This window comes from Coregonus clupeaformis, unplaced genomic scaffold (assembly GCF_020615455.1).
Source record: "Coregonus clupeaformis isolate EN_2021a unplaced genomic scaffold, ASM2061545v1 scaf0584, whole genome shotgun sequence".
NCBI classification, from domain to species: domain Eukaryota; kingdom Metazoa; phylum Chordata; class Actinopteri; order Salmoniformes; family Salmonidae; genus Coregonus; species Coregonus clupeaformis.
Window position 1 is genome coordinate 35,830 of NW_025534039.1, and position 144,179 is coordinate 180,008.

Sequence of the window (144,179 nt, forward strand, 5' to 3'; positions counted from 1 at the left end):
ACACACTGGCTTTACTCAAGGCCAGTGGCATGTCATTTGTAAAGATTGAAAAAAGTAAGCGGCCTAGACAGCTGCCCTGGGGAATTCCTGATTCTACCTGGATTTTGTTGGAGAGGCTTCCATTAAAGAACACCCTCTGTGTTCTGTTAGACAGGTAACTCTTTATCCACAATATAGCAGGGGGTGTAAAGCCATAACACATAGGTTTTTCCATCAGCAGACTATGATCGATAATGTCAAAAGCCCCACTGAAGTCTAACAAAACAGCTCCCACAATCTTTTGATCATCAATTTCTCTCAGCCAATCATCAGTCATTTGTGTAAGTGCTGTGCTTGTTAAATGTATTTCCCTACAAGCGTGCTGAAAGTCTGTTGTCAATTTGTTTACAGTAAAATAGCATTGTATCTGGTCAAACATTTTTTTCCAAAAGTTTACTGAGGGTTGGTAACAGGCTGATTGGTCAGCTATTTGAGCCAGTAAAGGGGGCTTTACTATTCTTGGGTAGCGGAATGACTTTTGCTTCCCTCCAGGCCTGAGGGCACATACTTTCTAGTAGGCTTAGATTGAAGATATGGCAAATAAGAGTGGCAATATTGTCCGCTAATATCCTCAGTAATTATCCATCCAAGTTGTCAGACCCCAGTGGCTTGTCATTGTTGATAGACAACAATAATTATTTCACTTCTTCCACACTCACTTTACAGAATTCAAAATTACAATGCTTGTCTTTCATAATTTGATCAGTTATACTTGGATGTGTAGTGTCAGCGTTTGTTGCTGGCATGTCATGCCTAAGTTTGCTAATCTTGCCAATTAAAAAATAATTAAAGTAGTTGGCAATATCAGTGGGTTTTGTGATGAATGAGCCATCTGATTCAATGAATGATGGAGCTGAGTTTGCCTTTTTGCCCCCAATTTAATTTAAGCTGCTCCAAAGCTTTTTACTATCATTCTTTGTCATTTATCTTTGTTTCATAGTGTAGTTTCTACTTCTTTTTATTCAGTTTATTCACATGATTTCTCAATTTGCAGTATGTTTGCCAATTGGTTGTGCAGCCAGACTTACTTGCCATTCCTTTTGCCTTATCCCTCTCAACCATACCATTTTTCAATTCCTCATCAATCCACTGGGATGTAAGTTTTTACAGTCATTATCTTAATAGGTGCATGCTTATTAGTAACTGGGATAAGCAATTTCATAAATGTGTCAAGTGCAGCATCTGGTTGCTCCTCATTACACACCACAGACCAACAAAAAAAACATAGGAATCACTACAAAACGTTTTCTATGACCTCGTATACATTATATTAGGCCCAGCCTTTGGAACTTTGATTTTCCTAGATACGGCTACTATATTGTGATCACTACTGCGGGTGGATTTGGATACTGCTTTAAAGCAAATTTCTGCAGCATTAGTAAAGATGTGATCCATACATGTTGATGATTTTAGTATGAAAAAATGTATGCACTCACTAACTGTAAGTCGCTCTGGATAAGAGCGTCTGCTAAATGACTCAAATGTAAAATGTAATTTCATTCCTGTGCTGTTTGTAACTACCCTGGTAGGTTGACTGATAACCTGAACCAGGTTGCGGGCACTATTTACAGTTAGAAGCTTTTTTCTTGAGTGGGCAGCTTGATGAAAGCCAGTCAATATTTAAATCACCCAGAAAATATACCTCTCTGTTGATATCACATACATTATCATGCATTTCACACGTTATCTAGATACTGACTGTTAGCACTTTGTGGTCTATAGCAGCTTCCCACCAGAATGGGCTTTAGGTGAGGCAGATGAACCTGTAGCCATATTACTGTCTTTTCTGTCATGTTATAACCATGTATTGCTACCACTGTATCATCAAAGGTTTTATCTAAGTGAGTTTCAGAGATTGTCAGAATATGAATGTCATCTGTTACTAGCAAATTATTGATTTCATGAACCTTGTTTCTTAAGCTACATATGTTAACTCTGGTTCATAGGCTCATGATTACTGCATACAAAAGCTGTGCGATCAGCAGAGGCATTCAGGGCAGTAAGAGGGACATAAATTAGGTTACTTACATTGTATCTTCCAACGCCCTTGGATAATGTGCATTTGCTGAAGCATTATGACAACTCAGCGACACAATGGTAGGGATTAACTGAGCTGGGCTTGGGTCATTGATAAGTCATTGTCTCAGTGCAGCCTTATAATGCTGTGAAAGGATCCAGGAACCCAAATTATTAGGGTGGATCCCATCCTCCTTATAAAACAAGTTTTCTTTCCAGAAGGTATAAAATTGTCAATAAATGTTAAACCCACAGAGCTGCAATAGTCTCGTTGCCAGTTATGGAGGGCTAAAAGTATGCTGAAATGATTTAGGGAGGGCAGAGGGCCAGATATTATGGGGTGTTTGATTGGGTCACTGCTTGACACCAACAGTTGTTTACAATCCATCTTCAGCTGTTCTGAGCTGCCATTCAATCCCACATGAACTATGATAGACTCAATTTCCTGATGCTGGTTTAAAATGTTTGGGAGCAGCTTTTTGATGTCCTGGACTCTTGCTCCTGGATAGCACAACGTTTTTGCTCCAGGGACTGAGACATTTCTCACCATTGAACTGCCCAATTCAACGGCCGGAGAAGGGAATGTAGAAATCCGCCCATTCCTACCCCTCACACAATTCGTAGGCATCGATAAAGGCAGCCCCCCGCACCTCTCTGATTCAGAGTGGTTGGGTTAAATGCAAAAAACACATTTCAGTTGAACGCATTCAGTTGTGCAACTGACTAGGTTTCGCCCTTCCCTATGACTGCATTAAGTGTTTCAGATCTCTGCGTAAAAGCTAACTTTTTGGAGTGACAGTTGCATGGATCCTGGTTACAGTTTGAGCTATTGTGTTCTCCTATTACATAAGTATTTGGAAACTAGAAGTGCTCCTGAGTAGAATGGACCCTCCCCCCTCCCCCCTCTTTTACTGTGACACAATGTACAGGAAGTTGTGTATGGTGCAATGTGTATGTATGTCCAATATGAAAAACGTACTGAACAAACAAATGGGATAAATAACAATGGGATTTAAATGTTTTCTAAAGTTGATTATTATAATTACAATAATAATTGTATTATTAATATTGTTATTACTAAATTATTAAAAGTAGCATTATGAATAATGTTTTGTTATTTGTATTACTGTTGTTACCATAATAACTATCTAGTAATCATTACTTAAAATGTTATACTTCACATGCTTCGTAAACAACCGGTGTAGACTAACAGTGAAATGCTTACTAATGGGCCCTTCCTAACAATGCAGAGAGAAAGAAAATAGAGAAATAATAGAAAAGTAATAATAAACGTAACAATAAATACACAATGAGTAACGATAGCTTGGCTATATACACAGGGTACCAGTACCGACCAGTACCGAGTGCAGGGGTACGAGGTAATTGAGGTAGATACAGTGCATTTGGAAAGTATTCAGACCCCATCACTTTTTCCACATTGTTATTTTACAGCCTTATTCTAAAATTGATTAAATAAAAAAGAATCCTCATCAATCTACACACAATACCCCATAATGACAAAGCGAAAACAGGTTATAATTTTTTGCACATTTATAAAAAAATAAAAACAGAAATACCTTATGTACATAAGTATTCAGACCCTTTGCTATGAGACTCGAAATTGAGCTCAGGTGCATCCTGTTTCCATTGATCATCCTTGAGATGTTTCTACAACTTCATTGGAGTCCACCTGTGGTAAATTCAATTGACTGGAGATGATTTTGAAAAGGCACACACCTGTCTAAATAAGGTCCCACAGTTGACAGTGCATGTCAGAGCAAAAACCAATCCATGAGGTCGAAGGGATTGTCCGTAGAGCTCCGATACAGGATTGTGTCAAGGCACAGATCTGGGGAAGGGTACCAAAAATGTCTGCAGCATTGAAGGGTCCCAAGAACACAGTGGCTTCCATCATTCTTAAATGGAAGAAGTTTGGAACCACCAAGACCCTTCCTAGAGCTGGCCGCCTGGCTAAACTGAGGAATCGGGGGAGAAGGGCCTTGGTCAGGGAGGTGACCAAGAACCTGATGGTCACTCTGACAGAGCTCCAGAGTTCCTCTGTGGAGATGGGAGAACCTTCCAGAAGGACAACCATTTCTGCAGCACTCCACCAATCAGGCCTTTATGGTAGAGTGGCCAGACAGAAGCCACTCATCAGTAAAAGGCACATGACAGCCCACTTGGAGTTTGCCAAAAGGCACATAAAGGACTCTCAGACCATGATAAACAAGATTCTCTGGTCTGATGAAACCAAGACTGAACTCTTAGGCCTGAATGCCAAGCGTCACATCTGGAAGAAACCTGGCACCATCCCCACGGTATATAGGTCCTAGATGGCAGGGAGCTCGGTCCCAGTGATGTACTGGGCCGTACTCACTACCCTCTGTAGTGCCTTGCGGTCGGATGCGAAGCAGTTGCCATACCAAGCGGTGATGCAACCAGTCGAGATGCTCTCAATGGTGCAGCTGTAGAACCTTTTGAGGATCTGAGGGCGAATGCCAAATCTTTTCAGCCTCCTGAGGGGGAAGACACGTTGTCATGCCCTCTTCATGACTGTGTTGATGTGTGTGGACCATGACAGATCCTAGGTGATGTGGACACCGAGGAACTTGAAGCTCTTGACCCGCTCCAATACAGCCCTGTCGATGTGAATGATGGCGTGCTCGGCGCTCCATTTCCTGTAGTGCACGATCAGCTCTGTTGTCTTGCTGACGTTGAGGGAGAGGTTGTTCTCCTGCCAACACACTGCCAGGTCTCTGACCTCCTCCCTATAGGCTGTCTCATCGTTGTCGGTGATCAGGCCTACCACTGTTGTGTCGTCAGCAAACTTAATGATGGTGTTGGAGTCGTGTGCGGCCACGGAGTCGTGGGTGAACAGGGAGTACTGGAGGGGACTAAGCACGCACCCCTGAAGGGCCCCTGTGTTGAGGGTCAGCGTGGCAGATGTGTTGTTGCCTACCCTCACCACCTGGGGGCGGCCCATCAGGACGTCCAGGATCCAGTTGCAGAGGGAGGTGTTCAGTTCCAGGGTCCTTAGCTTAGTGATGAGCTTGGAGGGCACTATGGTGTTTAAAGCTGAGCTGTAGTCAATGAACAGCATTCTCACATAGGTGTTCCTCTTGTCCAGGTGGGAGAGGGCAGTGTAGAAAGCAATAGAGATTGCTTAATCTGTGGATCTGTTGGGGCAGTATGCGATTGGAGTGGGTCCAAGGTGTCTGGGATGATGGTGTTGATGTGAGCCATGACCAGCCTTTCAAAACATTTCATGGCTACAGATGTGAGTGCTACTGGGCGATAGTCATTTAGACAGGTTACCTTGGCGTTCTTGGGCACATGGACTATGGTGGTCTGCTTGAAACATGTAGGTATTACAGACTGGGTCAGGAAGAGGTTGAAAATGCCAGTGAAGACACTTTTCAGCTGGTCAGCGCATACTCCCTTTGTAATCCGTGATAGTTTGCAAGCCCTGCCACATCCAACAAGCGTCAGAGCCGGCGTAGTAGGATTCGATCTTAGTCTTGTATTGACGCTTTGCCTGTTTAAACTCCTCTATGCCATTTACTCGCCAAAGTAGTTTCGTCAGGGTGCCCGCATGTAGGCCTCTCTTGCGCAGTCTCTTTCTCTTCCGAGTCTCTGGGATTAGGGTTTGGTCCAGGGTGAGCAGAATGTCCTGCGTCACCGTCTTGTTGAAGTAGAATTCTTCATCCAAATCGAGGTTAGTGATTTTTTCGGTCATAGGAAACGATTAGGTACACAAAAAGTTAATATCAGCAAATAAAAAAAACATAAACCATTTGTATTATTTTGTACCATCTTCATTGCGGAACTTTTATTTTGAAAGGAAATCGCAGAGGTCACAGCCTTATTCTTGGTATTATGCTGGTCCACAAACATTCGATAGAGGTGCATGCCGCCACCTAATGTGTGGGCTGTGTCCGCCTACTGTTCTGGAGTGTGAATTTAAGACACTTTGTTACACAAAAAGGGAAGAAAAATTGCCCTACCAACTAACCCTACAACCATTCAACTTCACCACTATTCAATTACTTTTCCCTATCTGATCCTACACCAGGCCAGCAGCCTGGGAGGACGGGACACTATCGTTCAACTCACCTTGTAAATCTTCTGCAGTAAAATCACGTAATACACCCAATTTCTTCTCTGCAGCTACCACAACATATATTTTCTGTGATTTAGGTTCCATTTCTGCGGTACAGTTGATAACCATGACAATGAGCGCTAAGAAGCCAACCTTTCTGAAGCACACGTTATTCCTATCACTCTCTATTGGCCTGGGCCTACTCACAGGGATCCTCTTAGGATCCCTTGCCCTGGATCTTCCTCTACTACTCTCTTCACTGCCTCAGCATACGACACCTTCTGTACAACCTCAACCTACCATTCTCTCACTGGACACTTCTGATCTCCAGCAACAAGGCTACCCCTACAGTTAATACACACAGCGATTCCGTTAACACTGAAGAAGAGGGTCTTTTTGGTTGGCGCCATAGCTCAAAGGGTGTGGTTAAACGAAAAAGGAATGCGCACTGTTCTTTGAAAAAATTGTACTGCTTATTACATTACACATCAAATCTATGATCAGTATCTTTCAAGCTCAGAGCAGACTTGTTTAGAAAGAACAGTGTGTTAGCAAGAATAGAGTAGAAAATAATGACTTTATTCCATCCTCAGTAAGGTAAATATTCAACTGTCCTTGTTCTAGCCTAGATTTACTGTCTCTCTAAAAACAGGTATTTACACAGTTAAAGGGTTAAGGAGGGGTATGTGTTTAATTAACCTCTTTCCCCAATACACTTCACATGATAATTATATTATGTCAGCTAAAGAATGGTTCTCAGATATCCCCTTTTGTACATCTCAAGCCACAATGCTACGATTTCTTCCCATTGTGGACACTCTTATGCCTGATAAGGTTACTCAGGAAGGCGAAGCTCTTGTAACATAGTTTGCACTTGAAGGGCCTCTCCTTGGTGTGAACGGTCTGGTGCCTCTTCACATAGTTTGCCTCAGTGAAACGCTTCCCACACGTGGGGCAGGCATATGGCTTGTCAGCGTCCAACCTAACACTCGGCCTCCCACGTTGTGATCCAATGACACCAGAGGAGGTAGAAGCAGGAGCCACCACCCTCAGGTGGTTAGTCTTTGAGCTCTCTCCTTGACCTCTAGCCATTGTTTGGGTGTTGTTGAGATTGTGTGCTGTGTTATAGGCTAGGTACCTCTTGTGGTGAACGCCCATCCTGACCCTGTCTGTATTGGTTGGGTAACCATGAGGTAACTGAGGAAGGCTAGACCCAGGTCCAGGCCTTCTATGAACCCAGTCACCAGGCATTAGATGAGACCCTGAAGGAAAAGACAGACTTGCTGATAGACTCCCACCAGGGGGCTCTCCCACCACTCTCTCTGAAGGCTGAAGCCCAGGATGACCTGCTCTGTTCAGCATAGATACTGTGGTGTTTGTATCATAGGAACAGGAGGGTATATCTCTATCAGCCCCAGGCCCTGCTTCATCCCTGCACTGAGACTGTGAAGAGAAGGGTCTGTGCTGCAGACTGGAGCCTCTGTCTCTCTGATGACCACCAGGACTGAGGTGGTTCATTCCACCTGTCCACTGGTTGTGTTCTGTGTAGTGGTTGTGGTGGAGTCTCTGTCCCTCGTGGTTCGGCCCTGGTTCTGACTCGGGAAGGAAGAGGGACGGCTTCTGATCCAGGGTCCTGATCCGGGGCCAGGGATTGTGACCAGCCGCTTCAGAGGTCCAGTCTCTCCGCCAGTAACACTGGAGATCAGCAGGTCTTCATGGACTGCAGACTGTAAACACAAATTGTACAGAAGAGCATATAAAGGTTTATATAAGAAACTCTTTGCTGTACAAACAGAAACATGACATTATATTATAAAATGTTAACCACAGTCAAGCCCATCTCTAACACTGTGATTCAAGTACCTAACAATATGGAGCCATTGGAGTTTATTATAAAAGAAATGTCCATGTGTTGATTCAAGAATGAAGTGTAATGTTTTGGTTCGACTGATAAGGGAAACGCAGACCCTGCAATGATACAAAAATAACCAAGTCAGTCAGCACAGAGTTGATTTTGTATTTAATTGCAACAAAATGGTCATACCCTCACATAACATGAAGTACAGTACTTTTATTGCACAAAACAATACATTTGACAAGTAGAATAACTTTTCTCACTATGGTAACACTTTACCTTTTCTGTAAATCTGGTACCCTCACTTTGATAAAATTAATTTTAGAATACTTTGGAAAAGGTTCAACATTACATTACACACATCTTCACTACTTTATGTCAAGTAAACATGAATTGAGGTACTATCCTTACCTCACTATAAAAGCTAAAGGGACATAGTTATCACTTTTCATCAGTGAAGCATTTTTACAGACACCATCACACCAACCATCACCATATCATCAACTCTGCCTCATCATACTCATTCTTTCCTCAGTTCACCTCATCCAGTTCCCTACTACATCCAAAACCGACAGAATTAACTACAAACGAACAAACTAGTACTACATTACATGTCACTACTCATGGGCCGTGTGCATTTTTTGCTGGTGTATCCTCAGGTAGCTCCTCTCTGAGAACCTCTTCCCGCAGTGCGTACAGGAAAACGGCCTCTCTTCTGTGTGCATCTTCAGGCGCATCTTCAGCTGGTGCTTGTGGGAGAACCTCTTCTCACACTGGGGGCAGCTGGAGGGTTTCTCCCCGGTGTGGATCCTCTGGTGCCTCTTCAATCTTGGACGAGTGGGAGAAACTTGCCTGGCACAGGTGGCAACCAAACAGATTCTCCCCCATGTGCATCCTCTGGTGGATCTCCACCTGTTTGGGGAAACTGAAGGCTTTCCCACAGAATGAACACTAGAAGTGCTTCTCTTTGCCACCGGATCTACTGATAGCATTACTACTACTGTCATTTGTCAATGGGTTTGTGCAGCCATTTATTGTTGAGGCACTGGCATTGTCTGAGTTCTGGTTTTACATTAGGAGAGTGTGAGGAGGATGAAGGCCAGGGAGTGTCTGTGTTGTCACAGGGTCCATGTTCCAGTTGATAGATCCTATAGAAGTCAGGCTGAAGGCAGCACCTGTTAGGGGGGTTAACCTGAGGCGCCATCAGTCTCTCTGAATCACAACTATAGGAGCAGGACGGAGCATCGCTAGCCGAGTCTGTGTCTGTTCTCTCCCGCCGCATACAAACACCTCCCCGTCCCCGCAGACCAAATCTGCGCCGCCCTGGTCTCAGCGAGTCTGTTGTCATAGAGACTAAATTCACCTGTTAGGGCAGTGGTCACCAACCGGTCGATCTCCAATGCATTCCTAGTCGATGGCCGAACAGTTCTGTAAAAAACCCAATGATAAAGCCTTGCGTTCCTATTTATTATTATTTGTCTGGCGCTGTTGGCTGTAGGTGCACCCGATTCAGCGGTGTTCCCATTTTGAACCATTGCATGTGTTTGAAGGTACAACCTCTGCCTTGCCGGCAGGCCCGGAGAGCAAATCAAGTGCACTATAGGCCTACCTCCGGCCAATCGGATGGCTCAGATTACCGTGTCTGCAGTAACGTAGCAGGCTTAAAAGAAAGCTACAGCGAAGTTGATACTGTGAGATGTAAAAACTTTTAAAATCATGACTAGAGAGAGACTGTCAACGAATACAGCAAAGAGGTGCTGTTTTTATGAGTGAGTTCATGTTTAAGTTCTTACTCAGCACTGTCAACACTTTGTATTCAACACTTTTATAAGCAATAAAATGTGCATTCTTCCTTCTTCCCCTCGCACTACAACCAGCACTGCAGTTGTAATGAATGAGTAGGAAAGTGTATCGATAGGCTTGCGTTGTTTTTTTTATATTGAAGAATATTTCACTTTCTCTGTTCATCGGAGCAAGTCAAGTAAAGCCAATATGTGGTGTTAATGTATTGGGCCTAAAGCCTACTGCACAAACCTCATTCATACAGTACTGTTTTTAATAGGTTCATGTTGCATAGGCTTACATTTTTTAAGGCTTGCATTTTGACTCAGAAAGTGACCACTGTGTTAGGGGGTTAACCTGAGGCGCCATCAGTCTCTCTGAATCACAACTATAGGAGCAGGACGGAGCATCGCTAGCAGCGTCTGTTCTCTCCCGCCGCATACGGTCACCTCCCTGTCCCGGATCAAATCTACGCCTTGCCCTAGTCTCAGCCAGTCTGTTGTCATGGAGACTAAGTTTGGATGTTGTTTTGTGATCAACTGTCTGTTTCTGGTTGTGGTTAACAGTGTTGTTCCCCAGCCCAGAGTTGAGGACGCTGTCCCATCCACTGACCTCCACTGTGTCGCCTCTGGTCCTGGCCTGCTCAGTTATGTTATTCCCTGGGCCCTTGGCTGCTCCCGTCTGGGTCTGGGAATCCAAGACGGCTGCCCAATCTCTGTTAGCCTCCAGCCAACCACCTACAAGAAGAGGTTAGAAAATAGACTAAAAATATGGCAGAGAAAACTCTACATCTGGAGTTTTTTTTGGTCAATTACCTGGTCAAGTTCATACATTATAATGTGTGTTTTTATATGTAAATATATGTTGTATTGATTTCACTTAATGAATGAATAAAGAGAATTCAGACAAAGAAAGTCAGGCGCATCACTATTCCCATTGAAGATCTATTACTGTATGTAGGCTATATGTATTTCTCCTTACCTTGCTCCCCCATCTTTACTCCACTCAGCAGTTCAATGCTCTCTGATCCATCTTCTATTGTCTCCTCTTTGACTAGCAGCAGATCAGACTTCCCATCCTCCATGTCTACTGACTGTAAGAGATACAAAGTGAGAGGATGTTGGATCAAGAAATCTGATATGAGCACCCTGCTATGGAGCATCTTCTGATTGAGCAATTAGGGATGGCTATGAGTACTATGCAAACATGTACGTTCATTTGCTACTGGTTAGATGTTGTTAATGGTTTGATAACTCAAAGACATAGTCCCACACTTAAGACAAAATCTATCAAGACCTGGGCCCGTATCCACAAAGTCTCAAATTGAGGATCAGGTCCCCATCTGGCTACATATTCTTATTAATTATGATCTAAAAGGCAAAACTGATCCTAGATTGCACTACTACTCTGAGACACTGTGGATACGAGCCCTGACCTAATACTATGCAGACAGTAGTTTACAGTGGGCTCACCTCAGTGAGACTGTGTGTGGTCCTGTGCTGTTCAGCTGGTTCCTCTGTGGGTTCAGGAGGAGGTGTAGTCTGGTTGTCCTCCATGACCATGGTCCCCTCAGGGTTCCCCAGACCCTCCTCACACCCCTCCTCCTCCTCCTGGAAGAGACAGGTGATACAGATTACAGACATTCCTTCCCTCAGGTACGTACACACGCACACACAGATAATAAACACACTTTCAACATGGAGTGTTTACCCATCCCCACTATGTTTGAGTCCTTTACTGTAGTTACAGAATTACTTCATTGTTGTTAAACCCATCATGGTGGACATAAATAATATGTTGTGGGTAAAAATAAGTCAGCTATGATAAATCATCAGACAAACCTGATTAAACTATTTTGACGTGTACAGTCGTGGTCAAATGTTTTGAGAATGACACAAATACTAATTTTCACAAAGTCTGCTGCCTCAGTTTTGATGATGGCAATTTGCATATACTCCAGAATGTCATGAAGAGTGATCAGATTAATTGCAATTAATTGCAAAGTCCCTCTTTGCCATGAAAATGAACTTAATCCCCCAAAAACATTTCCACTGCATTTCAGCCCTGCCACAAAAGGACCAGCTGCCATCATATCAGTGATTCTCTAGTTAACACAGGTGAGAGTGTTGACGAGGACAAGGCTGGAGATCACTCTGTCATGCTGATTGAGTTAGAATAACAGACTGGAAGCTCTAAAAGAAGGGTGGTGCTTTAAATCATTGTTCTTCCTCTGTTAACCATGGTTACCTGCAAGGAAACACGTGCCGTCATCATTGCTTTGCACAAAAAGGGCTTCACAGGCAAGGATATTGCTGCTAGTAAGATTGCACCTAAATCAACCATTTCAAGGAGAGAGGTTCAATTGTTGTGAAGAAGGGCGTCAGGGCGCTCAAGAAAGTCCAGCAAGCACCAGGACCGTCTCCTAAAGTTGATTCAGCTGCAGGATCGGGGCACCACCAGTGCAGAGCTTGCTCAGGAATGGCAGCAGGCAGGTGTGAGTGCATTTGCACGCACAGTGAGGTGAAGACTTTTGGAGGATGGCCTGGTGTCAAGAAGGGCAGCAAAGAAGCCACCTCTCTCCAGGAAAAACATCAGGGACAGACTGATATTCTGCAAAAGGTACATGGATTGGACTGCTGAGGACTGGGGTAAAGTCATTTTCTCTGATGAATCCCCATTCCGATTGTTTGGGGCATCTGGAAAACACCTTGTCCGGAGAAGACAAGGTGAGTGCTACCATCAGTCCTGTGTCATGCCAACAGTAAAGCATGATGAGACCATTCATGTGTGGGGTTGCTTCTCAGCCAAGGGGAGTGGGCTCACTCACAATTTTGCCTAAGAACACAGCCATGAATAAAGAATGGTACCAACACATCCTCCGAGAGCAACTTCTCTCAACCATCCAAGAACAGTTTGGTGACGACCAATGCCTTTTCCAGCATGATGGAGCACCTTGCCATAAGGCAAAAGTGATAACTAAGTGGCTCAGGGAACAAAACATCGAAATGTTGGGTCCATGGCCAGGAAACTCCCCAGACCTTAATCCCATTGAGAACTTGTGGTCGATCCTCAAAAGGCGGGTGGGCAAACAAAAACCCACAAATTCTGACAAACTCCAAGCATTGATTATGCAAGAATGGGCTGCCATCAGTCAGGATGTGGCCCAGAAGTTAATTGACAGCATGCCAGGGCGGATTGCAGAGGTCTTGAAAAAGAAGGGTCAACACTGCAAATATTGACTCTTTGCATTAACTTAATGTAATTGTCAATAAAAGCCTTTGACACTTATGGAATGCTTGTAATTATACTTCAGTATACCATAGTAACATCTGACAAAAATATCTCATAACACTGAAGCAGCAAACTTTGTGAAGACCAATACCTGTGTCATTCTCAAAACTTTTGACCACGACTGTACAGTAGGTGTTTGTTAGTGTGTGGGTCTGTGTAGGTATATTTAGTAAGTCTATATTGGTTATAAAGTGCTGTTGGGTGTATGCAGAATAGGGTGAGATCAGATGTGATGTACAGTGAGGGAAAAAGTATTTGATCCCCTGCTGATTTTGTACATTTGCCCACTGACAAAGAAATGATCAGTCTATAATTTTAATGGTAGGTTTATTTGAACAGTGAGAGACAGAATAACAACAAAAAATCCAGAGAAACGCATGTCAAAAATTTTATAAATTGATTTGCATTTCAATGAGGGAAATAACTATTTGACCCCTCTGCAAAACATGACTTAGCCACCAGGTTTTCACACATCTCAAGAGGGATTTTGTCCCACTCCTCTTTGCAGATCTTCTCCAAGTCATTAAGGTTTCGAGCCTGACGTTTGGCAACTCGAACCTTCAGCTCCCCTCCACAGATTTTCTATGGGATTAAGGTCTGGAGACTGGCTAGGCCACTCCAGGACCTTAATGTGCTCCTTCTTGAGCCACTCCTTTGTTGCCTTGGCCGTGTGTTTTGGGTCAATGTCATGCTGGAATACCCATCCACAACCCATTTTCAATGCCCTGGCTGAGGGGAAGGAGGTTCTCACCCAAGATTTGACGGTACATGGCCCCATCCATCATCCCTTTGATGCGGTGAAGTTGTTCTGTCCCCTTAGCAGAAAAACACCCCCAAAGCATAATGTTTCAATCTCCGTGTTTGACGGTGGGGATGGTGTTCTTGGGGTCATAGGCAGCATTCCTCCTCCTCCAAACACGGCGAGTTGAGTTGATGCCAAAGAGCTCCATTTTGGTCTCATCTGACCACAACACTTCCACCCAGTTCTCCTCTGAATCATTCAGATGTTCATTGGCAAACTTCAGACGGGCATGTACAGTGGAGAGAACAAGTATTTGATACACTGCCGATTTTGCAGGTTTTCCTACTTACATAGCATGTAGAGGTCTGTAATTTTTATCATAGGTACACTTAAACTGTGAGAGACGGAATCTAAAACAAAAATCCAGAAAATCACATTGTATGATTTTTAAGTAATTAATTTGCATTTATTGCACGACATAAGTATTTGATACATCAGAAAAGCAGAACTTAATATTTGGTACAGAAACATTTGTTTGCAATTACAGAGATCATACGTTTCCTGTAGGTCTTGACCAGGTTTGCACACACTGCAGCAGGGATTTTGGCCCACTCCTCCATACAGACCTTCTCCAGATCCTTCAGGTTTCAGGGCTGTCGCTGGGCAATACGGACTTTCAGCTCCCTCCAAAGATTTTCTATTGGGTTCAGGTCTGGAGACTGGCTAGGCCACTCCAGGACCGTGAGATGCTTCTTACGGAGCCACTCCTTAGTTGCCCTGGCTGTGTGTTTCGGGTCGTTGTCATGCTGGAAGACCCAGCCACGACCCATCTTCAATGCTCTTACTGAGGGAAGGAGGTTGTTGGCCAAGATCTCGCGATACATGGCCCCATACATCCTCCCCTCAATACGGTGCAGTCGTCCTGTCCCCTTTGCAGAAAAGCATCCCCAAAGAATGATGTTTCCACCTCCATGCTTCATGGTTGGGATGGTGTTCTTGGGGTTGTACTCATCCTTCTTCTTCCTCCAAACACGGCGAGTGGAGTTTAGACCAAAAAGCTCTATTTTTGTCTCATCAGACCACATGACCTTCTCCCATTCCTCCTCTGGATCATCCAGATGGTCATTGGCAAACTTCAGACGGGCCTGGACATGCGCTGGCTTGAGCAGGGGGGACCTTGCGTGCGCTGCAGGATTTTAATCCATGATGGCGTAGTGTGTTACTAATGGTTTTCTTTGAGACTGTGGTCCCAGTTCTCTTCAGGTCATTGACCAGGTCCTGCCGTGTAGTTCTGGGCTGATCCCTCACCTTCCTCATGATCATTGATGCCCCACGAGGTGAGATCTTGCATGGAGCCCCAGACCGAGGGTGATTGAACGTCATCTTGAACTTCTTCCATTTTCTAATAATTGCGCCAACAGTTGTTGCCTTCTCACCAAGCTGCTTGCCTATTGTCCTGTAGCCCATCCCAGCCTTGTGCAGGTCTACAATGTTATCCCTGATGTCCGTACACAGCTCTCTGGTCTTGGCCATTGTGGCGAGGTTGGAGTCTGTTTGATTGAGTGTGTGGACAGGTGTCTTTTATACAGGTAACGAGTTCAAACAGGTGCAGTTAATACAGGTAATGAGTGGAGAACAGGAGGGCTTCTTAAAGAAAAACGAACAGGTCTGTGATAGCCAGAATTCTTACTGGTTGGTAGGTGATCAAATACTTATGTGATGCAATAAAATGCAAATTAATTACTTAAAAATCATACAATGTGATTTTGTGGATTTTTGTTTTAGATTCCATCTCTCACAGTTGAAGTGTACCTATGATAAAATTACAGACCTCTACATGCTTTGTAAGTAGGAAAACCTGCAAAATCGGCAGTGTATCAAATACTTGTTCTCCCCATTGTATATGTGCTTTCTTGAGCAGGGGGGACCTTGCGGGCGCTGCAGGATTTCAGTCCTTCACGGCGTAGTGTGTTACCAATTGTTTTCTTGGTGACTATGGTCCCAGCTGCCTTAAGATCATTGACAAGATCCTCCCATGTAGTTCTGGGCTGATTCCTCACCGTTCTCATGATCATTGCAACTCCACGAGGTGAGATCTTGCATGGAGCCCCAGGCCGAGAGAGATTGACAGTTATTTTGTCTTTCTTCCATTTGCGAATAATCGCACCAACTGTTGTCACCTTCTCACCAAACTGCTTGGCGATGGTCTTGTAGCCCATTCCAGCCTTGTGTAGGTCTACAATCTTGTCCCTGACATCCTTGGAGAGCTCTTTGGTCTTGGCCATGGTGGAGAGTTTGGAATCTGATTGATTGATTGCTTCTGTGGACGTGTCTTTTATACAGGTAACAAGCTGAGATTAGGAGCACTCCCTTTAAGAGTGTGCTCCTAATCTCAGCTCGTTACCTGTATAAAAGACACCTGGGAGCCAGAAATCTTTCTGATTGAGAGGGGGTCAAATACTTATTTCCCTCATTAAAATGCAAATCAATTTATAACATTTTTTACATGCGTTTTTCTGGATTTTTTTGTTGTTATTCTGTCTCTCACTGTTTAAATAAACCTACCATTAAAATTATAGACTGATAATTTCTTTGTCAGTGGGCAAACGTACAAAATCAGCAGGGGATCAAATACTTTTTTCCCTCACTGTATAGTAAAGAGAGTCAAAAGTCAGAATTAAAAGTCCCATGTTGTGTTTATTAAACATAAACAAGTGTTAATTACACCATATGAAAACCACACCTAAAAATCTGCATGAACTTCAATTTCTCATAAAAAGTGTCTTGGGAAAGTAGTGAATGGAAGTAATGAAACATGCAATTGGGAACATCATATAGCCTACACAGTATAAACACAATATGTAACAGACTTTTTAGGCTTGTAAACCTTATATATCACACAATGTCTGGATGCAATCTTCTATTCAGGAATATTCAACACTGAAATCGGTTACTCTCGTTATTCCAAATGCATCTGGATCTTTTCTGTTGACAACAATGAAAATGAATCTTTGTCTTTAATGCAGGGTTTGATCTAAACTTCAGGCAAATTGGCCTTTCTCACGTGTGGACCTTCAGGTGCCTTTTCAGGTCACCAGCCTGGGCGAAGCGCATGTGACACTGGGTACAGCTGTAGGGTTTCTCCCCTGTGTGGACCCTCTGGTGCCTCTTCAGGTCACCAGCCTGGGCGAAGCACATGTGACACTGGGTACAGCTAAAGGGTTTCACCCCTGTGTGGACCCTCTGGTGCCTCTTCAGGTTGCCCGCATGGGCGAAGCGCATGTGACACTGGGTACAGGTGAAGGGTTTCACCCCTGTGTGGACCCTCTGATGGATCTCCACCTTCTGGGGGCAGCTGAAGCCTTTGTTACAGAACATGCAGAGGAACCGCTTCTCTTTACCGCCCGTTGTTGCTCCCCCTTCCCGCGGCTTGGCCTTTTGGTTGTTTGAGTTCGATACCTGATCAAAAAGGACGCTGCCTTGTGAATCGGAAGGTGCCATAGACATGGCCACTGGGTGTAAAGGGGAGTGGGTTGAGACATTTAGATTAGTCTCTAAGCTTTCCCTGTAGTCTAAGAAGTCACTGGTGTTGCCTTGTGAGTGTCCTTCTCCTAAGTGAGTCTCGTCTGCATTCCATGTCAGAGGAGCATCGCCCTCCACTTTCACAGTCACCTCATCTACGACCAGACCCTCCCCTTTCTTATCTAGGAACCCTTCAGAGTATACACTACTGCTGTACTGGTTCCAGTCCCCTCTCATTGGATTAGTCTGTGTATCTAAGCCCACAGGCATGTTACCAGGTATCATCTGTGTCTCTGTAGCGTATGAACAGGACGGATCACTGTGAGTCTGTAACGCGTCACCTGAGTCCTGATGGGACATTACCGTCCTTGGGTTACCGTAAAGTAAATACTCTGTGCAGGGAGCAGGAGGACAGCCGAGTCGCCCCAGCCCCATTAAAGTCTTTGTGTCTGACTTGAGGACGGCGTTCGGCATTCCACTGACCTCGGTGATGCTTCTTCGGGTCCTGGGCTGCACTGGGGCGGTGGTGGGGTCCTCCATGGCTACAGGGGGCGCTCCAGCTGCTCCAGTCTGGATGTCTCTGCTTTGCCGTGGGTCCTCCTCTCCTTCAGACCTCTCCTGCTTGACCCCAGGACCTGCAGCCTCTGCATCTGCAGACTGACACAAAAAGAGATGAGGTTATTACCGGTACATGAGCTGAATTGGATATCAATCTTGTAGGGAAGTCTCACAAGCTCACCTATGTAAGATGAATTATGATGTACATGTAAGCAAGTGAATAGCTGAGGGGAGCCTTTCTGAAATAAACAGGCCTCATTTGATTTTATGCAACATTATTACACTAACCTCTATCACAATAATGTGCTGGGTTGACGTTCTACTCCCCTCATCAACCGTGATTGGTTGGTCATCTCTCCATGTATTGTGTCCCGCTGGCTTCACAAAGCTCCTGTGGCCTCCAGTGAGATGTCCTTCACCTGAGAGCGATTGGGGGAAAAGAGGTGGTTAGGTTAGCTACTGTGAATGTTCAATGGTATCTTGTACATTATTGACACTGTCTAGAAATGACATGGATGTAAGGTAATTCATCTCATAAGTTCTTGATATAGATGGCCGTAGGTAGCCTAGTGGTTAGAGCGTTGGGCCAGTAACCAGATGGTTGCTGGTTGGAATACCTGAGCCAACAGGGTAAAAAAAAAAAACTGTTGATGTGCCCTTGAGCAAGGCACTTAACCCTAATTTGCTCAAGGGGAGGCGTACTACTATGGCTGACCCTGTAAAACAACACATTTCACTGCACCTATCTGGGGTATGTGACAATAAAACATCAGCTTTTTTACTATGTATTATGTTCCATGCATTACATTGTCTTCATTGAGTAAATCATACGAAATGCTATAAATCAATAATCTGGTTAGAATATATTGTTTCTTTGCTAAATAATCAAGGGAATTATTGCATTCTATCCAAAAACGGACCAAGACCCAATTCTGGGTAACACCTGTGAACACATGTGCAGATGGGAACGGGGCGACAACCCCTGCCTTCTGCAAAATGTACCTCTTGCCATTCCTCTGTATTTGTCGAGGATCTTGATACTACTGGGACGACTGGCGAGGACGCGTTCCCGTGCCACCTTCAGTTCAAGTAGCTGCAGTTTCCTCCGCAATGCCCTGTTTTCTTTCTGGCTTTGAGTTATTTCCAAACGAAACACTGCATAGTCGTCGTCTACGAGTTTACAGATCTCTGCCACGGCTGCATTCGCTAGAACCTCCATGATGGAGGCTATTTGAGTGTGAAAAACCATACAGTTAGCCATTGTTAGCTACCGCTAGCAGCTAGCTAGTGTTACCTAGATAACACCTATCAACCAAGTCCTCTCCAACGGGAATTAAAGACTACATGTCGTAAGTATGTGATGCTGTGCAGTTAAATTAGTCATATTTTGAATTCCAGGGTGTTAATAAACGTCTAAATAACAATATAAACGCTAACGTGGAAATTGTTCTTGCTGTTCACTTCCGTTTACCCTCTTTCTTCTTCTTTGTGTAGTTTTCCGGCAGACTAGACGCTTGGTTGCGTGTTGCTGCCTTTCACAGGTCGGAGTGTTCACGAAAAGGAGATTGGGGGGGAATTTAATTGCACCACTATCTTACCCTACAAATACACCACTATCCCCAACAAACCCACCACCCCTTCCCACTACTTTGGTCCTAATAGGTCGTCGGCCTGGGAGGATGGAACCTCTTCTCTCAAAACCCACTGTAGTTCTTCTGCACTAAAACCTTGGACACGCAAAAACTTCTCTGCTACTACTACCAAATCAATCTTCTGGAATTTCCGTTCCATCTGTATGGTGCAATTAATGACCATAGCATTAAACGCCAAGAAGCCAACCTTACTAAAGCACAAACTGTTTCGGTCACTCTGTACTGGCCTACTCTCAAATAAAATTGTATTGGTCACATACACATATTTAGCAGATGTTATTGCGGGTGTAGCGAAATGCTTGTGTTCCTAGCTCCAACAGTGCAATACTATCTAACAATTCACAACAATACACACAAATCTAAAGGAAAATAATGGAATTAAGAAATATATAAATATTTGGACGACAAATGTCGGAGTGGCATTGACTAAAATACAGTAGCATAGAATACAGTATATACATATGAAATGAGTAAAGCAGTATGTAAACATTATTCAAGTGACCAGTGATTCCATGTAGGGCAGCAGCCTCTAAGGTGTAGGGTTGAGTAACCGGGTGGTAGCCGGCTAGTGATGGCTATTTAACAGTGATGACCTTGAGATAGAAGCTGTTTTTCAGTCTCTTGGTCCCAGCTTTGATGCACCTGTACTGACCTCGCCTTCTGGATGGTAGCGGGGTGAACAGGCCGTGGCTCGGGTGGTTGATGTCCTTGATGATCTTTTTGGCCTTCCTGTGACATCGGGTGCTGTAGGTGTCCTGGAGGGCCGGCAGTGTGCCCCCGGTGATGCGTTGGGCAGACAACACCACCCTCTGGATAGCCCTGCAGTTGCGGGCGGTGCAGTTGCCATACCAGGCGGTGATACAGCCCGACAGGATGCTCTCAATTGTTCATCTGTAAAAGTTTGTGAGTGTCTTAGGGGCCAAGCCAAATTTCTTCCGCCTCCTGAGGTTGAAGAGGCGCTGTTGCGCCTTCTTCACCACACTGTCTGTGTGGGTGGACCATTTCAGATTGTCAGTTATATGTACGCAGAGGAACTTGAAGCTTTTCACCTTCTCCACTGCGGTCCCGTCGATGTGGATAGGGGCGTGCTCCCTCTGCTGTTTCCTGAAGCCCACGATCAGCTCCTTCGTTTTATTGACGTTGAGGGAGAGGTTATTTTCCTGGCACCACTCCGCCAGGGCCCTCACCTACTCCATGTAGGCTGTCTCGTCATTGTTGGTAATCAGGCCTAATTTCCTACCTTCACCACCTGGGGGCGGCCCGTCAGGAAGTCCAGGACCCAGTTGCACAGGGCGGGGTTCAGACCCAGGGCCCCAAGCTTAATGACGAGCTTGGCGGATACTATGGTGTTGAAGGCTGAGCTATAGTCAATGAACAGCATTCTTACATAGGTATTCCTCTTGTCCAGATGGGATAGGGCAGTGTGCAGTGCGATGGCATCGTCTGTGGATCTATTGGGACGGTATGCAAATTGAAGTGGGTCTAGGGTGTCAGGTAAGGTAGAGATGATATGATCTTTAACTAGCCTCTAAAAGCACTTCATGATGACAGAAGTGAGTGCTACGGGGTGATAGTCATTGAGTTCAGTTACCTTTGCTTTCTTGGGTACAGGAACAATGGTGGACATCTTGAAGCAAGTGGGGACAGCAGACTGGGATATGGAGAGATTGAATATGTCCGTAAACACTCTAGCCAGCTGGTCTGCGCATGCTCTGAGGACGCGGCTAGGGATGCCGTCTGGGCCGGCAGCCTTGCGAGGATTAACGCGCTTAAATGTTTTACTCACGTCGGCCACGGAGAACGAGAGCCCACAGTCCTTGGGAGCGGGCCGCGGCCGTGGCACTGTGTTATCCTCAAAACGGGCGAAGAAGGTGTTTAGCTTGTCCGGGACTGTGGTTTGTACCTATTTATTTGGTTTGCCATTCTATAATTTTTCATGGAATTGTAGTGGTTATTAAATATAATTTATTTAGAATTTATCAGAATACATTTTCCAGAAATAGTTTTACCAGCTATCTTTATTCTCAAATTGAAAAAACTGAGGGAGTGCCACTCCTCCACACTCTGGCGGCACTACATCCCTGACCGCTAGCTGAGGCTGTTATCTCCAGCCACATATGGACACCTCCGACTGGCTGTTGAAAGGAAAGTAGTGGGCGTGTGGAAAGAAGTGGGTGTGTCGAAAGGAAAGTAGTGGGCGTGTGGAAAGAAGTAGGTGTGTCGAAAGTGCTCTGCTATACAGTGGGGGAAAAAAGTATTTAGTCAGCCACCAATTGTGCAAGTTCTCCCACTTAAAAAGATGAGAGAGGCCTGTAATTTTCATCATAGGTACACGTCAACTATGACAGACAAAATGAGAGAAAAAAATTCCAGAAAATCACATTGTAGGATTTTTAATGAATTTATTTGCAAATTATGGTGGAAAATAAGTATTTGGTCAATAACAAAAGTTTCTCAATACTTTGTTATATACCCTTTGTTGGCAATGACACAGGTCAAACGTTTTCTGTAAGTCTTCACAAGGTTTTCATACACTGTTGCTGTTATTTTGGCCCATTCCTCCATGCAGATCTCCTCTAGAGCAGTGATGTTTTGGGGCTGTCGCTGGGCAACACGGACTTTCAACTCCCTCCAAAGATTTTCTATGGGGTTGAGATCTGGAGACTGGCTAGGCCACTCCAGGACCTTGAAATGCTTCTTACGAAGCCACTCCTTCGTTGCCCGGGTGGTGTGTTTGGGATCATTGTCATGCTGAAAGACCCAGCCACGTTTCATCTTCAATGCCCTTGCTGATGGAAGGAGGTTTTCACTCAAAATCTCACGATACATGGCCCCATTCATTCTTTCCTTTACACGGATCAGTCGTCCTGGTCCCTTTGCAGAAAAACAGCCCCAAAGCATGATGTTTCCACCCCCATGCTTCACAGTAGGTATGGTGTTCTTTGGATGCAACTCAGCATTCTTTGTCCTCCAAACACGACGAGGTGAGTTTTTACCAAAAAGTTATATTTTGGTTTCATCTGACCATATGACATTCTCCCAATCCTCTTCTGGATCATCCAAATGCACTCTAGCAAACTTCAGACGGGCCTGGACATGTACTGGCTTAAGCAGGGGGACACGCCTGGCACTGCAGGATTTGAGTCCCTGGCGGCGTAGTGTGTTACTGATGGTAGGCTTTGTTACTTTGGTCCCAGCTCTCTACAGGTCATTCACTAGGTCCCCCCGTGTGGTTCTGGGATTTTTGCTCACCGTTCTTGTGATCATTTTGACCCCACGGGGTGAGATCTTGCGTGGAGCCCCAGATCGAGGGAGATTATCAGTGGTCTTGTATGTCTTCCATTTCCTAATAATTGCTCCCACAGTTGATTTCTTCAAACCAAGCTGCTTACCTATTGCAGATTCAGTCTTCCCAGCCTAATGCAGGTCTACAATTTTGTTTCTGGTGTCCTTTGACAGCTCTTTAGTCTTGGCCATAGTGGAGTTTGGAGTGTGACTGTTTGAGGTTGTGGACAGGTGTCTTTTATACTGATAACAAGTTCAAACAGGTGCCATTAATACAGGTAACGAGTGGAGGACAGAGGAGCCTCTTAAAGAAGAAGTTACTGGTCTGTGAGAGCCAGAAATCTTGCTTGTTTGTAGGTGACCAAATACTTATTTTCCACCATAATTTGCAAATAAATTCATAAAAAATCCTACAATGTGATTTTCTGGATTTCTTTTCTCAATTTGTCTGTCATAGTTGACGTGTACCTATGATGAAAATTACAGGCCTCTCTCATCTTTTTAAGTGGGAGAACTTGCACAATTGGTGGCTGACTAAATACTTTTTTTCCCCCACTGTAGGTTAGACGGTTTTGATTGGCCTGTTTTTTTCCTTCCGTTTCCTACCACGCAACTACCGTACATTGAGCTACAGTATGTTAGCACATGTTGTATACAAAAATAAAGTTAAACATCACACACAATGTATAAACAAACCTATTACAATTGGAGCAGGCCAACCCTGCTGGAGGTCTGCTAGGTGTGCATGGTTCTGTTTCAGCTCAACAATAACAAACCTGATTCAATTTATCAAACCTACTGAGTTGATAATCAAGTGGGCTATTGCTGGAGTGGAACATGTAGTCTGCTCACCCAGTAGATCAGGGATCAGTGGAGCAAGGTTGGCCACCGCTGGTATGAAGTTTTTTTTGTTCACCTGAAATTATACGTTAGTAATAATAACTTACTTGTTACTACTCAATCATCTAGGGCGGCAGGTAGCCTAGCGATTAGGAGCTGGTTATAAAAAGGTCACTGGTTCGAATCCCCAAGCCGACTAGGTGAAAAATCTGTCGGTGTCCTTGAGCAAGGCACTTAACACTAATTGCTCTGGATAAGAGTGTCTGCTAAATTACTAAAATTTAAAAAGGTAAATCTATTGTTGTTTAGACTATACTGTCTAATCTTTACATATGAGTTAGCTTATTTGTGCATTTTGTAGTGATGAAGTGTTGATTCTTTGAAGTGAAGTGTTTAAACTTGTTTTAATTCTTAAACTATTATTCAAAATGAACTAGTGTCAATGTTGATTAATCCCATATCACAATCCTGCAATAAAGAAGGGAAGGGGTTCTGTCTCTAATGTGTCTGGTGTATTTTCAAATGAACATTTCCTTTTTGTCTAGTTGTAAGATCTCCAATCTGTTTTATTTGATTGTCACTCTCTCGCAGTATATCAGCTATCTGAATCCATTTAGCAGCTTATCATACGGCATGCATCGCCAGTGCAGCCATAGGCCTTCAGTATGATGGCATTACTGGCCTTATGGGCATCTGTCATCTGAAGCAGAGAATAGCTAAACTCACACATTGTTTACATGTTGAGCTATATGTTCTCAACTTAAAATGATACCAGTCGACAATGAGGCAAACCATATACCAGATTTTGTCAATGCCATTTAAGTGCTAAGATATAAAATTGTTTAGATACAGAATAAAAATAAGGAGATGACAATTAGGCTACAGGTATCATATGAGGTTCATTTTATTTTATTCATTTTAGCAATGTTGCTTGCAGTTGTTCCCATAGTAGATAGTTCAGGGGTATTCAACTCTTACCCTATGAGGTCCGGAGCATGCTGGTTTTCTGTTCTACCTGATAATTAATTGCATCCACCTGGTGTCCCAGGTCTAAATCAGTCCCTGATTAAAGGGGAACAATTTTAAAAAGCAGTGGAACTGGCTTCGAGGTCCTGAGTTGAGTTTGAGGGAGATAGACAGTACATGGTTGCTCTATTTAGGTCTAAAACTGACCCTGGATAAGCTAAATGCTGGGCTCACAGCTAACCTTTAAGTCAATAATATGCTGTTTTAATTACAATTTTGTTGGCTTTATAATCGTGAGAGAATTATACTTTGAAATGCGGAGTAAAGCACCAGTTAAAGGAGTCATAGCCGGGGTGTCGATGGAGGTAGATACTGAATACTTCAAGAGAATCCAAGATGTGGTTGGTGCCCGTCCCCTGAACCACATGGGGAAAAGGAAGAAACTCTGTCGGTTCTTTTGTTTTTTGATAAAGAGCACATTCCTATGCATGTAAAGTTAGGTTACGTAAAGTATGCAGTAAGAGCATTTGTCCATACGCCACTACAATGCAATAACTGTAAAGGATTTGGCCATGTCGAAAATGTTTGCAGACGGAAGGAGTATATTGAAGATCGGAGTGAAGAAGGTCAGTGTTGCAACGGTGGTGGGGATCATGATCGAGAGTTCTTGGAGTGCCCTGTAAGGGTGAAGGAGGTCAAGGTGGCAAAAGTAAGGGTGGCTCTCCTACGCGAAGGCAAGGAAAATAATTGAGACAGCAAGTGATGCTAGTGTTGATGATATGGTAGTGAATGTTTGTCAACCAAGAGAACCGGACACGCTTTGTGTGAATAAGGTGGACTTTGTGGCGTTTATTCAGTGTATTGCAACAGTTATTAATTTGACTGTTAAAAAATGGGACATCATTGTGGCTGCAGCAGAAACGTTTTTGGGCCTGAAATAATTCACAGCGGATGACCTTCAAGGGGTACTGGCGGCGGAAAAGGTACCGTCCTCCCAGGCTCCTGAGCCTGTGTAGGGATCAGATTGTCCTTTGTGAAGATGTAGCTTGAAAGTGGGTGAAAGTGTTGCGGTCAGATGAGACCAAAATCGAGCTCTTTGGCATCAACTCAACTCGCCGTGTTTGGAGGGGGAGGAATGCTGCCTATGACCCCAAGAACACCATCCCCACCGTCAAACATGGAGGTGGAAACATTATGCTTTGGGGGTGTTTTTCTGCTAAGGGGACAGGACAACTTCACCGCATCAAAGGGACGATGGACGGCGCCATATACCGTCAAATCTTGGGTGAGAACCTCCTTCCCTCAGCCAGGGCATTGAAAATGGGTTGTGGATGGGTATTCCAGCATGACAATGACCCAAAACACATGGCCAAGGCAACAAAGGAGTGGCTCAAGAAGAAGCACATTAAGGTCCTGGAGTGGCCTAGCCAGTCTCCAGACCTTAATCCCATAGAAAATCTGTGGAGGGAGCTGAAGGTTCGAGTTGCCAAACGTCAGGCTCGAAACCTTAATGACTTGGAGAAGATCTGCAAAGAGGAGTGGGACAAAATCCCTCCTGAGATGTGTGCAAACCTGGTGGCCAACTACAAGAAACATCTGTCCTCTGTGATTGCCAACAAGGGTTTTGCCACCAAGTACTAAGTCATGTTTTGCAGAGGGGTCAAATACTTATTTCCCTCATTAAAATGCAAATCAATTGATAACATTTTTGACATGCGTTTTCTGGATTTTGTTGTTGTTATTCTGTCTCTCACTGTTCAAATAAACCTACCATTAAAATTATAGACTGATCATGTCTTTGTCAGTGGGCAAACGTACAAAATCAGCAGGGGATCAAATACTTTTTCGCCTCACTGTATATATTTTATAATAAGATCATCTTTAAGAACTAACAATCACCTAAATAAAAGCTAGACAGTCAGGGAGAATCTAAAATTCCCAAAAACTATGCATTCAGGAGTATTTTTGTCATCGCATTGATTTTTGTATAATGTTTGAGACACTCAGATAGCATAAGTCCCTCAAACTCAACGCTGGACCTCGAAGCCAGTTACACTGCATTTTTTCTATTGTTCCCCTCTTATCAGGGACTGATGTAGATGTGGGAAACCAGTAGGGTGCAATTAATTATCATGTCGAACAGAAAACCAGCAGGCTCCGGACCTCGTAGCATAAGAGTTGAATACTCCTTGAATAAATGTGTCATTGCGGCCAACAGGAGGGCCTCTAACATTTTTGGTTAATTGGCCACACCCATGGCCATGCCCCCCAGTCACACCCACCACCAAAGCCCCATTTTGATCCAGAAAAAACCCTGACATGGAGTGTTTACCCATCCCCACTACGTTTGAGTCCTATACTGTAGTTACAGAATGACTTCATTGTTGTTAAACCCATCATGGTGGACATAAATATGATGTGCGTATAAAACAAGTCAGCTATGATAGGACTTCAGACAAACCTAACCAAACTATTTTGACATGTACAGTAGGTGTTTGTTAGTGTGTGGGTATGTGTAGGTATATTTAGTAAGTGTATATTGGTCATAAAGCGCTGTCGGGAGTATGCAGAATAGAGTGAGATCAGATGTGATGTATACAAAAGAGAGTCAATAAAAGTCTTAGAATGAATAGTCAAATGTTTTGTTTATTTGTGGTCCTCTGTAGCTCAGCTGGTAGAGCACGGCGCTTGTAACGCCAAGGTAGTGGGTTCGATCCCCGGGACCACCCATACACAAAAAATAAATAATGTATGCACGCATGACTGTAAGTCGCTTTGGATAAAAGCGTCTGCTAAATGGCTTATTATTATTATTATTATTAAACAAGCAAGTTTTAAATTCACCAGATGAAAACACCACACACGTCTCAATAAAGTATCTGCATGAACTTGATCAACTGCATTCATTTTCTCATTAAGTGTCTTGGGGAAAAATGTAAGTATTTGAATGAAAGTAATGAAATAGTTATTTGTGAACATCATATAATCTACACAGTACAAACACAATATGTAACATACTTTTTAGGCTATATACAGGGCCTTCAGAAAGTATTCATACCCCTTGACTTATTCCACATTTTGATGTGTTACAGTCCAAATTCAAAATTGATTAAATATTTATTTTTTCTCACCCATCTAAATACTATGTAAGTAAGCATTTCACTGTAATGTCTACACCTGTTGTATTCGGCACATGTGGCAAATCAAATTTGATTTGATTTGACTATAACCAAGAATGACAAAGTGAAAACATGTTTTTAGAAATGTTTGCAAATGTATTGAAAATGAAATACAGAAATATCAAATTTACATAAGTATTCACACCCCAGAGTCAATACTTTGTAGCACCTTTGGCAGCGATTACAGCTGAGAGTCTTTCTGAGTAAGTCTCTAAGAGCTTTCCACACCTGGATTGTGCAACATTTGCCCATTATTCTTTCAAAAAATTATTCAAGCTCTGTCAAATTGGTTGTTGATCATTGCTCGACAACCATTTGCAGGTCTTGCCTCAGATTTTCAAGTAGATTTAAGTCAAAACTGTAACTCGGCCACTCAGGAACATTCACTGTCTTCTTGGTAAGCAACTCCAGTGTAGATTTGGCTTTGTGATTTAGGTTATTGTCCTGCTGAAAGGTGAATTAAACTCCCAGTGTCTGGTGGAAAGCAGACTGAACCAGGTTTTCTAGGATTTAGCCTGTGCTTAGCTCCATTCAGGTTATTTTTTATCCTGAAAAACTCCCCAGTCCTTAACAATTAATAGCATACCCATAACATGATGCAGCCACCACTATGCTTGAAAATATGGAGTGGTACTCAGTAATGTGTTGTATTGGATTTGCCCCAAACGTAACACTTTGTATTCAGGACATAAAGTTAATTGCTTTGCCACATTTTTTGCAGTATTACTTTAGTGCCTTGTTGCAAACAGGATGGATGTTTTGGAATATTTGTATTCTGTACAGGCTTCCTTCTTTTCACTCTGTCAATTAGGTTAGTATTGTGGAGTAACTACAATGTTGTTGATCCATCCTCAGTTTTCTCCTATCACAGCCATTAAACTAACTGTTTACATGTCACCATTGGCCTCATGGTGAAATCCCTGAGTGGTTTTCTTCCTCTCCAGCAACTGAGATAGGAAGGTCGCCTGTATCTTTGTAGGGACTGGGTGTATTGATACACCATCGAAAGTGTAATTAAAAGGGATATTCAATGTCTACCAATAGGTGCCCTTCTTTGCAAGGCATTGAAAAACCTCCCTGGTCTTTGTGGTTTAATCTGTGCTTGACTGAGGGACCTTACATATAATTGTATGTGTGGGGTACAGAAATGAAAGTAGTCATTCAAAAATCATGTTAAACACTATTATTGCAATTAGAGTCCATTCAACTTATGTGACTTATTAAGCACGTGTACTCCTGAACTTATTTAGGCTTGCCATAACAAAGGGGTTGAATACTTACTGACTCAAGACATTTCAGCTTTTCATTTTTAAATAATTTGTACAATTTTAGAAAAACATAGTTCCACTTTGACATTATGGGGTATTCTGTGTAGGCCAGTAACAAAACATATACATTTAATACATTTTAAATTCAGGCTGTAACACAATATTGTATTATTTGCCTTATATATCACACAATGTCTGGGCCTTGCACTTCAACGCTCTTAGTTGTTGTGGAAATTGACCCACTACTGCTGTTTACTTTATGCATCTATGTCATCTCGCTGAGTCTACCTTTAATGCAGGGTTTGATCTTAACTTCAAAAGCTATCGAGTGGAATGGTTACTTTCTATGTTATAGAGTGGAATGGTTTTTCTGCTGGTGCATCTTGAGGTATCTCCCCTCTGAGAACCTCTTCCCACAGTGCTTACAGTCGAATGGCCTTTCTCCCGTGTGGACCTTCAGGTGCATCTTCAGCTGGTGCTGGCGGGAGAACCTCTTCTCACACTGGGGGCAACTGTAGGGTTTCTCCCCTGTGTGGACTCTCTGGTGCCTCTTCAGGCTGGATGATTGGGAGAAAGTGGCCCGGCACAGGTGGCAGCCGAATGGTTTCTCACCCGTGTGCATCCTCTGGTGGATCTCCACCTGTTTGTAGAAACTGAAGGCTTTCCCACAGAACGAACACGGGAAGCGCTTCTCTTTGCCACCGGATCTACTGATAGCGTTACTACTACTGTCATTTGTCAATCGGCTTGTGTAGCCATTTACTGGTGAAGCACTGGCATTGTCTGAGGTCTGGTTTAACATAAGGAGAGTGTGAGGAGGATGAAGGCCAGGGAGTGTCTGTGTTGTCGCAGGGTCCATGTTCCAGTTGATAGATCCTATAGAAGGCAGGCTGAGGGCAGCACCTGTTAGGGGGTTAACCTGAGGCACCATCAGTGTCTCTGAATCACAACTATAGGAGCAGGACGGAGCATCACTAGCAGAGTCCGTTTCTGTTCTCTCCCGCCGCATACAGACACGTCCCCGTCCCCGCGGACCAAATCTGCGCCTCGCACTGGTCTCAGCCAGTCTGTTGTCATGGAGACTAAGATCGGTTGTTGTTTTGTGTTCGAATGTCTGTTTCTGGTTGTGGTTAACAGTGTTGTTACCCAGCCCAGAGTTGAGGATGCTGTCCCATCCACTGACCTCCACTATGTGGCCTCTGGTCCTGCCCTGCTCAGTGATGTTGTCCCCTGGGCTCTTGGCTGCACCGGTCTGGGTCTGGGAATCCAAAATGGTCGCCCAGTCTCCTCTGTTAGCCTCCAGCCAACCACCTGCGTGAAGAGGTTAGAAAACAGACTTTAAAAACATGGCAGAGAAAACTCTACATATGGAGTTTTTTTGTTGTTGTCAATTACCGGGTCAAGTTCATAGATTATAATGTGTGTTTTTATATGTAAACATAAATTCTATTGATTAAAGTTTATGGATGAAGAAAATATAGAAAAAAAAACAATAGCCAGGCGCATCATTATTCCCATTGAAGATCTATTACTATATGTAGGCAGGTAGCCTAGCGGTTAAAAGCATTGGGCCAGTAACCGAAATGTTGCTGGTTCGAATCCCTGAGCTGACTAGTTGAAAATCTGTCGATGTGCCCTTGAGCAAGGTACTTAACCCTAATTGCTCCTGTAAGTTGCTCTGGATAAGAGCGTCTGCTAAATGACCAAAATGTAAATATGTACATTACCAGTCAAACGTTCGGACACACCTACTCATTCAAGGGATTTTCTTTATTTTTACTGCTTTTGACTGGTACTGTATGTCTCCCTTACCTTGCTCCCCCATCTTTATTCCACTCAGCAGATCAATGCTCTCTGGTCCATCCTCTATCGTCTCCACTTTGACTAGCAGCAGATCAGGCTTCCCATCCTCCATGTCTACTGACTGTAAGAGATACAGAGTGAGAGGATGTTGGATCAAGAAATCTGATATGAACACCCTGCTGTGGAGCATCCTCTGATTGGGCAATGAGGGATTGCTATGAGTACTATGCAAACATGTTAGTTGATTTGATACTATGCAAACATATTGGTTGATTTGATTACTTTAATGGTTTGATCATTCAAAGGCATGGTCTCACACTTAAAGGGCAACTCCACCACTTTTCAACCTCACTTTCATTATCTCCAGCACAATACCAGTGTCAACATACATTTACTGTATGTGGACACCTGCTCGTCGAACATCTCTTTCCTAAAACATGGGCATTAATATGGAGTTGGTCCCCCCTTTGCTGATATAACAGCCTCCACTCTTCTGGGAAGGCTTTCCACTAGATGTTAGAACATTGCTGTGGGGACTTGCTTCCATTCAGCCACAAGAGCATTAGTGAGGTCGGGCACTGATGTTGGGCGATTAGACCTGGCTCGCGGTCGGCGTTCCAATTCATCCCATAGGTGTTCGATGGGGTTGAGGTCAGGGCTCTGTGCAGTCCAGTCAAGGTCTTCCACACCGATCTCGACAAACCATTTCTGTATGGACCTCGCTTTGTCATGCTGAAACAGGAAAGGGCCTTCCCCAAACTATTGCCACAAGGGTGGAAGCACAGAATCGTCTAGAATGTCATTGTATGCTGTAGCGTTAAGATTACCCTTCATTGGAACTAAGGGGCCTAGCCCCTATGCATTGGGACAGGTAGCGTTCTCCTGGCATCCGCCAAACCTAGATTTGTCCATTGGACTGCCAGATGGTGAAGCTTGATTCATCACTCCAGAGAACACGTTTCCACTGCTCCAGAGTCTAATGGCGGCAGGCTTTACACCTATCCAGCTGACGCTTGGCATTGCGCATGGTGATCTTAGGCTTGCTTGCAGCTGCTCGACCTGGAAATCCATTAGGTATGTGAAAACGGCACATTTCGAAGTTTTGTTGAAAAAAATATAAAGTAAAAAAATTATACCCGATGACATTAAAAAAACAGTGATTTTCAAACACTGAGATTCGCAGTGACGTGGGGAGCAAGACAATACCCTCCCTTGGGCTAGAAACTCGTTGCAGGTTTTGAAAATTAATGTTTTTTACTTTTAATCCTACCCAGAGATGTCACAGAGAAGCATTTTTTTAGGACCTTATCTTTTTAACCACATATCATAGAAACTGGCTGTTTTCACATTTGTAGACACTGGTTTGGTGCTGGAGATGATGAACATGAGATTGAAAAGTGGCAGAACTGCCCTTTAAGATGAAATGAATCAAGACCGGGGCCGTATCCACAAAGAGTCTCAGAGTAGGAGTACTGATCTAGGAGGATCTTTCCATTTACAGTGCATTTGTAAAGTATTCAGACCCCTTGACTTTTTCCACATTTTGTTACATTACAGCCTTATTCTAAAATGGATTCAAATGTTTTTTTCCCTCATCAATCTACACACAAGAAGGACAACCATCTCTGCAGCACTCCACCAATCAGGCCTTTATGGTAGAGTGGCCAGATGGAAGCCACTCCTCAGTAAAATGGCACATGACAGCCCGCTTGGAGTTTGCCAAAAGAGAGATCATTGATGAAAACCTGCTCCAGAGCACTCAGGATCTCAGACTAGGGCGAAGGTTCACCTTCCAACAGGACAACGACCCTAAGGACACAGCCAAGATAACGCACAAGTGGCTTCGGGACAAGTCTCTGAATGTCCTTGAGTGGCCCAGCTAGAGCCTGGACTTGAACCCAATCGAACGTCTATGGAGAGACCTGAAAACAGCTGTGCTGCGAAGCTCCCCATCCAACCTGACAGAGCTTGAGGATCTGCAGAGAAGAATGGGAGAAACTCCCCAAATACAGGTGTGCCAAGCTTGTAGCGTCATACCCAAGAAGACTTGAGGCTGTAATCGCTTCCAAAGGTGCTTCAACAAAGTACTGAGTAAAGGCTCTGAATACTTATATAAATGTGATATTTCAGCTCTCAATTTTTAATACATTAGCAAAAATGTCTAAAAGCCTGTTTTTGCTTTGTCATTATGGGGTATTGTGTGTAGATTGATGAGGATATATATATTTTTAATCCATTTTAGAATAAGGCTGTAATGTAACAAAATGTGAACAAAGTAAAGGGGTGATAGATTAATTTGTATTTTAAGAATAATGACTAAAGGATTTCACCCCAAATACAGTATAAATGTGTGAGGTGTTAGAGTTATAATGTAGTGTGAACCCACTAACAGAGGGGGGGAGTTAGAAACTGTTGAAAGCATTCCAGGGTGAAGGGGACTAAGAAACAGTTTATAGGTGGGCGGAGCAAAGTGCCTTTGTGTGTCAAGGGATATAAAAGCTGTATGTATGTTTTTTGGCGCCAGAGCTCACCATGAATAAAAATACAGATCATTCTTGCTGGTTACGGACCTTTGTTTAATTCATGATTAAACCAGAGAATTTACACCCTCTGGGAATTATTCAGAGCATTAAGTTTGATTAATTAGAGATAGAAATTCTCGTGACAAATGGTCCTTCGAGCCGGATCTCAAAATACGTCTATCGTTCTGAGGACACCGAAAACCGTGCACGGGCGGATGATAGCATCCGTATAGAATAGACCTGGCCTTCGACGTTAAGGTTATAAACAGGCTGGTGATGAATCTTATGAACGATAAAGACGTTAACGAGATTGAAAAAGCATTTAAATCCGAACTGCAAGGAGAAGGTCAGTAATTTTTATTCATGAGTTTTGGTGTAATTATTTGAACTTGTTTGAGAATAGTAATTCTTGTGGAGGGCAGAGAATAGTTACCAAAATCTCATAAGAGAATTAAAAGGAATGGCCATCACCAAAATAAACTAGTTAATATTGAGATTGTACGGGGTACAGTGTTTACAATATAAACAGGAAGGGAGATAATTATCATCGTGTAATTGTTTCAAGGAAGGGACTAAAATAGGTAGCGTGAGAAAAAAATGGTTGTCCCATCCCTTTCACGAAACTGGGGTTTTAAAAAACTCTGGGTTACGGGTTGGATCATTTAAATGGTTAATTACAAAACAGATCATAAACATTGGCTCAAGAGTCGCACCAGATAATATGTCCCAGGAAAATAATTCTGGATTGAATTATTACTAAACGGGGGGGATTTCTTATTTTTCCACCATGGGAAATAAATATTCTAAAGAGGTCCGAGAATTAACGGGGGATAAAAGATATAGCATTATGTTAAGGGGATCGAAGAAATATGTTTTATGGATCAATTTGGGAGAAGAGGTATGGATTTATTGGGCATCTCGATGTGGAGAAATTAGAGGCTAAACTGTGGAACGGATTTGAAGAAACAGCGAGGGGAGGGGCTAGACACAGCGAGAGTATGGCTTTTGGAGAGTCAGGAAAGACTAGAGAATTTTGCTAGAGAGTGTAAGGCCCCGTGTAAATACTGTAACAAAACAGGTCATAACCATCGCGACTGCAGAGCTAAGGGAAAGGGCAATGTCCGGGAAATGACAGTCTATTTTTTGGTTCCACGGGTAAAATGTTTGAAGAAGTGATTTGTGTCGATTAAGAATTGGCTAAAAACACCACGAAGCGATTATTTGAGAGGTACTTATACATTTCTAACAATATACGTATGAACTTTCTCACCCAAACGTAGACGTACGTCATGGGTGAGAAAGTAGAGAATATTTACATTTGCATTTTTGGTCATTTAGCAGACGCTCTTGTCCAGAGCGACTTGCAGGAGCAATTGGGGTTGGGTGCCTTGCTCGGGGGCACATCGGCAGATTTTTCGCCTGGTCGGCTCGGGGATTGGAACCGGCGACCTCTCGGTTGCTGACACGGTACTCTTGGTTACTGGGCTACCTGCCGCCCCATATGAGTTTAAGGTTGTGCCGTTGTTTGATTATGTGATAAGGTTATGTGATAAGGTTTAATGGGTAATCGGACCATAACTAATGTGGTTATAGAAGTAATGTATAAATAGTAGAGAGCCAATAGAGGGTTCCATTGAACTATTATGTTTTGTTGGGCATTTCAATGGCATAAGGTGAAATCTGTGTGTATGAGTGAATTCAACGGATACTACTGAGTATTTGGTTTGTTGATGTTGAATGGAAGATTTGAAGTGTGGTTGGGGTTAAATAGAAAGACTGACTTATTCAATAGGGAATGGGTGTAGGGAGAGAGAGTTTTTACGTGTATTAAAAGTTGAATTAATCAATCAATCAATCAATCAATTTTATTTTATATAGCCCTTCGTACATCAGCTAATATCTCGAAGTGCTGTACAGAAACCCAGCCTAAAACCCCAAACAGCTAGTAATGCAGGTGTAGAAGCACGGTGGCTAGGAAAAACTCCCTAGAAAGGCCAAAACCTAGGAAGAAACCTAGAGAGGAACCAGGCTATGAGGGGTGGCCAGTCCTCTTCTGGCTGTGCCGGGTGGAGATTATAACAGAACCATGCCAAGATGTTCAAAAATGTTCATAAGTGACAAGCATGGTCAAATAATAATCAGGAATAAATCTCAGTTGGCTTTTTCATAGCCGATCATTAAGAGTTGAAAACAGCAGGTCTGGGACAGGTAGGGGTTCCATAACCGCAGGCAGAACAGTTGAAACTGGAATAGCAGCAAGGCCAGGCGGACTGGGGACAGCAAGGAGTCACCACGGCCGGTAGTCCCGACGTATGGTCCTAGGGCTCAGGTCTCTCAGTTGGCTTTTCATAGCCGATCATTAAGAGTTGAAAACAGCAGGTCTGGGACAGGTAGGGGTTTCGTAACCGCAGGCAGAACAGTTGAAACTGGAATAGCAGCAAGGCCAGGCGGACTGGGGACAGCAAGGTGTCAGCATGCCCGGTAGTCCTGACGTATGGTCCTAGGGCTCAGGTTCTCGGAGAGAAAGAGAGAACGAGAGAATTAGAGAGAGCATACTTAAATTCACACAGGACACTGGATAAGACAGGAGAAGTACTCCAGGTATAACCAACTAACCCCCAGCCCCCCGACACATAAACTACTGCAGCATAAATACTGGAGGCTGAGACAGGAGCGGTCCGGAGACACTGTGGCCCCATCCGAAGAAACCCCGGACAGGGCCAAACAGGAAGGATATAACCCCACCCACTCTGCCAAAGCACAGCCCCCGCACCACTAGAGGGATATCCTCAACCACCAACTTACAATCCTGAGACAAGGCCGAGTATAGCCCACAGAGGTCTCCACCACAGCACAAACCAAGGGGGCGCCAACCCAGACAGGAAGATCACGTCAGTAACTCAACCCACTCAAGTGACGCACCCCCTCCTAGGGACGGCATGAAAGAGCACCAGCAAGCCAGTGACTCAGCCCCTGTAACAGGGTTAGAGGCAGAGAACCCCCAGTGGAGAGAGGGGAACCGGCCTGGCAGAGACAGCAAGGGCTGTTCGTTGCTCCAGAGCCTTTCCGTTCACCTTCACACTCCTGGGCCAGACTACACTCAATCATATGACCTACTGAAGAGATAAGTCTTCAGTAAAGACTTAAAGGTTGAGACCGAGTCTGCGTCTCTCACATGGGTAGGGCAGACTGTTCCATAAAAATGGAGATCTATAGGAGAAAGCCCTGCCTCCCGCTGTTTGCTTAGAAATTCTAGGGACAATTAGGAGGCCTGCGTCTTGTGACCGTAGCGTACGTATTGGTATGTACGGCAGGACCAACTCGGAAAGATAGGTAGGAGCAAGCCCATGTAACGCTTTATAGGTTAACAGTAAAACCTTGAAATCAGCCCTTGCCTTAACAGGAAGCCAGTGTAGGGAAGCTAGCACTGGAGTAATATGATCAAATTTCTTGGTTCTAGTCAGGATTCTAGCAGCCGTATTTAGCACTAACTGAAGTTTATTTAGTGCTTTATCCGGGTAGCCGGAAAGTAGAGCATTGCAGTAGTCTAACCTAGAAGTAACAAATGCATGGATTAATTTTTCTGCATCATTTTTGGACAGAAAATTTCTGATTTTTGCAATGTTACGTAGATGGAAAAAAGCTGTCCTTGAAACAGTCTTGATATGTTCGTCAAAAGAGAGATCAGGGTCAAGAGTAACGCCGAGGTCCTTCACAGTTTTATTTGAGACGACTTTACAACCATCAAGATGAATTGTCAGATTTAACAGAAGATCTCTTTGTTTCTTGGGACCTAGAACAAGCATCTCTGTTTTGTCCGAGTTTAAAAGTAGAAAGTTTTCAGCCATCCACTTCCTTATGTCTGAAACACAGGCTTCTAGCGAGGGCAATTTTGGGGCTTCACCATGTTTCATTGAAATGTACAGCTGTGTGTCATCCGCATAGCAGTGAAAGTTAACATTATGTTTTCGAATAACATCCCCAAGAGGTAAAATATATAGTGAAAACAATAGTGGTCCTAAAACGGAACCTTGAGGAACACCCGAAATGTACAGTTGATTTGTCGGAGGACAGACCATTCACAGAGACAAACTGATATCTTTCCGACAGGTAAGATCTAAACCAGGCCAGAACTTGTCCGTGTAGACCAATTTGGGTTTCCAGTCTCTCCAAAAGAATGTGGTGATCGATGGTGTCAAAGGCAGCACTAAGGTCTAGTAGCACGAGGACAGATGCAGAGCCTCGGTCTGACGCCATTAAAGGTCATTTTACCACCTTCACAAGTGCAGTCTCAGTGCTATGATGGGGTCTAAAACCAGACTGAAGCATTTCGTATACATTGGTTGTCTTCAGAAAGGCAGTGAGTTGCTGCGCAACAGCTTTTTCTAAAGTTTTTGAGAGGAATGGAAGATTCGATATAGGCCGATAGTTTTTTATATTTTCCGGGTCAAGGTTTGGCTTTTTCAAGAGAGGCTTTATCACTGCCACTTTTAGTGAGTTTGGTACACATCCGGTGGATAGAGAGCTGTTTATTATGTTCAACATAGGAGGGCCAAGCACAGGAAGCAGCTCCTTCAGCAGTTTAGTAGGAATAGGATCCAGTATGCAGCTTGAAGGTTTTGAGGCCAATGATTATTTTCATCATTGTGTCAAGAGATATAGTACTAAAACACTTAAGTGTCTCTCCCGATCCCAGGCCCCTCGCAGAGTCTGTGCAGATCCAGGACAGCTAAGCCCTGGAGGAATACGCAGATTCAAAGAGGAGTCCGTAATTTGCTTTCTAATGGTCATGATCTTTTCTCAAAGAAGTTCATGAATTTATTACTGCTGAAGTGAAAGCCATCCTCTCTTGGGGAATGCTGCTTTTTAGTTAGCTTTGCAACAGTATCAAAAAGAAATTTTGGATTGTTCTTATTTTCCTCGATTAAGTTGGAAAAGTAGGATGATCGAGCAGCAGTGAGGGCTCTTCGGTACTGCACGGTACTGTCTTTCCAAGCTAGTCGGAAGACTTCCAGTTTGGTGTGGCGCCATTTCCGTTCCAATTTCCTGGAAGCTTGCTTCAAAGCTCGGGTATTTTCTGTATACCAGGGAGCTAGTTTCTTATGACAAATGTTTTTCGTTTTTAGGGGTGCAACTGCATCTAGGGTATTGCGCAAGGTTAAATTGAGTTCCTCAGTTAAGTGGTTAACTGATTTTTGTCCTCTGACGTCCTTGGGTAGGCAGAAGGAGTCTGGAAGGGCATCAAGGAATTTTTGTGTTGTCTGAGAATTTATAGCCACGACTTTTGATGCTCCTTGGTTGGGGTCTGAGCAGATTATTTGTTGCGATTGCAAAACGTAATAAAATGGTGGTCCGATAGTCCAGGATTTTGTGGAAAAACATTAAGATCTACAACATTTATTCCATGGGACAAAACTAGGTCCAGAGTATGACTGTGGCAGTGAGTAGGTCCAGAGACATGTTGGACAAAACCCACTGAGTCGATGATGGCTCCGAAAGACTTTTGGAGTGGGTCTGTGGACTTCTCCATGTGAATATTAAAATCACCAAAAATTAGAATATGATCTGCTATGACTACAAGGTCTGATAGGAATTCAGGAAACTCAGAGAGGAACGCTGTATATGGCCCAGGAGGCCTGTAAACAGTAGCTATAAAAAGTGATTGAGTAGGCTGCATAGATTTCATGACTAGAAGCTCAAAAGACGAAAAGCCATTTTTTTTTTTGTAAATTGAAATTTGCTATCGTAAATGTTAGCAACACCTCCGCCTTTCGGGATGCACGGGAATATGGTCACTAGTGTAACCAGGAGGTGAGGCCTCATTTAACACAGTAAATTCATCAGGCTTAAGCCATGTTTCAGTCAGGCCAATCACATCAAGATTATGATCAGTGATTAGTTCATTGACTATGACTGCCTTTGAAGTGAGGGATCTAACATTAAGTAACCCTATTTTGAGATGTGAGGTATCACGATCTCTTTCAATAATGGCAGGAATGGAGGAGGTCTTTATCCTAATAAGATTGCTAAGGCGAACACCGCCATGTTTAGTTTTGCCCAACCTAGGTCGAGGCACAGACACAGTCTCAATGGGTATGGCTGAGCTGACTACACTGACTGTGCTATTGGCAGACTCCACTAAGCTGGCAGGTTGGCTAACAGCCTGCTGCCTGGCCTGCACCCTATTTCACTGTGGGGCTAGAGGAGTTAGAGCCCTATCTATGTTGGTAGATAAGATGAGAGCACCCCTCCAGCTAGGATGGAGTCCGTCACTCCTCAGCAGGTCAGGCTTGGTCCTGTTTGTGGGTGAGTCCCAGAAAGAGGGCCAATTATCTACAAATTCTATCTTTTGGGAGGGGCAGAAAACAGTTTAGAATAGCTTTAGAAGTATTCTAGATAGGTCTATGAAAATATGTTACAAGTACGAATGACATTATTTCCTAAGAAGGAAGATGATTAGGGCAGGTCCCCGCGCCTCCCTCGTTGTGTAGGAAGGAGCGGGGGGGAGGGGTGAGAGACAGTACATAGTTCAGATGATAGGAATATCATTAAATGTATGCTTATCAACGATATCAAGTATTTGTTTTACACTGTAAGTGATCTTATCTATGGGAAGGCAATGGCAGCCCATGGTAAAATAATTTGGAACTCTGAGGAGGAAGAACAATTTATGAATAGGAAAAAGTTGCTCACTTCCCAAACAGTCTTAGCTTTTCCTACATATAACAGGGATTTTACCCAAATGGTAGAGAGTAAAGAGGGATATGACATTGGTCGTGATTTAAAGATGGTGATGAGGGAGTTTTTTTGGTGGGCTATTAGATATAACTGGGTCAATCACGAACATAGTTTTTTTATTCTTTGTTGCTAGGCAGAAGACTTGGGTGACCTAGGGTCGAAGTGCTTGCTCTTACTTCAATTCATGGCTGTCTTTTGTCTCTCTTCAAACATTGTGAAGGGAGCAGCACCAGGGTTGAGCAGAGTTCAGGCTAAAACCTGTCTCTCCTTTGCTATCTTCTTGATTGATTACAGCATGAAGGGGGGTTTGTGTTAGGTTTGAAAGATTTAAGTATGGACCTGTCATGTCCAACCATCAGTCTTCAGGTCAAGCCCGGGAGAGCCGGGGTAGAACAGAGTTTGAACTAAACATGAGTGTTTTTACAAGATAAGAGATTGATTGATTGGATTACTATTGATTCTGAACTGAATGAAAGTCGAATTTAGCCGCCATAAAAGACAAAGGAAGTGGGAGGAGCAATAAAGAAGCAAGGGACAGTCTCAAAAATAAACAAGGGATGGCAATTGGATGATAAATTACCAATATTACCTAAGTGATTGTTTAGGTAGGTGGTAATATTGACACATGAGCAGAACCATGTGTCAAGAGGAGGGAAGAGGCTAGTGGTAGGATTCAATAATATACGGAGAGGACAAAATACTTTTTAAAAAAACAATTTTTTAGATACAGTCTAGAAAGAGAATACTGATGTGAGCGGTATGGCAGAGGTTTTGTGCCCCACAGGTGAACTAAAGGAGAAGGTGACCCACTCTATCTAACCAGGTGACTGGTGAGCATCCAGTCCCTAAAGAAGAAAGACTGGAAGCAGGCCTGTTGGGAAGGGCCCTATCAGGTGATATTGGTCACTGCCTTTGCCATTAGAATACAGAAAGCGCAACCTGGGTCCACGTTACCCACTGCAAAAGGTAAGAACACATACAAGCACCACTGAACACACGCAGAGTTAGAGAGAAGAACTAGACCAATAGGGTCTGGGGATCACCTCTGTTAACGAAGATCTCCTACCCCGACCTATCATCACTGTAGTGTGTTCTCAGGGTGTGAGTATGGGGTGATACCAAGCAGAAAGACTGAGGACAGGAGAGGGTTGGCGGTTTTTTGGGAATAGGGGTAACTTGAGCTGCATCATAGTCTCGGCAATGGTCTTGATATGTCAAGATCCACCACCAATTACGCTATGCCCTTACCATTGTTAGAAGTAAAAGAGAAGAGAAGCGACCTGACATACTGACCGTCAAGGGACGAGGTGGCCTACAAAATGGGAGTCAGAGAAGGGCAGATTGTCAGATTCAGAATAAGGGTTAGGGACGTAGCCAATGGGTGGGGTACATGTCAATAAGCAACTTGGGGATTATAAAATCCCATTATATTTGTGTTCGGCCCCCACGGCGGATTGTTCCCTAGACTCAAGTGTTTAAACACACTTGGGGACGGGAATATGAGACCGGCGGGACTGAACATCCAGATGGGGGTAAAGAGAAACAAAGACATCACCAATTATCAATTGGAGATAGTAGTAATGTGATTGACTTGAGTTCAGAAGCACAGGAGAGAATTCTGAACCTTACAGCCCCTGTAACCGATGTGTGGTGGGCGTGTGCCAGTAAAGGCAGTATAAGGCAGAGAATACCAAAAGGGTGGCTGGATACGTGCACCCTGGTTCTACTGATTCAGCTAGTTAGAACTAGTCACCAGGAACCAAGGAAAGGGTTAAACAGACGTAGGAGGAGTGTTTTAACAAGAAGGAGAATAGCCCTATTTAGATGGATGCGATTGGGATACCAAGGGGTATCGGATGGATAACAAGCTATGAAAGAATTAGGGGAAGGGTTTACTACCACGTTCTTTTGGTGGGTGACAATAAACAAAATTGTGAAGTGGATTAATTATATCTATTACGACCAACAACGATTTATTGGCGGGACTAGGGATGCAGTAAAAGGGATTTCTGAAATTATCCGCCATCCCACTCATGACTTAGTAAAAGAGGTTGGCTCTAGATCAGGCAGAAAGGGCCAATGTCTATAGAATGATAAGCCATTGTTGCACATTTATCCCTAACAACACCACACTGGATGGGACAGTCACCAGAGCTCTTGCAGAATTAACTGCACTAAGTGAAGAATGAACTGAGAACTCAGAAGTTAGTACATCGTGGATAGGGTGGTTTGATGAAATGTTTGGTAAATGGAAAACCATAGCAACCACCATCTTAGGGGCGGTCAGTGTTTGTATGGGTATTCTTGTATTATGTGGTTGTTGTCTTGTTCCCTGTGTCCGAGGATTGGTGAGTAAGGCGTTGGTGAAATGCAGTATCTCAACAATGATGAGAGATGGACCGACTCCGGACTCTGACCAGGGGAATGTGAAAAACGATCCTCCAGGCTTGGTGGATGACGAGGATTTTGACCCTGAAAGACCGCCATTGGATGAAATGTTTATTAGTTCTGACGTAATCTCTGAGATTAATCATGCTTGTAAATACATTTATCCTGAATGTGAAAACATTTAGTCAAAGGGGTGGATTGATAGATTAATTTGTATTTTAAGAATAATGACTAAAGGATTTCACCCCAAATACAGTATAAATGTGTGTGAGGTGTTAGAGTTATAATGTAGTGTGAACCCACTAACAGAGGGGGGAGTTAGAAACTGTTGAAAGCATTCTAGGGTGAAGGGGACTAAGAAACGGTTTATAGGTGGGCGGAGCAAAGTGCCTTTGTGTGTCAAGGGATATAAAAGCTGTATGTATGTTTTTTGGCGCCAGAGCTCTCCATGAATAAAAATACAGATCATTCTTGCTGGTTACGGACCTTTGTTTAATTCATGATTAAACCAGAGAATTTACACCCTCTGGGAATTATTCAGAGCATTAAGTTTGATTAATTAGAAATAGAAATTCTCGTGACAAGGGGTCTGAATACTTTCCGAATGCACTGTAGACAGGTGTGTGCCTTTCCAAATCATGTCCAATCAATTGAATTTACCACAGGTGGACTCCAATCAAGTTGTAGAAACATCTCAAGGATGAATAGCACTGAGACCGCACTCGTGAAGGTAGTAAATTACCTTTTAATGGCGTCAGACCAGGGCTCTGCATCTGTCATTGTGCTAGACCTTAGTGCTGCTTTTGACACCATCGATCACCACATTATTTTGGAGAGATTGGAAACCTTAATTGGTCTACACGGAAAAGTTCTTCCCTGGTTTAGATCTTATCTGTCGGAAAGATATCAGTTCGTCTCTGTGGATGGTTTGTCCTCTGACAAATCAGTTGTAAGTTTCGGTGTTCCTCAAGGTTCCGTTTTAGGACCACTATTATTTTCATTCATTCATTTATTTTACCTCTTGGTGATGTCATTCTGAAACACAATGTTAACTTTCATTGCTATGCAGACGACACACAGCTCTACATTTCGATGAAACATGGTGAAGCCTCAAAATTGCCTACCCTAGAAGCATGTGTTTCAGACATAAGGAAGTGGATGGCGGCAAATGTTTTACTTTTAAACTCGGACAAAACAGAGATGCTAGTTCTAGGTCCCAAGAAACAAAGAGATCTTCTGTTGGATCTGACTATTAATCCTGATGGTTGTACAGTCGTCAAAAATTAAAACTGAAGGACCTCGGCCTTACTCTGGACCCCTGATCTCTCTTTTGACGAACATATCAATAATATTTCAAGGACAGCTTTTTTCCATCTTCGTAAACATTGCAAAAATCAGAAACTTTTTGTCCAAAAATGATGCAGAAAATCCAGTCCATGCTTTTGTCACTTCTAGATTAGACTACTGCAATGCTCTACTCTCCGGCTACCCGGATAAAGCACTAAATAAACTTCAGTTAGTTCTAAACACGGCTGCTAGAATCTTGACTAGAACCAAAAAATGTGATCATATCACTCCAGTGCTAGCCTCTCTACACTGGCTTCCTGTTAAGGCTAGGGCTGATTTCAAGGTTTTACTGCTAACCTACAAAGCATTACATGGGCTTGCTCCTACCTATCTCTCCGATTTGGTCCTGCCGTACATACAGTGGCTTGCGTAAGTATTCACCCCCCATTTTTCCTATTTTGTTGCCTTACAACCTGGAATTAAAATTGATTTTTTGGGTGGTTTGTATCATTTGATTTACACAACATGCCTACCACTTTGAATATGCAAAATATGTTTTATTGTGAAACAAACAAGAAATAAGACAAAAAAAAGAAAGAAAACTTGAGCGTGCATAACTATTCACCCCCCACAAAGTCAATACTTTGTAGAGCCACCTTTTGCAGCAATTACAGCTGCAAGTCTCTTGGGGTATGTCTCTATAAACTTGGCACATCTAGCCACTGGGATTTTTGCCCATTCTTCAAGGCAAAACTGCTCCAGCTCCTTCAAGTTGGATGGGTTCCGCTGGTGTACAGCAATCTTTAAGTCATATCACAGATTCTCAATTGGATTGAGGTCTGGGCTTTGACTAGGCCATTCCAAGACATTTAAATGTTTCCCCTTAAACCACTTGAGTGTTGCTTTAGCAGTATGCTTAGGGTCATTGTCCTGCTGTAAGGTGAACCTCCGTCCCAGTCTCAAATCTCTGGAAGATTGAATCTGGCCTTAATGGCCATGTACTGTTATAATCTCCACCCGGCACAGCCAGAAGGGGGACTGGCCACCCTCCAAGCCTGGTTCCTCTCTAGGTTTCTTCCTAGGTTTCTGCCTTTCTAGGGAGTTTTCCTAGCCTTTGTGACATCTGCTGATGCAAAAAGGGCTTTATAAATAAAATGTGATTGATTGATTGATGAATAGCAAAGGGTCTGAAAACTTATGTAAATAAGGTATCTGTTTTTTATTTGTAATAAATTTGCAAACATTTCTAAAAACGTGTTTTCGCTTTGTCATTATGGGGTATTATGTGCAGGTTGATGAGGAAAATCATTATTTTATCCCTTTTAGCAGTGGTGTAAAGTACTTAACTAAAAATACTTGTAAGTACTACTTAAGTCGTTTTTTGGGGTATCTGTACTTTACTATTTATATTTTTGACAACTTTTACTCCACTACATTCCTAAAGAAAATGATGTACTTTTTACTCCATACATTTTCCCTGACACCTTAAAGTACTCATTACATTTAGAATGCTCAAGCAGGACAGAATTATGGCACCTATCAATATAACGCTTTGTCATCCCTACTGCTTCTGATCTGGCGGACTCACGAAACACAAATACTGTGTTTGTAAATGATGTGTTGGAGTGTGCCCCTGTCTGTCCATAATTAAAAATAATACTAAAATTGTGTGTCTGGTTTGCTTAATATAAGGAATTTGTTTCTGTTAAGGTATCTTTACTTTTACTCAAGCATGACAATTGAGTACTTTTTCCACCACTGCATTTTAGCTACATAGGCAGCAGAGTGGGCAGCAGCTACGTTAAAAAACAATCCAGCACAAAGTCGGGTTCCAGAAAATCCAGAACAGTTTTGTTTGTTTGTAATTTTTGCCCCTTTTTCTCCCCAATTTCGTGATATCCAATTGGTAGTTACGATCTTGTCTCATCGCTGCAACTCCCAAACGGGATTGGGAGAGGCGAAGGTCGAGTCATGCTTCCTCCGAAACATGACCCGCCAAGCCGCACTGCTTCTTAACACCTGCTCGCTTAACCCGGAAGCCAGCGCACCAATGTGTCGGAGGAAACACCATTCAACTGACGACTGAAGTCAGCTTGCAGGCGCCCGGCCCGCCACAAGGAGTCGCTAGAGCGGGATGAGCCAAGGAAAGCCCCCCGGCCAAACCCTCCCCTAACCCGGACGACGCTAGGCCAATTGTGCGCCGCCCTATGGGACTCCCGGTCACGGCCGGCTGTGAAGCAGACTGGGATCGAACCCCAGGCTGTAGTGACGCCTCAACACTGCAATGCAGTGCCTTAGACCGATGTGTCACTCGGGAGGCCCCATAACAGGCTTTTAAAATGTAATATTGGTGCACAATTTCTACTTAAAGTATAAAAAAAAAGGCACTCATTTTGTGGAACGACCCAGTTCACAGTTGGCTCACCTCAGTGAGACTGTGTGTGGTCCTGTGCTGCTCAGCTGGTTCCTTTGTGGGTTCAGGAGGTGGTGTAGTCTGGTTGTCCTCCATGAACATGGTCCCCTCAGGGTTCCCCAGACCCTCCTCACACCCCTCCTCCTTCACCAGCAGCACCTCTGGACCCTCCTGCTCCTGGAAAGAGAGAGGTGATACAGATTACACAGACATACACTCCCTCATGTACGTACACACACACAATAAACACACTTTCAACATGGAGTATTTACCCATCCCCACTACTGTTAAGATAATTTATTAACTAACTATTTCAGTGTCTCTGTGTGTTTCCCAAAGTTTGTAAGACTTTGGTTCAAGAAACGGACAGAGCCGTCTTTATTCAGAGAATTCTGCCCAGAGAATTCTGTTACCACAATTTCAGAGTCCATCTTTTATACACACGTCATACAAAATCCCACCCCGCTTTAGGCGGGCTGTATTTTTCCACTGTACACATCTTGTAAATAGTAACACAATGTAATCTCAACTTGCCCTACGCTCACACATTACTAGGTAAGTAGTCTTATGATTCTAACACATTTCACAAAGTGGAGTGTAATAATTAGTCATTACCAAATTCTTCTATCAACTACGTTTGAGTCCTATACTGTAGTTGCAGAATAACTTCATTGTTGTTAAACCCATCATGGTGGACATAAATATGATGTTGTTGTTAAATATACAGTTGAAGTCGGAAGTTTATATACACTTAGGTTGGAGTCATTAAAACTCGTTTTTCAACCACTCCACACATTTCTTGTTAAACTATAGTTTTGGCAAGTCGGTTAGGACATCTACTTTGTGCATGACACAAGTAATTTTTCCAACAATTGTTTACAGACAGATTATTTCACTCATAATTCACTGTATCACAATTCCAGTGGGTCAGAAGTTTACATACACTAAGTTGACTGTGCCTTTAAACAGCTTGGAATATTCCAGAAAATGATGTCATGGCTTTAGAAGCTTCTGATAGGCTAATTGACATCATTTTAGTCAGTTGGAGGTGTACCTGTGGATGTATTTCAAGGCCTACCTTCAAACTCAGTTCCTCTTTGCTTGACATCATGGAAAAATCAAAGGAAATCAGCCAAGACCTCAGGGAAAAAAATGGTAGACCTCCACAAGTCTGGTTCATCCTTGGGGAGCAATTTCCAAACACCTGAAGGGACCACGTTCATCTGTACAAACAATAGTACGCAAGTATAAACACCATGGGACCACGCAGCGGTCATACAGCTCAGGAAGGAGACGCGTTCTGTCTCCTAGAGATGAACGTACTTTGGTGCGAAAAGTGCAAATTAATCAGAGAACAACAGCAAAGGACCTTGTGAAGATGCTGGAGGAAACGGGTACAAAAGTATCTATATCCACAGTAAAACGAGTCCTATATCGACATAACCTGAAAGGCCGCTCAGCAAGGAAGAAGCCACTGCTCCAAAACCGCCATAAAAAAAGCCAGACTACGGTTTGCAACTGCACATGGGGACAAAGATTGTACTTTTTTGGAGAAATGTCCTCTGGTCTGATGAAACAAAAATTGAACTGTTTGGCCATAATGACCATCATCATGTTTGGAGGAAAAAAGGGGGGTTCCTTGCAAGCCGAAGAACACCATCCCAACCGTGAAGCACGGGGGTGGCAGCATCATGCTGTGGGGGTGCTTTGCTGCAGGAGGGACTGGTGCACTTCACAAAATAGATGGCATCATGAGGAAGGAAATGTATGTGGATATATTGAAGCAACATCTCAAGACATCAGTCAGGAAGTTAAAGCTAGATGGCCCCAAGCATGCTTCCAAAGTTGTGGCAAAATGGCTTAAGGACAACAAAGTCAAGGTATTGGAGTGGCCATCACAAAGCCCTGACATCAATCCTATTGAAAATGTGTGGGCAGAACTGAAAAAGCGTGTGCGAGCAAGGAGGCCTACAAACCTGACTCCAGTTACACCACGCTGTCAGGAGGAATGGGCCAAAATTCACCCAACGTATTGTGGGAAGCTTGTGGAAGGCATCCCAAACGTTTGAACCAAGTTAAACAATTTAAAGGCAATGCTACCAAATACTAATTGAGTGCATGTAAACTTCTGACCTACTGGGAATGTGATGAAAAAAATAAAAGCTGAAATAAATCATTCTCTCTACTATTATTCTGACATTTCACATTCTTAAAATAAAGTAGTGATCCTAACTGACCTAAGACAGGGAATTTTTACTAGGATTAAATGTCAGGAATTGTGAAATACAGAGTTTAAATGTATTTGGCTAAGGTGTATGTAAACTTCCGACTTCAAATGTAAGTCAGCTATGATAAATCATCATCAGACAAACCTGACTAAACGATTGACTATATGACTTGTACAGTAGGTGTTTGTTAGTGTGTGGGTATGTGTAGGTATTAGGGCTGTCAAACAATGAAATGAATCAAGTTAATGGCATTAGTTAATTGCGATTAATCAACATTTTAGTATTTGCTCAAATTTGGCCCCAAATATAGATTTTTCCATTTAAAAAGCAGTGCATTGAGGTACAGGCATACTTTGATTGTGACGGAAACAAAATTATCTACATCAGAATCTTTTAATAGCATTCTCACCATAAACAACACTAAAGTCACTAACATAGCTACAGCTATTAATGCTCCCAATGTTTAAGTAGGCCTACTCCTATTGCCAATGTTCTTTTAGTTTAACACTTGCACACAGTACAGACACTCTTTCTCTTACACACACACACAGCTTTAAGTACTGTTAAAGCTTCAGGCAGGAAAAAATGAACTGTCTCTATGGTTACAAAGAACAAAGAGCTTTTAAATGTATGAAAACATTGTAACCATCTGTACTGTTCAGATAACTTTACACACATAGGCCTACACACTCTCCCAAGAAATGCATTTCACTGTACTAGTGAACATGACAATAAAAACTTGAAACACACATCCTCTCTCACACACACACACACAATCATACACACCCCACTCTTGCATATGCAGCCTACCTTTGAAGCATCTCTTTGAGGAGCGAATTCCTTTTCAGTTCTTCCTGTGCCATCCAAATGTGTGCATTGCCTAGTCAGTGGTCAAGTTATCAGGTTGCTAGGTAACATGAGTAGCTAGCGAAATAATGTTGTTTGTTATCAAACCAAAAAACAGTAGCTTGCAAGTAGTTTAAAAACGTCCCGCGACATGCGCACCTATCCGAGGCAGAAAGAAAAAACATAGCTCCAGTAATATTGGGTATAACTTTCGCATGATTTGGCTAGAAGTACACAGTCCAGGTATGTAAAGGTGCAAACATTGCCTGTAGCTGTGTTCCGTGTTGTGTTCTGCACTTAAAAGCGCCGGTGCGGAAACACGTGCACATAAAAGGTTCCATGCGGTGAAGACATGGAAACGCAATTAACGGCGTCCAAAAAATTTATGGCGATAAACATGTCACGCGTTAACTGATGGCCCTAGTAGGTATATTTAGTAAGTGTAAATTGGTGATAAAGCTCTGTTGTGTGTATGCAGAATGGGGTGAGATCAGATGTGATGTATATTAAAGAGAATCTCAATTAAAGTCTTAGAATGAAAAGTCCCATTTTGTGTTTATTAAACATAAACAAGTTTTAAATACACCATATGAAAACCACACATACACGTCTCAACTAAAAATCTGCATGAACTTGTTGAACTGCATTTATTTTCCAATTAAAAGTGTCTTGGGAAAAAAAATTCAGTTGGTGAATGGAAGTAATCCAGGCATTTGTAAACATATACCCTACACAGTACAAACACAATATGTAACAGACTTTAGGTTTATATCCCACAATGTCTGGATGCAATATTCTACCCAGGAATATTCAACACTGAAATCTGTTACCATCGTTATTCCAAATGAATCTGTGGATATTTTTTGCTGATGAAAATTTATAGATTTGTCTTTAATGCAGGGTTTGATCTAAACGTCAGAAGCTATCGCGTGAAATGTTTACTTTCGATGTTATAGACTGGAATGATTTTTCTGCTGGTGTATTCTGAGGTAGCTCCTCTCTGAGAACCTCTTTCCGCAGTGCGTACAGGCAAACAGCGTTTCTCCCGTGTGGACCTTCAGGTGTATCTTCAGCTGGTGCTGGCGGGAGAACCTCTTCTCACACTGGGGGCAGCTGTAGGGTTTCTCCCCTGTGTGGACCCTCTGGTGCCTCTTCAGGTCACCAGCCTCAGCGAAGCGCATGTGACACTGTGTACAGCTAAAGGGTTTCACCCCGGTGTGGACCCTCTGGTGCCTCTTCAGGTTGCCAGCCTGAGCGAAGCGCATGTGACACTGTGTACAGCTGAAGGGTTTCACCCCTGTGTGGACCCTCTGGTGGATCTCCAAATTATGGGGGCAGCTGAAGCCTTTGTTACAGAACATGCAGAGGAACCGTTTCTCTTTACTATTGCCTGATGTTGCTCCCCCTCCCTGAGCCTGGGCTCTAGCCCTGTCATTTGAGTTCAATACCTGATCAAAAAGGACGCGGCCGTGTGAATCAGAAGGCCCCACCGACGTGGACACTGGGTCGCGATCTCTGAATGCATGTAAAGGGGAGTGGGTCGCAACATTTAGATTTGTCTCCAAGCTTTCCCTGTAATCTAAGAAGTCACTGGTGTTGACCTGTGAGTGTCCTTCTCTTAAGTGAGTCTCGTCTGCATTCCATGTCTGCGGAGAGTCGCGCTCAACTTTCACAGTCACCTCATCTACGACCAGACCCTCCCCTTTCTTATCTAGGCACCCTTCAGAGTATACACTACTACTGTACTGGTTCCAGTCCCCTCTCATTGGATTAGTCTGTGTATCTAAGCCCACAGGCATGTTACCAGGTATCATCTCTGTCTCTGTAGCGTATGAACAGGACGGATCATTGCCAGTCTGTAACGCGTCACCTGAGTCCTGATGGGACAGAACCGTCCTCGGGCTACCGTAAAGTAAATACTCTGAGCGGGGAGCAGGTGGATAGCCCAGTCGCCCCAGCCCCGTTAAAGTCTCAGTCTCTGTCTCTGACTTGAGGACGGCGTTCTGCGTTCCACTGACCTCCGTGATGCTGCGTCGGGTCCTGGGCTGCACTGGGGCGGCAGTAGGATCCTCCGTTGCTACAGGGGGCGCTCCAGCCGCTCCAGTCTGGATGTCTGTGCTGTGTTGTGGGTCCTCCTCTCCTTCAGACCTGTCCAGCTTGACCCCAGGACCTGCAGCATCTGCATCTGCAGACTGACACAAGAAGAGAGGTTGTTATTGGATAACAATGTAATAGGGAATTCTCACAAGCTCCCCTATGGCAGATAAATGAGGATGTACATGTAAGCAAATGAATAGCTGAGGGGAGCCTTTCTGAAATAAACTGGCAACATTTTATGTACTGTAATTTTGATGTAATACTATTACACTAACCTCTATCACGATAAGGTGCTGGGTTGAGGTTCCACTCCCCTCATCAACAGTGATTGGTTGGTCATCTCTCCATGTATTGTATCCCGCTGGCTTCACAAAGCTCCTGTGGCCTCCAGTGCGATGTCCTTCACCTGAGAGAGTGATTGGGCGAAAAGAGGTGGTTAGCCCCACAGTTGCCACAGCTAGTTCTGTTTGTTTGTCTGTGTGCCTGCTGCACGGGCATGTCGGTGTCTGTGTCCATGCAGCTATCGACGCGGGAGGGCGTGCGCAGCGCGTGATCGTTGTAGTGCGCCTGCTCGGGCTGAAGCTGCTGTGTGAGAATGGCTGGGGGCCGAGTGTATGCTGCAGAGCTGTCTGTTAGCATAGAAGAGCATTCCAACGCCGCTTCAACCTGGAGTGCTATTTTAATAGCTCCATCTAGTTGTAAATTATCCGATTCCAAAAGCAGTTTCTCCCTTGTCTTTTCACATAACGTCCTCTATCAACTGATCCCTGATGATCTCGTCCTGAAGTGTCCCGTAGTTACAAGAGCTAGCCAAATCCCTCAGATTAGCCACGTAGCTTTGAATGGACTCACCCGGCCGTTGGTGTCTCTTCCGTAGCCGGTAGCGTCGGAGGAGCACTCGCTCTTTCCCGCGAAGTGGTTCCGTAAGAGGCTGACTGCAGCAGTGAATGTAGGAGCCGATCCAAGCGCTCTGAAAATCCTCTGTCCCTCTGTACCAAGGCAGTGACGGAGAAGTGCTGTCCTCCGCTTGTCGGAGATTGTAGAAAAGTCCATAGCTTCTAAATAAGTGTTAAAACTATCAAGCCAGTTATTCCACGGGACTCGGAGGTTCGCCAGGCACGGCGAGGAATGGTGCTGGCGGTGGTAAACTGAATTCAGCCATCTTCGCCGCCAATGTTATATCTAGCCTAGTTGTAAAAGAACGGACATCTGCACAGTTTCACATTGAACATCACTCTGTCGTTTAATGACATGTGCCACGCATTCTGACAACCCATTCATCCGTAACGCAGCACACTGTCGTAAACCATAACAACGTACAGTACGACGTACAGCACGTCGTACCATACATAACATTTCCCCCCTTTCCAAAACCAGGGACTGGTACCATATATAAAATGTCCATAGGGCAAGAACCTAGAGTGATACCTGTAAGAAATAAACATTAACCCTTAAACGGATGGACTCTCCAAACTAGCCAGTTCAGTCCATTAACCTGAGGTTGACTAAGACACCTAACGGAGCCTAATAATGAAAAGAGGTTAAGTAGTCCCCCAGATAAGCAGGGGCGAGTTCGTGCCCGCATAGGCCTTTCTTCCACCGTCACCGCTTGTGGCTCTGGCCCTTGGGGAACCCACAGAGGCTGGGGCTCAGGTGGTAGTGGTGGAGGAGGTCCATCCGGGTGGCGTCTCTGGCCTGCATGTCTGTTTTGTGTGCCTTCGTGTTCCTTGAGGGGCAGGGACTTTTCTGAGGCGGCTGGCGTGCCAGCGTGATCCATTGCTCATCAGTGAATGTGGCGGGCCCCAGTTGTCGACTGACCTGCAAGGGGTCCGACCAGAATGAGGCCATTTTGTTGCACCGCTGAGGCCGTCGGGCTCGGACCCAGTCTGACACTTGAATGATCGACTTCTTCACCCTGTGTGCCTTGTCAAAACGCTGTTTCATTGCTCTTTGGTGCCTGGTCACTGCCTGCTGTTCTTGGAGTGCGCCTTAGTCGCCGGTTCTGCTACTCTCTGTGTTCTGAGTCTGTCCAGTGGCAGTTCCATCTCACGACCTAGCATGAGGGATGCCGGGGAGACCTGTGTTGTTGTGTGTTTGCTTGCTCTGTAGTGCATTAGCGTTTGATTCAAAGCAGTTTGGAACGTGCACCCCTGGACCAGGTGCGCTCTGATGCCGTTCTTCAGCGTTTGGTTGAAGCGTTCCCACCCCTCCGTTAGCTTGTGGGTTGTAGTAGGCCGTGCGGATGTGTTTGATTCCCTTGTTGCTGAGATATGAGGAGAACTCGGCAGAGGTTAGCTGGGGCCCATTGTCCGTGGTAAGGGTGAGGGGGTAGGCCCCACCTTGTGAACAGGCTGTCTAGGATGTCCACGATGGCCTGTGCTGTGACAGTTCCGACAGGAACCACTTCTGGCCACTTAGAGTGGAGGTCATACACCACCACCAGGAAGCGCTGATGGTGAGGGACTGCGTGTCCATGGATCTCGCCACAGATGTCCAGTTGGATGTGCTCCCAGGGGTGGGACGGCGCCATGCGAGAGGCTGCAGGGGGGTGGGGCGGACTGTCCTGTTTTCCCACTGAGGAGGCATGCAGCACAATCCCTGACCAGGGCTTCAATGTCGTGGTCGATGCCTGGCCACCACACAAGGTCTCGACATCGCTGTTTGACCTTGACTATGCCCAAGTGACCCTCGTGCGCCATGGATAGAACACGCGCACGCAGGCCACTCGGGACCACAGTGCAAAACCCTCGAGAGACACAGACTTCTTCCCAGCAAGAAAGTTCGTGCTTCACTCTGGCGAAAGTCGCCAGCTCTTCCGGCACATGTGCTGGCCATCCAGTGCGTATGTAGGTGCGCAGGGTAGACAGTGTGGGATCCTGTTCCGATGCTTGCTTCAGCTCCTCCAGTGAGACGACTGACTGAAGAGGAGCGTAGAGCATTTGTACAAGCTCTGTTTCGTTGTCGTCTGGCAAGACGGTTGGAGTAGGAGCGTCAAAGGAGCGTGAGAGGAGGTCTGCCACCACGTTATCCCTCCCCGGAGTGAACTTCAGCTGATAGTCATACTGTCTGAGGCGGTCGGCCCATCTGTGCAGCCGAAGTGGCTTGTGGCCAGTTCCTGATGCTGACAGTAGCGTTGTGAGGGACTGGTGGTCGGTTCGGAGTGTGAACAGACGGCCATATAGGTAGAGGTGCCACCTTTCGCACGCCCAGACACAGGCCAGTGCTTCTCGTTCGCCCACAGAGTACCGTTGTTCTGTGGGGCTCAGGGCCCTTGAGGCGAAGGCGACGGGCCTCTCAATGCCATTCTGCAGCTGTAGAGAGGACAGCTCCTAGTGCTCCAGCTGAGGCGTCACATGTGACAATGGTGTGGCAGACGGGGTCAAAGTGAGCCAAGACTGGGGCTGTGGTGAGCTGGCTCTTCAGTGAGCGGACCGCGTCTGAGCAGGCTGCCGTCCAGGCCCATGGCTCATCCTTCTTGAGGAGCTGGCGAAGGGGCGCTGTGGTCTGAGAGTAGTGGGGCAGAAACCGGAGGTAGTAAGCTGTCATGCCCAAGAATGAGGCCACCTGAGAGGCTGAGGTCGGTTCCGGGATCCGGTGGACGGCTTCAATGTTCGACATGAGTGGGGCAATGCCTTTGGCCGACAGGCGGAAGCCCACAAACTCGACGGCTGGAGCTGCAAAGGTGCACTTTCCACCGTTCAGGGTCAGGTTGTTCCGCAGTAGAGCACTGAATACTCTGTGGAGTCGATAATCATGGATGTGGAGGTCAGGGCCGTGGACCACGATGTCATCCAGATAGACCGCCACCCCAGGTATTCCAGCGAGGATGGTGCTCATCACCTTCTGGAAGCAGCTGGGGGCGGAGCTAAGTCCAAAAGGCATGCGTGTATATCTGAACACGCCAGCGTGTGTGACAAAGGCCGTGAGGTCTCTGCTAGCTGCATGGAGGGGTACCTGAAGATAACCCTGACGAAGGTCAAGCTTCGTGAAGATCGTGGAGCCATGGAATTGTGCGGTCAGCTCCTCAGCTGTAGGCAAGGGGTACTTATCCGGGGACAACGGCCTTGTTCACAGCACGGAGATCCACACAGGTCCGGGATTCCACCGGACTTTTTGGTTGCAATGACCAAGTTTGAAATCCAGGGGGCAGCGTTGACTGGCTCAATGATGCCTGCATCCAACTGTGACTGGAGATCTTTTTGTGACATCATCACGCAGTGCAAAGGGAATGCGCCGCAGGGGCTGCATGACTGGGGTCACTTCCGGATTCACTAGGGGCCTGTGAGTAAAGGCTGTGAGGCAGCCCAGTCCATCAAACAGAGTCGGCCAGTTCTGTTGCCATGTGCAGGTAACCTGGTAGATAGCTGACCCACTGTCATCTCTCAGTGTGAATCCCAAGCCTGTGAAGAGGTCGAGGCCCAGGAGGTTGGCACCCCGCTTTGCAACATGAAATGTGAATGATGGCAGATGTTTGGTGCCGTAGTGTACTGGGACCTGGAGGGTGCCTACAATGTCTATCTTAGATCTACCGTACCCACACAGGGCAGTGGAGGGCTGTTGGAGTGGTAGGTGACTGAAAAACTTGTAGTAAGTGGCAAGGTTGAGCAAACGACACCGCAGCGCCAGTATCCAGCAGCAAAGGCAAACCCACCTCACCCAGCTGCACAGTGCATGTCCTGAATGACACATGGTTGGTGGAGACGGTTCGGATTTCCGTGTGTTCATGTTGAGAGTGAGATGAAACGAAGGGCCTGTTCTGGGTGGAGCTAGTAGCAGGGCAGAACGACACACTTTCGCAAAGTGATTGTATTTTGAACAGTTCTTGCATATTTTCCCACGGGCTGGGCAGTTTGAAGCCCTTGAATTGTGAGAGCTAGCCCCACAGTTGCCACAGCTAGTTCTGTTTGTTTGTCTGTGTGCCTGCTGCACGGGCATGTCGGTGTCTGTGTCCATGCAGCTATCGACCGCGGAGGGCGTGCGCAGCGCGTGATCGTTGTAGTGCGCCTGCTCGGGCTGAAGCTGCTGTGTGAGAATGGCTGGGGGCCGAGTGTATGCTGCAGAGCTGTCTGTTAGCATAGAAGAGCATTCCAACGCCGCTTCAACCTGGAGTGCTATTTTAATAGCTCCATCTAGTTGTAAATTATCCGATTCCAAAAGCAGTTTCTCCCTTGTCTTTTTCACATAACGCCCCTCTATCAACTGATCCCTGATGATCTCGTCCTGAAGTGTCCCGTAGTTACAAGAGCTAGCCAAATCCCTCAGATTAGCCACGTAGCTTTGAATGGACTCACCCGGGCCGTTGGTGTCTCTTCCGTAGCGGTAGCGTCGGAGGAGCACTCGCTCTTTCCCGGCGAAGTGGTTCCGTAAGAGGCTGACTGCAGCAGTGAATGTAGGAGCCGATCCAAGCGCTCTGAAAATCCTCTGTCCCTCTGTACCAAGGCAGTGACGGAGCAGTGCTGTCCTCCGCTTGTCGGAGATTGTAGAAAAGTCCATAGCTTCTAAATAAGTGTTAAAACTATCAAGCCAGTTATTCCACGGGACTGGAGGTTCGCCAGGCACGGCGAGGAATGGTGCTGGCGGTGGTAAACTGAATTCAGCCATCTTCGTCGCCAATGTTATATCTAGCCTAGTTGTAAAAGAACGGACATCTGCACAGTTTCACATTGAACATCACTCTGTCGTTTAATGACATGTGCCACGCATTCTGACAACCCATTCATCCGTAACGCAGCACACTGTCGTAAACCATAACAACGTACAGTACGACGTACAGCACGTCGTACCATACATAACAGTTAGGTACTGTCAATGCTCAACTGTATATTGTACACTAAGGTAACATTTCTCATAACTTCTTGAAATACTATTTATTGATCGATGTATTATGTTCCATGTGTCACATTGTTTTCATTGAGTAAATAATAGGAAATGCAGTAAATCAATAATCTGGTTAGAATAGGATAGTGTCTTTGCGCCAAAATAGCTAAGTAATCAGGTAAATTATTGTATACTATCCAAAAACTGACCAAGACCCAATTATGTGTAACACATCTGAACACATGGGGGAACGGGGCGACAGGCACTGCGCTATTTATGAACCGCGACAGGCCGCGTATCCTAGGCTTTCTGCAAAATGTACCTCTTGCCATTGCTCTGTATCGGTCGAGGATCTTGACACTACTGGGTCGAATGGCGAGGACGCGCTCTGGGATTGTCCTCTCAGCGCGCTCCCGTGCCACCTTCAGTTCCAGTAGTTTCCTTCGCAATGCCCTGTTTTCTTTCTGGCTTTGAGTTATTTCCAAACGAAACACTGCATAGTCATCGTCTACGAGTTTACAGATTTCTGCCACGGCTGCATTCGCTAGCACCTCCATAATGGAGGCTATTTGAGTGTGAAAAACCATGCAGTTAGCCATTGTTAGCGAATATTAGAAGCTAGCGTTACCTAGATAGCATTTATCAACTAAGTCGTCTCCAACACGAATTATACACTACATGGAGTGCGTATGTGATGCTGTGCAGTTAGATTACTCATATTTTGAAATCCAGGGTGTTAATAAACGTCTAAATAACAACAATAAAAACGCTAACGTAGAAATTGTTCATGGTCACTGTGGTTTACTTCTTCTTCGTAGGTGGGGTTTAACGGCGGTTGGCATCCAATTGTGCATTACCGCCACCAACTGTACGGGGGTGAAAAAAGGAAACTCCATAGGTGGGTGGGAGATAATTACAAAAATTATCTCACACCTGAGAGTGTATCACTGCTCTTAACAGCACCTCATGGAACTCCTTTGCTGAGAAATCTTTTAGTCCCAGAAATCACTCTACCGCATCCACAATAATGCCCATCTTCCTGGACTTTCCCTCTACATTAGCTGTGCCATTGATCACCATTGCCATAAAAACCACAATGTCCACCTTCTTTACATGCAGCATATCTGGATCCTGCAGGTGGCCTACCCGACAACATCGGACCTTCTACTGCTTCTATCCTTTTTACCGCCTCCGCATAGGAGACAGACTGAATTCCCTGATTTTGGCCACCTCCATCTCTTTCACCGTATTCGGGAATTCCAAGGATGTTGCCTCATGTTCTCCACCACAGTTACAATACTTTTTCCTTTGCAATTCTCTTCTGCTATACAGTCTCCATCAAAGTGGTTTCCCCCACACGTCCCACATCTCGACTCCAGAAATGATTCCTTTAATAGGTGCCCTGCTCCGATTTAACTTTACCCAAAGCTTTCTCCATCACTTTGGATATCTTCAATGGGTTTAACTAGTCGGGCGTACATAGTCCCAGAAAACATATTCCTACCAAGATACAATGGGGAATTATCAACCCTTGCTGTTTCCTTTCCCACATCAATTTTGTTTATTTTTCAATTTCTTTGGACAAATGTCCATTCTTAATTTCCACTGCTAACCGATTCAAGCTCCATCGCAGACTAGACGCTATGTTGCGTATTGGTGCCTTTCACAGGTCGGAGTGTGAATTGCACATTTTGTCACAAAAAAGGGGGGGGGGGAATAAAATCGCACCACCATCTAACCCTACACCACTATACACCAAAAACCCACCACCCTATCCCACTACTTTAGCCCTACCAGATCTTACTCCAGGCCAACTGGTAGGATGAAACCCCTTCTCTTAAAAACCCCTGTAGATCTTCTGTGCTAAAATCTATTACACAACAAACATTTCTCTGCTGCTGCCACTACCACATCTATTTCCTGGGATTATGCTCCATCAATGCCGTACAATTAATAACCATAGCAATAAACGAAAGAAACCCTACCTTACTAAAACTCATCCTCTCTGGATCTCTCTCTTCAGGCCTACTCACTGAGGGGCTCCCAGTTGAATCCCTCACCCTTGGGCTAACCGCTACTCTCTTCACTGCCTCAGCATAGGACACTTTCTGCCCCACTTGAACTCTGGCAATCTCAACCAGTCTCTCTCTCTCACAGGGTATCTGGATCCCCAGCTGCATGGGCGCCCCCACAGTTGACACACAGTGCTTTCTCTATCCCAACTTTACACACCCTCTGACTATCCAAGTGAGAAAAATTATATTTTAATATATTACAAGTATACTGAAGTATACTTAAATATACTACAAATTCATACAATATACTACACATACGAGATGTACTTTTCTAGTATATCTTAAGTATACTATGTTCACTATCATTCCACTTAACACACATATTAAAAGTGCATTTTAAATGCATTGTTTTTCTGTCTTTAAGTATACTACACTGAGTGTACAAAACATTAGGAACACCTTCCTATTATTGATTTGCAAAGCTGTCATCAAGGCAAAGGGTGGCTACTTTGAAGAATCTCAAATATAAAATATATTTTGATTTGTGTAACACTTTTTTGGTTACTACATGAATGAGTAGGTGTGTCCAAACTTTTGACTGGTACTGTATATATTTCTGTTTTGTTTTGTTTTTTTGGCCTGTTTTGCATGTTATTTTGGCATTAATACGTGCCACATATCAGTTTGCAAACAATTTCATTGAGTTAATAAAGCCGCATAGAGTTACATTAGAAGTGCCCATTCAAGTAGGCTCAAGGTTATTGGCCGTAGATAAAATTACGTAAAATCACGTTATATCTACCGTAGCTTTGATTGGACTGATCATGTCAACATCATACTTTCAAAAACTTAGCTAGCAAGCTAACAGTCATCATCATGAATCAAGTCGACAATCTACTGGTAAATCCTTGTCATATGAAGAGAAATTATGAAGAGAAATTATAGATAAAACGTATCAGTGCTCATCGGCCATTGGACATAAACATTACACAACAAGTTGTAAATCGTAAATTCAACTAGCCTGCTATTCAGTGGAGTGGGTGTGTGGTCCAAGTCTGGGTTTAAGGGTCTCTTTTCCAAGCTTAAAAGGATAAACATTCAACATCGCCCATGCTGTCAATCCAGCATGACTTCTGCCGCGTTCAAAACAACTGGAAACTCGGAACTGGGAAATCTCAGACACTCATACACTTAGTATTACTTTCTTAGGTACAGTATACATATATCCCTGGCATATTACATAATTTATGCAGCAGCATACAATACATTTTTGGACTCACCTTGTTGTGCTGTGCTCACTAGAACAGGAAGGTGGCGCGGCGGTCCATCGTGGGAAAACTTTGTCTTCAAAGTCTGGAATTCTCTGGATTTATGTTGCTTTCAAGACAACTGAGAACTCTGAAATAAACAAGGTCGAATCATGACGTCAGTGATCTTCAGGTTGGAGCTCTTGAAAGAGGCCAGAGTTCCCGACTTGGAATTCCGAGTAGGATGACTGTTCAAAACCAATTTTCCCAGTCGGAGCTTGTTTTCTTTCAGAGTTCCCAGTTGTCTTGAAAGCAACATAAATCCAGAGAATGCCAGACTTTGAAGACAAAGTTTTCCCACGATGGACCGCCGCGCCACCTTCCTGTTCTAGTGAGCACAGCACAACAAGGTGAGTCCAAAAATGTATTGTATGCTGCTGCATAAATTATGTAATATGCCAGGGATATATGTATACTGTACCTAAGAAAGTAATACTAAGTGTATGTTGTGTAGTAAGCTGTTAGTAGCCCATGTGCCTCACCCTAATAATTTGGTCCCTTTTCCCCTCATAATTTAGCCTACTGTTCTGACTTGGTGGTGCACATGTAGCCTATAGCCTGTTCTAGTGAAATGTCATCATCGAATATTGTAAGAGCTTTCATTATATGTCGACTTTATTTATCCTACGGTTATGACTTGGTGTACAGGGAGAATACTGTAAGAACGGCCCATGTTCTGAATTCTGTCGCTGTACATTTCAAAAGTGCTGAACAAATAATTATATTGACTATGTCCGTCCTAGCTCGCTCATTAATGTCTTCATCGAAATTACGAATTGCCTCTTATCCCCTCGTCGTCCCCTTATGCCATAGTTTGTACATCTCAATTGTCAGTAGAAACCACATTTGTTTAAGCAAGACAGCCATATCAGCTATTTTTAGTACATGAGGCTGATTTAACTGTTTTGCTGCCAGACAAGGCTCTGCTGATAGCCAGGTGTAGCAGTGGTAAGGTGTTGGGACTGCTTTATGTAGGCCCTAACAGTTTGTGGACACCGTTTGTCACCATTATAGTGCAATTAATGTATTGTTTAGTGTTGTGTATTGTTTAGTGCCACTCCAGCCACAACTTCTTTGTAAATATCCTGTTGTAACATTGGCTGAGAAGAACCCTTGGTCAATTAAGGTAACCTTTACATGCTAATTACAATAGCCAATGTGGTTAATGAGTAGTTGTCTATTTGTAAAAGTATACTTGAAACACATTATAAATACACTTCATTTGTAAAGAAAATACAGGAATTCCATCTCATTGATCATGCTAGTATACTAATAATACAATGACGCTGATTGGTCAACTACATCAAACTTACATTTACACTGAATTTGAATTTGAGTATACTTCTAATTTGAGAAATATACAATGTACGTAAGGTGTATTCAAAATATATTTGTTTAGCTATTTATCTAATATACTAAGAATATACTTAAGTACAATTTTTTCTCCAATTTAGATTTATATTATATATTTTATATATATCAACGTATATTTATCACAGACATACTTCAACAGTGAATTCGGAAAGTACTCAGACCCCTGGACTTTTTCCACATTTTGTTATGTTACAGCCTTATTCTAAAATTGATTAAATTGCTTTTTTTCCTCATTAATCTACACACAATGCCCAATAATGAAAAAGCAAAAACAGGTTTTTAATTTTTTTTGCAAATGTATAAAAAAAAAAAAACGGAAATATCACATTTACATAAGTATTCAGACCCTTTACTCAGTACTTTGTTGAAGCATCTTTCAGCGATTACAGCCTCGAGTCTTCTTGTGTATGACGCTATAAGCTCGGCACACCTGTATTTGGGGAGTTTCTCCTATTCTTCTCTATAGATCCTCTCAAGCTCTGTCAGGTTGGATGGGGAGCATCGCTGCAAAGCTATTTTCAGGTCTCTCCAGAGATGTTAGATCGGGTTCAAGTCCGGGCTCTGGCTGGGTCACTCAAGGACATTCAGAGACTTATCCTGAAGCCACTCCTGCATTGTCTTAGCTGTGTGCTTAGGGTCGTTGTCCTGTTGGAAGGTGAACCTTCACCCCAGTCTGAGGTCCTGAGTGCTCTGGAGCAGGTTTTCATCAAGGATCTCTCTGTTCTTTGCTAAATTCATCTTTCCCTTGATCCTGACTAGTCTCCCAGTCCCTGCCACTGAAAAACAACCCCACAGTATGATGCTGCCACAACCATGCTTTACCGTAGGGATGGTGCCAGGTTTCCTCCAGACGTGACGCTTGGCATTCAGGCCAAAGAGTTCAATCTTGGTTTCATCAGACCAGAGAATCTTGTTTCTCATGGTCTGAGAGTCCTTTAGGTGCCTTTTGGCAAACTCCAAGCGGACTGTCATGTGCCTGTCTCTCATGTCGGGATGTGTGTTTTTTCCTATATTATTTTATTTTTAATCCCAGCCCCCGTCCCCGCAAATAAGAATTTGTTCTTAACTGACTTGCCTAGTTAAATAAAGGTAAAAAATTAAATTAAAATAAAGATCAATGGAAACAGGATGCACCTGAGCTCATTTTCAAGTCTCATAGCAAAGGGTCTGAATACTTATGTAAATAAGGTATTTCTGATTTTTATATTAAATACATTTGCAAACATTTCTAAAAACCTGTTTTCGCTTTGTCATTATGGGGTATTGTGTGTAGATTGATGAGGGAAAAAAAACTATTTAATCAATTTTAGAATAAGGCTGTAACGTAACAAAATGTGGAAAAAGGGAAGGGGTCTGAATACCTTCCGAATGCGCTGTACTTACCTAGCATGTTAACTAACCCTAACCCCCAGCCTAGCTAATGTTAGCCACAACAAATTGAAATTTGTGTAATGTACACAAATACATTATGAATAAAGAAAACTGTGTAATACACACGAAAAAGTGGATTTTTTCATGTGCCTGTCACGAATTTTGAATAAGTAATTTGTGTCCATCTCACAATAAGCTGTGATAGTGTGTTGCATGGGACCAATACTTTACATGTTGCGTTTTATATTTTTGCTCAGTGTAAATTTTAAGAAATTATTTGCCTTGCGCCTTGTAATTCCGTTACCAAAAACCCACATTACTTTAAGATATTTTCTAATTTCTCTCCCTCACAAAGAGGGAGGATAATGGAAGTTCACAGAAGTAATAAGTATACCTACCAATTAGTTGTAGTATTTTTACTGAAATCAAGTTTGTTTATGAATTATTAAGCAATTAAAACTCGTAATTCTGTTACCAATTCTGTAACGGAATTACTGAAAAATCAGTAACGGAATTACTGCAATTGAATTGGCTTCAATGGGAAATCATAGTAGGCACAAACAATGTTCCCTCTCATTTTTTCCAGCACTGAGCAAATTTCAGGTCTGCTGAGCGCAAACTTGAACGTTGTGAAAATTCTGTGCAACTTCCAGCGCCCGTTTACTGTGAACACTGAGGCTGTACCTGCTTTAAGTTACAGTTTTAACAGTGGCCATGTAGGCTACTGTGGCTATTTAATCATAATAATATGCCATTTAGTAGACAATTTTATCCAAAGCGACTTACAGTCATGTGTGCATACATTTTTACGTACAGTGGGGGGAAAAAGTATTTAGTCAGCCACCAATTGTGCAAGTTCTCCCACTTAAAAAGATGAGAGAGGCCTGTAATTTTCATCATAGGTACACGTCAACTATGACAGACAAAATGAGGAAAAAAAATCCAGAAAATCACATTGTAGGATTTTTAATGAATTTATTTGCAAATTATGGTGGAAAATAAGTATTTGGTCAATAACAAAAGTTTCTCAATACTTTGTTATATACCCTTTGTTGGCAATGACACAGGTCAAACGTTTTCTGTAAGTCTTCACACACTGTTGCAGTGATGTTTTGGGGCTGTCGCTGGGCAACATAGACTTTCAACTCCCTCCAAAGATTTTCTATGGGGTTGAGATCTGGAGACTGGCTAGGCCACTCCAGGAACTTGAAATGCTTCTTAGGAAGCCACTCCTTCGTTGCCCGGGAGGTGTGTTTGGGATCATTGCCATGCTGAAAGACCCAGCCACGTTTCATCTTCAATGCCCTTGCTGATGGAAGGAGGTTTTCACTCAAAATCTCACGATACATGGCCCCATTCATTCTTTCCTTTACACGGATCAGTCGTCCTGGTCCCTTTGCAGAAAAACAGCCCCAAAGCATGATGTTTCCAACCCATGCTTCACAGTAGGTATGGTGTTCTTTGGATGCAACTCAGCATTCTTTGTCCTCCAAACACGACGAGTTGAGGTTTTACCAAAACGTTTTATTTTGGTTTCATCTGACCATATGACATTCTCCCAATCCTCTTCTGGATCATCCAAATGCACTCTAGCAAAGTTCAGACGGGCCTGGACATGTACTGGCTTAAGCAGGGGGACACGTCTGGCACTGCAGGATTTGAGTCCCTGGCGGCGTAGTGTGTTACTGATGGTAGGCTTTGTTACTTTGGTCCCAGCTCTCTGCAGGTCATTCACTAGGTCCGCACGTGTGGTTCTGGGATTTTTGTTCACCGTTCTTGTGATCATTTTGACCCCACGAGGTGAGATCTTGCGTGGAGCCCCAGATCGAGGGAGATTATCAGTGGTCTTGTATGTCTTCCATTTCCTAATAATTGCTCCCACAGTTGATTTCTTCAAACCAAGCTGCTTACCTATTGCAGATTCAGTCTTCCCAGCCTGGTGCAGGTCTACAATTTTGTTTCTGGTGTCCTTTGACAGCTCTTTGGCCTTGGCCATAGTGGAGTTTGAAGTGTGACTGTTTGAGGTTGTGGACAGGTGTCTTTTATACTGATAACAAGTTCAAACAGGTGCCATTAATACAGGTAACGAGTGGAGGACAGATGAGCGTCTTAAAGAAGAAGTTACAGGTCTGTGAGAGCCAGAAATCTTGCTTGTTTGTAGGTGACCAAATACTTATTTTCCACCATAATTTGCAAATAAATTCATTAAAAATCCTACAATGTGATTTTCTGGATTTTCTTTTCTCAATTTGTCTGTCATAGTTGACGTGTACCTATGATGAAAATTACAGGCCTCTCTCATCTTTTTAAGTGGGAGAACTTTCACAATTGGTGGCTGACTAAATACTTTTTTCCCCCACTGTATGGGTGGTCCCGGGGATCAAACCCACTACCCTGGCGTTACAAGCTCCATGCTCTACCAATTGAGCTACAGAGGACCACAGACCTACCAGAGAGGCCTACCATCAAAAACAATGGAGAAAATGCATCCCATAACATTTTAACATGGAAATAGCTGTTCTATCATTCAGCCTACAGTAGCAGCCAATGTGTGGTGTTCAATGTAGGCCTACATTCCATGAGACTTTTGAAAGAAAACATGCAGGGCTTGAAATTAACCTGTTTATCCACTTGTCCTTCAGACAAGGCGGTGACTGAAAATGTTGTTGTGTTGTTTGATGCAAGAAACCACTTTACAAAATCAAATGCATTATTATTCCCATACCATTATTACAGAGAATCAGACAAATTATGCTACCCTCTGCCTATTGGCTACTTAGCTTATTCAAACCTGTCTCAAAATACAACACTGCCCCTTTAAGACAAAAAAATGCTCTTTACCTGACTTGCTTTTCAAAGATGTCTAGAAATGTACACGTTTTGTGCTCTTGTAGGAAACAATCACTCCCCTATTACTGACTACAAATGATCTATAACTGGACTAATAACTCACTAACTAGCAAAGTATATGAACAAAATGTGCACACGTGGCTACATACAGCTCTCGCTTTGATCTCAAAACAAGCGCATCTACTCACGACTGCTCATGCTGTATGTAGTCCAGTTCAAAGTAAATGGCACAGATCCATATATGGCAATGGTTTATTTGCATATAGGCCTACTGCAGCTCTGATTGTTTATGCCACACCGGTTTGTGTAGAGTACGGGTGAGTAGTGCGTGTCAATGCAATGGAATCCTACTCCGATGTGTTCTGCCACAACAAAATCTCTTCCATAGTTTGTTTTGTTTCGGTATGTTGCATTGAAAGTGGCTAATATTGCATTGATTCGATCACAATTGCCACAGTAAAGGGAAACGTTGATAGTGTTAACAGGGAAAACTCTAGAACAGTGGTCACCAACCTTTTCTGTGTCAAGATCGCATTGAGTCAAAATGCAAGCCGAGATCTACAGCTCAGATTTTTTTTACGACTTAAAAAACGTAAGCCTATGCAACATTAACCAATTCAAAACAGTACTGTAGCAATGAGGTTTGTGCAGTAGGCTATAGGCCCAATTCATTATCACTGCATATTGGCTTTGCTTGAATTGCCCTGCCAATGCATTGTTGTTTGGGCCATTAAAAAAATATATATTTCAGAATTTGAGATAGCTATATGATCACAGCGGTAATAGATCCATTGTTGTATTACTTGTGAAGCACAGCTGAGTGAGCATGCATTTAAATAATTTGCTTTTTATTTTTATTTTACTGGGCTGATGGTGCCTGCATCTGATGGTCAGTCTCAGTGGAGGGAGAGAGCAGCAGACTGAGGGTCCGCCTCTCACCGTCCCTCCGCTCTCCCTTTCCTCCACTGACACTGACCAAAAAGGGACACCGTCTTCCAGCTGATGGCGAAACTCGAGTTGCACCACATTATTTGTGCCTCATGCACAAATTCATGTTGTTACTCCGATGAACAGAAAAAGTGAAAATTTCTCTATTAAAAAAGACCCAAGCCGCTAATAATAACAACAACGCAAGCCTATAGATACACTTTCCTACTTTCATTACTGCTGCAGTGCTTGATGAGTGTCTTTAAATCCTCAAGGTCCTTGACCTCTTGAGAACCAAACCACCGATCAAAAAGACATGCTTGCTCCCTTGCCAATTCAACATGGCTTTGTGATTCTGTATTTTGTCATTTACGGAACTGTTGTCTGTATGCCTCTGAGATCAACTCATAAGCCTGAAAGATAGCAGCTTTAACAGTGTCATAATCTGAGCTCTGGTCAAGAGATAAAGCAGCGTACACTTTGGAGGAGCAGTGACTAAATACACTACATGACCAAAAGTATGTGGACACCTGCTCATCAAACATCTCATTCCAAAATCATGGGCATTAATATGGAGTTGGTCCCCCCTGCTTTAACAGCATCCAGTCTTCTGGGAAGGCTTTCCACTAGTTGTTGGAACATTGCTGCAGGGACTTTAGTGAGGTCGGGCATTGATGTTGGACGATTAGGCCTGGCTTGCAGTCGGCGTTCCAATGAATCCCAAAGGTGTTTCGATGGGGTTGAGGTCAGGGTTCTGCGCAGGCCAGTCAAGTTCTTCCACACCGATCTCGACAAACAATTTCTGTATGGACCTCGCTTTGTGCACGGGGGCATTGTCATGCTGAAACAGGAAAGGTCCTTCCCCAAACTGTTGCCACAAAGTTGGAAGCACAGAATCGTCTAGAATGTCATAGTATGCTGTAGCGTTAATATTTCCCTTCACTGGAACTAAGGGGCCTAGCCCGAACCATGAAAAACAGCCCCAGACCATTATTCTTCCTCCACCAAACTCGCAGCCATTTTAGGGATGTGGCAATCCGCTCAAACAGAGTAAAATATACGTCCACCTCGTTTTCGTTGAAAGGCGGTACAAGTCGGCTGTTCCGACCAAGATCAAACTCTGTTGAGGGTGCAGGATGGCCTGACTGGATTCGGAGTGCTTCCAGATCCATCTCTCTCAATCGAATGGCATGCTCATGTTCCTGTTCTAATCTGGCTGCATATTCTCTTTCCCTTTCCTTGTGCTCAAGCTCTAGTTTCTGTTTCCTTTTGCCTTTAGTTCTATCTCTCGCAGTTGCACATCTATGGGGTGTACTCTACCACCCGTAGGAACCTTTTCATCATCCTCCCTCTCCGGAAGGATTTCCACCTCCATCAAAGCAGTATAGACCAGCACTTTGAATACTGCTTTTGAATCGGCATGTGCAACTTTGATGTAATGACGAGCAGACTCTTCTTCGTACATTTATCTAGCATCTTCCATGTAGGGTTTTCCACAAATGCTTCCAACTTAAAGTCCATGGCTTTTTTTTATTTTTTTTAAACTTTATTAGCTTGTGTGTTTATGCAACTTTCAAAAATGATTAGAACTCCTCAGGGTGGATGTCAGTGACAGAAACTCTACCACAAAAGTGTCTTTTGAACACTCAAATATCTGGGCAAAGCAGAGCTTCAGAGTAGGCGATTAGAGCGACTACCATACTCCTGGGCATGAAGATCTCGGACGAGCCCCCATTTTGTTACATTCCCCAGCAAGAAACGAAAAACGAAACAGGTGGGTTTCTAGGAGGGTTCCTGAAAGACACTCATGGGGGTGTCCACTGAAAGTTGACTAGCAACACTAAAATATACCCACCATGAGCGCCCATTAAATTTGCCCAAGAAAAGGCAAACGAAATTAAAACCCACACCAAACTTAAAGATAGGAAGCAAACTAAAACAGGGAACATCAGATAAAGGATTGTTTTTTATAAATCAAATACAGAGCACCAACTGTTAGCCCTCCACATCTCTCAAGCCAACTGGAGCACTGGGCCAGCCGCTCTTAAATATCACCTGTGCCAGCACAGGTGAAACACCTTCTGACTAACGAGATGACAGGCCAGCACAGGTGTAACACATACTGACCAACGAGGTGACACCAATCGGTGTGCCCAACGTGCTAGTGTCCAACCTCAAAATATAAATGGAAAAACCAAAGCCTGTAACAACAGTAAAGTACATAACATCACAGTAGAGTACAGTACTGTACAATAGATTGGAGTTTAGTACAGTACAGTAGAGCACACTAGAGTAGAGTACAGTATAATGTACTCTACTGTACTTAACTCTACTGTGCTGTATGGTTCTCTACTATGATGACCAAACTTATGAAACATAGACGTCTATGATGGTTTCAGATTTTGTCTGGTCCGGATCAACCAAATGTGGTCTTGTTTGGTGGTGGAGCTCATTACAATAATAGCCAGTGTGTAGAATAATACCCAAATATGAAAAATACGGATAATACATATTTCTCTACCTTTGTGTACCTATTCAGGATACATCACCATGAAGCGAATGATATTTATATCCATAATTATGCATTTCTGTATAGTACAGATCAGGGACCCATGATGTAATTCCATTACTGTAATTCTGTTACCGGATGAAAATGTATTAAGACCACATTTATTTTGGTTCAATAACCAAAATAAATGTGTTCAATACTTTGTCAGGTAAGCATGAATTAAGGCACTGTCATTTCCTCATTATAAAAAAAAACATAATCAAACAACAGGACAAGGTTGTCACTTTTCATCAATTAAGCATTTTTACAGACACCATCACACCAACCTTCACCATATCATCTACTCTGCCTCATTATACTCATTCTTTCCTCTGTTTACCTCATCCAGTTCCCTACTACATCCAAAACCAACAGAAATAACTACAAACCAACTAACTAGGACTACATTATACAGTGCTATGAAAAAGTATTTGCCCCCTTTCTAATTTTCTCTACTTTTTCATATTTGCGAAAACCAAACACTGCATTCCACAGTAAGAACATCATACCAAAGGTCAAGCATGGTGGTGGTGGTGTGATGGTTTGGGGATGCTTTGCTGCCTCAGGACCTGGACGACTTGCCTTAATAGAAGGAACCATGAATTCTGCTCTGTATCAGATAATTCTACAGGAGAATGTCAAACCATCCGTCTGTGAGCTGAAGCTGAAGCGCAGCTGGGTCATGCAGCAAGACAATGATCCAAAACATACAATCAAGTCTACATGAAAATTGCTTAAAAGCAACACATTTGAAGTTTTGGAATGGCCTAGTCAATGTCCAGACCTAATCCCAATGTAGATGTTGTGGCAGGACTTGAAACGAGCAGTTCATGCTTGAAAACCCACACGGCACTGAGTTAAAGCAGTTCTGCATGGAAGAGTGGGCCAAAATTCCTCCACAGTGACGTGAGAGACTGATCAACAACTACAGGAAGCATTTGGTTGGAGTCATTGCAGCTAAAGGTGGCCCAACCAGTTATTGAGTGTAAGGGGGCAATTACTTTTTCACACAGGGGAATTGGGTGTTGCATAACTTTGTTTATGAAATGAATATGTAATTGTTGTGTTATTTGTTCACGTATGTTCCCTTGATCTAATATTAGGTTTTGGTTGAAGATCTGATAACATTCAGTATCACAAATATGCAAAAGTAGAGAAAATTAGAAAGGGGGCAAATACTTTTTCATAGCACTGTATGTCACTATACATGGGCCGTGTGCATTTTCTGCTGGTGTATACTGAGGTATCTCTTCTCTGAGAACCTCTTCCCGCAGTGATAACAGGCAAATGGCCTCTCTCCCGTGTGGACCTTCAGGTGCCTCTTCAGCTGGTGCTGGTGGGAGAACCTCTTCTCACACTGGGGGCAGCTGTAGGGTCTCTCCCCTGTGTGGACCCTCTGGTGCCTCTTCAGGCTGGACGAGTGGGAGAAACTGGCCCGGCACAGGTGGCAGCTGAATGGTTTCTCCCCCGTGTGCATCCTCTGGTGGATCTCCACCTGTTTGGGGAAACTGAAGACTTTCCCACAGAACGAACATGGGAAGCGCTTCTCTTTGCCACCGGATCTGCTGATAGCGTTACTACTACTGTCATTTGTCAATAGGCTTGTGTATCCATTTAGTATTGAGGCACTGGCATTGTCTGAGGTCTGGTTTAACATTAGGAGAGTGTGAGGAGGACGAAGGCCAGGGAGTGTCTGTGTTGTCACAGGCTCCATGTTCCAGTTGATAGATCCTATAGAAGGCATGGTGAAGGCTGCACCTGTTGGGGGGGTAACCTGAGGGGTCTCTGAATCACAACGATAGGAGCAGGATGGAGCATCGCTAGCCGAGTCTGTGTCTGTTCTCTCCCGCCGCATAGGGACACCTCCCTGTCCCTGTAGACCAAATCTAATCCTCACCCTGTTCTCAGGCAGTTTGTTGTCATGGATAATATGATTGGTTGTTGTTTTATGTTCGACTATCTGTTTCTGGTTGTGGTTAACACTGTTGTTCCCCAACCCAGAGTTGAGGACGCTGTCCCATCCGCTGATCTCCACTATGTCGCCTCTGGTCCTGGACTGCTCAGTGATGTTGTCCCCCGGGCCCTTGGCTGCACCCGTCTGGGTCTGGGAATCCAAGATGGTCGCCCAGTATCCTCTGTTAGCCTCCAGCCAATTACCTGCAGGAAGAGGTTAGAAAATAGACTTCACAAACATGGCAGAGAAAACTCTACATATGGAGTTTATTTTGTCAATTACCTGGTCAAGTTCATACATTATAATGTGTGTTTTTGTTTGCAAACATAAGTTGTATTGATTTAATCTTATGAATGAAGAAAAAACAATAGCCAGGAGTATCACTATTCCCACTGAAGATATATTACTGTATGTTTGCTATATGTATTTCTCCCTTACCTTGCTCCCCCATCTTTAGTCCACTCAGCAGATCAATACTCTCTGGTCTGTCTTCTATTGTCTCCTCTTTGACCAGCAGAAGATCAGGCTTCCCATCCTCCATGTCTACGGACTGTAAGAGATACAGAGTGAGAGGATGTTGGATCAAGAAATCTGATATGAGCACCCTGCTATGGAGCATCTTCTGATTGGGCAATGAGGGATTGCTATGAGTACAACGCAAACATGTTAGTTGATTTAATACAATATTAATGGTTGGATAATTCAATGGCATGGTCCCACACTTAAGACAAAATGAATTAAGACCTGACCAAATACCATTCGGACAGTAGTTCACAGTGGGCTCACCTCAGTGAGACTGTGTGTGGTCCTATGCTGCTCAGCTGGTTCCTCTGTGGGTTCAGGAGGAGGTGTAGTCTGGTTGTCCTCCATGACCATGGTCCCCTCAGGGTTCCCCAGACCCTCTTCACATCCCTCCTTCACCAGCAGCACCTCTGGACCCTCCTCCTCCTGGAAGAGAGAGGTGATACAGATTACACAGACATACACTCCCTCAGGTACGTACACACAGATGTTTGAGTCCTATACTGTAGTTAAATAATGACTTCATCATTGTTAAGCTCATCATGGTGGACATAAATATGATGTTGTGGGTAAAAATAAGTCAGCTATGATAAGTCAAATGTCAGACAAACCTGACTAAACTATTTTGACATGTACAGTAGGTGTTTGTGTGTGGGAATGTGTAGGTATTACAGTAAGCCAAAACGGGGGTGGAGCCAAAACAACAAAACGTGCCACTGTCCCAATACTTTTGGAGCTCACTGTATATTTAGTTATAAAGCGCTGTCAGGTGTATGCAAAATAGGGTGATATCAGATGTAATGTATACTAAAGAGAGTCTCAATGAAAGACTTAGAATGAAAATTCCCATTTTGTGTTTATTAAATATAAACATATTTTAAATACACCATATGAAAACCACACATACACATACCTAAACTACAAATCTGCATGATAAACTACATTAATTTTCTAATTAAAAGTGTCTTGGTAGAGAAATTAAGTAGATGAATGGAAGTTATGAAATAAGCATTTGGGGAAATCATATACAGTGCCTTCAGAACGTATTCACACCCCTTGACTTTTTCCACATTTAGTTGTCAACGATCTACACATAATAGATGTCAAAGTGGAAGTAAAATTCTAATATTTGTATAAAAAATAAAACACTAATATATCATAATTAGATACAGCGGGGGGGAAAAGTATTTAGTCAGCCACCAATTGTGCAAGTTCTCCCACTTAAAAAGATGAGAGAGGCCTGTAATTTTCATCATAGTGTACACGTCAACTATGACAGACAAAATGAGAAAAAAAAATCCAGAAAATCACATTGTAGGATTTTTAATGAATTTATTTGCAAATTATGGTGGAAAATAAGTATTTGGTCAATAACAAAAGTTTCTCAATACTTTGTTATACAGTGGGGAAAAAAAGTATTTAGTCAGCCACCAATTGTGCAAGTTCTCCCACTTAAAAAGATGAGAGAGGCCTGTAATTTTCATCATAGGTACACGTCAACTATGACAGACAAATTGAGAAAAAAATTCCAGAAAATCACTTTGTAGGATTTTTTATGAATGTATTTGCAAATTATGGTGGAAAATAAGTATTTGGTCACCTACAAACAAGCAAGATTTCTGGCTCTCACAGACCTGTAACTTCTTCTTTAAGAGGCTCCTCTGTCCTCCACTCATTACCTGTATTAATGGCACCTGTTTGAACTTGTTATCAGTATAAAAGACACCTGTCCACAACCTCAAACAGTCACACTCCAAACTCCACTATGGCCAAGACCAACGAGCTGTCAAAGGACACCAGAAACAAAATTGTAGACCTGCACCAGGCTGGGAAGACTGAATCTGCAATAGGTAAGCAGCTTGGTTTGAAGAAATCAACTGTGGGAGCAATTATTAGGAAATGGAAGACATACAAGACCACTGATAATCTCCCTCGATCTGGGGGACACAGGTCAAACGTTTTCTGTAAGTCTTCACAAGGTTTTCACACACTGTTGCTGTTATTTTGGCCCATTCCTCCATGCAGATCTCCTCTAGAGCAGTGATGTTTTGGGGCTGTCGCTGGGCAACACAGACTTTCAACTCCCTCCAAAGATTTTCTATGGGGTTGAGATCTGGAGACTGGCTAGGCCACTCCAGAACCTTGAAATGCTTCTTACGAAGCCACTCCTTCGTTGCCCGGGCAGTGTGTTTGGGATCATTGTCATGCTGAAAGACCCAGCCACGTTTCATCTTCAATGCCCTTGTTGATGGAAGGAGGTTTTCACTCAAAATCTCACGATACATGGCCCCATTCATTCTTTCCTTTACACGGATCAGTCGTCCTGGTCCCTTTGCAGAAAAACAGCCCCAAAGCATGATGTTTCCACCCCCATGCTTCACAGTAGGTATGGTGTTCTTTGGATGCAACTCAGCATTCTTTGTCCTCCAAACATGACGAGTTGAGTTTTTACCAAAAAGTTATATTTTGGTTTCATCTGACCATATGACATTCTCCCAATCCTCTTCTGGATCATCCAAATGCACTCTAGCAAACTTCAGACGGGCCTGGACATGTACTGGCTTAAGCAGGGGGACACGTCTCGCACTGCAGGATTTGAGTCCCTGGCGGCGTAGTGTGTTACTGATGGTAGGCTTTGTTACTTTGGTCCCAGCTCTCTGCAGGTCATTCACTAGGTCCCCCCGAGTGGTTCTGGGATTTTTGCTCACCGTTCTTGTGATCATTTTGACCCCACGGGGTGAGATCTTGCGTGGAGCCCCAGATCGAGGGAGATTATCAGTGGTCTTGTATGTCTTCCATTTCCTAATAATTGCTCCCACAGTTGATTTCTTCAAACCAAGCTGCTTACCTATTGCAGATTCAGTCTTCCCAGCCTGGTGCAGGTCTACAATTTTGTTTCTGGTGTCCTTTGACAGCTCTTTGGTCTTGGCCATAGTGGAGTTTGGAGTGTGACTGTTTGAGGTTGTGAACAGGTGTCTTTAATACTGATAACAAGTTCAAACAGGTGCCATTAATACAGGTAACGAGTGGAGGACAGAGGAGCCTCTTAAAGAAGAAGTTACAGGTCTGTGAGAGCCAGAAATCTCTCACAGACCTGTAACAGTCCAACTTCTTAATTACAGGCCTCTCTCATCTTTTTAAGTGGGAGAACTTGCACAATTGGTGGCTGACTAAATACTTTTTCCCCACTGTAAGTATTTAACCCCCTGAGTCAACACATGTGTCAAGGGGTCACCTTTGGCAGCGATTACAGCTTTGAGCCTTTCTGGGTAAGTCTAAGAGCTTTCCACACCTGGATTAACCAACAATTGCCCATTATTCTCGACAAAATTCTTCAAGCTTTTGAAGCTGTGTGCCAGAAGAGAAAATAACTTATGAAAGCTGCTAAAGTGCGTGGGTACATTGCTTACATCCGCTATGACAGGCTCATTGTCCACCCTCCCTCCCAAAAGCCTGGAATGGATGAGCGAGCCAAGCCTATGGGTTCGTACACCGCAGCAAACACACACACCCCAACTGATTAATGGACTGATGTTTTTTTTTCTCATACTTTGTTTGTTCTTTTCCATATTATGTCTGTCTATCTCTGAGAAGCTACCAAGGAAAGGGCAAAAAAAATTGCTCATATTAATATATGTAGCCTTAGAAATAAGGTTAATTAAATCAATAACTTGCTAACATCAGATAGCATTCATATATTAGCCATTTCTGCGACTCACTTAGAGAATTCCTTTGATGATACACCAGTACCAATACAAGGATATAACATCTATAGAAGAGACAGGAATGTGTATGGGGGAGGTGTTGCTATATACCGTGCCTTCGGAAAGTATTCAGACCCCTTGACTTTTTCCACATTTTGTTACGTTATAGCCTTATTCTAAAATGGAATAAATAAATAAAAATCTCAGCAATCTACACACAATACCCCATAATGACAAAAGCGAAAAAGGGTTTAGACATTCTTGCTAATTTATTAAAAAACAAAAATACCTTATTTACATAAGTATCCAGACCCTTTGTTATGAGACTCGAAATTGAGCTCAGGTGCATCCTGTTTCCATTGATCATCCTTGATGTTTCTACAACTTGATTGGAGTCCACCTGTGGTAAATTCAATTGATTGGACATGATTGGGAAAGGCACACACTTGTCTATATAAGCTCTGACACACAGTGCGTGTCAGAGCAAAAACCAAGCCATGAGGTCGAAGGAATTGTTCGTAGACCTCCGAGACAAGATCGTGTCGAGGCACAGATCTGGGGAAGGGTACCAAAACATTTCTGCAGCATTGAAGGTCCCCAAGAACACAGTGGGCTCCATCATTTTTAAATGGAAGAAGTTTGGAACCACCAAGACTCTTCCTAGAGCTGGCCGCCCGGCCAAACTGAGCAATCGGGGGAGAAGGGCCTTGGTCTAAATGTGCTCTAGAGTTCCTCTGTGGAGATGGGAGAACCTGCTCCAGAGTGCTCAGGAACTCAGACTGGGGTGAAGGTTCACCTTCCAACAGGACAACGACGCGAAGTACACAGCCAAGACAACGCAGGAGTGGCTCTGGGACAAGTCTCTGAATGTCCTTGAGTGGCGAGCCTGGACTTGAACCCGATCGAACATCTCGAGAGACCTGAAAATAGCTGTGCAGCGACGATCTGCAGAGAAGAATGGGAGAAACTCCCCAAATACAGGTGTTCCAAGCTTGTAGCGTCATACACTCTAAAAAGGTAAAGGTTCCTGGAGGATCCTTTAGGGGTTCTTCAAATTGAAACTGTGGGGGAACCCCTATAAGTTCTTCGAAGAACCCTTTTAGTAGATCCTCAAATAACCTTTTGAATAACCTTTTGGGGTAAATTGTAACTACCCCCCCCCTCCCCTATTATTATTATTATTAATTAGTAGTAATAATAATAATAATAATAATAATAATACGCATAACAATAACACAATATTTTAGTTGTCAATATCTATTATGATTTTAGTGGGAAAGCAGAATAAAAAAATCAAAATAGGAGGTCAACTCCCAGCAGAGTCCCAAGTCCAATGGGTATATCCTCTGGCGTGTTGATGTTAATGAGTTGATGTTCTCCGTATCCATAGCCATAATGATTTTGCAGTGTGGTGATCGAAGAGGTTTCCTGTTATATTCATCAGTGTAGGGAGGGTGAATTTTAATTATACAGATGTTTAACAAAACATGCACACAACAGTATTCATACCTTGGTTTTTGTGGTAAATGTGATAATGGTTTTCATACACATACCAAGTCCATAATGTAGAGGCCTATGGGATTTGCATTTAAGAGGTAAGGGAGGAGGATAGTACATGTGATCTACATGATATACACCAAAACCAATTGATATACCATTGTATGCCTCCTCGTCTGTATACCTGAAGACACAGACACAAAAGTGAGCAGTTCATTCATCTGCACCCAATACAGCTAGCCTTCAACATATTCTTATAGCATACATAACGTTACCTCTTTGTTGATTGATATCCATTGAATTGTATCCATTTTCTGTTTTAGACAGATTTGCACAAATATGAAAAGATAGATGGCATCATCATAAAACAATATCAATTTAGATCATACAAGGGACAAACCTTACCTTCAATTGAGGAGATCTTAAAACATTTAGTTAAGTGCCTGCACCTGCTGTCCTTTCAAATCCAAATGTTTCAGCTGGGCAGTTAGGTTCCTGCAAGAACCCCCACCAACTAAGGAGGTTCCTCGATGAACCCCACCTCCTATGGGGTTCTTGGAAGAACCTTTTAGAGGCAATTTTCAGTGCCAAGAACCCTAAGGTTCTTCAAAGAACTTTGAGGATCTTAGAATAACCCTTGTTGAATCCCTAATTTTTAGAGTGTACCCAAGACGACTCGAGGCTGTAATCGCTGCCAAAGGTGCTTCAACAAAGTACTGAGTAAAGGGTTTGAATACCTTCCGAAGGCACTGTGTGTGTGTGTGTGTATATATATAAATTATATACACTACCAGTCAAAGGTTTGGACACACCTACTCATTCCAGGGTTTTTCTTTATTTTTACGATTTTCTACATTGTAGAATAATAGTGAAGACATCAAATCTATGAAATAACACATGGAATCATATAGTAACCAAAAAAGTGTTAAACAAATCAAAATATATTTTATATTTGAGATTCTTTAAAGTAGCCACCCTTTGCCTTGACGACAGCTTTGCACACTCTTGGCATTCTTTCAACCAGCTTCATGAGGTAGTCAACCTTGAATGCATTTCAATTAACTGGTGTGCCTTGTTAAAAGTTAATTTGTAGAATTTATTTCCTTCTTAATGCGTTTGGGCCAATCAGTTGTGTTGTGACAAGGTAGGGGGGTGGTATACAGAAGATAGCCCTAATTTGTAGAATTTATTTCCTTCTCAATGAGTTTGAGCCAATCAGTTGTGTTGTGACAAGGTAGGGGGGTGGTATACAGAAGATAGCCCTATTTGGTAAAAGACCAAGTCCATATTATGGCAAGAACAGCTCAAATAAGCAAATAGAAACGACAGTCCATCATTACCTTAAGACATGAAGGTCAATGTCAATACGGAAAATGTCAAGAACTTTGAACGTTTCTTCAAGTGCAGTCGCAAAAATCATAATGCGCTATTATGAAACTGGCTCACATGAGGACCGCCACAGGAAAGGAAGACCCAGAGTTACCTCTGCTGCAGAGGATAAGTTCATTAGAGTTACCAGCTACAGAAATTGCAGCCCAAATAAAAGCTTCACAGAGTTCAAGTAACAGACACATCTCAACATCAACTGTTCAGAGGAGACTGAGTGAATCAGGCCTTCATCGTCGAATTGCTGCAAAGAAACCACTACTAAAGGTCACCAATAAGAAGAAGAGACCTGCTTGGGACAAGAAACACGAGCAGTGGACATTAGACCGGTGGAAATGTGTCCTTTGGTCTGATGAGTCCAAATCTGAGATTTTTGGTTCAAACTGCCGTGTCTTTGTGAGACGCAGAGTAGGTGAACGGATGATCTCTGCATGTGTAGTTCCCACCGTAAAGCATGGAGGAAGAGGTGTTATGGTGTGGGGGTGCTTTTCTGATGACACACTGTCTGTGATTTATTTATGTGTGTATATACTGAACAAAAATATAAACGCAACATGCAACAATTTAAGATTTTACTGCATTACAGTTCATATAAGGAAATCAGTCAATTGAAATAAATAAATTAGGCCCTAATTCCACATGACTGGGAATACAGATGTGCATCTGTTGGTCACAGATACCTTCAAAAAAAAGATACGGGTGTGGATCAGAATACCAGTCAGTATCTGGTGTGACCACCATTTGCCTCATGCAGCGCGACACATTTTAGCGAAAAACTTTTTTTAAAATGTTTTATGTGAAGTCATGACGTCTGCTGTTTTTAATCGACACAAGATAGTTAAATTGAAACGCACCGCAATAGGCAATTGTCACATCTATTTTCTATGCAAATGTTATACATGTCAATAAAAAATCTCTGGACAAATTAATGGAAACATAGTTAATGAGTTGAACCAGGTGTTTTTTTGTCTGGGGCTACAACAAAAATGTGTGCTGTTGGGGGTACTCGAGGCCTGGAGTTAGGAACCACTGGCCTACACAGGACTAACACATTTTTTATACACTGAGTGCACAAAATATTAGGAACACCTTCCTAATATTGAGTTACACCCCCTTTTGCCATCAGAACATCCTCAATTCGCCGCGGCATTGACTCAAAGGTCTCCAGTGCTTCCCAGAGTTGTGTCAAGTTGGTTGGATGTCCTTTGGGTGGTGGACCATTCTTGATACACAAGGGAAACAACAGCGTTGCAGTTCTTGACACACTCAAACCGGTGCGCCTGGCACTTACTAAAACTTTTGTCTTGCCCATTCACCCTCTGAATGGCACACATACACAATCAATGTCTCAATTGTCTCAAGGCTTACAAAATATACTTTAACCTGTCTCCTGCCCTTCATCTACACTGATTTAAGTGGATTTAACAGGTGACATCAATAAGGAATCACACTGTAGGTTTCACCTGGATTCACTTGGTCAGTCTGTCATGGAAAGAGCAGTTGTTCCTTATGTTTTGTACACTCAGTGCCTATCACACAATGTCTGGAAGCAATATTCCACCTGAATATTCAACACTGAAATCTCTTACAGTCGTAATTCCAAATGCAACTGTGGATCTTTTGACAATTCATCTTTGTCTTTAATGCAGGGTTTGATCTCAACGTCAGAAGCTATCGAGGGGAATGGTTACTTTCAATGGAATGCTTTTCTGCTGGTGTATCCTGAGGTAGCTCCTCTCTGAGAACCTCTTCCTTCAGTGTGAATCACCTCTCTCCCATGTGGACCTTCAGGTGCATCTTCAGCTGGTGTTGGCGGTAGAATCTCTTCTCACACTGGGATCAGCTGTATTATTTATCCCCTGTGTGGACCCTCTGGTGTCTCTTCAGGTTGCCAGCATGGGCAAAGCGCATGTTACACTGGGTACAGCTGAAGGGTTTCTCCCCTGTGTGGACCCTCTGGTGCCTCTTCAGGTCACCAGCCTGGGCGAAGCAAATGTGACACTGGGTACAGCTGTACGGTTTCTCCCCTGTGTGGACCCTCTGGTGGATCTCCACCTTCTGGGGGCAGCTGAAGCCTTTATTACAGAACATGCAGAGGAAACGTTTCTCTTTACTTTTGCCTGATGTTGCTCCCCCACCCCGAGCCTGGGCTCTAACCCTGTCGTTTGAGTTCAATACCTGATCGAAAAGGACGTGGCTGTGTGAATCGGAAGGCCCCATTGACATGGACACTGGGTTGCGATCCCTGAAAGCGTGTAAAGGGGAGTGGGTCGTAACATTTGGATTTGTCTCAAAGCTTTCCCTGTAGTCTAAGAAGTCACTGGTGTTGCCCTGCGATTGTCCTTCTGTTAAGTGAGTCTTGTCTACATTCCATGTCAGAGGAGTGTCGCCTTCCACTTTCACAGTCACCTCATCTACGACCAGAACCTCCCCTTTCTTATCTAGGCACCCTTCAGAGTATACACTACTACTGTACCTGTTCCAATCCCCTCTCATTGGATTAGTCTGTGTATCTAAGCCCACAGGCATGTCACCAGGTATCATCTCTGTCTCTGTAGCGTATGAACAGGACGGATCATTGACAGTCTGTAACACGTCACCTGAGTCCTGATGGGACAGAACCGTCGTCGGGTTACCATAAAGTAAATACTCTGAGAGGGGAGCAGGAAGACAGCCCAGTCGCCCCAGCCCCGTTGAAGTCTTGGAGTATGTCTCTGTCTTGAAGATGGTGTTCGGCGTTCCACTGACCTCCGTGATGCTGCTGGGCTGCGCTGGGGCGGTGGTGGGGTCCTCTGTGGCTACAGCAGGACTACTCTGCGCTCCAGTCTGGCTGTCTCTGCTGTTCTGGGGGTCCTCCTCTCCTTCAGACCTCTCCTGCTTGACCCCAGGACCTGCAGCCTCTGCATCTGCAGACTGACAAAAGAAAAGAGAAGGTTATTACCGGTACATGAGTTTAATTGGATAACAATGTCATAGAGAAGTCTCACAAGCTCATAAATGAGGATGTAGATGTACAGTGCATTCCGAAAGTATTCAGACCCCTTCACTTTTTCCACATTTTTTTACGTTACAGCCTTATCCTAAAATGGGTTAAATGAAAACATTTCCTCATCAATCTACTCACAATACTCTATAATGACAAAGCGAAAACAGGTTTTGGCAGAAGGTCTTGCAAATGTATTAAAAATAAAAAACAGAAATACATTGTTTTGCTATATCGAAATTGAGCTAAGGTGCATCCTGGTTCGATTGATCATCCTTGAGATGTTTCTACAACTTAATTGGAGTCCACCTGTGGTAAATTCTATTGATTGGACATGATTTGGAAAGGTACACACCTGTCTATATAAGGACCCACAGTTGACAGTGCATGTCAGAGCAAAAACCAAGCCATGAGGTTGAAGGAATTGTCCGTAGAGCGCCGAGACAAGATTGTGTCAAGGCACAGATCTGGGAAAGGGTACCAAAAAAAATTCTGCAGCATTGAAGGTTCCCAAGAACACAGTGGCCTCCATTATTCTTAAAATGGAAGAAGTTTGTAAACACCAATACTCTTCCTAGATCTGGCCGCCTTTCTAGATCTGGCAATCGGGGGACAAGGGCCTTGGTCAGGGAGGTGATCAAGAACCCGATGGTCACTCTGACAGAGCTCCCGAGTTCCTCTGTGGTGATGGGAGAACCTTCCAGAAGGACAACCATCTCTGCAGCACTCCACCAATCAGGCCTTTATAGTAGTGGCCAGACGGAAGCCACTCCTCAGTAAAAGGCACATGACAGCCCGCTTGTAGTTTGCCAAAAGGTACCTAAAGGACTCTCAGACCATGAGAAACAAGATTCTCTGGTCTGATGAAACCAAGATTGAACTCTTTGGCCTGAATGCTAAGCGTCACGTCTGGAGGAAACCAGGCACCGCTCATCACCTGGCCAATACCATCCCTACGGTGAAGCATGGCGGTGGCAGCATCATGCTGTGGAGATGTTTTTCAGCGGCAGGGACTGGGAGACTAGTCAGGATAGAGGGAAAGATGAACGGAGCAAAGTACAGAGAGATCCTTGAGGAAAACCTGCTCAGGACCTCAGACTGGGGTGAAGGTTCACCTTCCAACAGGACAATGACCCTAAGCACACAGCCAAGCCAACGCAGGAGTGGCTTCGGGACAAGTCTCTGAATGTCCTTGAGTGGCCCAGCCAGAGCACGGACTTGAACCCGATCTAACATCTCTGGAGAGACCTGAAAATAGCTGTGCAGCGACGCTCCCCATCCAACCTGACAGAGCTTGAAAGGATCTGCAGAGAAGAATGGGAGAAACTCCCCAAATACAGGTGTTTTTTATTTTATTTTTATTTATTTTTATTTCACCTTTATTTAACCAGGTAAACCAGTTGAGAACAGGTTCTCATTTACAACTGCGACCTGGCCAAGATAAAGCAAAGCAGTGCAATAGAAACAACACAGAGTTACATATGGGGTAAAAAAACAAAGTCAAAAATACAACAGAAAATATATATACAGTGTGTGCAAATGTAGCAAGTTATGGAGGTAAGGCAATAAATAGGCTATAGTGCAGAATAATTACAATAGTATTAACACTGGAATGCTAGATGTGCAAGAGATGATGTGCAAATAGAGATACTGGGGTGCAAAAGAGCAAAATAAATAACAATATAGGGATGAGGTAGTTGGGTGGGCTAATTTCAGATGGGCTGTGTACAGGTGCAGTGATCGGTAAGGTGCTCTGACAACTGATGCTTAAAGTTATTGAGGGAGATAAGAGTCTCCAGCTTCAGAGATTTTTGCAATTCGTTCCAGTCATTGGCAGCAGAGAACTGGAAGGAATGGCGGCCAAAGGAGGTGTTGGCTTTGGGAATGACCAGTGAGATATACCTGCTGGAGCGCAGACTACGGGTGGGTGCTGCTATGGTGACCAATGAGCTAAGATAAGGCGGGGATTTGCCTAGCAGTGATTTATAGATGGCCTGGAGCCAGTGGGTTTGACGACGAACATGTAGTGAGGACCAGCCAACAAGAGCGTACAGGTCACAGTGGTGGGTAGTGTATGGGGCTTTGGAGACAAAACGGATGGCACTGTGATAGACTACATCCAATTTGCTGAGTAGAGTGTTGGAGGCTATTTTGTAAATGACATCGCCGAAGTCAAGGATCGGTAGGATAGTCAGTTTTACGAGGGCATGTTTGGCAGCATGAGTGAAGGAGGCTTTGTTGCGAAATAGGAAGCCGATTCTAGATTTAACTTTGGATTGGAGATTCTTTATGTGAGTCTGGAAGTTGAGTTTACAGTCTAACCAGACACCTAGGTGTACCACGCTTGTAGCGTCATACCCAAGAAGACTTGAGGCTGTAATCGCTGCCAAAGGTGCTTCAACAAAGTACTGAGTAAAGGGTCTGAATACTTATGTAAAAGTCATATTTCAGTTTTGTAATAAATTTGGAAAAATATATAAAATCCTGTTTTTGCTTTGTCATTATGGGGTATTGTGTGTAGACTGATGAGGGGAAAAAACGATTTAATCAATTTTAGAAAAAGGCTGTAATGTAACAAAATGTGGAAAAAGTGAAGAGGTCTGAATACTTTCCGAATGCACTGTAAGCAAGTGAATAGCTGAAGAGGCGCCTTTCTGAAATTAACGGGCCACATTTGATTTACAAAGTAACTACTTCTTTTATGCAACACTATTACACTAACCTCTATTATGATAATGTGCTGGGTTGAGGTTCCACTCCCTTCATCAACCGTGATTGGTTGGTCGTCTCTCCATATATTGTGTCCCGCTGGCTTCACAAAGCTCCTGTGGCCTCCAGTGAGATGTCCTTCACCTGAGAATGATTGAGGGAAAAGAGGTGGTTAGATACTGTCAATGCTCAATGGTATAATGTACACTATTGACAGTTTTGACACTGTCTAGAATAGGCAAAGATGTAAGGTAACACTTCGCATAACTTCATGATATACTATTTATAGATCAATTGATTATGTTCCATGCATCATATTGTTTTCAATTATAAAGAATAGGAAATGATTGTAAATCAAAATCTTGGTTATTGTGTCTTTGTTCAAGATAGCTAAGTAATCAGGGGAATTATTCCATACAATCCAAAAACTGACCAACACCCAACTTTGGTTAACCATATGAGGTTAACGCATGTAAAGCCACATGTGCGCTGAGGGGAACGGGGTGGGGTGCTGGAACGAGCGCTAAACCCGGCAGTCTTGGCCTTCTGCAAAATGTACCTCTTGCCATTCCTCTGTTTCGGTCGAGGATCTTGACACTTCTAGGACGACTGGCGAGGACGCGCTCTCGCATTGTCCTCTCTGCGCGCTCCCGTGCCACCTTCAGTTCAAGTAGCTGTAGTTTCCTCCGCAATGTCCTGTTTTCTTTCTGGCTTTGAGTTATTTCCAAACGAAACACTGCATAGTCGTCGTCTACGAGTTTACAGATCTCTGACACGGCTGCATTCGCCAGTACCTCCATGACGGAGGCTATTTGAGTGTGAAAAACCATACAGTTAGCCATTGTTAGCAGCTAAATAACATATGTCAACCAAGTCCTGTCTCCAACGCGAAGTAAAAAACGCTAACCTGGAAATTGTAATTGGACACTGGGGTTTTGTCGTTTGGGCAAAAGTCCGACCAAAGGCAGTACATTATATGGTTTAGAAACTCTTTAATTAAGTACTTCCGAGTCACGGATTTTTGGAATCCTTCTGAATAAGAGTCCTGTTCTGTACACCTTGTAAATTAATAATTAGGGCCAAAATAATAGAAAATGTCCACAATTATCGATATATTTCATAATAAAAATCATACAGAGTAATTAAAAGTATTTATATTTGATTTATTTGTTTACCCTTTAAAGCCTAAATGGTCAACAAAGTTTTTTGTGTGTGTAGTCCTATCATTTATTGGACTGTACCACAGGAGGTTGGTGGCATCTTAATTGGGGAAGACGGGCTCATGGTAAGGGCTGGAGTGGAATAAATGGAATGGTATCAATTACATCAAACACATTCTAAGTCTGCTAACATTTCCTCATAAAATCTTACGAATTTCAACCATTTGTATTATTTATTTTTTACCATCTTCATTGAAGGGCTTTTATTTTGAAGGGAAATCGCCAAGGTCACGGCCTTATTCTTGCCAGCTCTTGCATGTTCTTGCTGGCAGGATGGAGGAAAGAGAAATGATTTTATAGGCCTATAGCTTGCCAGCTTGTAGTCCTAAAAACCACAAATGATTTAGCATTTTCTACCTCTTGTTCGTTAGGAGATCTTATACATTTTGTTCTATGAGATAATATCAGTCAGTTAACATGACCTTTATGAATTATGAAGCCTTTATGTGCTTGTTTTGATTATATAAATGCTTCAAAATTCACAAAAAGTGATGTTAGCTGATGAAGATTATTTTCGGCGTTTATCAAAAAAAAACTCCAAAAACCCCATTAATTTCCCCATAGGCTTTGGCCAACGACCCATTGCGGAGCTGGCCTCCGTTAGTGCCTATAAAAAGACGCCATTACTATTGCTCTATATTGGTAGGCGTCATAGCTCAAAGGGCGTGGCTAACTGAGGGTATGCGCGCTGTTCTTTGAAAAATGGTTCTGCTTATTACGTTACACATCAAATCTTTCACGATCAGTATCTTTCAAACTCAGAGCAAACTTGTTTAGAAAAATAACCGTAACTAACCACGTTTCCATCCAACCATTTCATGCGGATGAATTACCTGACGCATGCAAAAAAAAAAGTCACGGAAACTATTGTATAAATGCCGAGAGACAATTTATTCATTCGACATGGTGGGATCTTTCTGTGGAAACGCCTTTATGCGCAAATATTGATATAATAACCATCACATCGAAGTAAACTTGGAGTCATGCTATGATATGTTGTGTGGTCCTCCCACTACGACTCAGGAAAGCATGCAGTTTATTATGCTACAGATTAAATAAATTATGATGAATTTCACAGGGTGGTGAATGTGCAAGGTGATGAGTTTGATGCTCCTTTCCAATAAATATCAAGGGTCTTATTCTGGTGATATGATGATCGATGCTTGGCTGCCGTTTGACAAATACAAAAAATATCGCTCTTATCCATAATAATCTTATAATGTAGGTAGCCTACCCGCACTGTTTCTCCGAGTTGTTGGCAAGAGCGCATGGGCAAAGACCAGAGTAGGCACATTTGCTATATAACGCAACAGTTTTTGTGACAAAACCATCAGTAGAGTTGAAAATGCGATGGAAACCCATTTAACTTATATTTTCATTCGGTACATGGGAATTGAACTGTAACATTTATTTTTATGTGCACTACATCATTTTATCCACAAAAAGTCCGTTTTATCGAAGCACATCTCTGGTGAGAAAATGCATACTGTTTTATGCAGATTTTAGTATATTCACATAATCATCTGTCGCAAATTGGATGGAAACCTAGCTGCTGACCTAAAAATAATGGGTGGCTAGATCCTATCAGTGGCAAGGACAGAAACCTATAGGTTTCATATCAAAACGACAACATGATTTTTCATTTACTTACAGATTTGATCACCTATTTTATTTTTGTACATAAAGGAACAGGTACCATCCTGATGAAGACAGCTTGTCTATCGAAACGTTGGTTATTAAATGATTGCATCTGAGCTCCTAGAGTGTTCTACTCCGCTAGCCAGCACCTAGCCTAAACAGGTGTGCATTTCTTTCGCCTCTAGAACACCTGATTATGTAAAATAAAAATTAAAAAATAGGAACTTTATATTGTTATAAATAGAACACAGGCAAAACCAAACTCAGAGGGGGAAATGTAGTGTTACACTTTAATGCCAGCACACCAAACAACAAGTCGTGAGAATGTGAGCATACCCAGATGCTCAACTGAGGGATTTAGTAATCCAAAATGCCCTTTTACTGTACCCAAAGACACTTTACATGATAACTATAATATGTCAGCTAAAGAATGGTTCCCAGATATCCCCTGCGTACATCTCAAGCCACATTACTACGATTTCTCCCCATTGTGGACACTCCTATGTCTGATAAGGCTACTCAGGAAGGAGAAGCTCTTGTAACATAGTTTGCACTTGAAGGGCCTCTCCTTGGTGAGAATGGTCTGGTGCCTCTTCACATAGTTCGCCTCAGCAAAGCAGTTCCCAAGCGTGGGGCAGGCATATGGCTTGTCAGCGTCCGTCCTAATGCTCGGCCTCCCACGTTGTGACCCAATGACACCAGAGGAGGTAGAAACAGAAGCAACCACCCTCAGGTGGTTAGTCTTTGCGCTCCCTCCTTGACATCTAGCCATTGTTTGGGTGTTGTTGGGATTGTGTGCTGTGTTATAGGCTAGGTACCTCTTGTGGTGAACACTCATCCTGACCCTGTCTGTATTGGTGGGGTAACCATGAGGTAACTGAGGCAGGCCTTCTATGAACCCAGTCACCAGGCATTAGACGAGATCCTGAAGGAGAAGACAGACTTCCTATTAGACTACCACCAGGGGGGTCTCCCACCACTTTCTGTGAAGGCTGAAGCCCAGGGTGACCTGCTCTGTTCATCATGGATACTGTGGTGTTTGTATCATAGGAACAGGAGGGTATATCAATATCAGCCCCAGGCCCTGCTTCATCCCTTCACTGAGACTGTGAAGAGAAGGGTCTCGGCTGCAGACTGGATCCCTGACTGGAACCTCTGTCTCACTGATGACCACCAGGACTGAAGTTGTTCAGTCCACCTGTCCACTGGTTGTGTTCTGTGTGGTGGTGGAGTTTTTGTCCCTCGTTGGTTGGTCCTGGTTCTGACTCGGGAAGGAAGGAAGAGCAAAGGCTCCTGTCCAGGGTCCTGATCCAGGGTCAGGATTTGTGACCAGCCGCTTTAGAGGTCCAGTCTCTCCGCCAGCATGGACTGCAGAATGTAATAACAAATGGGCATTTCCATGTAAAAGGATCGATGAGCACCAACATGTGAAAATCATAGGATCATGTCAAATTGGGTGTCAAATGAAAGCTAAGAGTCTCTATTTTTGGGAAATGTAGGTATATACAGTGGGGAGAACAAGTATTTGATACACTGCCAATTTTGCAGGTTTTCCTACTTACAAAGCATGTAGAGGTCTGTAATTTTTATCATAGGTACACTTCAACTGTGAGAGACGGAATCTAAAACAAAAATCCAGAAAATCACATTGTATGATTTTTAAGTAATTAATTTGCATTTTATTGCATGACATAAGTATTTGATACATCAGAAAAGCAGAACTTTATATTTGGTACAGAAACCTTTGTTTGCAATTACAGAGATCATACGTTTCCTGTAGGTCTTGACCAGGTTTGCACACACTGCAGCAGGGATTTTGGCCCACTCCTCCATACAGACCTTCTCCAGATCCTTCAGGTTTCGGGGCTGTCGCTGGGCAATACGAACTTTCAGCTCCCTCCAAAGATTTTCTATTGGGTTCAGGTCTGGAGACTGGCTAGGCCACTCCAGGACCTTGAGATGCTTCTTACGGAGCCACTCCTTAGTTGCCCTGGCTGTGCGTTTCTTGTCGTTGTCATGCTGGAAGACCCAGCCACGACCCATCTTCAATGCTCTTACTGAGGGAAGGAGGTTGTTGGCCAAGATCTCGCGATACATGGCCCCATCCATCCTCCCCTCAATACGGTGCAGTCATCCTGTCCCCTTTGCAGAAAAGCATCCCCAAAGAATGATGTTTCCACATCCATGCTTCACAGTTGGGATGGTGTTCTCGGGGTTGTACTCATCCTTCTTCTTCCTCCAAACACGGTGAGTGGAGTTTAGACCAAAAAGCTCTACTTTTGTCTCATCAGACCACATGACCTTCTCCCATTCCTCCTCTGGATCATCCAGATGGTCATTGGCAAACTTCAGACGGGCCTGGACATGCGCTGGCTTGAGCAGGGGGACCTTGCGTGCGCTGCAGGATTTTAATCCATGATGGCGTAGTGTGTTACTAATGGTTTTCTTTGAGACTGTGGTCCCAGCTCTCTTCAGGTCATTGACCAGGTCCTGACATGTAGTTCTGGGCTGATCCCTCACCTTCCTCATGATCATTGATGCCCCAAGAGGTAAGAACTTGCATGGAGCCCCAGACCGAGGGTGATTGACCGTCATCTTCAACTTCTTCCATTTTCTAATAATTGCGCCAACAGTTGTTGCCTTCTCACCAAGCTGCTTGCCTATTGTCCTGTAGCCCATCCCAGCCTTGTGCAGGTCTACAATTTTATCCCTGATGTCCTTACACAGCTCTCTGGTCTTGGACATTGTGGAGAGGTTGGAGTCTGTTTGATTGAGTGTGTGGACAGGTGTCTTTTATACAGGTAACGAGTTCAAACAGGTGCAGTTAATACAGGTAATGAGTGGAGAACAGGAGGGCTTCTTAAAGAAAAACTAACAGGTCTGTGAGAGCCGGAATTCTTACTGGTTGGTAGGTGATCAAATACTTATGTAATGCTATAAAATGCAAATTAATTACTTAAAAATCATAGAATGTGATTTTCTGGATTTTTGTTTTAGATACCGTCTCTCACAGTTGAAGTGTACCTAGGATAAAAATTACAGACCTCTACATGCTTTGTAAGTAGGAAAACCTGCAAAATCGGCAGTGCATCAAATACTGGTTCTCCCCACTGTATACATTTTTCAACCATTTTATATCCTAAAAAATAGGAATAAGCAAAAGCTTTGATTTCTGGTCAAACAGATATAAAAGTGGTCTTAGACAACATCTACCAGAAAAAGTCTTAAAAGATATTAGAAATACATGAAAACACAATACTGTTGCAGTCAAGACCCCTGCCAACTAATATCATCACATATATTTCATTTTGGATATATTATTTGCCTTCTGTTGGTTTAAGAAACATTATCTTGTGCCTTGTAATTCCGTTATTTTCAAATAATTGTCAATATACACTGAGTATACAAAACATTAATAACTCTTTCCATGACATAGACTGACCAAGTGAATCCAGGTGAAAGCTTTGATCCCTTATTGATGTTACTTGTTAAATCCACTTCAATCAGTGTAGATGAAGGGGAGGAGACAGGTTAAATAATTATTTTTAAGCCTTGAGACAATTGAGACATGGATTGTGTATGTGTGCCATTCAGAGGGTGAATGGGCATGACAAAAACAAATTGTGCCTTTGAACGGGGTATGGTAGTAGCTACCAGGCACACCGGTTTGTGTCAAGATCTGCAACACTGCTGGGTTTTTCACACTCAACAGTTTCCCATGTGTATCAAGAATGGTCCACCACCCAAAGGAAATCCAGCTAACTTGACACAACTGTGGGAAGCATCCCTATGGAACCCTTTCGACACCTCAATATTAGAAAGGTGTTCCGAATGTTTGGTATACTCAGTGTATAACATCACATTAAGGTGTAGGACGTTTACTGTATTACAGGGAACAACAGCAAGTCTATTTTGCTCCAGATAAGTATCTAATTGTTCCCTCGTTGGCGCAGACGCTAGCCTAGCTTCTAACTAACGTTAGTTAGCTATCAAGCTAGCCAGGTTTCCTTAGCAGCTTGTACACGGCTCACAGCCCTTGCGGCTAGGACCAAGGAATGTCCTGGTAGTGTGACTGTTTGAATCCCTGCTGTATGTTGCGGTTTCCATCTGCAATGCGACCTACCCTGTCTGGAACTATGAGGAGTAACAGCGTAGCCTACGTTGCTACCATGACAAAGACCAAAGCCGGTGGGAGTACCGTTGAGGACAGTTGTGTCTCTCTATCACAGGTGAAGGATCTTTTAAACAAACAAAAACAGTTCTACAAGCAGTTGTTACAACAACAAGAAAATAACTTAAAGTGTTGTGTCCAAATACTGGTGGAGTCAACTAACAAAAGATTGGACGATCTGACCAGAGAGGTCAAGGACCTGAAGAATAGTTTGCAGTTCTCACAGGGTCAGCTCGATGAGTTTAAACAGGAGAACAGTAACATGACAGCAATCTGTAATTCATTGAGAGAGGACATCAGTTCTGTATGTGAATCCATGATAACAATGGTGGAGAAATCATATTATCTCGAGGGACAATCAAGGCGGAACAACGTTGTGGACGGAATTGCAGAATCTCCAAGAGACCTGGATGGAGTCTGGGGACAAAATGAGGGAAATGATCACTGAGAAACTAAAGATGGCCCACAGGAAGATTGAGGTGGAGCACGCCCACAGGACTGGAAAACCCATCACCGGCCCAGGTGACAGGCCCGATAGTGGTAAAGTTCCTGAGGTCCAAGGACAAAGTAGCTGTTCTGGAAAGAGCCAAGAATTTGAGAGGAATGTACATCTTCCTCAACAAGGACTATCCTGAAGCTGTGCACCAGAAGTGGAAACAACTTATTCCAGCCATGAATGCTGCCAGAGCGTGTGGGGACATTGCTTACATCCGCTATGACAAGCTCAATGTCCACCCTCCCTCCCAAAAGTCTGGAAGGGATGACAGAGCCAAGCCTGAGGGTTCATAGCTTCAACTCCACAGCACACACACACACCAACTGATTGATGGACTGCTGATTTTTTTTCTTCTCTTGCTTTGTTTGTTATTTACCATATTATGTCTATCTCTGATAATCTACCCAGGAAAGGGCTAAACAATAGCCCATACTAATATATGTAGCCTTAGAAACAAGGTTCATAAAATCAATAACTTGCTAACATCAGATAACATTCATACATTACCCATTTCTGAGACTTAGGTAATTCCCTTTGATGATACAGCAGAAGCAATACAAGGATAATTGTCTACAGAAGAGACAGGAATGCCTATGGGGGAGGTGTTGCTGTATATAATCAGCGCCATATCTCTGTAATGCTTAGAGAAGATCTCATGTGAAGTGTTATTGACGTATTGTGCCTTGCAGGTTCACCTACCTCATCTAAAGCCGATTATTTTAGGGGTGTTGTTATAGGCCACCAAGTGCTAACAGTCAGTATCTAGATAATGTGGGTGAAATACTAGATAGCTTGTGATGTAAACAGAGCTGGCTACTTCCTTGGGGACCTGAATATTGACTGGTTTTCATCAAGCTGTCCACTCAAGAGGAAGCTTTCCAGTGCCTGTAATCTGGTTCAGGTTATTTATCAACCTACTACAGTGTTCCATGGATTGATGAGGAATTGAAAAACAGTATGGATGAAAGAGACAGGGGGGAAAAGGAGTGGCTAATAACTCTGGCTGCACATCTGACTGGCTGACTTACTGAAAATTGAGAAATTATGTGACTAAACTCAACAAAAGAAGAAGAAACTTTATTATGAAGCCAAGATCAATGACATAAAGAATTATAGAAAAAAAACTTGAGTACTTTAAATTCAATTATGGGCAGAAAGACAAATTCAACACCATCTTTCATCAAATCAGATTGGTTATTCATCACAAAAGCATTTGATGTTGCCAATCATTTGAATGATTACTTCATTGGAAATGCCAACAACGAACAGTGAGCCATCGTATTCATGCGTGAAATAAAAAAAGAATGAAAAAAAAAAAGCATTCTAAGTTTGAATTGTATTACTGTGGGAAAGGTGGAAAAAAGTATTGTTATCGATCAATATTTGTCCTCTGACTTTTAGGTAGGCCAAAGCCATTCCGCTACCCAAGAATGGTAAAGCGACCTTTACTGGTTCTAACAGCCGACCTATCAGCTTGCTGCCAGCTCTTAGCAAACTGTTGCAAAAAATCGTGTTTGACCAATATAGACTTTTAGCATTCTTATAGAAAAGGGCACTCAACATGTACTAGACTGACACAAATGACTGATGATTGGTTGAAAGATATGGATCAAATCAAATCAAATTTTATTTGCCACATGCGCCGAATACAACCGGTGTAGACATTACTGTGAAATGTTTACTTACAGCCCTTAACCAACAATGCATTTATTAAAAATAAAAAAGTAAAATAAAACAACAACAACAAAAAAGTGTTGAGAAAAAAAGCAGAAGTCAAATAAAATAACAGTAGGAGGCTATATACAGGGGGCTACCGGTGCAGAGTCAATGTGCGGGGGCACCGGCTAGTTGAGGTAGTTGAGGTAATATGTACATGTGGGTAGAGTTAAAGTGACTATGCATTAATCATTAACAGAGTAGCAGCAGCCTAAAAAGATGGGGTGGGGATGGGGGTGGGGGGCAGTGCAAATAGTCCGGGTAGCCATGATTAGCTGTTCAGGAGTCTTATGGCTTGGGGGTAGAAGCTGTTGAGAAGCCTTTTGGACCTAGACTTGGCGCTCCGGTACCACTTGCCGTGAGGTAGCAGAGAGAACTGTCTATGACTAGGGTGGCTGGAGTCTTTGACAATTTTGAGGGCCTTCCTCTGACACCGTCTGGTATTGAGGTTCTGGATGGCAGGAAGCTTGGCCCCAGTGATGTACTGGGCCGTACGCACTACCCTCTGTAGTGTCTTGCGGTCGGAGGCCGAGCAGTTGCCATACCAGGCGGTGATGCAACCAGTCAGGATGCTCTCGATGGTGCAGCGTATAACTTTTTGAGGATCTGAGGACCCATGCCAAATCTTTTCAGTCTCCTGAGGGGGAATAGGCTTTGTCGTGCCCTCTTCTCGACTGTCTTGGTGTGTTTGGACCATGATAGTTCGTTGGTGATGTGGAAGCTCTCAACCTGTTCCACTACAGCCCTGTCGATGAGAATGGGGCGTGCTCAGTCCTCTTTTTTCCGTAGTCCACAATCATCTCCTTTGTCTTGGTCACGTTGAGGGAGAGGTTGTTATCCTGGCACCACACGGCCAGGTCTCTGACCCTCCTCCCTATAGGCTGTCTCATCGTTGTCGATGATCAGGCCTACCACTGTTGTGTCGTCAGCAAACTTAATGATGGTGTTGGAGTCGTGCCTGGCCATGCAGTCATGGGTGAACAGGGAGTACAGGAGGGGACTGAGCACGCACCCTGAGGGGCCCCCGTGTTGAGGATCAGCGTGGCAGATGTGTTGTTACCTACCCTTACCACCTGGGGGCGGCCCGTCAGGAAGTCCAGGATCCAGTTGCAGAGGGAGGTGTTTAGTCCCAGGATCCTTAGCTTAGTGATGAGCTTTGAGGGCACTATGGTGTTGAACGCTGAGCTGTAGTCAATGAATAGCATTCTCACGTAGGTGTTCCTCTTGTCCAGGTGGGAAAGGGCAGTGTGGAGTGCAATAGAGATTGCATCATCTGTGGATCTGTTGGCTGCGGTATGCAAATTGGAGTGGGTCTAGGGTTTCTGGGATAATGGTGTTGATGTGAGCCATGACCAGCCTTTCAAAGCACTTCATGGCTACAGACGTCAGTGCTATGGGTCGGTAGTCATTTAGGCAGGTTATCTTAGTGTCCTTGGGCACGGGGACTATGGTGGTCTGCTTGAAACATGTTGGTATTAAAGACTCAGTTAGGGACGTGTTGAAAATGTCAGTGAAGATACTTGCCAGTTGGTCAGCACATGCTCGCAGTACACGTCCTGGTAATCCGTCTGGCCCTGCAGCCTTGTGAATGTTGACCTGCTTAAAAGTCTTACTCACATCGGCTACGGAGAGCGTGATCACATAGTCATCCGAAACAGCTGGTGCTCTCATGCATGCTTCAGTGTTGCTTGCCTCGAAGCGAGCATAGAAGTGGTTTAGCTCGTCTGGTAGGCTTGTGTCACTGGGCAGCTCGCGGATGTGCTTCACTTTGTAGTCTGTAATAGTTTTCAAGCCCTGCCACATCCGACGAGCGTCAGAGCCGGTGTAGTACGATTCAATCTTAGATAATAAGAAGATTGTGGGAGATGTACTGTTAGATTTCAGTGCAGCCTTTGATATTATTGATCATAACCTGTTATGGCTTTTTTAAACCTCTACCATATTGTGGAATCAGAGCTATTTATCTAATAGAACACAGAGGGTTTTATTTAATAGAACCTTCTCTAATGTTAAACATGTAAAGTGTGGTGTACCACAGAGCAGCTCTCTCGGCCCGCTACTCTATTATTTTTTTTTACCAATGACCTGCCACTGGCATTAAACAAAACCTGTGTGTCCATGTATGCTGATGATTCAACCCTATACGTGTCAGCAACCACAGCTAGTGAAAGCACTGCAACCCTAAACAAAGGGACCCTAAACATTGAGTTGCAGTCAGTTTTAGAATGGGTGGCCAGTAATAAACTGGTCCCGACATCTCTACAGTATTATACAGAGCACAGGAGGTTGGTGGCACCTTGAATTGGGGAGGACGGGCTCGTGGTAATGGCTGGAATGGAATAAGGGGGAATGGTATCAAACACATGGTTTCTATGTGTTTGATGCCATTCCATTAGCTCCGTTCCAGCCGTTATTATGAGCCGTCCTCCCCTCAGCAGCCTCCACTGATACAGAGCCATGATTGCAAGGGAACTCCTTCCATCTCATATAGCGCAAGTTAACAGCAAACCTGGTTTCAAAAAAACAAATAAAGCAACACCTCACCCCATGTGACCAACTTTTTTGTGTGCATGTACTGGAAATGTTCAATGTCTTCAGAAAGTATTCATATCTCTTGACTTAATCCACATTTTGTTGTTACAGCCTGAATTCAAAATGGATTAACTATATTTTTCTCACCCATCTACACACAATACTCCATAATGACAAAGTGAAAACTTGTTTTTGAAATTTGAGCAAATGTATTACAATTCAAATACAGAAATACTTCATTCATATAAGTATTCACACTACTTTGCTGACACTCCAAATTGGGCTCAGGTGCATCCCATTTCCTTTCATCATCCTTGAGATGTCACTACAACTTGACTGGAGTCCACCTGTGGCCAATTCAATTGTTTGGACATGATTTAGAAAGAAACACACCTGTCTATATAAGGTCCCACAGTTGACAATGCATGTCAGAGCAAAAACTATACCATGAAGACCAAGGAACTGTCTGAAGATCCCCGAGATAGAATTGTGTTGAGGCATACAGTGCATTTGGAAAGTATTCAGACTCCTTGACTTTTCCACATTTTGTTATGTTACAGCCTTATTCTAAAATGGATGGATGTTTTTTTCCCCATCATCAGTCTACACACAATACCCCATAATGACAAAGCAAAAACAGGATTTTATATATTTTCCAAATTTATAAAAAAAACGGAAATAGGACATTTACATAAGTATTCAGACCCTTTACTCAGTACTTTGTTGAAGCACCATTGGCAGCGATTACAGCCTTGAGTCTTCTTGGGTATGACGTTACAAGCTTGGCACACCTGTATTTCGGGAGTTTCTCCCATTCTTCTCTGCAGATCCTCTCAAGCTCTGTCAGGTTGGATGGTGACCGTCGCTGCACAGCTATTTTCAGGACATTCAGAGACTTGTCCGGAAGCCACTCCTGCATTGTCTTGGCTGTGTGCGTAGGGCAGTTGTCCTGTTGGAAGGTTAACCTTCACCCCAGTCTGAGGTCCTGAGCGCTCTGGAGTAGGTTTTCATCAAAGACCTCTCTGTACTTTGTTCTGTTCATCTTTCCTTCGATCCTGACTAGTTTCTCAGTCCCTGCCGCTGAAAAAACATCCCCACAGCATGATGCTGCCATCACCATGCTTCACCGTAGGGATGGTGCCAGGTTTCCTCCAGACGTGACGCTTGTATTCAGGCCAAAGATTTCAATCTTGGTTTCATCATTGGTGGAGTGCTGCAGAGATGGTTGTCCTTCTGGAACGTTCTCCCATCACCACAGAGGAACTCTGGAGCTCTGTCAGAGTGACCATCGGGTTCTTGGTCACCTCCTGACCGAGGCCATTCTCCATCGATTGCTCAGTTTGGCCGGGTGGCCAGCTCTAGGGAAGAGTCTTGGTGGTTCCAAACTTCTTCCATTTAAGAATGATGGAAGCCACTGTGTTCTTGGGGACCTTCAATGCTGCAGACATGTTTTGGTACCCTTCCCCAGCCTCTACAGAATCCGTCTCTGAGCTCTACGGACAATTCCTTCAACCTCATGGCTTGGCTTTTGCTCTGACATGCACTGTCAACTGTGGGACATTTACATTTGACATTTTAGTCATTTAGCAGACGCTCTTATCCAGAGTGACTTACAGTTAGTGAGTGCATACATAAAAATAAAAATAAATCATGGGACCTTATATAGACAGGTGTGTGCCTTTCCAAATCATGTCCAATCAATTGAATTTACCACTGGTGGACTCCAAAAACATCTCAAGGATGATCAATGGAAACAGGATGCACCTTAGCTCAATTTCGAGTCTCATAGCAAAGGGTCTGAATACTTATGTAAAAGCCATTTAGTGTTTATACATGTGCAAAATCTAAAAACCTGTTTTCGCGTAATTATGGGGGTATTGTGTTGATTGATGAGGAAAAAAATTATTTCATCAATTTTAGAATAAGGCTGTAACGTAACAAAAATGTGGAAAAGGTTAAGTGGTCTGAAAACTTTCCAAATGCACTGTATCTACTTTACAGTACTGAACTGTGATGTCCAAACTTGTGAAACGTAGACATATATGATTGGTTTAGATTTTGTCTGTTTCGGACCAACCAACTGTGTAGGTGCATTAGAATAATAGCCAGTGTGTAGAATGATAACCAAATATGCGAAGGTGGATATCGCATATTTCTACCTTTGTGTACCTATGAACATTCAAATCCATAATTATGCATTTCTGTATAGTACAGATCTGGGACCCTTGATGTAATTCCGTTACCGGATGTAAATCGACTTCACTTATAACCAAAATAGATTTTTTTCAAACTCAAGGTGCCATGTCATAGCTGACACCTCATTCTTTCTGCAGACATCTTTGCATCTTAATTCAGAGCAGATATTCACCAAATTCAACAGAAAAGCATAACGGTTTATATAAGAAACTCTTTGCTGTACTTACAGAAACATGACATGATATTATAAAATGTTAACCACAGTCAAGCCTACCTGTAGTGCTTTAGTGTAGTGTATAGCCCATCTTTAACACTGTGATTCAAGTACATAACAATATGGACCATTTAAATCCATGTGTTGATTCAGTAATTAAGTATCATTGTTTTGGTTTGACTGAGATAAGGGTAACTCAGTCCCTGCAATGATACAAAAATAACCAAGTCAGTCAGCACAAAGTCAATTCTGTATTTTTTTTTTATGGTCACACACTCAACATGAAGTTCAGTACTTTAATTGCACAAACAATACATGTGACAAGTAGAATAACTTTTCTCAATATGGTAACACTACCCTTTTCTGTAAATCTGGTACCTTCACTTTGATAAAATACATTTTAAAATACTTTGGAAAAGGTTCAACATTACATTACACACATCTTCACTACTTTATGTCAAGTAAACATGAATTAAGGCACTATAATTTCCTCATTATAAAACCAGCATCAAACAACAAGACAAGATTCTCACTTTTCATCAGTGAAGCTTTTTTACAGACACCATGCAACCAACCATCACCATATCATCTACTCTGCCTCGTCATACTCATTCTTTCCTCAGTTCTCCTCATCCAGTTCCTACTACATCCAAAACCAACATAATTAACTACAAACTAACTAGTACTACATTACATGTCACTGTTACGAACCCCATGGCTTTAAACGTCTAGGGTGGATGGACATGAGACCCGTAACATAATTCATGCAAATTATAAGGGTGACATGGAACAGTGAGAAATAAAACTACACGACAACCATAAACTACCGTCAAACATAAAGGTTTATTGTTGAACACACGGTAAAGGTTTGGGGAAAAAAGGGGCTGAGCAGGACCCAAGAAATGAAACAATAGTGTAAAACACCCCCTAAACTGATCTTGCCTGCCTCAAGAACCGCTAAGCTACTGCTAATCATACAAAAATACAGTGGGTGGTCCGCTCAGGTCTAACTAGTGTTTTTAGACAGTTTTCTTTCCTACGGGTAATGTACGCCTCAAGGGCAACTTGCTTAAATTCCCCTTTTCCCAGAAACACACAAAGTTACCAAACAGAGTAACCAGCAACTTAGTGAGTACACAAAACACAGGACACCACAGTATCCATACTCACATACGAAAAAGTAGTCTAACAAAGTTACCAAACAGAGGAACCAGCAACTTAGTGAGTAAACAAAACACAGGACACCACAGTATCCATACTCACATACGGAAATAGTCTCTCTCAACAAACACAACTGACCGGCTTTTAAACAATGGGATGTGTGATTGAAAAACCAGAAACAGGTGGTGCAATGCAGAGGAATGTTCACTGATTGGTCCAACTTGGCAATCAGCAGACACCCCAACGACCACCAATCAGGAACATACAGGACACCTGTGATTAGGGCAGAAGGAGAGGAAAAACACAAAAAGACACAGGATACCTGTATCCGTAACAGTCACTTTAAACTATACTAGCTAATACTACATATCACTATAATCTATTCATGGGCTGTGTGCATTTTGCTGGTGTATCCTGAGGTAGCTCCTCTCTGAGAACCTCTTCCCGCAGTGTGTACAGGTGAACGGCCTTTCTCCTGTGTGGATCTTCAGATGCATCTTCAGATGGTGCTGGTGGAGAACCTCTTCTCACACTGGGGGCAGCTGTAGGGTTTCTCCCTGTGTGGACCCTCTGGTGCCTCTTCAGGTGGCCAGCCTGGGAGAAGCGCATGTGACACTGGGTACAGTTGAAGGGTTTCACCCCTGTGTGGACCCTCAGGTGCCTCTTCAGGTTGGACGGGTGGGAGAAACTGGCCCGGCATAGGTGGCAGACAAATGGTTTCTCCCCTGTATGCATCCTCTGGTGGCTCTTCATTTGTTTGGGAAACTGGAAGGCTTTCCCACAGAAAGAACACGTGGGAAGCGCTTCTCTTTGCCACCAGATCTGCTGATAGCATTACTACTACAGTCATTTGTCAATGGGCTTGTGTAGCCATTTAGTGTTGAGGCACTGGCATTGTCTGAGGTCTGGTTTAACATTAGGAGAGTGTGAGGGGACGAAGGCCAGGAGTGTCTGTGTTGTCGAGGATCCATGTTCCAGTTGATAGATCCTATAGAAGGCAGGCTGAAGGCAGCACCTGTTAGGGGGTTAACCTGAGGCGCCATCAGTCTCTCTGAATCACAATTATAGGAGCAGGACGGAGGCCATCGCTAGCCGGAGTCTGTGTCTTTTTTTCTCCCACGCATACGGACACCTCCCCGTCCCCGCAGACCAAATCTATGCATCGTCCTGGTCTCAGCCAGTCTGTTGTCATGGAGACTAAGTTTGGTTGTTGTTTTGTGTTCGACTGTCTGTTTCTGGTTGTGGTTAGTGTTGTTCTCCAGCCCAAAGTTGAGGACGCTGTCCCATCCACTGACCTTCACTGTGTCCCCTCTGGTCCTGGCCTGCTCAGTGAAGTTGTCCCCTGCGCTCTTGGCTGCACCCGTCTGGGTCTGAGAATCCAAGATGGCCGCCCAGTCTCTTCTGTTAGCCTCCAGCCAACCACCTGCAGGAAGAGTTTACAAAATGGACTTCACAAACATGGCAGAGAAAACTCTACATATGCAGTTTTTAGTCAATTACCTATTCAAGTTCATACATTATAATGTGTGTTATGAATGAAGAAAATGAAGAAAAAACATTCCCCATTGAAGATCTATTACTGTATGTAGGTATATGTATTTCTCCCTTACCTTGCTCCCCCATCTTTAGTCCACTGAGCAGGTCAATGCTCTCTGGTCCATCTTCTATTGTCTCCTCTTTGACTAGCAGCAGATCAGGCTTCCCATCCTCCATGTCTACTGACTGTAAGAGATACAGAGTGAGAGGGATGTTGGATCATGAAATCTGATATGAGCACCCTGCTATGGAGCATCTTCTGATTGGGCAATAAGGCATTGCTATAAGTACTATGCAAACATGTTAGTTGATCTGATACTATGCAGCAAATGTGTTAGCTGATCTGATTACTTGACACTCTTTAAAGCTTTGATAATTTTAAAGGCATGGGCCCACACTTAAGACAAAATTAATAAAGACCTGGGCCCGTATCCACAAATTGGTTGTGTTCTGAGAATAGAGACATTTTACTCCTACTCTAATGGGTAAATAGGGAGCGAGTCAGTGGTTCATGTGGCACATGAAAATGCTTTTGAATTGTTAAAATAATATTTCTATATGATCAAACCATAAATAATCTAGACCTACATGCAACAGTATCTCTTGCGCTTTTGACAATGATTTCCACGAGGCTTAATTCACATGATATGCCTAAATACTTATAACCACTAGGCTAAATAAATAAACACGTTTTTCTTTTGATTATCTAATTTCCTACATCATGTTATTTTCAAGTTATCCCTTTGTAGCAACTGGAAGGCATCTAGGAGCTTATGTTAACTTTGATTGTGTTCGATGAAAATGATAGACCTTTTAGTAAAAACATTGTACGCAAACATTATCGGCAAGTGACTTGGTGCCTACTGTGCCAAAGCGATATAGAGTTGTTAAAAAGGAGTGACGAGTGTGTTGATATAACAGCAATATTGTCAACATTTTGCTTTTAACAACCATCATAATTGGTTTTTAAAAAAGGCTCTGCATGCCAACATATTGGGCAATAATTAAGAGTAGGCGAAGTGATGGTGTCAGGCGAAAATGATATCAACCGTTTTACCATTGCAACATTCACAGTCACATTCATTGTGGTTGTCTGAAACGTTCTATAGAGCAGGGGTTCCCAAACCGTTTCCCTCAGACCCTTCCAGCATTGGGGAACATCCTGCGATATTTGAGTGACTCAGGCATTACAACCAAATCTATGGGCTAAGAAATGTTAGCTGACATGGGCTAGTTGATCTGGACATGCAATGACTGACATGACAAGAGGAAAACGGATTATGCACTATCCAATTTTGAAATTCCACCCTGCCTCCCCACAGTTTGGGAACCACTGCTATAGAGTTCAGCTGGCGAGGCCTCATTGCGATTGGTTATTCCCCATCATTTGTGACAATGCCAATGACTGTCATCACTATCTTTCCTTTACGGTACCTCAAGATGTCGTGATTATCAGCGGATAAACTTTTATGAGTCCTGGCTCAGACTTTGTCTGGGCAGTGTCTTAACATCATCCTAACACCTACTCTGAGCTGGGAGTGGTTTTAGTCTTAAAACAGGTTTGAACTGGATTCCTAGGACCTTTTCTGAGATGCCCAGGGACGTATCCACAAAGAGTCTAAGAGTAGAAGTGCTGATCAAGGATCAGGTCCCCACCTGTCTATATAGTCTTATTCATTATGATCTAAAAGGCTAAACTGATCCTAGATCAGCACTCCTACTCTGAGAGGCTTTGTGGATACGGGCCCTGACCTAATACCATTCAGACAGTAGTTCACAGTGGACTCACCTCAGTGAGACTGTGTGTGGTCCTGTGCTGCTCAGCTGGTTCCTCTGTGGGTTCAGGAGGAGGTGTAGTCTGGTTGTCCTCCATGACCATGGTCCCCTCAGGGTTCCCCAGACCCTCCTCACACCCCTCCTCCTTCACCAGCAGCACCTCTGGACCCTCCTCCTCCTGGAAGAGACAGGTGATACAGATTACACAGACATACACTCCCTCAGGTACGTACACACAGATAATAAACACACTTTCAACATGGAGTGTTTACCCATCCCCACTATGTTTGAGTCCTATACTGTAGTTACAGAATGACTTAATTGTTGTTAAAACCATCATGGTGGACATAAATATGATGTTGTAGGTAAGAACTATTGTGACATGTACAGTAGGTGTTTGTTAGTGTGTGGGTATGTAGGTATATTTAGTAAGTCTATAATGGTTATAAAGCGCTGCTGGGTGTATGCAGAATAGGGGTGAGATCAGATGTGATGTATACTAAAGAGAGTCTCAATGAGAAAAAAAGTATTAGAATGATAAGTCCCATTTTGTGTTTATTAATAAACATAAACAATTTTTAAATACACCACACATATACAGTACCAGTCAAAAGTTTAGACACACCTACTCATTCCAGGGTTTTTCTTTATTTTTACTATTTTCGACATTGTAGATTAATAGTGAAGACATCAAAACTATGAAATAAATACATATGGAATCATGTAGTAACCAAAATAGTGAGTTTCATCATATAGCCACCCTTTGCCTTGATGACAGCTTTGCACACTCTTAGCATTCTCTCAACCAGCTTCATGAGGTAGTCACCTGGAATGCCTTTCAATTAACAGGTGTGCCTTGTTAAAAGTTAATTTGTGGAATTTCATTCCTTCTTAATGCTTTTGAGCCAATCAATTGTGTTGTGACAAGGTAGGTGGGTGGTATACAGATGATAGCCCTATTTGGTAAAAGACCAAGTCCATATTATGACAAGAACAGCTCAAATAAACAAAAGAGATGACAGTCCATCATTACTTTAAGACATGAAGGTCAGTCAATACGAAACATTTCTTCAAGTGCAGTCACAAAAGCCATCAAGCGCTATTGACGAAACTGGCTCTCATGAGGACCCAGAGTTACCTCTGCTGCAGATTATAAGTTCATTAGAGTTACCAGCCTCAGAAATTGCAGCCCAAATAAATGCTTCACAGGAGTTGGAAGTAACAGACACATCTCAACATCAACTGTTCAGAGGAGACTGAGTGAATCAGGCCTTCATGGTCAAATTGCTGCAAAAGAAACCACTACTAAAGGATACCAATAATAAGAAGAGACTTGCTTGGTCCAAGAAACACGAGCAATGAACATTAGACCGGTGGAAATGTGTCCTTCGGTCTGGAGTCCAAATTTGATATTTTGGTTCCAACCGCCGTGTCTTTGTGAGAGCGGTGTGGGTGAACGGATGATCTCTGCATGTGTATTTCCCACCGTAAAGCATGGAGGAGGTGGTGTTATGGTGTGGGGGGTGATTTGCTGGTGACTCTGTCTGTGATTTATTTAGAATTCAAGGCACACTTAACCAGCAGTCTGCAGCGATATGCCATCCCATCTGATTTGGGCTTAGTGGGACTATCATTTGTTTTTCAACAGGACAATGACCCAACACACCTCTAGGCTGTGTAATGGCTATTTGACCAAGAAGGAGAATGATGGAGTGCTGCATCAGATGACCTGGCCCTCCACAATCCCCCGACCTCAACCCAATTGAGCTGGTTTGGGATGAGTCGGTCCGCAGAGTGAAGGGAAAAGCAGCCAACAAGTACTCAGCATATGTGGGAACTCCTTCAAGACTGTTGGAAAAGCATTCCAGGTGAAGCTGGTTGAGAGAATGCCAAGAGTGTGCAAAGCTGTCATCAAGGCAAAGGGTGGCTATTTGAAGAATCTTAAATATAAAATATATTTTGATTTGTTGAACACTTTTTTGGTTACTACATGATTCCATATGTTTTATTTCATAATTTTTGATATCTTCACTATTATTCTACAATGTAAAAAATAACAAAAAAACCCTTGAATTAGTACACAATATGTAACTGATAGATTAATTATTAATGACTAATTATTACACCCTGAAACTGTGTATAATGTGTTAGAAATGTGTGAGTGTAGGACCAGTAAAGGCTATGGCATTGAGCCACTATTTAGCAATGTGAGTAAGTTAGGCCAGACAACTGAGAAACTAAGATAAAGAGGCCTCCCAATTTAGGGAGGGGAGAAACTGTTATGAAAATATGGTGCAGAATATTGTGAGAACGGCAATAACTGAGTAATGCAGGGAGTAGGATATGTGTGTGTGTGTGTGTGTGTGTGTGAGCATGTGTGTATATGTGTGTGTGTGTGAACTGATGGTCAGTAGAGCAGTTTTAGAGTGGAAAACTACAGCCCGCCTACAGAGGGGAGGGATTTTTTTTTTGTATGACGTATGAGTATAAAAGATGGACTCTGAAATTGTGATGGCAGAATTCTCAATGAATAAATATCTCTGACTATGCAGACCGGGACTCTGGCCGTTACTTAAATCCCAAAAGACTTACAACCTTTTGGGAGACGACAGAGACACTGAAATAGTTTGTTAAATAATTCACGTAACAGCTTGGTCCTTCGAGCCGGATTCCAATACCCTGTTTCTGTCATTCCAGGTAACTCTCGAAAACCGTCGACGGGCGAATGATACATTCAGAAATAGAAAGTCCTGCCCTTTGACATTAAGGGTTAAAACAGGCCAGAGGACACCTGATTAATGACAGAGACGGTGACGGAATCCAAACCTACATTGAATCCTCGGCTGCAAGGATAAGGTCAGTAGTCTTTATTCATTACTTGGTGAAATTGATTTGACATCTTGCCAAAATATTGAAAAGTAGCAAATTGATCAATGCGTAGCCATTTTAAGTGAAATGTAGGGGACTGTCAGGAATTATCAAGATTACATTGTGGGGATAGATTCCTCCGTGAGAGTAGGAGATAATTCTGGGGGGACTAGTCAACCTGTTGGTGGGTCCAGTCCGAATCACGGTAATAAGCCATTACCAAAAGAAACTACCCGGTGTTGAAATAGAAGGAACTATTAAAAGTACACTATGGGATGTAACCTGTAAGAGATTATAGAACAGTCAACAAATAATCTGGGTTAAACAAATACAAAAAAGTACACCAGAAGGAATTAAAATAGCATGTGTGAGAAATAGAAAGTCAAAAGTCACAAACAACTGTAGATTTTGCTGTAACTCTATCCGTTCTGGAGCCTTATAAACTCTGGGTTACCGATGGTGTTAACCAATAATCATATAAGGTTGTATACGTGTGAGACCTAATGTTTGCTCAAAAGTCACATCTATGAATAATTCCAGGTGGTTGTATAGAGGAGGAAGAACCCATTCCTGTTGTATGAGACTGTCAGGAATTATCAAGATTACATTGTGGGGATAAATCCCTCTGTAAAGTATGAGATAATTCTGGGGGGACTAGTCAAGATTACATATACAGGAAGGGGTGATTCAAGGTGTTGTTGTGTGAAGCTGTTTTGAATTACTTGTTAAATTGACTTGTTATATAGTAGAGGTGGCTAAGGGATTTTTAACAGTACCAACCATGGGGCAAATCTCACAAGAGGTCCCAGAATTTACTGGGGAAGAGAAATACTTGATGTAATTAAAATGGAATCCAGGGATAGAAGAAATCTCCATTATGTAACCAGGTGGAGGGAGAGGTATGGTTTTGAGGGACGTCTAGACGCAGATAAACTCGAATCCATGCTTAAACAGATACATAAGGTGTGTAAAGGAGAAAGAAGCAGTGAGAGAGAGAGAGAGTAGGAGGGGGCCAGTACCCACTGGATAGCCTTACCTAATCTATTGGCGGGGAATGAAAGGGGCCCCAGCAACCTTAGATGTATACAGTATAATAATAATATGCCATTTAGCAGACAGGCCATGAACACAGAGGACGTGGCCAGAGCGGTAGAAGGGGAATGACCCACCCCCAAAACAGGAATAGTAAGGTTTGGGCTGCCGTTAGAGGGCAGTGGGTTTCAGGGGATGCCCAGAGGACACTTTTGCCATGGGCGATCACGGAGAGTATGTTGGGAAAATAACTGAATTGTGTAATAGCCCTCAGAGAGACATGCAATCCATCATGAGCAGAATAACAGACAGGACAGAGCCAAGAAAGAAGAGGAAGATGCAGAGTAACTAATTGCCACTCTGGGAGAGATGGCGGGTAGAACTAGAAACTTAGGAGAGAGAGGAGATAAGGCAGGAAAGAGTGAAGGCCACGGGGAGAATAGGGGCTTTAACTGTAACAAGGAGGGCACTTCGCCAAAGAATGTGAGGCCCCGTGTAAATACTGTGGCAAGATAGGCCATAACTTTTCCCGCTGCAAACATAAAGGAGAGGGCAAGAAGGGAAACCGGAGGAAAAGAGAGAAAGAGAGAAGAGAGAGAGAGAAGTCCATCCCCCAGCTTTGAGCGTGAGGAAGAGGAAGATAAGGCGTGACTAGTCCTTTGAGGGAGAAATAGTAGACTCTAGTGAGGGGAAGACTAAGGAACCCTTTGATCCAAATTGTGAGGTGTTTGAATTGGCTACTATTGACTTAGCACTTCAACAGGAACAGAAACCTTATTTGACATTGACAGTAATGGGTAAGAAAATTACATTCCTTTGTGATATGGGAGCCTGCAGGACAGCAATCTGTGCAACAGACAAGCCAGATGGAGTCCAGGATTGATGGGGAGAAAATCATAGTGTGATCTGCCTCTGGTCATCAATTTATTGAAAGAGTTATCAGCCCCAATAACCCTAAAACATGACCAATCAGGAGGAGAGGCAACCATACCCATCCTGATATCTAAGCTGTGTCCGTAAATTTACTAGGACGTGATGTAATGACTAAATTGAATGTGGCCGTCATTTCCACTGAGGAGGAATGAAAGTACACATAGTCAGAGACAATATGGTGGTCTGTGGGGAAGGGGAGCCATGTTATTGGTATAGCCAAGATTTGTTAGGGGGAATAACTGATATTCCCCGAACCTTGATGGAACTTGCTGATGATGTAGTACCAGGCCCCACTAAAATGTCCCCTGATTACCTACACTGTACTCTCTGGTATAACAAACACCCAGGTCCAGATGCAATATATGAGGAAGCATTATTTAAAACCACAGAAAGGACTATAGCCTTGAAATGGTTTCACTATGACAACACTCACGCAGCAGTGGAGGTGGAACTAGGGCCCCAATGTTCAGGGAAAGATGGAGCCCCACATGTGTCCCTAGCAAAGGAGCCAGCAGAGGACTGGAAAGACATGGGCCAGTGGGTATCCAAGGGTAAGAGGATCACTGATTGGGTCAATATTGTGAGTGGCGATGAACACAGCCCATCCACAGATAGTACATTTAGATGAGAATAGCAGATGCTGAGGAGAGGAATACCTGTTGACAGAACAACAGGAGTCAGACTTAAAAGAAGTTCCAGAGAATTTGTGGTTCCGGGGTCCAGCAGACGTAGGATTAATAAAAAGGGGTAATTCCAGTACAGGTGATACCCAAATCTAATCATAGGCCATATCAGAAGCATTACCCTATGAAACCAGAAGCAATAAAAGGTTTGCAGTTTACCAAGAGCAGATTGGGAGGGACCTTGAGGGAGGGCCAATTCTCGGGGGAGATAGTGAGGCCAGAAACAAAGGTGCAGTGTCCTGGAAATCACAGTCTGTTTTGTTTTTTTCAGTTCTGCTGGGAGTACATTTGATGATGGGGTTTTTGTGTTGAATTAGAGACAGTGAGACCATTAGTCAATACCTAGGAGAGAAGAGAGGTTACGGTAGCAAAGACAGACAAGAAGGAAATGGTAATAGTGGAGACAGGAGTGAGTGGAAGTGTTACAATTGTGACAAACGGGACATTTTGCTAGAGAATGTGAGGAACCGTGTAGTTACTGTGCAAGGAAAGGGCACCAGTTAAGAAACTGTAGGCAGAAGGGGAAGAGAGAAATCAGGAGTCCTCATGACCTGGCTGTTTGGTTGTTGTTTTAATTGGGGTTTTCAAATAAAAAACAACACACCTAGTATGATGTTTATAAAGGGTTGTTGTTTCAATTTTGGGGGGTTTTCAGCAGGTCAAGGGTGATAGGTCTTGGAGGAGCACGCACAGTGAATTTTATGGAGTTTTTCGGTTTTGGCTGAGTTTGGGGTATATATGATTTCTTATGAGAATGAATGTCATGAGGACTTAATGAACACTTGGGATAAGTAACATTTATGAAATATTTAGAATAATGGTCATGTTTGGTATACTATGGGATGGAACAGTTCGTTGAATACTTTCAATTGCCTCTGAACTCTGTTTTAACTTTCTGGTGTTAATTAATCATCCACACTGGTAAATTCTAAAGGCATGAGAGGAGGACTTTAAGATAGTTTATTTTACCAAGTTGAGGGTAATTTATAATACTGTGAAAAAGTGTGAAGAAGATTATAATTTGGTAATAATATATATGATTTGAACCATAAAATAACAGAAGAGAGAGAGAGCTTTCCCTGAATGAGGGATACCTGTTGCTAGTCAATTGTACTAATCTTGGATTACTATTACGGGATAGAAGTAAATTGGAGGTATTATCAAATGTTGTCATTTAAATTTCATTTTTAGTATGCTTTAATAAACAACAAGTTGGTATTTGAAACTAAATTAATGCAATGAGCTGCAGTAATCAGAGGAAGGCACAATCTAATGCGAAACAGCTATTACCTAGATAATTTATTTAGTAATGAGATGAGGAAGATAGGAGCAATAAAGAAGCAAGGGACAGTCTAAAAAAATTTATAAAAATAAGGGATGGCAATTGGATGATAAATTACCAATTTTACCTAAGTGATTGTTTAGGTAGGTGGTAATATTGACACATGGGCAGTGACATGTGTCAAAAGGAGGGATGGATGGTAGAGCAGATTAGACAACACTTTGTTGCATATGGGATTACTAATTATTTATAAAAAAATAAAAATAAAAAACTTTTGTTCAAGATGTGTTATCTGTGCTCAAAATAATCACCAGGGCAGATAAAGGGCACCTCAGGGTGAGTATCCTCCGGCTAAGTACCCTTTCCAGCAATTGGAAATTGATTTTATAGAGTTATCACGGAGTGAAGGGAAGAAATTTAGAGTAACCCCAGATAAAGATGGGTTATCCCCCTTTGAGAAAGTGTTTGGAAGACCTTACAGAATGCCACAGTTGGCAGGACCAGACAGGCAGACATAGAACTAGAGAGCACCCTAGCAGAACACGTGAGAAGGTAGTTTGATTAACCACACCTGTATGTCAGAGGTTTTGTGCCCCACAGGTGAACTAAAGGAGAAGGTAACCCACTCCATCCAACCAGGTGACTGGGTGTGGATCCAATCCTTAAAGAAGAAAAACTGGAAGCAGCCCCGTTGGGAAGGTCTATATCAGGTCCTGTTGGTGACGGCCTTCGCTGTAAGAATCGCCGAAAGATCCACCTGGGTGCATGTCACACACTGCAAAAAGGTAAACCCAGCTACACCTGACGAACAAACACAGAGTTAGGAGAAAGAACCCGATCACCACTAGGGCTCGGGGGTTGGCTCCTTAACGAAGATTCCTTACCCTGTCTGATCATCCCTGTGAGTTCGTAGAAGGTAAAGCAATGGGTTGGCCTCTGGCGTCTGACATGTTCTCAGGGCGAGGGTGGGGATTCACAGGTCTCCTGACGGTAGGTAGCTGTCTGATTGTGGGGGCCATATTCCTAACACACTCAAACCCTCCTGATCCGCCAGAAGTAGTAGTTAACCAAACACAAGTTGATAAAATAATACCTGAGCACAGTCTCTACGAAGGCATAGGAGACAGCTAGACGTAGGGAAAGGGGAAGTACTAGGGACTGTAGGGAAGGACATCACCTTTTGAGGTCTTTACGGACCAGTTGGGGAGTTGGGGACTACTGGCTGGTAGTATCGTAAAGGATGGGAGATATATATGTATGTCACCATGTACATCCTGGGACTATGTGAGTTGCTCAACCGAGCCGGGGGGATATGTCAATCTCCATACACAGTTTAAGGACAGGTGGAGTATTGTGAAAGTAGGGAATTATCAGAAATGGCAGTGCGACCCATATAAGGGTAGGTACTGTCTGAAAGTCCGAATTATGCTAAAACAGGTTACAGACCTGACAAGTGAGATATCCTCTTCAACTGGGGCACCCCTATAGAGTAAACCTCTCTGAGGGAGGTAGTGAGACCGGGGCTGTGGTGAAGATAGTGCAAACTGATAGACCTGAAGGAAGTTGTACAGGTGGAGACGGGGTATAGAGATCCTAACCTGTGGTTGGAATGGATTCAGTATACGGCAATAACTATGTCTAAAGAGGACTGTTATGCCTGTGGGACAGCCAAACCAAGGTTCACAACTACTCCGTTCCCCTTGACAGGCTTTAACTCTCCGTCAGGTTTATCCTCCATGATTAAATTGTTCAAGCCACCTGGGAATGTGGTGAAGGAGTCTTGTTAGTAACTTCGCACTATCTGTATCCCCCCCGATAACAAAGTCACCCGACCTAGGTTGCCTCCGTTTGAAGTCTCAGGGGATTCTTATTATTGTTTTTCTAGGACTAGTAAAGATAGGATACAGGGTAGGGCATCTTAGCTCCTGCTCCCACACAGAGAATGTCACAACTAAAGAGACCATGACTAATCTCTCCTCTTTGTTGCAGCCAGAGGATTTTAGGGAACCAAAACCAGGCCTGTGCTGACATCTGGTGGTTGTGTGGTGATAACAGATTGTGAACTCACCTACATACGCACAACAATCAAACGGTGTCAGAGACTGGTGAGTTTGTCACGTAGAAAGCGGGACCTCCTCCCGGGATCCTTTGATGAAAGGATATATATTGATGGGATAGGAGTACCTCGAGGGGTTCCAGAAGAATTCAAAGCTAGGAATCAGATTGCAGCTGGGTTTGAATCAAGTATTTTCTGGTGGTCAACAATTAATAAAAACGTAGATTGGATAAATTATATTTACATAACCAGCAAAGATTTTAAACCACACTCGTGATGCAATAAAGGGATTGGCTGAGCAGACAGCGGCAACTAGCTTAATGGCATGGCAGAATAGAATAGCTTCAGATATGCTTTTGGCTGAGCGGGGCGGAGTTTGTGTTCTGTTTGGATCTATGTGCTGTACTTTCATCCCCCAGCACCGACGGGTCCGTGACCAAAGCGCTTCAGGGACTCACCACCTGGCGAACGAACTGGCTGAGAACTCTGGTATTGATAGCTCCATAAACGGTTGGTTTGATAACATATTTGGTAAATGGAAAACTATTGTTGTAACTATTCTGGGTGCAGTTATAGCTTCTATGGGTATACTCGTTCTTTGTGGATGTTGTCTTATTCCCTGTGTCCGAGGGTTGGTGAGCAAGGCGATGGAGTAGGCGGTTTCCCAACAGATGGTGAGATACGGCCCAATCCCGGACTCCGACCTAAGGAATGAAGGATATGACCTACCAGGCTTGGTGGAGGACGACGACGATCCAGATAGTTTGAGACTGGATGTTTTCCTAGAACTATAAATCTCTAGTTTAAAAGTTATTGTAATGATATTTTGTGTATTAAAGTCTTGTTTTAAGTATGATGTACTAGTTACCATTGCTAAAAAGTAACGTTACGCTTTTAATCATGGGGTAACCCTGATGAACCTGTAATGTTTTTATATGCAAACCAACCTATATACTTCAATGAATGTGATTAATTTCTATAACAACATATATTTTGTATGTGTGTAATATTTAGTCAAAGGGTGGAATTGATAGATTAATTATTAATGACTAATTATTACACCCTGAAACTGTGTATGATGTGTTAGAAATGTGTGAGTGTAGGACCAGTAAAGGCTATGGCATTGAGCCACTATTTAGCAATGTGAGTAAGAGTTAGGCCAGACAACAAAGACAACTGAGAAACTAAGATAAAGAGGCCTCCCAATTTAGGGAGGGGAGAAACTGTTATGAAAACATGGTGCAGAATATTGTGAGAACGGCAATAACTGAGTAATGCAGGGAGTAGGATGTGTGTGTGTGTGTGTGTGTGTGTGTGTGTATGCATGTGTGTATATGTGTGTGTGTGTGAACTGATGGTCAGTAGAGCAGTTTTAGAGTGGAAAACTACAGCCCGCCTACAGAGGGGGAGGGATTTGTTTTTGTATGACGTATGAGTATAAAAGATGGACTCTGAAATTGTGATGGCAGAATTCTCAATGAATAAATATCTCTGACTATGCAGACCGGGGCTCTGGCGTTACTTAAATCCCAAAAGACTTACAACCTTTTGGGAGACGCACAGAGACACTGAAATAGTTTGTTAAATAATTCACGTAACAGTAACAGACTTTTTAGGCTTATACAGTATATGCCTTATGCACAGAGTGTCAAAACATTAGGAACTAGGCTTGGGATGTAAACCATGTATACTGGGGTATTTGGAAATAGCCACAGGATGGTTTTTCAATACCGTATAAACTATTTATTTGCAGTTTTTCAATACATTTTTATATTTGTAGCTACTTTAGTAAATGCATGCAGTCAACTTGTGCAATACGTTAGGAGATAAAGCAGATTGCGTTCTTCACTAGACCGGTCACATTATTTTACATTATGAAGCTTACCGCAGTTCCCCAGAACAGTTGGTTTGCAAATAGCACAACAGGAGAAAGTGGGAGCAGGTGAGTCCAGCTGTGTAGACAGGGGTCACGTTTTATATTGAAAGTCAGTGTTTTTTTTGCTTTGATAGTGTGATCAGGGATGTGCAACTATAGTTTTCCTTCACAAAAAATACATTAGTGAAACAAATTCGGCAGAAAATAGCTTCATTTTCATCAGATGACAACAGAAGTGCAAAGCTATTTGGCTGGCAGCCGCACAAATAAATTAACTTACAATGAAAAAGCAAGGTCTTTTTTTTGCAAAAGCGATGCATGGCCATCATCTTTCTAATGTTTATCATGGAAAGAATGTAGCCAGCTACATTTCCTAATGTTTTGCGTAAAGTTAATCTTGCATTTTACCGGAGGAAAGTAAGCTGGCTACACCGAGAAAAGCTGTCTGCTGATAGAATGCCCGTTGGTGAATTCTCATCCGAGGAGAGAAGTGCAACTGAAGCACAATATTAGTCTGATGCCGAGCAGAAATTACAATTAGAAGCATTTTAGATATGCGTTTACAAAACAATTTATTTGTTTTTTCCCTGCGTGTAAAACACCGAATTATGCGTTAACGCAACCCCTAAGTTTAACTTGCTAGTTATCTTAGTAAGTGGCTGAACTAATCAGGTGACGGGCATTTTTCTCCTCTCCTCTCTCAGCCTTTTCATCGTTAGAACCATTTTGGGAAACCGGGCCCTGGCATTTACATAATTACACTGATTGGCCCAAGAGGGCTCATAGCAGTCAACTGAAATTCCAAACTTTGAACAAGCACATCCCCTGTCTAGACATGTTTACTGTTGCCTTGTTGTTGTTAAAACCATCGTGGTGGACATACACTGAGTGAACACAACATTAGTGTACTTTCCATGACAGACTGACCAGGTGAATCCAGGTGAAAGCTATGATCCCTTATTGATGTCACTTGTTTAATCCACTTCAATCAGTGTAGATGAAGGGGAGGAGACAGGTTAAATAATTATTTTTAAGCCTTGAGACAACTGAGACATGGATTGTGTATGTGTACCATTCAGAGGGTGAATGGGCAAGACAAAAGATTGAAGTGCCCTTGAACGGGGTATGGTAGTAGGTGCCAGGCACGCCGGTTTGAGTGTATTAAGAACTGCAACGCTGCTGGGGTTTTCTCGCTCAACAGTTTACATGTATCAAGAATGTTCCACCACCCAAAGGACATCCAGCCAACTTGACAACTGTGGGAAGCATAGGAGTCAACATGGGCCAGCATTCCCGTGGAATGCTTTCGACACCTTGTAGAGTCCATGCCCCGACGAATTGAGGCTGTTCTGAGGGCAAAAGGGGGTAGACTCAATATTAGGAAGGTGTTCCACACAATGTCTGGATGCAATATTCTACCCAGGAACATTCAACACTGAAATCTGTTACTCTCATTATTCCAAATGCATCTGTGGATATTTTCTGCTGACAACAACGAAATTGTATCTTTACCTTTAATGCAGGGTTTAATCTAAATGTCTAACGAGTGGAAAGTTTACTTTCTATGTTATAGAGTGGAATGGTTTTTCTGCTGATGCATCCTGTGGTATCTCCTCTCTGAGAACCTCTTCCCACAGTGCGTACTGGCGAACGGCCTCTCTCCCATGTGGACCCTCTGGTGCCTCTTCAGGTCACCAGCCTGGGTAAAACGCATGTGACACTGGGTACAGCTGAAGGGTTTCTCCCCTGTGTGGACCCTCTGGTGCCTCTTCAGGTCACCAGCCTGGGCGAAGCACATGTGACACTGGCCACAGCTAAAGGGGTTTCTCCCCCTGTGTGGACCCTATGGTGCCTCTTCAGGTTGCCAGCCTTGGTGAAGTGCATGTGACACTGGGTACAGCTGAAGGATTTCTCCCCTGTATGGACCCTCTGGTGGATCTCCACCTTCTGGGGGCAGCTGAAGCCTTTGTTACAGAACATGCAGAGGAACCGTTTCTCTTTACTATTTTCTGATGTGGCTCCCCCTCCCTGAGCCTGGGCTCTAGCCGTGTCGTTTGAGATCAACACCTGATCGAAAAGGACGCGGCCGTGTAAATCGGAAGGCCCCATCGACGTGGACTCTGGGTCGCGATCCCGAACGCGTGTAAAGGGGAGAGGGTCGCGACATTTATATTTGTCTCAAAGCTTTCCCTGTAGTCACTGGTGTTGCCCTGTGAGTGTCCTTCTCCTAAGTGAGTCTGGTCTGCATTCCATGTAGGAGGAGCATCGCCTTCCACTTTCACAGTCACCTCATCTACAACCAGACCCTCCCCTTTCTTATCTAGGAACCCTTCAGAGTATACACTACTACTGTACTGGTTCCAGTCCCCTCTTATTGGATTAGTCTGTGTATCCAAGACCAAAGGCTTGTCACCAGGTATCATTTCTGTCTCTGTAGCGTATGAACAGGGACGGGTCATTCTGAGTCTGTAACAGGTCACTTGAATCCTGATGGGACAGAACCGTCCTCCTGTTACCATAAAGTAAATACTCTGAGCGGGGAGCAAGAGGACAGCCAAGTTGTCCCAGTCCCGTTAAAGTCTCGGTGTCGGTCTCTGACTTGAGGACGGCGTTCGGCGCTCCACTGACCTCCGTGCTTCTGCGTTGGGTCCTGGGCTGCACTGGGGGCGGTGGTGGGGTCCTCTGTGGCTTCAGGGGACGCTCCAGCCGCTCCAGTCTGAATGTCTCTGCTGTGCCGTGGGTCCTCCTCTCCTTCAGACCTCTCCTGCTTGACTCCAGGACCTGCAGCCTCTGTATCTGCAGACTGACACAAGAGAGAGAGGAGGTTATTATCAGTACATGAGTTAAATTGTATAACAATGTTGTAGGGAAGTCTCATAAAGCTCCCCTATGGCAGATAAATAAGGATGTACATGTAAGCAAGTGAATAGCTGAGGGAGCCTTTCTGAAATAAACAGGCTACATTTGATTTACAAAGTAGCACAAGTTTTATGCAACATTATTAAACTAACCTCTATCAAGATAACATGCTGGGTTGAGGTTCCACTTCCCCTCATCAAAAGTGATTGGTTGGTCATCTCTCAATGTATTGTGTCCCACTGGCTTACAAAGCTCCTGTGGTCTCCAGTGAGATGTCCATCACCTGAGAGAGTGATTGGGGGGAAAAGAGGTGGTTTGTTAGCTACTGTCAATGCTATAGTGTACACTATTGACACTGTCTAGAATTGTGCAAGGACATAAGGTAACACTTCTCATAACTTCTTGATATACTATTTATTGATTGATGTATTATGTTCTATGTATCACATTGTTTTCATTGCCTAAATAATAGGAAATGCAGTAAATCAAGAATCTGGTAAGAATGAGTGTCTTTGAGCAAGAAAGTTAGATAATTAATCAAGGGAATTATTGCATAATATCCAAAAACTGCCCAAGACCCAATTCTTGGCAACACATCTCAATAGGGTCCAGTTGCGAGGTCATCTCTCAGAGCAGTCATCCCTCAAGAAAAGTGGTGGTGTCTAAAGTAGTGGATGTTTCGAAAGGAACCATATAAGAAGAAGTGGGGATTTCAAAAGGTAGCATATAAAAAAGTGGGGATCTCGAATGGAGTCTTAACACTAGAAGCGCTGGAATTCCATAACTACTAGAACCGCCATGACTTGATATTTCAATTATATTCGGCGTATGTGACAAATTTGATTTGCATTTACGAAAAACTTAAGGTTACATACTTGGCTACCGGTAGGTAACGTTCAAAGACACAGCTCACAATATACATATCATTTTTGCATAACTGAAATTCCTTACTGTCATCTCTGCAGACCATGACTAACGTCCGATAACCCAAACGACGTCTTGAGTGGCACCTTTAGAAAACCCCACCTCTCTTATATGGTTCCTTTCAGAAATGTCCACTCCTTTTCGAAACCCCTACGTTTCCTAGCGATGCACTGCATTGAGAGATTGACTTACATATCAGTAGGTGGCAACATAGAGACCCTACGGTCCTCTCTGAGAGATGATGTCGCAGCTGGACCGCCCTCATATCTGAACACATGTGCAGGACGCGACAGGCCGCGCAGCCTCGGCCTTCTGCAAAATGTACCTCTTGCTATTCCTCTGTATCGGTCGCAAGGATCTTGACACTACTGGGACGACTGGCGAGGCCGCGCTCTCGCATTGTCCTCTCTGTGCGCCGTGACCTTCAGTTCCAGTAGCTGTAGTTTCCTACGCAATGTACTGTTTTCTTTCTGGGTTTGAGTTCTTTCCAAACGAAACACTGCATAGTCGTCGTCTACGAGTTTACATTTCTGCCACGGCTGCATTCGCCAGCACCTCCATTATGGAGGCTATTTGAGTGTGAAAAACCGATACAGTTAGCCATTTTTAGCAAACGTTAGTATCTAGCGTTACATATATAACATCTATCGACAACGTCTTGTCTCAATGCGAATTAAAGACTACATGTGGTAAGTGTGTGATACTGTGCAGTTCAATTAGTCATATCTTGAGTTCCAGGGTGTCAACTCTAACCTGGAAACTGTTCTTGGTCACTGTTTACTTCTTCTTCTTCGTGTGATTTTCCGGCAGACTAGACGCTGTAGTTGTGTATTTGCATTTCACAGGTCGGAGTGTGAATCGCACATTTTGTTCGCAAAAGAAGCTCTAACAGATCCTGGATGGAACCCGTTCTCTCAAACCCCCTGCACTACAATCTCTGCTGCTGCTACTACCAAATCAATATTCTGGGATTTCCATTCCATTTGTGTGGGACAATTAATGACCATAGCAATAAACGGACATTTCTGATCCCCAGCAACATGGGCACCCCACAGCTTTTTCCACCGAAACTACACACTCCTTTATCTCATGCCCTCCTGCGACTTTCACATCTTGGAATAATGGAATAAATGGTTTCCATGTGTTTGATGCCATTCCATTCACTCCAGCCATTATTATGAGCCGTCCTCCCCCTCAGCAGCTCCTGTGGCGCTGTTCTTTGAATTACGGTACTGCTTATTACATTACACATCAAATCTCCTATGATCAAGTATATTTCAAGCTGAGAGCAGACTTGTTTAGAAAGAACAGTGTTAGCAAGAATAGAGTAGAAAATTACTTTATTCTATCTACATCACCTCAGTAAGGTAAAATATTCAACTGTCCTTGTTCTAGCCTAGGTTTACTGTCTCTGGGCAATTCAACGGTAACGGAATTACGCTGAGACTCAGACTTTCACTTTACAATTGTATGCCAAACAAAAACCATTTTTAGTTTAAAAATTTAAAAAAGTTTAACAAATCATACAACTCTATGCACAAGGCCTACTTTTTTAACGGGTTACACTGAACATTTGACAAAAAACACATTTACTGGAAGACCTGTGCAGATGCAAAAGTTTGGTAACAGAATTTCCGTAAAACCTCCTAAACGTTTTGTGACCACGTTTTCCAAAAACTCTTAAATATCTGCTCTGAATTAAGATTCAAAGATGTCTGCAGAAAGAATGGGGTGTCAGCTATGTCATTTTTATTGTTATTTTTATTTAACCTTTATTTATACAGGTTTTGCTCATTGAGATCAAATCTATTTTTCAAGAGGAAACCTGGTCCACCAGCAGCAGGGGGGAACAAGTTTCAGACAAAACTACTTACATACACTAACACAAAATTTAACAAAACTATAGACACACATACAGTACAACAATTACATATTATGTAAAGAAACATGAATGTCATAACTAAAAAACAGCTGTCCTAAAGACAATTACACTCTTCTATGATATTTCTTCGATCAAGTGTTTAAACTCCACCAACGTGACTAGATCATCACATTTTTAAATTGTTCTAGGAGAGAATTCCAGGACCACGGAGCTGAGTAACTAAAACTATTTCTACCATGCCCTGTTCCAATTATTGGTACTGTTAAAAGCAAATGAGAATGGGACCGTCATTTATATGTATTTACTGGACACCTTGGAGTTAGAATTTTTGTTATTTTGGTTATTGAACTACAGTAATTTAAGTGGATTTACATCCGGTAACATAATTACATCATGGGCCCCCTGATCTGTAATACACAAAAATGCATAATTATGGATATGAATTTCATTTTCTTCATGGTGATGTCTCCCAAATTAGGTGCACAAAGGTATAAATATGCAATATCTTCCTTTGCATATTTGGGTATTATTCTTCACACTGGCTATTATTTGAATGGAGTGGCTGCGGTTCCGGATTTTCTGGAACCCGATTTGCCTGGCTTAATACGAAATTTCTGCACATGTGCAGGATTTTTTTTTACGCATCTACTGCCCACGTAGCTTCTGCTCAGTGCTCCCACTGCCGCTTCCCGCTCATTGATATGGAGGGGGAAACTTCATGTTGAGGCCACATGGAAGATATGGTCGACATGTTCGAACTATGCATTCCATGCCTCAAGCGCAATTTCATGTTCTTTTTTCATGTTGTAGCCTACACAAAAGACAAACTTTGTCTGTTGTAACAGTATATTTAAGTAAGCATATCAAAACACAAGCAAGACACATACAGGCAGTCAAAATAGAGATACATCTCTCATTATCATTGGCTAGTTATTTCTTCAGAAACTCTCGCTACGATATAGCCGACAAACGATGTAAGGAATAATAGCACACCGGGCGATGCAAAACGAACTTGCTCATTGTCAGACTAGTTACCGGTCAGGATACACATACTCGGGCTGCCTAGAAAGTTCGTCTGCCCAGATTGGTGGAACAGCTAAAGTCTACAAGCCCTTGGATTTACTGTGTTTCAAAGTGGAATTAAAATAGATTTAATTGCAATTTTCCCCCAACAATCTACACAAAATACTCTGTCAAAGTGGAAGAATAGTCTTTAAAAAATGTTTAAATGTTTTTAAAGAAAGGACTGTCCAGCCAGCAACCCAGTTGATTGGTGTTTATTCTGACGATAGACACAAGGAAGCACATTAGATGTGCAGGACAACAGTATGTTGATGGCTGTAGATCAGTGTTGCCAACTTAGCGACTTTGTCGCTATATTTAGTGAGTTTTCAGACCTCTAGGGACAAATTTTTTAAAAAGCGACTAGCGACAAATCTAGCGACTTTTTTCTGGTGTTATTGGAGACTCTGACGTGAAAGCACGTATCTTTCTTACTCTTCTCAATGAGCAGCGGGTGCTTTCACAGGCGGCCCAGTCCTCGCGCCCCGCAGTCCCCTCCCAGCTGCAGTCAGAGCAGGAGATGTTCACCTCTCCGCGTCCAGACTGCAAATGAATCGCGCATGCGGGAAGCCGCCGCTGGCTGATCCCGCCCTGGCTTACATTCAGGGCGGGATGTAAATGTAGGGTGTTTTTACTCACTTTTTGTCTCTCCCACGAAGTTATTCTCTCTCTCCTACAGAGTCCATCACATATACATGCACATGGCCAATTGTGCAAATTAGGTGATGATGTCATTTAGCACTTCTAGCCACTTTTAGGTCAGCCAATACCTACTTTCCTTACTGAGGAGTTGGCAACACTGCTGTAGATTCGTGATTCGTTTCTTGTATGTCTATCAGACTGAGTATTTTGTAATCAAATATCATAACAATGACAAAAAATAGTACAAAATACTATAAATGTAAGTACCTGACAATAGACACAAGGGAAGCACATTAGATGTGGAGGACAACAGTATGTTGATGGCTGTAGATTTGCGTTGTCTGTTAGCATGGAAATAACTGAATTAGCAGGGAGCTAATGCGACAATTACAATTAGAGCATACTAGCTAACTCACACTTACTTACAGCAATAACATACAAAAGCACATCCCTCATTAAAATGCAAATCAATTTATAACATATTTGACATGCGTTTTTCTGGATTTTTTTGTTGTTATTCGTCTCTCACTGTTCAAATAAACCTACCATTAAAATTAGACTGATCATACATTTACATTTACATTTGTCATTTAGCAGACGCTCTTATCCATGTCTTTGTCAGTGGGCAAACGTACAAAATCAGCAGGGGATCAAATACTTTTTTCCCTCACTGTATCTATTATATATATATATATATATATATATATATACACACACACACATACATCAGGACATGTACATAATGAACTCATACACATTGTAGATATGAAAATAGAATACAGTATTTCAGAACATGACCTACCGCTTTCTCCACCTATCTGCAAGCATGACCAATGGCATAACACCTTATTGATATGTGAATTCAACCAACCAATAGGAATACCTAAACATCAAATACATATTTCTGTAGTGTCGAAGTGGAAACATAACTAACCCTGTTACACGGCCACTCAGTAACATTCACTGTCTTCTTGGTAAGCAACTCCAGTGTAGATTTGGCCTTGTGTTTTAGGTCATTATCCTACTGAAAGGTGAATTCATCTCCCAATGTCTGGTGGAAAGCAGACTGAACCAGGTTTTCCTCATGATTTTGCCTGTGCTTAGCTCCATTCTTTCTTTTTTATCCTGAAAAACATCCCAGTCCTTAACGATTATAAGCATACCGATAACATGATGCAGCCACCACTCTACTTGAAAATACTTCAGTGCCTTGTTGTACAGTTTTCTTCTTTTCACTCTGTCAATTAGGTTAGTATTGTGGAGTAACTACAATGTTGTTAATCCATCCTCAGTTCTCATATCACAGCCATTAAACTCTAACTGTTTTAATGTCACAATTGGCCGCATGGTAAAATCCTGAGCGGTTTCCTTTCTCTCCGGCAAGTTAGGAACAATGCCTGTATCTTTTTAGTGACTGGGTGTATTGATACACCATCCAAAGTGTAATTAATAACTTTACCATGCTAAAAAGGATATTCAAAGTCTGCTTTTTTTTTACCCATCTACCAATAGGTGCACTTCTTTGCAAAGCATTGGAAAACCTCCCTGGTCTTTGTAGTTGAATCTGTGTTTGAAATTCACAGCTCGACTGAGGGACCATACAGATAATTGTATGTGTGGGGTACAGAGATAAGGTAGTCATTCAAAAATAATGTTAAACACTATTATTCCACACAGAGTGAGTCCATGCAACTAATTATGTGACTTGTTTAGCATATTTTTACTCCTGAACGAATTTAGGCTTGCCATCACAAAAGGGGTGGAATAATGTACTTATTGACTTAAGACATTTCAGCTTTTCATTTTTAATTAATTTGTAAACATTTCGAAAAAACATAATTCCACTTTGCCATTATGGGTATTGTGTGTAGGCCAGTGACGAAAAAATCTAAATGTAATCCATTTTAAATTAAGGCTGTAACACAACAACATTTGGAAAAAGGTGTGTGAATATTTTCTGAAGGCACTGTATACACACACACACACTACACTACAGCGACACCCATTCACTATATACACACACACACACATACAGTGTCCTTCGGAAGTATTCAGACCCCTTGAATTTTTCAACATTTAGTTACTTTACAGCCTTATTCTAAAATAGATTTTTTTTAATATCCTCAGCAATCTACATACAATACCCCATAAGGACACGCAAGAACACAGGTTTGTAGACATTTTTGCAAATTTATTCAAAATAAACCACAAAAATACCTTATTTACATAAGTATTTAGACCCTTCGCTATGAGGCTCGAAATTGAGATCAGGTGCATCCTGTTTCCATTGATCATCCTTGAGATGTTTCTACAACTTGATTGGAGTCCACCAGTGGTAAATTAAATTGATTGGACATGATTTGGAAAGGCACACACCTGTCTAGTATAAGGTCCCACAGTTGACAGTGCATGTCAGAGCAAAAAACCAAGCCATGAGGTCGAAGGAATTGTCCGTAGAGCTCCAAGACAGGATTGTGTCGAGGCACAGAGCTGGGAAAGGGTACCAAAAATGTCTGCAGCATTGAAGGTCCCCAAGAACACAGTGGCCTCCATCATTCTTAAATGAAAAAGGTTTTGAACCACCAAGACTCTTCCCTAGAGCTGCCGCCCGGCCAAACTGAGCAATCGGGGGAGAAGGGCCTTGGTAAGGCAGGTGACCAATAACCTGATGGTCACTCTGACAGAGCTCTAGAGTTCCTCTCTGTGGAGATAGGAGAACCTTCCAGAAGGACAATCATCCCATAGGGAGGTGCACAATTGGCCCAGCATCGTCCGGGTTAGGCCGGGTAGGCCGTCATTGTGAAATAATAATTTATTCTTAACTGACTTGCCTAGTTAAATAAAATAAAAAAATATATCTCTGCAGCACTCCACCAATGAGGCCTTTATGGTAGAGTGGCAGATGGAAGCCACTCCTCAGTAAATGTCGAGAGCTGAGGTTAATGTGGTGCGGGAGTCAGGCGCAGGACACCGAGCTTAGTCCAACAAAGTTTACTGAGTGCAAACCCAAGCACAATACAATGAACGGCCTCAACAATAAACGAGGCGAGCGATTACGCAGAAAGTGCGTAAACTATAAAACAATAAACAGAGAAAACACGCAGCACTAACGGACAGGCGAATAACAACACACAAACTAACCAACACCAAACAGGCAACTTATAGGACACATAATTAGACACAAACGGACACAGGTGCAACAGACAGACAAAAGCAATCAAACATCAAAACATTCAACGGTGGCAGCTAGTACTCCCGGGGGGACTGACGAACGCCCAAGCCTGCCCGAACAAGGAGGAGGAGCAGCCTCGGCAGAATCCGTGACAGTAAAGGCACATGACAGCTCACTTGGAGTTTGCCAAAAGGCACCTAAAGACTCTCAGACCATGAGAAAGAAAGATTCTCTGGTCTGATGAAACTCAAGGTTGAACTCTTTGGCCTGAATGCCAAGCGTCACGTCTGGAGAAACCTGCCACCATCCCTACGATCAAGCATGGTGGCAGCATCATGCTGTGGGGATGTTTTTCAGTGGCAGGGACTGGGAGATTAGTCAGGATCGAGGCAAAGATGAACGCAGCAAAGTACAGAGAGATCCTTGATGAAAACCTGCTCCAGAGCGCTCAGGACCTCAGACTGGGGCGAAGGTTTTGCTTCCAACAGGACAATGGGACCCTAAACACACAGCCAAGAATGGGAGAAACTCCCCAAATAGACAGTGTGCCAAGCTTGTAGCGTCATACCCAAGACAACTCAAGGCTGTAATCGCTGCCAAAGGTGTTTCAAAAAAGTACTGAGTAAAGGGTCTGAATACTTATGTAAATGTGATATTTCATTTTTATTTTATTTATAAATTAGCAAAAAAATTTATACACATCAGTTTTGCTTTGTCATCATGGGGTATTGTGTGTAGATTGATGAGGGGAAAAAAAACAATTAAATCAATTCTAAATAAGGCTGTAACGTAACAAAATGTAAAGGTCAAGGCGCCCCGAATACTTTCCAAAGGCACTGGGTCTTGCACATATACACTGACACATGTATATGCTGCGGCTACTCTGTTTTTTATTCTTACTCTTCTTATTATTATCTATTCTGATGCCTAGTCACTTTACCCTGCCTTTATGTACAAGTACCAGTCAAAAGTTTGGACACACCTACTCATTCAAGGGTTTGTCTTTATTTTTGTAAACTATTTTCTACATTGTAGAATAATGGTGAAGAGACATCAAACTATGAAATAACACATATGGAATCATGTAGTAACCAAAAAGTGTTAAACAAATCAAAATATATTTTAGATTCTTCAAAGTAGCCACCTTTGCCTTGATGACAACTTTGCACACACTTGGCATTCTCTCAACCAGCTTCATGGCGAATGCTTTTCCAACAGTCTTGAAGGAGTTCCCACATATGCTGAGCGCTTGCACGGCTTGCTTTTCCTTCATTTTGCGGTCTAACTCCATCCAACGTCATCTCAATTGGGTTGAGGTCAGGGTGATTGTGGAGGGCCAGGTCATCTGTTGAGCACTTCCATCACTTTCTCCTTGGGTAAAATAGCCCTTATACACAGCTTGGAGGTGTGTTTTTGGTCAGTATCCTGTTGAAAAACAAATGATAGTCCCACTAGGCGCAAACCAGATGGGATGGCGTATCACTGCCCTGAATGTGTTGTAGCGCCATGCTGGTTATGTGTGCCAATTCTAAATAAATCTCTAACAGTGTCACAGAGCACCCACACACCCATCACACCTCCTCCTCCATGCTTCACCGGTGGGGACCACACTTGTATGGAGATAATCCGTTCACCTACTCTCGTCTCTCCACAAAGACACGGTGGTTGGAACCAAAAATCTCAAAATTTGGACTCATCAGATCAAAAGACGATTTCCACCAGTCTGGCTGTCCATTGCTGGATCCTTGGCCCAAGCAAGTCTCTTCTTCTTATTGGTGTCCTTTAGTAATTGGTTTCTTTTGTAGCTTAATTATACCATGAAGGCCTGATTCATGCAGTCTCCTCCCTGAACAGTTGATGTTGAATGTCTATTATTTGAACTCTGTGAATTTCTGAGGCTGGTAACTATAATGAACTTATCCTCTGCAGCAAGAGGTAACTCTGGGACTTCCCTTTCCTGTGGTGGTCCTCATAGAGCCAGTTTGTCATAGCGCTTGATGGTTCTTGTGACTGCACTTGAAGAAACTTTCAAAGTTCTTGAAAGCTCGGATTATTAACTAACTATCTTAAAGTAGGTGGACTGTCTTTTTCGCGCTAAGCTGTTCTTGCCACAATATGGACTTGGTCTTTTATACCAAAAGGGCTATCTTCTGTATACCACACCCCTACCTTGTCCAACACAACTGATTGGCTCAAGCGCGTCCCAGAAGGAAAGAAATTCCACAAATTAACAGAGGCACACCTGTTAAGTGAAATGCATTCAGGTGACTACCTAATGAAGATGGTTGAGAGAATGCCAGAGTGTGCAAAGCTGTCATCAAGGCAAAAAGGTGGCTACTTTAAAGAATCTCAAATATATTTTGATTTGTTTGACACTTTTTGGTTACTACATAGTTCTCCATGTGTTCATATTTTGACCTATTATTCTACAATGTAGGAAAATAGTACAAATAAAGAAAAAACCCTTGAATGGGTTCAGGTGTGTCCCAAACTTTGACTTTACTGTCACATATCTCACATCAAATACACAGGTGTAGACTTTACAGTGAAATGTTTACTTATACGGCCATTTCCAACAATGCAGAGAAAAAAATACAGAAATATTTGCTCAATAAAAAATGAAATATTAACACAATAAAAACAATAATGAGGTTATATACAAAGGATTGCCAGTACAGAGCCAATGTGCAGGGAGTGCGAGGTAGTTGAGTAATTGAGGGTATTACAGTATGTACATAGCCGGTAGGGATAAAAGTGACTAGGCAATCCAGGATATATAATAAAAGCAGAGTACCAACAGCGTATGTGAAGTATGAAAATGTGTGGTGTGGCGCCAACATGCATGTGTGTGTTTTTTGTGTGTGTGAGCTTGCCATGCAGTAGCAATGTGAACAGTCTGTGACCTCGGGTGGCTGGAGTCTTTGGGAAACTACTTTTTAGAGCCTTCTCTGACACGGCCTGGCATAGAGGTCTGGATGGCAGGAGTTCGGCCCCAGTGATGTATTGGAGCCGTATGCTTTTACCCTGCTGTGGCTTGCGGTCGGATGCCGAGCAGTTGCCATACCAGCGGTGATGCAGCCAGTCAATATGTTCACAATGGTGTAGCTGTAGAACCTTTTGAGGATCTGAGGGCCCATGCCAAATCTTTTCAGCCTCCTGAGGAAGAGCGTTGTCGTGCCCTCTTCCGACTGTGTTCGTGTGATTGGACCATGATAGGTCCTTAGTGATGTGGAACCGAGGAACTGGAAGCTCTCAACCCACTCCACTCCAGCGGCGAGTCGATGTGAATGGGGGGTGTGTTCACACCTCCATTTCTGTAGTCCACGCGATAAACTATTTTGTCTTGCCCATGTTGGTTTTTTTGTCCAGCATAATTGTACCCCTGCACATTGATCTGGTACTGGTTCTCCCTGTTATAGCTTAATTCTTGTGTATTTTATTCCTCTTGTGTTACTATTTTTAGCAAAAAAAGAATGTGACTGCATCGTTAGGAAAGAGCTCGTAAGCAAGCATTTCGCGGTAAAGTCCCACAGTTGTATTAGGGTATGTGACAAAGAAAATTTGATTTGATTTAGAAGGGCAAACGGTGTTGCAATTGTGGTGGGGATCATGATCCCGGAAGTTCCTGGAGTGCCCTGTGACGGGTGAAGGAGATGTCAAAAGTTAGAGCGGTCAATCAAATCTTTCCTATGCGATTTGATGAGGTGAGTAAGACAAGTGAGACTTGCTAAGATATGGTAGTGGATGACCACAGCCTGTAGTAAATGTTTGCTGCCAATGCGAAAGATACCGTGCAAAGTTAAAAGGTGGATTTTGTGGCGTTCATTGCCACATTAGCTTCTAACCTGTACGGCTCAAGTGTCAAAGAAACTGGACATTATTGTGGCTAAGGCAGAAAAGTAGTTTGGACCTCTAATCATCTTGAGCCTGTGTAGGGGATCAGATCTGTTTTAATTTTAACATAACAGGTTTGATTTATTTTTGTTGGGGGGGGGTAGTTTGTATGAATATATCCTGTTTCATCCCACACAGTAGGTGAGCGACATGCATACCTGAAATTGTGTGAAAGCCAATGTAACATAGAAGAAGTAGTAGTAGTAAACGGATGTCACCGTTGACCAAGAACAATTTTCACGTTGAAGCGTTTTTAGTGTTGTTATTTAGACATTTATTAACACCGAGTGGAACTTAAAATATGACAAATTTAACTGCACAGCATCACATACTTACCCCAGGTAGTCGTTAATTCGTGTTGAGACAGGGCTTGGTTGATAATGTTTTCTAAGCTAAGTGGTAACGTTGGCTAACAATGGCCAATTGTGTGGTTTTTCACACTCAAATAGCCTCCATAATGGAGTGGTGCTAGCTAATGTTCAGCCGTGGCAGAGATCTGTAAACTCGTAGACGAGACGACTATGCAGTGTTCCGTTTGGAAATTTCTAAGCCAGAAAGAAAACAGGGTTGCGGAGGAAGGCACTCAGCTACTGGAACTGAAGGTGGCACGGGAGCGCGCAGAGAGGAGCCAACGCGAGAGCGCGTCCTCGCCAGTACGTCCAGGTAGTGTAGCCGGCGATCCTCGACCGATACGAGGAATGGCAAGAGGTAAATTTTTCCGGGAAGCCCTCTGCCATGTGTTAACCACATTTGGGTTAACACTTCGTCCGTTTTTGGATAGTATGAAATAATTCCCACGATTACTTAGCTATCTTGCACAAAGACAATATCATATTCTTACCAGATTCTTGATGTACTGCATTTCCTATGATTTACTCATTGAAAACAATATGATGCAAATCAAATCAACTGTTGTCACATGCACCGAATAAGTCAAACAGGTGTAGACTTTACGTGGAAATGCTTACATATGAGCCCCTTTCCCAACAATGCAGAGTTAAAAAGTAAATAGTAACACAATAATATAACAATAACGAGGTTATATATGCACGGAACATTATCAATCGATCTATGAATAGAATATCAAAAAGTTATGCAAAGTGTTACCTTACATAAAGATCTTAATAGACAAAGTTCTAAAAAGACATTGTCAATGAAGTGTATAATAATAATACCGTTGAGCATTGACAGTAACTAACCTAACCACCTATTTCCCAATCACTCTCTCAGGTGTGTGAAGGACATCCACTGGAGGACACAGGAGCTTTGTGAAGACAGCGGGACACAATACATAGGAGAGATAACCAACCCAATCACTGTTGATGAGGGAGTGGAACCTCAACACAGCATAGTTAGTGATAGAGGTTAGTAGTAGTAAGTTGCATAAAATATTACAGTCTTTGTAAATCAAATGTAGCTGGTTTATTTCAGAAAGGCTCCCCTCAGCTATTCACTTGATTACATCGTAATTTATCTTCCAGGAGCTTGCAAGGAATTCTCACGTCTTCTTAACCAATTCAACTCGCCATGAACCGGTAATAACTCTCTCTTCTTGTCAGTCTGCAGATGCAGAGGCTGCTGGTCCTGGGGTCAAGCTGGAGAAATCTGAAGGAGAGGACCCAGCGGCACAAGCGGAGACATCCAGACTGCAGCACCCCCATGTAGCCACGGAGGACCCCACCTCCGCCCCAGGCATGCCGCCCAGACCCCGACCCAGTATCACGGAGGTCACTGAACGCCGAACGCCGTCCTCAAGTCAGAGATAGACACGGAGACATTAACTGCAACACACAGGCTCTTACACACAGGATCTGGACCACGGATCAGGACCCAGAGAGATTTGGGCTGGCCACTGGGCTGTCCTCCTTCTCCCGGCTCGTACTTACCGGTATTTACCAGAGCCAGAGGACGGTTCATTCCCAGTGGAGATGGTGATATGAGGCGTTAGACACTGGCGGTGATGTTCCGTCTTGTTCTTACTCTACAGAGATGGACCTAGCAACATGCCTTGAGTTTAGGAGACACAGACTGATCTGTTCTAGAGGGGACTGGAACCAGTACAGTAGTGTGTATACTCTGAAAAGGGTGCTGATAAGAAAGGGGAGGTTATAGTCGTAGATGAAGTGACTGAGGTGGAGGCGACTCTCCTCTGACCTTGAATGCAGATGAGACTCACTTCAGAGAAGGAACACTCACAAGGCAGAGATTTCTTAGATTATAGTGTGGAAAGCTTTAGAGACAAACCCAAATGTCGCGATACACTCCCCTTTACACACGCTTTCCAGGGATCTCGACCCAGTGTCCAAGTCGATGGGGCCTTCCGATCAGGAGGTATTGAACTCAAAAGACCAAAGGGCCAGGCTCGTGGAGGGGAGCAACATCAGGCAAGGTTGAAAGAGAAAGCGGTTTCTCTGCATTGTTCTGTAACAAGGCTTCAGCTGTCTCCAGAAGGGTGGAGATCCACCAGAGGTCCACACAGGGTGAAAACCTTCAGCTGTACCCAGTGTTCATATGTGCTTCGCTGAGGCTGGAAACCTGAAGAGGGCACCAGAGGGTCCACACAGGGGAAAAACCCTTCAGCTGTACCCAGTGTCATATACGCTTCTCCCACTCGTCCAGCCTGAAGAGGCACCAGAGGATCCACACAGGGGAGAAATATCGAGCTTGCCCCGAGTGTGAGAAGAGGTTCTCCCATCCAGAACTAGCTGAAGATGCACCTGAAGGTCCAAGCACGTGAGAAAGGCTGTTCACCTGTACGCAAGTGTGGGAAGAGGTTCTCAGAGAGTGGCTACCTGCAGAATACACCAGCAGAAAAAACATTCACATAAATAGCTTCCGACCTTCTGCTCAAACCCTGCATTAAAGACAATATATTATTTTTCATTATTGTCAGAAGAAAAAGGTCCACAGATGCATTTGGAATAATCGAGAGTAACAGATTTTTCAATATTGAATATTCCTGGGTAGATATTGCATCCAGACATTTGTGATATATGGGCCTAAAAAGTCTGTTACATATTGTGTTGGTACTGTGCAGGTATATGATGTTCATTACTTCCATTCAACTACTTCTTTTCCCAAACACAATTTTAACGAGAAAATGTATGCAGTTTATAAGTTTAGGGCTGTCCCGTCGTCCTGTCACCAATCGCTTGGTCTAAATTTTAAAGTGAGTATTTTTTCCATATATGGTTTAATAAAATTAACTGTATGCACTGAGATTGTCTGATGCTTTAAAGGGTGTATTGCACCCGCTGATTTGGCCTGTTTTTGGCTTGCTCCTGCAAGAAATGCTGTCGGCCATGACAGAAGCCAAACGCGAGTTGGCATTGGGGGTGTGGTTTTGATGTATTTGTTCTTGCTGGTGTGTACCTTGCCACCACCAGACACACCCATCTGTCAGAACCTTGCCCACAGCTTTTTCCTCCTCTCAGTCACAACAAACAAACCTGCAGGTTGAGCTCAATAATTACAGGCAGATACAGAGAAAGCTTTGAATAGATCAGTAAGCAAAAGATTAAAATGAGAAGAATGTAATTGCAAAATATGTAATGATATTCCTAAACTAAGGTTTTTGATAACTTTCAGCAATCTAGTAACAGGAGTCCATGTAGAATAAAGTCAACCCTTTACATAATACCATAGAAGCGAATGTTCTGTTAATATAACAATGTGAACCTTTCATATTTTATTGTCATTCCCAGCCAATACAGAGATACTCTGCTTCGGCATTTGTCTGGTGGTATTAAAGGGCTACCTTGGCAAAAACATGTCAGTGGTCATACCTTCCTGTGTGGATGTCCTGTATACAACAGGAGTTCCCTGATTCTGGTGCAGAATACAAAGGGTTTCTCCCTCCCCATATTGACTGATACCATTTAATTCAATAAAAAAAGACAATCCAACTAAAAGTTGTAGTCTAGTAACACGTTATGCCGAGTGCCAGGCTCTCTCCATTCATCAGTATCAGCCCGTCTGTCAGTCATCACATCATCTTGGAAGTCTCCATGTGCTGGCTCCATACATGTTTTCTATGAACACATACATACATAGTCACTGTTCTATTACCAATGGCAGTTAGGAGGATAGATGGAATTCTGACATACAAAAAAGTATGTTCTCCCTATCGACGACCGTTAGTGAGCAGGAGAGAATGAGGCTGGAGGTGAGGTCTTTTCCAGAACCCAATTGATGGGCATAGTAGCATAGACTCAGCTCCTGGGCCCTCATCAAAGATACTGGTGGGGTCACACAGCCACAGAACACTGATTACATTATCAACCATTACATTATCAATGGTGGTTATGAATAGCCTAGTCCTGGTGGAACCACAACCCTGATCGCTGCGTTCACCTGTCTATTTCACTTCAGATATCATAAAATGTGAAATAGAATGGTGAACACAGCAATCAGAGCTGTTCCACCAGGCCAGGTTATACCCTGGACATTATATACGTCTATGAAGTAGAAATAATAATGTTCGTTATGCAATTATGTTTTCAGCAATTGGGTTATTTGTACAGATGATGAGCCTGTGAAAGCTGTTGCCGTCGACAGTGAAGGTTGAAGCTGGCGGGATACTTGACAACATGCTAGCTGATATTTTAAAAACTTGTCAAACTACTTACTTCACTGCCTGTTTATTGATTAATTGATGACTGAAAGAAAGTTGGTAACAACTTGATTAAGCTTATGAATTATGTAAAACTTAGAAGGGGTACTTGTGGGTCTCAGCACTTGAACCAGCACTGAAATGCTAAGCAGTGAGGTTAATTTATTCCTCCCTCTGCTCTTTTCCTCAGGTTTATTCACATCCTAACACTCAGAAAGATGTGTAAAGAATTTTGGGAACCTGCCACCCAGGAAAATCATCGTCTCATCTTGGATTCGATTCAGAGTTAGATAGAAATAAATCCACACGTTATTCTCTATCATGCAGAATTCTAGCTAAACTTGTAACTTGGGAAGCTCATTCAATAATACAGACGTAGATGTTTCTGTCCCAGGGGACTGAACTGTGTACAAATTTTTGTTCAATTTAGGCCACAATTATTTGAATGAGGTGTTAGTGAAGTGCTGGAACAAAAACCTTTCACTCCTGTGTAAAGAACCTATGGCTGTCGTGACTTCAATTGCCTAAATACAAGTTCCATTTTCTTTTGTTAATCTATGCAGGTTAGGGGTCATATGATTTCAGGAGCCTGGTAGAGATGGTATAACCATACTCCAAGGCAGTGACATTTCCCTGCATCTAGGTTGAGGCCTGCCTACCAGCAGGAACATGGGGAGCACTCCATGTCAGTAAGTCATGCATATAAACTCAGCAAAAAAAGAAACGTCCCTATTTCAGGACCCTGTCTTTCAAAGATAATTCGGAAAAATCCAAATAACTTCACAGATCTTCATCGTAAGGGTTTAAACACTGTTTCCCAGTGCTTGTTCAATGAACCATAAACAATTAATGAACTTGCAACTGTGGAACGGTCGTTAAGACACTAACAGCTTACAGACGGTAGGGGCAATTAAGGTCATAGGAAAATTTAGGACACTAAAGAGGCCTTTCTACTGACTCTGAAAAACACCAAAATAAAGATGCCCAGGGTCCCTGCTCTCTGCAGTGACGCGTGCCTTAGGCATGTCTGCAAGGAGGCATGAGGACTGCAGATATGGCCAGGGCAATAAATTGCAACATGTCCGTCTGTAGAGACGCCCTGAGACACGCTACAGGGAGACAGAAGTGGACAGCTGAACGTCCTCGTGAGTGTTACAACACCTGCACAGGATCGGTACATCAGAACATCACACCTGACAGGTAAAGGATGTGACAACAACAACTGCCCGAGTTACACCAGGAACGCACAACCCTTCATCAGTGCTGAGGACTGTCCGCAATAGGCCTTGGAAAGAGGCTGGACTGAGGGGCTTGTAGGCCTGTTGTGGCAAGCAGGTCCTCCACCAGACATCACTGGCAACAATGTCGCCTATGAACACAAAACCCAACGATCATGGGACCAGACAGGACTGGCAGTGGTTTTGTCTTCACCAGGTGGGTGATGGCCGGATTACGCGTTGATCATGGAGAAGAATATGAGCGTTACACAACCGGCATTTGCTCTGGAGGATCGATTTGGGAGGTAGAGGGTCCGGCTATGGTCTCGGGGTGGTGTGTCACAGCATCATCGGACTGAGCTTGTTGTCATTGCAGGCACCAACGCTTCGCAGGAGGATATCCTCCTCCCTCAGTGTGGTACCCTTCTGAGGCTCATCCCGACATTTAACCCTCCAAAGCATATTGACAATGCTCACCAACATACTGCTCGTTCTGTACGTGATTTTCCGGCAAGACAGGAATGTCAGTAAACCGCCATGGCCAGCGAAGAGCCGGGATCTCAATCCTATGAGCACGTCTGGGACCTTGATCGGAGGGTGAAAGGCTGGCCATTCCCCCAGGAAATGTCCGGGGAACTTGCAGGTGTTCTTGGTGGAAGAGGTAACATATCACAGCAAGAAGGCAAATTTGGTGGCAGTCCATGAGGAGGAGATGCACTGCAGTACCAATGTGAAGTGTGGCCGCCAGATACGATTTTTGATTTTGAGCTCCTCCTGTTCAGGATACATTAGTCCATTTCTGTTAATCACATGTCTGTGGAACTTGTTCAGTTTATGTTCTAAGTTGTTGGACTCGTTATGTTCATACAAATATTTGTGACACATGTTAAGTTTCTGAAAATAAAACGCAGTTGAAGTGAGAGGCACTTCTTTTAGGAGTTTGACACAGTATCAGTCAAAAGTTTGGACACAACCTACTCATTCCAATTTTTTTTAGTTTTTATAATTTCTGCATTGAGAATAATCGTGAAGACATCAAAACTAAGAACACACATGAATATGAACAAGTAAACAAATCAAAAATGTATTTTCTTATATTTACAATATTTTTAAATTAGCCACCTGTGTGATGACAGCTTCTGTACACTCTGTCATCCCTCATTCCCTATGTATTCAAGAAATTAGAAAGCAGCACATCAAAAACCTGCCACCATAATGCCACGCCATCAGCAGACAGTTCCCTGAGGAAGGGATGCAAATTATCAAGGCTTTAAAATTGTCCAATTTGTGGATGACCACGCAAATGCAATAAACTACCTAAGAACTACTCATATTCAATTTTTTAATAGGTTAAAAACATAACTGTTTCCAGCCTGTAATTTTACTAACTACTATGGTAATCTTAAACATCTTGACAACATAAGCCAGGACGTTTCCATCAAGACAATACTTGGCGCTTCTGATTCCAAAAGGTTAAATTTAATGCAAATTTATATTAGGTGTGAATAAATATTATTAATTTATAAAGATATCACAGGTAAAGCATAACTAAAAATATATCCCAGACAAGCCTGAAGAATAGGACTGTTCAGACAGGCAGCCCAAGTCTGATTAACAAGGTGTTTGACAACAGATCACGAAAAGATCTGATGAGGGGAAGATCACCAGGAGAAAAGGAAATATAAGCTGTTGTGTTTCAGATGTTTGTAAGAATTTGCACAAGGCTACAGTACATGTTAAATGGCTACGTAGACATATGTAGAAATCCCTTGGCTGGGTAATCAAAGTGGGAATTCACCACTGAAAGTTCTGTATTAGTCAGGTAGTTTGAAGTATATGTACCATCCAGGCTCCTTGTCACAGCATGCAGAGGCCTGATACGGAGATGACAATAAATACATGATATATCATCACCAAAGTCATGGTTAGCATTTACTGTACATGTGTTGCTGAACAATCCAACTATTTTGGTTAGGTGTGGGTTGATATAAATGAGCAACCAAATACAATATCCGGTTATAACATTGATCATTATCGCGTAGGTTGGCAGCATGCTGGCTTTTCAAAGTGATTCAATCGTCTAATTTAGAATGCACAATAAAAACATGAAAAACAATAAAAAACAAAGTTACACTAAACACTCATGTGATGTGCACACCAGCCAAATGATACCAATACAGCCTAGTAGTTATTTAAGGGGATTTTTTGCAACCTTTTCTGTCACCAAATTAACCTAACAACAGGCAGAATGAAGTGAGTTTGGACAAGTAACTATGGACAAGTTAAAATATATATTTTATTTATGTAAGGTTCAAAAACACCACAATTTTATCTGCAATGAATGACCAAAGAAACACAAACAATTATCACTAGACCACTTCTGGTTACTTTCACCGATTTTGATGAGCAATCAAAACTATTTTCACCCACCCTGAAAACCACAAATGGGATCAGCTAAAAGCGCATGGTACTTCTTTTCTCAAAATCTCACTATTACTGTCACAGACTCATCTTTATCCTGAATCCTCGGTACACAAACTCCTCGGGGGTTCGAGAACTTCACCACACCTTCCACCTCCCATACAGCCCTCATTCACTTCCATTTCCCCGTTAACTCACTCTGCTCATACCTTCAACCATTCATGAATAAACCATCTTTGCCCCATTTTTAATTACCTCAAGCCTACCCTCTTCCTCCCACAACGCCATTCCTCCTCCGATTGAAGTTGAAGTTGAAAATAGATACAATTTGTAAGCTGGAGTCAGTTACAACCTCTTGTTTTTCAAATCCACACCACAAATTTCTGTTAATAAACCAGTAGTTTTGGCAGCTATGCTAGGTAAGAATTTATTGTGTGCATGACACAAGCAATTTTTTCCAACAAAGTTTAAGACAGATTATTCTACCACAACTACTGGTATCATAAATTCCAGTGGGTCAGAAGGCCTACATATTAGCAAGTTGACTGTGCTCTTTAAACAGCTTGAAAATTCTGGGCTTTAGAAGTTTCTGATGAGGCTAATTGATATAATTTAGCCAATTGAGGTGGGTAATTGTGGATGTATTTTCCAAGGCCTACCTTCAAACTCACTGCCTTCTTTGTTGACATCATGGGAAAATCAAAAGAAATCAGAAGCCAAGACCTCAGAAAAGACTCCCAGACCTCTCCCACAAGTCTGAGGTTTATTTTTGATATACCCCCAAACGCCGAAGGTACCACTGCTCATCTGCATAAACAATAGTACGCAAGCAAATACCATGGGACCACGCAGCCAACATATAGCCTGCAGAAGGAGACTTGCTCTGGTCTCCTAGAGACAACAGGTAATTTATGCGGTGGGGGTGCGGAAATCAACTTAGAACAACAGCAAAGGACCTGAAGCGGAGAAACGTGGCACAAAAGAATCATATCACAGTAAAACGCAGGTCTATATCGACATAATTCAGGACGTATGTTGAAGCCACTGCCCAAAAACCGCCTATAAAAACTCAGACTATGGTTTGCAACTGCACATAAAATAAAGACTATACGAATTGGAGAAATGTATCTGATGAAACAAAGAGGAACTGTCGGGCCACAATGGATTATTATGTTGAGAAAAAGGTATGCTTGTGTAAAGAAACACCATCCCAACTGCATACACAGTGGTGGCAGCAACGTGGACTTTGCTGCAGGAGGACCAGGTAACCCCACAAAAATAGATGTATCATGAGGAAGAGAAAACAGATGGGGATATAATAAGCTAAATACAAGACATCAGTCAGGAAGGTCACAAATTGGTTTCAATGACAAATGACCCCAAGCATACTTCCAAAGGGTGGCAAAGTGGCGCAAGACAACAAAGTCAAGGTATTGAGATAATACAAAGTTGACTCAATCCTCTATAGAACATTTGTGTGGGCAGAACTGAAAAAGGGGGAGTTAAGTGAAAAATCGACTCAGCGTTACACCAGCTCTGTCAGGAGGAATGCTGGGCAAAATACCCAACTTACTGGAAGTTTGTGAAGGTAACCTGAAACGTTTAATCTAAATAAAATATGAAAGGAATGCACCAAATAATACACTGAGTGTAATAAACTTCTGACCCACTGGGAATGTGTAAGTGAAAGAAATAAAAGTCAGAAATAAATCATTCTCTCTAGTATTATTCTGACATTTCACATTCTTGTAAAATAAAAGTGGTGATCCTAACTGACCTAAGACAGGGAAATTTTACTAGATTGTACTGTCAGGATTAGAAAAACAGAGTTTGAATGTATTTTGCTACAGATGTAAACTTTCCTAATTTAACTGTTTAACTTTCCTTATGATAGTACTGTACTTACATTTACATTTTGAAGTCATATAGCAGATGTTATCAGAGCTATTTACAGTTAGTGAGTAGCATAATTTATAAAAAAACAACAACATTTTTCATATCATTCCTCAGGGGAAACGAATCCCACAACCCCGGCGTTGCAAACGCCATGCCTCTACCAACTGAGCTAACATCCACTGGGATACACTTGTTAGGGACCTCTAACTCCCCACTTTCAATTTACGTCAACAATATAAATTGTACTGAATTTTTCTAATATAGAAGTAGACATGTTTGGCGCCATGTGACATCTATGGCAAAGCCCCACCAATCCATCGCGACCTTGTAGTCCCAGCTCCCACCTGAGTTTTATTTGATTAACCTCTCTCTTGTTCATGTAATAGCTACTTCCTGAGATTTGATTGATGGAACAATCCAGCCAATGGTAAGTGGCTGCAGTATTGGCAAGGAACTGATTGGTTTCAGAGTAAAAGGTCTCAGTTCCAGAGCTGTTGTGTAAAATCAAATATTTACCTGCAAAATCTCTTTCTACAAATTTACAGAACTTTCTACAAGTTTACAATCTCTCTTGAGAACATGAAGATCAGACTCACATGGAGATTCAAAAATTCTACAAGAGATTAGATTCACAACAGAATATTCATATTATAAAAGGATTTGTAATCATTTGGAAAATAAATTATGCTTACAAATCTTATTGAACGTATTAATTTGAGTTATGATATGAAGTTTGCAAAATTAAATTACATACATTTGCAAATTGTATTGCAAACTACGAAATTCTAAATGCAAACACACGTAGCCTGTCATCATTATAATTGAGCGCACCAAGACCGGTGACTCAATGAACTGTATACGGCCATATGAAACAGAAAACGCTTCATCCAGAGGCGGGCGCCTCCTAGTGGCCGGATTTAATGCAGGGAAACTTAACTGCTTTTACCATTTCTACCAGCAAAGTAATGTGCAAACCAGAGGGGGAAAAACTAGACCACCATACTCCACACACACAGATAGCGCACACATTAAAAATCTAACCATAATTTAGATTCTCAACTACAAAACTAAAAAAATCAGGAAGCACCAGCACTGGCCACAAAAAGGGTAGATGAAGCAGATCCTACGCTAAGGACGTTTTAAAATGATGTATTTGATGGCAATGAGGAGCACAACAGCATCAGTCACTGGCCTTTCTCACTACAAGTGATCGCATGACGCCTACAGTGACTGCAAATGCATATTGCCCCAACCATGGATTACAGACAACATCTGGCACTGAGCTAGCATAGAGCTGCTGCCTTCAAGGAGCCGGACTCTAACCCGGAAGCAAAACCTTCAGCTTATGCCCTTAACGAACATCAACCAGGGCAAAGGGCAAGTCAATAATATGACCAGATCGATTTCACTACACCGGCTCCGTCGCCATTGGGATGTGGCAGGGAAACCACACAACCAGAGGCTCAGGAACATAGTAGGTAATCAGCCAGAAAGATGTGGTTTGCATCGTAGTAATTGCTCCTGGGCCCTCCCAGTTAGGGAAGTGACGAAGCTCTACAGCAGAGTTCCCAGCACTAAATCAGTTGGCTGAAATCAGTTTTCGGTCCAAAGATAAATTTAGATAATTGGGTCTCTTTTCTGGGATCACCCACAAAAGATCACGCCTGGACCTGCTGAGGAGCGAAAGACTCCATCCCCAGCTGGGAGGGGGTGGGCTATATCTACCAACATAGATAGGCCTCCCAACTCCTCTTAGCCCCACAGTGAAATAGGGCAGGAAGCAGGCAGCAGGCTGTTAGCCAACACCAGCTAGTGGGAGCTCCTGCCAACACACATAGTTGCAGAAGTCAGCCTAGCCATACCTATTGAGACTGTGTCTGTGCCTCGAACAGGTTAAAAAATTCAAAATATGAAGTATGTTACCTTGTAAAATTATTAGGATAAAGACCTTCTCAATTTAATTATTGAGGATATGATAAATTAATTAAAATAGGTTTATGTTAGATCCTCTAATAAAGGCAAAATAATAATGAACTAATCACTGATCATAATCTTGATGTAGATTGGCCTGACTGAAACATAATTGTGCCTGATAATTTGCGGTAAATGAGGCTCACTCCGGTTACACTAGTGATAATTCCGGGGTGGATCTGTATAGTAGCACATTTACGACAGCAAATTTCAATTAATAAAAAATGCATCTTTGAGCTTCTAGTCATGTAATCTATGCAGTCGGCCCAATTATTTTTTATAGTTGATTACTAATTACAGAGGCCTTCCTGCACAAATTTCTCTCTGAGTTTCCTGGACTCCTATCAGACCTTGTAGGTGTAGTCATAGTGCAGATCATATTCTGCACTTTTGGTGATTTATATTCACATGAGAAGTCAGCAGACTCACCTCAAAAGTTTGAGCCATCATCGACACAGTGGTTTTGTCCAACATGTCTCTGGACCTCACTTATTGCTGCAGTCATATTTTGACCCAGCTTTGTCTCATGGAATAAAAATACAGATATTAATGTTTTTCCACAAAATCCTGGACTATCGTGGACTACCATTTTATTACGTTTGCAATCGCAACAAATAATCTGCTCAGACTCCTGAACCAAGGAGCATCAAAAGTCAAATTCAGACAACACAAAAAATTTGATGTCAGACTTTCTGCCTACCATGACGTAGGAGGACAAAAAAATCAGTTAACTAATTTAACTGAGGAACCACTCAAAAACAACAAACCCAATGCAGTTGCACCCTAAAAACGAAAAACATTTATTATAAGAAACTAGCTCCCTGGTATACAGAAAATACCCGAGAGTTTCTGAAGCAAGCTTCCAGGAAATTGGAACGGAAATGGGACAGACAAAACTGGAAGTCTTCCGATTAGCTTGGAAAGACAGTGCATCAGGCAGTACCAAAGAGCCCTCACTGCTGCTGATCATCCTACTCTTTCCAACTTAATTTAGGAAAATAAGAATAATCCAAAAATTTTTTTGATACTGTTGTAAAGTATAAAAAGCAGCATTCCCCAAGAGAGGATGTTTTCACTTCAGCAGAGTAATAAATTCAAGAACTTTTTGAGGAAAAGATCATGACATTAGAAAGCAACATAGACCCGATCTGCGTATTCTCCAGGGTTTAGTCGGATCTCAAAAATTTAAAGGGCCTGGGATGGGAGAGACACTTAAGTGTTAGTATAATTTGAACAATGATGAAAATAATCATGGTCTCTAAACTCCTTCAAGCCGCATACGGGATCCTGGTTCCTACTAAACTGCTGAAGGAGCTGTGTGCGGCCTCCATGCTGAACATAATGAAAGTATCACCCCGGATGTGTACCAAACTCACTAAAGTGGCAGTGATAAAGCCCTCTTTGAAAATAGAGATATAAATATAGATCTTCATTCCTCTCAAAATTTTAGTGCTGCGCAGCAACTCACTGCCTTTCTGAAGACAAACAATGGTATGAAATGCTTCAGTTGGTTTAGACCCATCATAGCACTGGAGACTGCACTTGTGAAGGCTGTGGTAAATGACCTTTTAATGGAGTCAGACCGAGGTTGATGTGAGCTATAGTTAGTGCTGCCTTTGAGCACCATCGATCATCACATTCTTTTGGGAGAGACTGAAACCCAAATTGGTCTAAGGAAAAAAGTTTGGGTTTAGATCTTTACTGTCGGAAAGATATGTGTTTGTGAATGGTGTCTCGATTAAATCAACTGTACATTTCGGTGTTTCAAGGTTGGAAACTATTTTACTATATATTTTACCTTCCTTGGGGATGTTATTCGTAAACATAATGTTAATTTTCACTGCTATGATAAATTTGTACATTTTAATGAAATATGTGTGAAGTGAGAATTGCCGATAGAAGCGGTAGACATAAGGAAGTGAGATGGGGAAACTTTTTATTTTAAAGACAAAACAGAGATGCTTGTATCCAAGAAACAAAGAGATCTTCTGTTAAATCTGACAATTCATTCGATGAGTTGTAAAGTTCGCCTCAAATAAAACTGTGAAGGATCTCAAGGCGTTATTTGACCCTGATCTCTCTTTGACGAATATATCAAGACTGTTTCAAGACAGCTTTTTTTCCATCTACGTAACATTGCAAAAATCAGAAATTTTCTGTCCAAAAATGATGCAGAAAAAATTAATCATACATTTGTTACTTTATTAGACTATGTAATGTTTTATTTTTCAGATAAAGCACTAAATAAACTCAGTAGTGCTAAATAGGTGTAGAATCTGATAGAACCAAGAAATTGATCATATTATAGTGTAGCTTCCCTACACTGGCTTCCTGTTAAGGCAAGGGCTGATTTGAAGGTTTTAATGTTAACCCGTAAAGCGCCGACATGGGGCTTGCTCCTATATCTTTCCGAAATTGGTTGCCGCCACATTACAATAGTAGCTACGGTACAAGACGAGGCCTCCTAATTGTCCCCGAGAATTTCTAAGCAAACAGCGGGAGGAGGGAGATTCATTTTTATGGAACAGTGCCAATGTGAGAGAAGACGGTAACCGTTAAGTTTATGAGAAAGTAGGTATATGATTGGAGGAGGGCAGGAGTGTGAAGGTGAACGGAAAGGCTTGGAGGAAACGAACAGCCCTTGGCTGCCTGGCGGGCCGGTTCCCTCTCACTGGGGTCCTCTGCCTCTGCAACCCTGCTGCAGGGAAGGGGAGTCACTGGCTTGCTGGTGTTGTCAGCGTCCCGGGAGGGGTGCAGGCTACTTGAGTGGGCTGAGTTATGAGGATCTTCTTTGGCCCCGGTTTGTGCTGGGTGAGAATCTGGATACTGGCCTTGTCTCAGGATTGTAAGTTGGTGGTTGAGGATATCCCTCTAGTGGTGCGGGGGTGTGCTTGGGCAGAGTGGGTGGGGTTATATTTGTTTGGCGTGGGTTTTTCGATGGCCACAGTGTCGGACGCCTGTTAGCCTCCAATTATGCTGCAGTAGTTATGTGTGGGGGCTGGGGTAGTGGTTATATAGTATTTCTCCTGTCTTATCCAGTGTCCTGTGTGAATTTAAGCATGCTCTCCAATTCCTCTGAGAGAGCCTAGGACATAGGTCAGGACTACCCGGCATGATGACACCTTGCTGTCCCCAGTCCGCCTTGGCCTTGCTGCTATTCCAGTTTCAACTGTTCTGGCCTGCAAGGTTACGAAACCCCTACCTGTCCAGACCTGGCTGTTTTCAACTTTCTTTAATGATCGGCTATGAAAAGCCAACTGAGAGACCTGAGCACCTAGGACCATACGTCGGGACTACCGGCCGGGACTCCTTGCTGTCAGACCGCCTGGCCTTGCTGCTATTCAGTTTAATGTTGCAGGTATGGGAACCCCTACCCGTCCCAGACCCGCTGTTTTCAATCTTAATGATGGCTATGAGAAAGCCAACTGAGATTTATTCCCTTGATTATTATTCGACCATGCTTGTCACTTTATGAACATTTTTTTGAACAATGGCATGGTTCTGTTATAATCTTCACCCGGCACAGCCAGAAGAGGACTGGCCACCCCTCATAGCCTGGTTCCCTCTCTAGGTTCTTTCCTAGTTTTCGCCTTTCTAGGGATTTTTCTAGCCACCGTGCTTCAAACACCTGCACATTACGAGCTGTTTGGGGTTTTAGGTTGGGTTTTGTACAGCACTTCGAGATATTAGCTGATGTAAGAAGGATATAAAATAAAATTGATTGATTGATTATAGTACTACAAAGGGAAGCAACAGCAGAGCTGCCCAGTGACACGAGCTACAAGAATAAATTATATAGTGCTTGCTTCGAGGCAAGTAGCACTGAAACATGATGAGAGATAGATGACTGTGTGATAGCCT

At 43.0% G+C, this 144,179-nt stretch overlaps 4 protein-coding genes and 1 pseudogene across 4 annotated transcripts; all 5 read right to left on the reverse strand.

The window, feature by feature from the left end:
- Positions 1–7,668: 7,668 nt before the first annotated feature.
- On the reverse strand, positions 7,669–19,091 carry LOC121556671 (zinc finger and SCAN domain-containing protein 2-like). The gene is made up of 7 exons (XM_045216035.1): positions 18,907–19,091; positions 18,193–18,323; positions 16,960–18,003; positions 10,773–10,884; positions 10,404–10,528; positions 8,784–8,921; positions 7,669–7,881 (listed from the first exon to the last, which is right to left on the reverse strand). Exons 1-7 carry the CDS (start codon positions 18,914–18,916, stop codon positions 7,669–7,671), a joined length of 1,773 nt encoding a protein of 590 aa, XP_045071970.1. The 5' UTR covers positions 18,917–19,091.
- Positions 19,092–29,192: 10,101 nt separating this feature from the next.
- Positions 29,193–46,397, reverse strand: LOC121556664 (endothelial zinc finger protein induced by tumor necrosis factor alpha-like). The gene is made up of 3 exons (XM_041870548.2): positions 46,258–46,397; positions 30,907–31,018; positions 29,193–30,405 (listed from the first exon to the last, which is right to left on the reverse strand). The coding sequence occupies exons 1-3, from the start codon at positions 46,345–46,347 to the stop codon at positions 29,444–29,446; spliced, it is 1,164 nt and encodes a 387-aa protein (XP_041726482.2). The 5' UTR covers positions 46,348–46,397; the 3' UTR covers positions 29,193–29,443.
- A 3,466-nt stretch (positions 46,398–49,863) lies between these two features.
- On the reverse strand, positions 49,864–51,497 carry LOC123485148 (oocyte zinc finger protein XlCOF6-like). The gene has a single exon (XM_045216039.1). It carries the CDS (start codon positions 51,131–51,133, stop codon positions 50,270–50,272), a length of 864 nt encoding a protein of 287 aa, XP_045071974.1. The 5' UTR covers positions 51,134–51,497; the 3' UTR covers positions 49,864–50,269.
- Positions 51,498–70,788: 19,291 nt separating this feature from the next.
- On the reverse strand, positions 70,789–85,363 carry LOC121556674. Its single transcript, XM_041870565.2, has 6 exons — positions 84,940–85,363; positions 84,394–84,524; positions 81,437–81,601; positions 72,366–72,527; positions 72,018–72,129; positions 70,789–71,782 (listed from the first exon to the last, which is right to left on the reverse strand). Exons 1-6 carry the CDS (start codon positions 85,220–85,222, stop codon positions 70,827–70,829), a joined length of 1,809 nt encoding a protein of 602 aa, XP_041726499.2. The 5' UTR covers positions 85,223–85,363; the 3' UTR covers positions 70,789–70,826.
- A 14,744-nt stretch (positions 85,364–100,107) lies between these two features.
- LOC123485144 lies at positions 100,108–117,814 on the reverse strand (annotated as a pseudogene).
- Positions 117,815–144,179: the final 26,365 nt, after the last annotated feature.

What these genes read in the sequence shown, in the direction of transcription:
- LOC121556671 (XM_045216035.1), bottom strand. An exon ending in TCCACACAGGGGAGAAACCC is followed by an intron (nt 10,885 to 16,959) that starts TACAGCTGTACC and finishes TATCTCTTACAG; the next exon opens with TCAGTAGACATGGAGGATGG. An exon ending in CCAGAGGCGACACAGTGGAG is followed by an intron (nt 8,922 to 10,403) that starts GTCAGTGGATGG and finishes TTCCCCAAACAG; the next exon opens with GTGGAGATCCACCAGAGGAT.
- LOC121556664 (XM_041870548.2), bottom strand. Translation starts at nt 46,347, where the DNA reads ATGTTCATGGAGGACAACCAGACTACACCACCTCCTGAACCCACAAAG. An exon ending in CCACACACAGTCTCACTGAG is followed by an intron (nt 31,019 to 46,257) that starts GTGAGCCAACTG and finishes TATCTCTTACAG; the next exon opens with TCAGTAGACATGGAGGATGG. An exon ending in AATAAAGATGGGGGAGCAAG is followed by an intron (nt 30,406 to 30,906) that starts GTAAGGGAGACA and finishes CTCTTCACGCAG; the next exon opens with GTGGTTGGCTGGAGGCTAAC.
- LOC123485148 (XM_045216039.1), bottom strand. Translation starts at nt 51,133, where the DNA reads ATGATACCTGGTAACATGCCTGTGGGCTTAGATACACAGACTAATCCA.
- LOC121556674 (XM_041870565.2), bottom strand. Translation starts at nt 85,222, where the DNA reads ATGGCTAACTGTATGGTTTTTCACACTCAAATAGCCTCCGTCATGGAG. An exon ending in AAACAGAGGAATGGCAAGAG is followed by an intron (nt 84,525 to 84,939) that starts GTACATTTTGCA and finishes AATCATTCTCAG; the next exon opens with GTGAAGGACATCTCACTGGA. An exon ending in AGCCCAGCAGCATCACGGAG is followed by an intron (nt 72,528 to 81,436) that starts GTCAGTGGAACG and finishes TCTCTCTTCCAG; the next exon opens with GAGGAGGAGGGTCCAGAGGT.